Source organism: Alosa pseudoharengus, unplaced genomic scaffold (genome assembly GCF_046254945.1).
Source record: "Alosa pseudoharengus isolate Yale_2024_CS ecotype anadromous, Long Island Sound unplaced genomic scaffold, YU_APseudo_1.1 YU_APseudo_1.1_scf_5, whole genome shotgun sequence".
In the NCBI taxonomy this organism is placed as follows: Eukaryota; Metazoa; Chordata; class Actinopteri; order Clupeiformes; family Clupeidae; genus Alosa; species Alosa pseudoharengus.
Window position 1 is genome coordinate 10,736,836 of NW_027468837.1, and position 140,774 is coordinate 10,877,609.

At 41.5% G+C, this 140,774-nt stretch overlaps 11 protein-coding genes and 1 non-coding gene across 13 annotated transcripts in view; 8 read left to right on the forward strand and 4 right to left on the reverse strand.

Annotated features, from left to right (window-relative positions):
• Nucleotides 1–8,820, reverse strand: part of sdc4 (syndecan 4) — an 11,430-nt gene extending 2,610 nt beyond the window's left edge. The window contains exons 1-2 of one of the 2 annotated variants that reach the window (XM_076269313.1): nt 8,600–8,820; nt 146–317 (exon numbers count right to left, since the gene is read on the reverse strand). In XM_076269313.1, coding sequence (XP_076125428.1) covers nt 146–317; nt 8,600–8,653 — 226 coding nt within the window. In that variant the 5' untranslated portion in view covers nt 8,654–8,820. The remainder of the gene's footprint in view (nt 1–145; nt 318–8,599) is intronic. The other variant, XM_076269314.1, reaches the window with a different exon arrangement.
• An 11,222-nt stretch (nt 8,821–20,042) lies between these two features.
• On the reverse strand, nt 20,043–22,931 carry oser1 (oxidative stress responsive serine-rich 1). The gene is made up of 4 exons (XM_076268369.1): nt 22,563–22,931; nt 21,574–21,684; nt 21,299–21,406; nt 20,043–21,200 (listed from the first exon to the last, which is right to left on the reverse strand). The coding sequence occupies exons 2-4, from the start codon at nt 21,648–21,650 to the stop codon at nt 20,411–20,413; spliced, it is 975 nt and encodes a 324-aa protein (XP_076124484.1). The 5' UTR covers nt 21,651–21,684; nt 22,563–22,931; the 3' UTR covers nt 20,043–20,410.
• Nucleotides 22,932–33,488: 10,557 nt separating this feature from the next.
• rbpjl (recombination signal binding protein for immunoglobulin kappa J region-like) lies at nt 33,489–48,463 on the reverse strand. Its single transcript, XM_076267918.1, has 12 exons — nt 47,878–48,463; nt 46,481–46,592; nt 43,199–43,333; nt 42,634–42,704; nt 42,382–42,497; nt 41,945–42,119; nt 41,168–41,305; nt 40,931–41,043; nt 38,810–38,950; nt 38,107–38,262; nt 36,909–37,012; nt 33,489–34,602 (listed from the first exon to the last, which is right to left on the reverse strand). Exons 1-12 carry the CDS (start codon nt 47,912–47,914, stop codon nt 34,326–34,328), a joined length of 1,575 nt encoding a protein of 524 aa, XP_076124033.1. The 5' UTR covers nt 47,915–48,463; the 3' UTR covers nt 33,489–34,325.
• Nucleotides 46,222–67,396, forward strand: matn4 (matrilin 4). The gene is made up of 21 exons (XM_076267917.1): nt 46,222–46,527; nt 50,076–50,203; nt 50,517–51,083; nt 51,282–51,404; nt 51,569–51,691; nt 52,221–52,343; nt 52,808–52,930; nt 53,331–53,453; nt 53,870–53,992; nt 54,483–54,605; nt 57,417–57,539; nt 58,468–58,590; nt 59,072–59,194; nt 59,668–59,790; nt 60,254–60,376; nt 62,077–62,199; nt 63,187–63,309; nt 63,974–64,384; nt 64,570–64,722; nt 65,218–65,320; nt 66,061–67,396. Exons 2-21 carry the CDS (start codon nt 50,128–50,130, stop codon nt 66,119–66,121), a joined length of 3,093 nt encoding a protein of 1,030 aa, XP_076124032.1. The 5' UTR covers nt 46,222–46,527; nt 50,076–50,127; the 3' UTR covers nt 66,122–67,396.
• A 6,854-nt stretch (nt 67,397–74,250) lies between these two features.
• On the forward strand, nt 74,251–75,168 carry LOC143104545 (odorant receptor 131-2-like). Its single transcript, XM_076268644.1, has one exon. It carries the CDS (start codon nt 74,395–74,397, stop codon nt 75,166–75,168), a length of 774 nt encoding a protein of 257 aa, XP_076124759.1. The 5' UTR covers nt 74,251–74,394.
• A 4,227-nt stretch (nt 75,169–79,395) lies between these two features.
• LOC143104546 (odorant receptor 131-2-like) lies at nt 79,396–80,346 on the forward strand. The gene has a single exon (XM_076268645.1). It carries the CDS (start codon nt 79,396–79,398, stop codon nt 80,344–80,346), a length of 951 nt encoding a protein of 316 aa, XP_076124760.1.
• Nucleotides 80,347–85,362: 5,016 nt separating this feature from the next.
• On the forward strand, nt 85,363–86,274 carry LOC143104547 (odorant receptor 131-2-like). Its single transcript, XM_076268646.1, has one exon. The coding sequence runs from the start codon at nt 85,399–85,401 to the stop codon at nt 86,272–86,274; it is 876 nt and encodes a 291-aa protein (XP_076124761.1). The 5' UTR covers nt 85,363–85,398.
• Nucleotides 86,275–89,662: 3,388 nt separating this feature from the next.
• Nucleotides 89,663–90,613, forward strand: LOC143104548 (odorant receptor 131-2-like). Its single transcript, XM_076268647.1, has one exon. It carries the CDS (start codon nt 89,669–89,671, stop codon nt 90,611–90,613), a length of 945 nt encoding a protein of 314 aa, XP_076124762.1. The 5' UTR covers nt 89,663–89,668.
• A 29,793-nt stretch (nt 90,614–120,406) lies between these two features.
• Nucleotides 120,407–122,960, forward strand: LOC143104549 (odorant receptor 131-2-like). Its single transcript, XM_076268648.1, has 2 exons — nt 120,407–120,413; nt 121,981–122,960. The coding sequence occupies exons 1-2, from the start codon at nt 120,407–120,409 to the stop codon at nt 122,958–122,960; spliced, it is 987 nt and encodes a 328-aa protein (XP_076124763.1).
• A 4,227-nt stretch (nt 122,961–127,187) lies between these two features.
• On the reverse strand, nt 127,188–127,352 carry LOC143105275 (U1 spliceosomal RNA). The gene has a single exon (XR_012983405.1). It is a non-coding gene; the product is annotated as a U1 spliceosomal RNA (small nuclear RNA).
• Nucleotides 127,353–129,503: 2,151 nt separating this feature from the next.
• LOC143104550 (odorant receptor 131-2-like) lies at nt 129,504–133,466 on the forward strand. Its single transcript, XM_076268649.1, has 2 exons — nt 129,504–130,445; nt 133,422–133,466. The coding sequence occupies exons 1-2, from the start codon at nt 129,504–129,506 to the stop codon at nt 133,464–133,466; spliced, it is 987 nt and encodes a 328-aa protein (XP_076124764.1).
• Nucleotides 133,467–136,950: 3,484 nt separating this feature from the next.
• Nucleotides 136,951–139,606, forward strand: LOC143104193 (delayed-rectifier potassium channel regulatory subunit KCNS2). Its single transcript, XM_076268156.1, has 2 exons — nt 136,951–137,916; nt 139,106–139,606. The coding sequence occupies exons 1-2, from the start codon at nt 136,951–136,953 to the stop codon at nt 139,604–139,606; spliced, it is 1,467 nt and encodes a 488-aa protein (XP_076124271.1).
• Nucleotides 139,607–140,774: the final 1,168 nt, after the last annotated feature.

Genomic DNA, 140,774 nt, shown 5'->3' on the forward strand with positions numbered 1-140,774 from the left:
AGGGAGAAAACAACAGTATTAGACACAATGAAAGGTGAACAGTCACATGAGGTATATCCTATTGCAAAAACTTTAGAAGTATAACATACCTAAATGAAATTAAATAAAATTAAATAAAATGTATTATTATCATTCATAAACTGACCTTCATCGCCAGAGCCTGAAAAGTCGTCATCGTCGAAGTATGAATCTTCATCATCCTCATCATCACTGGTGATCTCGAAGTCGGAACCATTCTGGGAGTCACCAGACGACACCAGGTCCTCATGAGACTGCTTAGCCTTCATGGGCATCCACGTCTCAGTCTCTCTCACCTGCTGAGCGGAAACAAACAGACAAGTGAGAAAAACAACACTTTTAGGGCTGGCACGCTAACAAGGCAAGACAATGAGTTCAGGGCAGACATTTCACAATAGCAAGGTTGCTACATAATAGGGAAACTATTTCCCATGTATTTGGTTTCACATAGGTCTTTTTTAATGAAGCGAGAGCAAAGAGGACAACTGATCCAGCACGCCTACTTTACAAGCATCCTGGCTTTAAAAGACAGTGGTGGTGAGAGACTCAACTCCAGACCAAAAAAAAAAAAAAGAGGAAAGTGTCTTCAAAAGGTCAAACCAGACGAGGAAGCTAGTAACCTTTGGGCGATCTTATCGGACGGGAAGGCAAGACAGGAGGTGGCTGATAGCACAGCCACATGAACAAAGACACACGGCAGTCGCAGCTAATTTCAGAGAAATAGACACATTACACCTCCACTGATCTGGTTTTGTTGACCATTTGTATTGACCTTTTACCCTTTACATACCCCTGAAAACAAACATGGAGGAGGTGGTGGTGGTGGAGGGGCATTTAAGTAATGGTTCTCTGCCCATATCCACAGTCATCACAAGGCAGAGCTTAATGTAATCGAAAGACATTACCCTTGCTAATCATATTATCACCATTTAACTTCATTGCCCTTTGCCAAGTAGGCACAGTCAATGAGATTAAACAAAGACAATTTGATGGCCTGATCCAATTATCAACCATCCATTGGCCTGAGGAAGCTGAAACATGCACTCGTATGGACACAGAGTGAGGCCACTAGCCCTGAGGTGTAAAAATGTAACATTCTCGCAGCAAAGTCGGAGCCAGGCATGTTTGGGTTAAAGTCTCTGGCAGACAAAGCCGCGCCCTGGTCAGATATCATCGTTGTGCTGGGGTTTTACTGATTGCAGAGCCGACACCAGACGCAGGCATGTGCTTAGGTAACACCTGGCTTGGCTGTGGCCTCGTCTACGATTAAAGAAACAGTCATGCATTATTCATTGTTGAGCTTTGGCTGGACTGCCAAGGGAGTGTGAAGGGGAGAGTTTTTTTTTTTTTTTATCAGTTCTGGATGGTTGCTCAAGGCTGGTTCAGGAGAAATGCAACTCAATGCCTTCAAATACCCTCAGCCAGGTGGTCTGCTCCCTACATAAAAAGCCCAATCCTTTTCTTACCAAGTTAAAGAGAACATTAGACAGGGGAACCATTTAAAAAGAAGAAAAAAAGTCTGTTAATTGTGGTGAACCACTTCCCTTTCAAATCTAGTATAAAATTCTATCGTCGGTGTGACCTTTAGAGTAGGCCTACCACATTACTCAAGATCTCATTGGAGTGATTATGCATAGGCTTCCTTTATCAGGAGCTGGCAACAAAATTCAATGCTGGAGGCAAAGACTTCCACTGATTTAATTGGGCCAAAATGCTTTGTTTCAAATTGGCTAGATGGAAGTTAATCCTCTCTCTCTCTCTCTGTCTCTTTAGGTTGCATTCGACTTAAGGGAGTGCTCAGAGAATGCCATTGTTCCAGAACAGGAGCTGGAACAGAACAGAACGGAACAGGAGGCCATTTTATTTGCCCTGTTGCCACAGCAGCGAGCTTCCACATACTTTGAACCAAGTGGTGAAAAAACTGCTCCAGAATCAAAACTGCAACCACTCTAGCACCATCAAAATAAATAAATAATAAAAAACACTACAGTTCTGTGGTGCTGTGCTGAAAAATGACTAGGCTATACATCAACATATGCAATGCAACATATCAGACACATTTGATGGAGCTCAAGGCTGGGGACTTTCCAAAGCTTAACTCAGTACTCCATCTTGCTCCAACAAGTCAAAGCCAGCAGCCATCTCTTTCTCTTTCTCAATGCGCACACACACACACACACACACACCTCTGGCAATCCCTCCATTTTATTGTGAGCCACCCACTCCTCCATATAGTGGCTGTGCAGGGGAGAGAGCCTGTCGTGACAGGTTTACTGGCAGCCAGCTGAATGATGAAAGCCCAGGGCTGGGGGAATGATCTTGACATGTACACAGCGGGAGCTCTGAGGTCCGCTCTCATGCCAATTGTTAAACACAAGACCGATCAAATTTGACATCAAAGTCAAACATGAACTTACAAGAAGAAGAAATGGATATAAAAAATCTTTACTCAATTTGCTGGCTTCAACACCTTAAGCTCACATAGTTAAACTTCTGTGATTTTCCATATCGTTTTGTGATTTTGTTTGGAGGGGGGAAAAAAAGCTAAACGCTTCAGAGCTATGAGACAACAGCTAAAGGAAACAAGAACGGTTTGAAACCTTTTTCCACACTGCACACAGAAATTTGTGAAGGCAGATGACAGTCATTACAAGAAAACAGCCCACATTCTCAGGCATTTTTCACAACAATATAAACCGAACTCATGCCTGAGCTGATTGAAAAGACACAGGCACACATCTTCACAATGAAAATTGGGTTAAGAGTGGAATGGTCTCAATCTTGGGTAAGACTGTGATTTTCAAGTTGTTTTTCTTTTTTCCTGTGTTCAAACACCCCCTGCACAAAAAGTCCCTTCTGTGGTCGGTTAAACGCTTTCAATTTCAAAATCTTTTTTTTTTTTCATTTATTTTCATTTCATGTAAAAGAACAGGCCTTCTCTCTAAGCCATGTTAGTTAGTGAAACCCTTTGAGGACAGTTCCAGTGTAACAACACTTTGACACTGCCAGCAAAAATAAAACAAGTTACAACCCTAACTATGGGCATCCCTCCCCCAGCTCATTAAATTGAAGTGAGTAGTGGCACTGGCTGCCTGGAGTCCATGCAAATTAAGAGGCTGGCTAAACCCCGGCCATACCCAGGGCTGGCAGACTAGAAGAGCTAAATCCCCCCCATCTGCTTGCAAATAGCCGAGCATCTGTTCCATTGACTCAATCAGTCCATGCATGAGGGTCTGCCTCTTGCAATGTTTTAATCATGTGAGGGTCTATCAACCCTACTGTTTCTAAGAATGCTGAGAATTGAAGAACTGTTCAAGTAATTGATGAACAAAATTATGGCCATGAAATTATAGCGCAACTTGTAATTGATTTTTAACCACTGTTGGGTCCCCTACAGCCTAACAAAAAAAAAAAAAAAAAATCACATTCCTGATCATAACCCCATGGCAACGGGTAGAAAGTCCTTGCGGTGTGTCGTCCTCTGGCTCAATGAGATTGACCACGTCCTTTCTGATCACATGTAATTAATACCCTGGCTCTTGTTCCGTGTCACTTGAACCAATCGGATTTGCGATGCACAGTCCTGCTTCAGTGTAGGATGCATGTCCTCCTGAGATACATACAGGCTGGCTGGCTGGCTGGAGTGAGGCAGCCACACACACACGGTTGAAACCGCTCCAGATTCCATCCACCTTCACCGGGACTTTAAATAGCCAAGGGTTTTCATCTGGCCTTGCCTGAGCGACTCTCACCCCCACGGGCCTCCCAATGGCACGGCATGGTAGGTTGGACTCTCCAGACACAAAAGACTGACGTTTGAAAACAACAATGTCATACGGTTATTTCAGCCTAGCTGACGTGGATATGTTGAAATATGAAAGAGTGGGAGAACTCCTCGAAGGAATGTGTATCAAACCAATGATATGGTAACCAATCCCCCCCCTTGACCCAGACATACACGTACGCAAGCACACAAATGAGTCATCCAAATGAGACTTCGGACGTCTGTGTGCACAGCCATGCTGTCCCAGAGTGCTTCTACATCAGCCATCCCCACTATAGATGACTCAGAGGAATGTGATTTCCCGACAGAAAGATCAGCAACAGAAGACCAACCCCTGCCCACTTCATGGGAAGTTCTTTCATGTCTTTGAGTACGTCACAGGCTTTCATTAATTAAGCTCCTCACTTCTAAGTGAGGGTATTTCAATACTCAATGGCTCTGATCAACCTGAATGGCCAGGTCATTGTCCCACCATGCCAAACAATTGGTATTGTATAGTACAACTGTGTCACAGAGGTCTCCAACAAAAACAATAATACTGGTTTGAGTATCACATCAGAATGTAGTCTCTATCACCAAAGGCCTTTTTAAAAGTCTTTACACTGCTTTTGTTACCTTAATGACTTAGTCAGAGATGAAGTGAAAAAAAAAATTAAGTAAGAAAATCTTAGGGGAAATTTCTGGGGCATGTTTCTTGCAGAAGCAATGTCGAGCAATAGCACTGGGGAAACCCACCAAGGAAAAAAAAAAAAAAGTCCTTGCTCAGCCATCTTGATTCCTTTCACAAACCACCTCATAATTCACATATGGATTTCACAAAGGGGTTTGAGAGCTCTACATTTGCCTTCAGATCTACCACAACCAGCAGACTGTGAGATTAAGCTTTAAGTGTGTGCGGCATCAGACCTCACACATCAAAAGCCCGTGGTTAACACATATGCAGTTGTTCAAGGCAGTGACAAGTCATTTCTCTACAAGCATGGGGGACGTGGGATTCCCCAACACAAATGTCATTGTATTTCAATGGCAAACATCAACTATGGCCTTCTTGTCTGTAAAGAAGGTTACATGTATTGGAAACTGGTAACAAAAACTCAAAACAAGTTTGCAAAGCCCACTTAGGTACCATCTAATAACTTCAGTAGAACAGCTGAAAACTCCAGTTAAGGTAGAGGCATGTCTTCATTATAAAGAGCACAGAAAATAGAACCATAACCTACACAAAGCACATTCTTAACGGAAATACATATAAATATATATTATCATATAATACACTGTCAAAAACAGCTCATCTTGAAAACCATGTTTGGATTTCATATCTCAGAAGTAGTATTCCTAGGCTGATCAAATTGTGTTTTGTAGGATGGAAGATGTTCTCAGAATTAAAGTTTGTACTGTATGTCCACTGATTTTACATAAAGTTCTAGATTCAGAACAAAGTGCAAAAAAGAGTGACATTGAGGGGAGTATTACAAAAGTCGTTTTTTGTACACATGGTGTCCATACGTATAGCGCAAATATGCCAATATTTTAGGTTGAGAAAGCTTTAGTATGGCATCAGACCACACACATCAAAAGCTTTTGTTTAACACATGTACAGTTGTTCAAGGAAGTGACTTTCATTTCTCTACATGCATTGGGGGCATGGGTTCGCCCCTCCCAAATCACAAAAGTCAAGTTAGCCTACATCTATTGGGAACTAGAAATACAAACTCAAAATAAGTTGGCAATGTACAATGCCTACTCAGACTTTTACCAAAGATCTAACAGCTTCAGCAGAGCAACTGAAAACTAAGTTAAAGCAGGGGCATGTTCACCATGTAATTAAGAGGACCGGAAACTGGGTTGTCATTCCTTGACAATGAACAAAACACCGTCTACAAAAAGCTAATTTTTATTGAAACGTGTGCCATTTCCCTACAGCTCATTTTTGGGAACTTAAAAAAAAAAGTCTTCTGGAAATCTAAGAAACATTATACTAATCACAAAACAAAACAGCCCATTCAGAAAAAGCTCAAAAGGTAGACTAACATGCCGCTAATGAGCTTGAGGACAATTCAGAGGAAGACGGAGTAAATGCATTAAATTCTTAACATCTTTTTACCAAAAGCAGATCAAAACCCTCCCTCACACTGCCAACATTCCATCCTCAAAAAGGGATTTTATAGCCCAGTGGACAGCAATGCAGAAACCATTATTACATCCTGGTGAAAGTATTTATCATGTTCTCCCTGTGGCCCTTTCACTGGGCATTCAATTCAGCTCATCAAGAAACAGCAGAAGAAAAAACAGACACAGGCTCATTCTCGTGCAAATGATCTCAAGCCTAATTCAGAAAAAACACATTCCCACAACACATAGAGAGACGAGAATTACAAGATTTTTCAGAAGGGGACAAATATTTTCATTAGGGAGTGTGGTCGGTTGGGCGGCTGAAAGTCTCTTCTGGAAACTGTTCCGGCCAAATAACAAGCCCATTTGGTGGATACGCATTGCCTTAGGCCTACGTGTTCAAGTAGTTAGCTCCACTGAACTAAACTATTCCATGTAATAGAACGATCCATGTCAGTCAAATAAGGAAGTCTTATCTTTACCATTCCACAAACGTACCTAAAACATTATGGAGTACAACAACACTAAGTCACTTTAACAACATGTAGAAAGCGTGAATGCATCCTTAATTTGAAAGAGGGTGGCTAAACATTCTGTTCAAAGAGACAAACGAGAGTGTGGGTCATGGCGAATGAATGCAATTCTTCTGTCCAGTGGCCTGGGAGGAGGCTAACGAAAGAACCCTGACCATTTAAATCCGCCCATGTGTGCAAAATCCCAATGAGGGCCGGTCAAGGTCAGCAGGGGTCAAATTCCACAGGAAAACGCAAAAGGAGTGAGGGGGGGGGGGGGGGGGGGGGCACGCAGAGAAAAGGAGTTGTTTTTTTTAAATGAAAGAACGAGCAGCAGCTTCTGCATGATTTTGAGGAATGTAGCAGTCTCTCTTGCTCTTGGCACGGGATGTGCTTCAGAGTTCAGCGAGCTGTGTGCAGCTTTTGATGTACGCTGGTCAGCCACGGCCACTGGCCCTTCCAAGTTGCTGGGAAAACAGTCGCGCTACCATCTACAAAACTGGCAGATGAACAGAAACACACACAGACAGACAGGCCGACGGACCGAAACGCGGGCACAGCTCGCAGCCAGTGGAGAAGCCGCTCATGTTTTGGCCATCGAATCGCGTTGACACACCATTAACCATCCAACAGATTGCATCTCAATCCATTTGCTCTTGAGCGTTGAGTAGTGTGAAAAACGACACAGGGGATTTGACCTGTATGAAGGCCTGTAATAAGATCTGCTGCTTGTGTTGAGCAAAAGATTAGGATCTGAGGGCCACTACAGTGAGGTGGAGTGAGAGGTAGACCTAACCTACACCCTTTTCCAAGGCCAAGGAGTGGAGTGCTGTAAACTCTCCATGACGTTCATTTGCATTCTGCTCCTGAGTTTGGCTGCTCGACCACCACTCACACTGGGTGGCTGGCATCTGTCTATTACCATTCAATTCTATTTTGACCCACCCCCATATTCAAAGCAGCGCCGACATCTGCACATGGCGATTCTTTCCCATTAGGAAAACAATGCATCAGCAGTGACGGGACATGACACTCCCAGGTGCTTCTAAATGAGCACACAGGCCTACTGAACTCTAGATGTACAGCCATGTAGGGCTAAAAAAAAAAAGTGGTAAACCTCAAACCTCAGTAGTATCACAATTTATTTACTGATAAACAAGTAGCATTTGTGCTAAAATAATAATAATAATAATAATAATAATAATAAATGGAGATTCTGCAATCTGCAGAGAAACTGATCTTAAAATCATGTTCTCACATTTTGTTTACATAATGACGACAGTGTTGGCTGTACAAATCCTTTACAAGAACGTATTGTGTACTTTCCTCAAAACAAGAGGGGCAGGGCAAAAAAAAAAAAAAAAGCCTGAGATTGCAACTTACACAGGCCTCCATTTCAAACGTAAATGTCGACAACCCTGTACACTACATCATAGCCTATAGCTTTAAATGATAAGCCCAAGATACCCATTTCAATATAAAAAGAAAATTAAAATAAAAACAGGTAAACAAATATTTAACAGACACTTTAACATACACTTGAACTAGACTAAACGTGATGCAGTGCCACCATGGTTAAGACTGGAGTGACTACTCAATGGTATTACAAGTCCATCTGTCTGAATTGGATTAACCTTTGCAATAGCTATCTGGCTAGTTACAATGGGTAGTCTTAATATCCCAATAACACAGTAAACGTAAGCCCTGGATAAAGACAAGTACTTCTACGTTGAGTGAGCAAACAAGTGAAACATATAAAAGGATACAATCTATCAAGTGTCAAAGACATTCGGCGTGAAAGGACATTATCGAATCAACAATATACCAATTTGTTAGTTTACCTTAAGTTAGCTAATTTAACTTAGCGCAGCAGTAGCTAACGTTAATGTTATCTAACTTTCATCGCATCCTTCAACACATCATATTGTGCTCAGAAGAGTTACTAACTAGAGGCGAAGAAATCACGTCAAACTCGCTTGCATGAACCCACATAGGAATTCCGTCACAGAACACCAACTTCAACATAGACAACAAGAGGAGAATTACTGGTTAAACCAACCTTGTGTAACACCTATTTTTTACAGTCTATGTGTAACACACAATACTTTAGTTTTTCAGCTATCGACAGTTAGCCAGAAGCTAACGACTGACTGTTGAATATTAATTTACTCACCGATTCAGAGCAGACTGAAGCGACTAAAACCAACACAAGGAACAGCTTTTGCATCTTTCTTCTCTTAACAACGTCGAAGGCAACTAGTATTGTTCTTGTAATGATATGATGATGTTTTACAACAGTTTCAACAACGTTACTATGCTCTACAGAAATTCGCTGACAACTTCACAGGTCCTCTTGTCGTCCCCGAATCCACGTATAGAGTCACTGACCAGTCAAGTCGAAGTACGCATTGATTTCTAGGACTTTGCACCTCAGACTCCGCCTCCAAATGTGACGTTAGACCAATGACAGTAATTTTCGAATCGTCATGTTCCGGGAAATTCACCACCAGCAACAAGCAGCAACTGTCCATCCAGCAACAGGTTGATCCCGAATGGAATTTATAGTATTCAGACCATCGATTTACTAACTTTTACTAACTACACTTTATCTGAAAGTGGAATTAGGTATAGTGTTGACAACAGTTTAAGTGGTCGAGTTATTACAAATGGTAGGCCTAACTCTAAATAAAATGTGTCTAACGAAAGCAGCTAAATTGTGGACCATTGGCTACAATGTGACATGAAATATGCCTAATACGATATCAATATGTAGGCAACTAGCTAGTAGCTACGTAGGCTAGCTCTTTCTAGACTTTTTTTCATGTTTCCAGGGAATTGTTGTCGCAACCTAAAACATGGATTTTTTTCCGTTGTCGTAATTTTCCGGGAAATGTTATCCCCCGCCTCCAAAAAAGGGAACAAGGGAATCTGCCATGTCTCTGACGTTTGCATGTAATTTCCCCTTTCCTTTACCACTTTCCACTCTCGATTTCTACTGTAACTTTCTACCCTACTCTTCTTATCAGTGCTAGACTCACTACTACCCTTTTTCTACTTCCTTAAAAGTTTCGAACGCTGTCTTTGACGTCTTTTGATGTGCTCAGCGTCTGGTGAAATTGCTTTGATCAGCAACGTCTAGCTATTCTCTTATAATAAGGACTGTCACATAGCCTAATTCATATCCGGCCACAGACAATAAAAAATCTCAGTCTGAAACGCAGGTTAAAGCAAGACTTTGTTTTGATGTTATTTCTTAACGTTGACAATAGGCCTAGGCCTGCAAAACATTGCACGTTCATCCTTGAATGAGCAGAGCAGTTTGTATTGCAATGTTATTGATTAATTACTAATGCTTCAACACATATTTTAAATTAAACTAAATGCAGTCATCAATCATCTTGAATGGAGTTTGATTTATAACCTATTGTGAATCAATTCAAATCGCAATATGAGAATTCACAAAGATATTTCTCCCAAGCCCTAAAGAAGCCTAGACTGTTTAAGAGGTTGGTTCAACCTAGCCATACTTTTCTAGAAACTGGGATACAACAGGCTAGCCAATGATGTAGGCCTTCATTTCTGTCTGCATTTTACAGTAAATGGCATGATAGTTACTTTTGACACAAGATAGACAACAAATAGGCTTATTTCTTCTTCTTTTTTTTTTTAAAAGGTTGTCTAAATTAGCCTACACAGAAGGCAGTGACCTACTGGTGGTGGGCTACTGTATTAGAGCAAGTGAGAAGTAAATAAGAGATAAAGTTATCTGGAATAATGTGTCTAGCCTGCGTTTTGTTTGGAAGATGCCAGTATAATGGATTGCTGCAGCCTGTGAGTGAACTTAGACCTTCAGAAATGTCATGGACTTATTATCAATAGGCTATCAGAAGAGACGTCAAGCTCCTTACATTTAGTGCATGATCAGTCTACCCCTGCTATTTACAGATAAGAAAACGCTTTTAAAGAATAACAGCACATTTTTTTTATCTAGTGGCCGGTATTGTGACTATAACTGACACAGTGGGAATAATAGTGTAGGCCCTACATGTGATATAGCAAAGGTCGTACACTGTTGTTATCAGGGTCACCAGTGTGTCAAGTCTAGACATCAATCTAAATGAGATCCACATGTATGAAATTAGAAAATAGGCTCACTTGTTGTAAACAAGGTGCAACATTGCGTGTTTGGTTTAACAGCAGTCATAGTTGGGCTTTTCACTGAATGCAAATACTAAATTCCACACAACCTCTGACACACATTCAGATACACATTCCTTTGTAGCATACAAAGAAAGTCTTTGTGTGCATAATGCTCTGTGTTTTTTATTTTTTAATTCTTCACATCTTCACATGAAATTTTAGAACAACTATGGACGCTCTCTGGATAGGTTGACTGGCATGTCTAAGCATGAGGCATGTGCTCGTTCTTTACAAATATCCAATGGATGATGGATAACAACAACATACTTGTGTCTCTGTCTGCACTGAATTCAAGCCACCCACCTAAGTGACTGAAACTCTTCCGTTTGGCCATTCCCAGTTTGACCCTGTTTTGGTAAAAATAACTCAGAAGGTGTTGATCAAACAGTCACTAGGCCTATTCACACAGCTACTATCAACAGCAATTGATTGATGTTTACATCTTTAAGTAGCCTTTATGTAAAGGCCAGGTCGGAGTTGTCTGGTAGGTAGTCTTGTTAAAGTCACTAACTTTTAAATTCTAAGTTGGTCTCTTTTTTTTATAACTAAAATTGTTATACCTCACTGCTCAACTCCCCTCCCGCCCACACACACATCTTTACATACATCATACATACAGTACTCTGCTTGCAATATAAGTCCCTTCACCATACTTGCAGTACACTGCCCCCCCCCCTCCCATACATACACAGCACATTATTTCATCAGGAAGCTTCTCCAACACACATCCCCAACATACTTACACCAACACACATCCCCAACATACTTACAGCACACTGCCCCCCCCAATACACAGCACATTGTCTCATAAGGAAGCTTCTCCAACACACATATTGCACACTGCCCTCTCCCCACATACACAGCACACTATCCCATCTCCCTTGTCATCCCCCCAACACACACCAAGACCCCTGGCAGTTGGGTTAGCCCCTTGAGCCGTGGACCTGCCCAAGGTTTCTTCCTTGGTAAGGGAGTTTTTCCTTGCCCCTGTTGCTCTTGGGTGCTCCTTGTTGGTGCCCCCCCAATCCCAATCCTCCCCCACCTTTCTTATGCAGCCCTTGCCACTTAATCTACTAAACCCCTCTTCTACTGCACTTTTTACCCCCCATAAATGCACAAATAGGCTGACACCAGACATAATTTCACTGCATTTCTTACTTCCACTAACTATATGCATGTGACAATAAACTTCCTTGTATCCTTGTATCCTTGTATCTGGCAACTTGATCAAGAAACGTTGATCAAGACATTATCTCTGAGAAAGAAGTAATTGTCTCTAATATCGACTTTAAGCTCCTGAAATATACTTTTATCCTGTGTGACGGAACTGTTTCGTCTTCTTTTTGGGTTTTGGCCAAAGAGTCAGAGGAACAGCAGCGATGCAGTGTAAAATGTTAATTTAATTTTAAGGCTTACCAAATCACAGCAAGCAATTACAGGTGATTAGGGGAATATACTAAGCAAAAATGAAAATAGTTATAAATGGCTAGACAAGAAAAAGTAAATATGAAATAAATAGTTCTGTTTAACTATCTCAAGAGTCACCAGGCCTACACATCAAACACACAGGACAGGACTAGACTAGCACTGACAAAGACTGACAAAAAGGGTGAACATATATACAGGTGACCAGCACCATTCTTAAATACAGGTGAACACACAACAAACAATTAACACATAATTCACAAGACAGACTCTGAGACAAAATGATAACATTCCTCTATAAACTAATAACATACTCAAATAAACATCACATAATAAACACATTCAAAGCAGTACATATAGGGACAAAAATACAGAGCAACTTGATCAGGATTGCCCTGCTCCCCCCCTTGGTGCTTCCCACTTGAATGTGGCCAGTTCCCTCCGGAACCCAATTAAAAGTCATTGTTTCCCGACGGCACCCCTTTGCTGCCGGACCGTCAGAAAACAACAGAGGACGCCACCACAGCTGGTAACATAACACGCAAACATTTACACAGAAGTTGCTCCAACCTGTACGAAATAAATGTTACGCATAATAAATAGTCTTTGTGTTTAGTGTTATTTCCATGTTCTTGACGCGAGTGACGTTGCTTAATGTGTCTGCATTTATTTGTGTGTATGTGCGCGTGTATAAGACGGCATAGTCCATAGTCGGTGCCGTCCGGGCATTAAATATGTGCGGTCCCATTTAGGACCGTCACATCCTGGCTTAAGCTGTTTCTGTTTTATGAGATCAGACCCTGAGATTGTTCCATCTAACTCAGCACTAAGTTCATACCACTTGGAATTTCCCTGCTATGATCATATCTTTGATACATTGTTTTACTTGTTGTTCAATGGCAGCCTGATTAAAGGAACACAATCCAACTAACATATTATCTGTACTTATATAGATACTTCTATATTATCTGACTTTTTCATCATGTCGTGGCTGCGCTTGAGGTGATTGTATTTAGCTACTGATAGTGTATTGCCATAATTAGAGTAATTTGGTTCCACCATGAAACTGCTAACCAGGTTGGTCATTATGTGTGTGTTACCAACAGGTATTATGCATTGTCATTGTAATCTTCCATTTTCCTTTTTTTCGCAAATAAAGAATCAACTTTGGCTTTAAATAGCAGTTGTATGCCTGGAAATTATGGAATATATTCCCATGTGGAGGTGGAGTTTTCATTTTCCAATTGGTAGTTATCTCTCCCCCTCAGTTTCTCTCATTCATTCCTAGTGGTTTCCTCTCCCCTACTCTCACCCATGACTCGATTTTATTGTACATTTCATCTGAATAAGTTCCACCCTCTTAAGGTTGGTCTACTGGACTTTGTACCTGTTAATACATTCAGAGCATCTACTATGTCCCTATGTGCCTGCATTGTTTTAAAGAAGGCAAGGCTTCATTTAGAAATATGTTATCGTCTCTCTGTCCAGGCGAAAACATATTGCTCATCGTATAACTTCAGCACTCACAGGGCTTTGGCTAACTGCCAGATGCAGTGTTTTTTTACAAAACATTAACAAACTTAACAATAAAAAACAAGAATTTTGAGACTGATAATTATGTGTGTGTATGCATGTGTGTGTGTGTCTAATTGGTGAGGGGTGATTTCAGCTTAAGAGCTTGTAGGGGAGGAGACAGGAAGTGAGACAAGTGGCGACTGCAAAAAACAAAACAAAACAAAAACCGTTGAATGATGATGGGAATTACCCTGGAATTGGCGGAACTTCTGAAACATGAAACCACACTTTGCAATTAGTATGGGAATTCTTTTGATAAGTAAGAAATATGTGCATTGTACCCATAAATTGTAACCAGTGTATTATTTGTTAGCCAGAAAAGCAATGTGGCATGGTTCATATATGAAATATTGTGACATTGAAATGATGTCAAAAGGCCTTTCACACCATGGTGTTGTCATGTCAGTTCAATGGATGTGCTTAAACTTCCTCTATTGACGTCATTTTCTTTTCATTAGTCTCATTTTAGTCTCTCTCCTTTTCTCGTCTGGTTTCAGTCATGTCTTATTCTGTTGCAAATGAGGTCTGCACTTGTGCAGTGTTTTGACACTTTTGGGTGGGGAAAATCAATGGACTTACCTGGCTTTATGGCACCTTATCTGGCTTTATGGATGTTTTAAAGATTATTATAGTGGCAAATCATTTGACCACTTCTTAAAGGAATTATCCGGAGTAAAATGCACTTTAGATCAATTTACGGATGATTAGGGACCCTCTACTCACTACCACGTAAGTGTAATGTTGTTTGGAACTGTAGAAGAGGTATAAAAAAAGCGTTTTGTAGCGGCGAAATGACTTGCCCTGGTCACTTCCAGGCTAACGAGTTTTGACTAAAAACGGTAAAATCGAACTTTCTCAAAACACATCCGAATGACATGATTTTGATGTTAACTCAACGTATGTACTCCCAATCATCCGTAAATTGATCTAAAGTGCATTTTACTCTGGATAATTCCTTTAAGTCTCATTTATCTAGAAACAATATAGACACACCTCTCTTAGATGACTTAATGAACCATTGTATGGTGCTCCTTTTCTATACTCTTTTTCTCAAAACTGTCATAGGAATATATAGTAAAATAGTACAGTGGTATCTGCGTGGTGCACTTGGATATTTCTGTATATGTTTGGACATTTTAAACTTCAAAAATTTTTCAGGATTAACTGGCCTTAAGGTGTTTGAATTGAGTTGGAGAGAGAGGGTATAAGTAGGGATCAAGGGAGATGAATTGTAATACTGAAGTCTTTATAGTGGCACGCACTTGGTTGGTTCTTCAAAGAGCCACTGAAAGGCTCTGAAAATATTTTCCCCTCTGGAGAAAATCTCCTAAAGCAAAGGTTTGAGAGGGTTTTTTGTATAAAGGGTACTATTATGGTTTGATTTCAGGAATGTGTCCCCTTCAACAGCTGTTAGCATTTTCCACTTTGATACCCAGAGTGATGTGGTGTTGTAGTCCCCACTTGTAATCTAGTTTCAAGCAGGGTCCTCAACAAGCACACTTATCAAGTGCAGGGAGAACGTCGGTCACTACAAGTTCAAACAATATTTTCCCCCCTAGTAAAGTAGTGTGAGACATAACAATTTACAGTGACCATGTTCAATGATTTCTTGAAACTTGTTTTGTTTAACTAGCTCATTGTTGTTTTAAAACCAGTCCTAGGTCACTTAAACAAGGTAGCTATCTTTTTGCTCAGAGGAGAGCATAGTGTATGCAGTTTAAACCCAACATTACTTATTGCATCTGACATTAAAATCTATTGAATAAAGGGCTCAGCTTTGTGTAATTGTTTTAAACTTATAAACTTTACAATTATTTTAGAAATTATTATTTCCTTAGAAACACTGGCAATATTTCATGTTCATGCTGACAAACATGGTCAGCCCCTTTGGCCTGCTTTTGTCCCTGTGGAGTTTCTTAAAAAAGAGCCCCACATGTGCAACTATTTATTGTTGGGAAAGTGCATTTTGAACAAGAAGATAAAACACTGTGTTCCACAAAATATATTGATAAACAAAAATCGAATTTTATGCTTGCAACGCATGATTGACCCACGTCTGTTGTCAGTGTCTGCATCTCTTTCCCAGAGCAGTTAGGGAGTGTCATATGGAAGTATTTAAGTAGTGTGGCTCTGAGTAGCCCTGTCGCCAGTTAGCCAAGAACCACCCTCAATGGGGCATGATCCTAGCAACAAAAGGTCAGAGGTCACCGAGCCAGAGTGAGCCCAGATAGACCCCAGACCCTTAGAACAACACTAAGATCCGACCTAACACAGATGGGCTTTGGGCATGGGGGAACCCAGAGGAAAGACTGAGTTTTTACATTCCCAACCACCATGTATGCAAACAGGTTAGACAGCTACTGCAATTCTATACTGGTTGCCCTCAGGGTGTCCGCCCACACTGCACATGGGACAATGTAATTCTAACATCTATATACATATAGATATGTACATATACAGTGTATAACTAGGCCTACACTTTGCCGAGGTCTTAAGAAGACTACCACATTAATCATAAAAATGGCTACATACTGTGTCATCAACAGTGAACCACTCCTGTGACACATGTGCTATATGCAGTGTGGAGTCCCAAAGGAACACTGAAACACTCCCAGTGGGAGATGCATCCAATAGGTCAAGGACAATGGCGCTTCTATTCCAGAATCAGCCATTGAATTTACTGTGAATTCAATCTGCGAGCAAACATTCCATCTGACAAAAGGAGGGAGGGAATCAGTGCAGGTGAGAGAGCAAGTCAGAACATGGCTAACAAGATCATATTACACAAACCAGTTTTGATGTTTTCATGACAAGCTTCACTGGCAATCTATAGGCTGCTTTTATTATCCTTAGCTTTATTGTACCTGGAGAAAAGTGCTTCATGTTGATAATATGTAGATTCCAATTAAATAATTCTTTTAAGTCTTAAAAAATGTTTTTTAATATAATAACTAGTTCACTAGTTTGATAGATAGATAGATAGATAGATAGATAGACAGATAGATAGATAGAGATTCAGATAGAGAACATTCACTAACAGCAGAACAAGTAATTAAAAGTATATAATATAAAAAACACAACAAGCAATAAGGACAGTAGAAGATAAAGAATATACTAAAATACAATTTATACTAAATAACACTTAAGTCTAAAACAGTAACCACATAGTGGGTGATTTAGCATGAGACGCTTGCAATGACTGAGGCAGGGACTGAGCCTGTGATTCTCTGTGCATAGTAAGGTAAGGTGCTCTGTGAGAGTGAGTGTCATTGTGATGGTGCAAATGAGTAAGTCCAACAGTGCAAGAATAAGTCTAGATACCAGCATAAAATAAATATGGACATATAAAGGTAATATAGAAAAGATGTACAGGATCAAATCTTTTTTTATTCCCAGACAGAAGGGAATTTGTGGTTCAGAACATAGAGTTTGATAATTAATCTTTCCATGCTCACAAGTAGCTCCATTAGATTTCCTCCACCTCTTGGGCACAAAGATGTGATTATTAGGCAAATTGGTTAGCCAAGCAGTCCCTGTCAACTGGCGACATCTAACAGATCCCTTTGTCTGTTTCCATAGCTCTGAACGGTATGCTTTGATGCAGTTGCCCCTTTGTGTGCCCCATACATCTCGGAGAGAGGCAAAGTTGCCAGTGCACGAGCGGCGAAGCAGACAAAAACTTAAACATGGTCGTACAAATTAGAGGATTTCTGGAGAATGACAAAGCTGCCTGACCAGTTGGCACATTCTGTGAGAAAAGTCAGTGGTAGGGAACACTGCCCCTGTTTTGTTGGAGGACGTGGTTATTTTTGTTTCAGTATTCAATATGTCAAATGGGACACTGAATACAGGCAAGTTTATTTCACAGGATGGTTTGAGTGGGTGTGTGGCTATGCGAATGCATTTCTTGTGGGGTTGAATATATGGTGATTCTGTTTTATGTTTATTCACTGGGGGTATGCAACCATCTTTTTGTAATCAGTGTCTTCAGTCATACTATACTTGACACACTGAAGTTTTCTTTAACATGCATGCTTGAAAACATGTCAGATGACCCCTATAACAAAGGGCCATTACAGCCTGTTTGTCTGCTAAGATCTGGTTCACAGCCCAAGGGCATAGAATGCAAAAAGTCAGCTGACAAGGAGGAGCTGCCTTTCTTATGATGTAGAAACTTTACAAAGCAAACCAGATCTACTTCAGGAGCATACTCAATATGATTTCTCTTCAGGGTCCCTTCATTCAATAATATGTGGACCAAATATATAGCCTGGGAATATCCATACAACCTTTTTGCAAATTTGGGATTTGCTCTGCAGGTTAGTCTCGCCAAGAGACCATTAAAGAAACACCAAAGAACTTTCCGTCTGTCGCTTTGCAAATAACAATGTCCACAGACAAGGTAGAATATGTTGCATGATTTATGAAAGTACGATGTATTGCGACATGAAACGCAAGTCAAATTTGTAGTTTCTTGTGTCTCATTTCATCGAACTACAGATCCGCTACCCGATCTGGCAAACTTACATAGTGCGGTTATAGCCAATAGAGGGCTGTGAAGCGAATGCAGAAGTGCCGTTCACCCTGTTACAAGTTGATGAACCACTGAAACAATTTTGGAAACATTATTTTAAGGTACAAAAAACTCTTTGGTGTTGCTTTAAAGCCCATTTCCAATTCCTTAACACACGGGCTGTCGGGCACGCAAATACAATCGCTAATGTTGAGTACACAACTGCATTTAAAACCTTCATTTATAGATTGCTATACATTTTGAAATGATTTGGTAAGAGTTTCATGTAAGTTTAATTCCACGCCCCTGCTGGAAGTTGTATGAACCTTTTCCAGACCCAGGTCTGGGTGTTCCCAGGTTACCAATGTAATAATGAACAATTGGCATTGATAATATAAGGCAGGATTGGTAAAAAACAAGGTCAAAAGTGTCTATAAAAAACACAACAAGCAATAAGGACAGTAGAAGATAAAGAATATACTAAAATACAATTTATACTAAATAACACTTACGTCTAAAACAGTAAAAAGTCTTTTAACAGGAAAATGGTTGTTGTACTATCCCGTATTTTCCTCAAATGTTGGATGGTATCTCCTTTTGGCACCAACCCTACTACTGCAAGGCCAAACCCTTTTTAAACTCAGTTAACCTTTTACTTGCCTGCAACTCGACTCGACTCCCTTTACAAAACATAGCAGTTGGGACCAAAAACGTCAGTTATACTGCAATTTGTTACTGAAGCACAATGCAGTACCACCATATTTCCATATCTAAAATATTGCATTTCCTATTAGATGCAAATAAGTCTGCATTTTTGATACTTTGGCACTTTTGACACGTAGGCGGCTGGTGCAGTTATTTTTGTAAGGGTCTTGATAGCTTGCCAAAAGTCTTTTTTTACAGCATGTCAGTTTGTAATGGCATTCATAAATCTGACATATTTCTTGTGGGGGTGTTTAGATTTAGACCATTTTGTTGATCAAATAAAACGTGAATTCTTAGGTCTAGTTCTCCAATTTCAGGCCAAGCGTCATACAGGAACGCATCCCATATTGTGTAACTATAGCTGCATGACTTCGGTATCCTCAATGGAAATACTGGCCTGTTGACGACATAAGTAAAGTTGCAGAGTAGACTACTCACATTTTCCAAATACGGGTAAGCCTAACGGCTTTTCTCAAGAAACTGAAGAGTTATTTGGCACGCGAGCAGTGAACCTGTCTCAATAGATTGCGCGAGAAACACCCTCTGCAATAATTCAGCCTGGCTGCCAGTCTGAAAACCAAAAGATTTACAGTACTGGTGCCGTGGAGTAGCCTAAACACATTAACCAACAGCTCTGCACTTGCGCTCTCTTGTGGTAGTCTAAGTGCATGTCACTCGGCAGCAGAATTACATAATAGCCTCATGCTGTTGCCAAGACAAAACGGAATCACATGTACAGCCCTATGCTACATAGATTGAGTTAAGGGGGGCATCACATCTCATTGCGAGCAAAAAGGTTTACGTTTAAAAACACACACACACACACACACAAAGAATGTATGCATATCCAAGACAAAATCTTAAAACACCTTTCAGAGGATTTCAGTGAATAAAATCCCTAGTCTTTCCAGCATTTCTGGAATTATTTTGATGGAAACAGCATGCTAGTCTCAAGTCAACTGGTGCATAAAAAAGAACTGTTTGCTCATGTCATTGCCCTTTATCCTTTAGTTTTTCAGACTATAAGCTTATTTTCATTTCACTTTGTCCACCTGACTTTTATCAAGTGTAATTTTGCTCCTTGTGTTTAGTTATCTTGGTTGACCTACTCTTAATTGTTCTCTTAAGGGCTCATAGGATTCCATCAATAGTTGTCTGAGGGCTTGCTAAATTATGAGGTAAGCAAACAGAACACACATTTCTTAAACAAACTCTTTATTGAGACAAATGAAAACTCAAAAAAGCACAATGAACAGCTTTTTTTTTCTCTGGAAAACATAATCATAGTTGGCATTACAAGTTTGCATATAGCAATAAGTCAAACTTGCAATATTAGCAATAGAGCTTTGGCAACGTGTGTACGTAAATATGAAATTGGAACAATCATAAAAATACCAAGACAAAACAAAAACAAATCTGATGGAAATATATTTGTTAGCTCTAATGCATTTAACTTAGGAGAGGTGGAGAAAACTCATCAAGTGAACAGTTAAGTTCTGACCAGATATAACCTAATCTATGTTATAACCGCTTAACCATTCAACATAGGCAATCAAACCTATAATCTTAAGTGTACATCATTTCAGCCATGTGTGACATTTTCTTGGGGATGTAAAGGTAGTATTCCATATAGCCAGAGAGGTCTTCTATTGTGATGTCGTCAACGTATGCCCGGGCCTGTTCCGAGCAGGAGCGTGGGGAGCCAGAGGTTCCAGTGTTCTGAGTTCTGCGGTGGGCTGCGTTATGACCACTGGCTTCCTCCGGGTTCGGGAGGCCCCTCTCGCACTCGGAGATGACATTCCTTAGGCCGGTGAAGGAGTACACCTCCACACCCTGCCAGCTTGGACACTGGCAGTCACCTTGCCCACAGGGACATGCTCTGGTTTCGTTAAGCCGGGAGAGAGACTGAAAGTCTGAGGTGGACGTAGCAGCGGCAGCTCCAGCGGTGACTGTGCCGGGCTCTGCTGCAGGGTCCACCTGCCGCTGTGCCTCTGGGGAACTTGGGCCCCCGGGCGGACAGACAACTGCCTCAGAGCCGCTGTCCTCGTCGGACTGGTTCCTGTGGCAGAGCTGTGGAGAGCCAAGGCTTTCTTGGGACAATGTGACACGGAGGTCGTAACCCGTGGCTCCAAACACGGGCGAGCCGTGGCTGGAGGACAGGAGCTCCTTCTTGGCGGGGATTCCAATGGAGGCACAGGTGTCTTCGGGCTCTGGGAGGGTTTTATGCTTTAAGTGGCCGGGAGGTGAGGACATTTTTGAGCTGCAATAGGTGAACTTAGGAGGGTGGAGGATGGGAGATTTGGAGCGTCGCCTTCTCTGGCTTCTTACCACTCCTCTTGTAGACTTCCGCATACACCTGTTGAAACAGAAGCATTGTAAGCTTGCATTGAAACTTCTATTCATAATTTACATAAGATATTGAGGCATTTACGAATTTACGAGGCATTTACACACCCATGCCAGTTCTCCTTCGGACAGGTTATTTTGGACTTTGCTCCCTCTGAGTTGGCGCGAGGAGACATCCTTGTAGACACAGTCTCACTCACAGGAACTGCAGACGCACTGGAGAAACATATACACACACCGCAACTACAACAGTCAGTCATTTGATATCTCCAAGCAAACTAAAACTGTAATTTCTAATCTTGTTCAGATCTAATTCAATCTGCTGCAATGACAGTGTGTTGTTTGCAGTAGCCAACACGCACACAGGACAAAAAAATAATCACCTCTCAGCATCCACTCGCAGCTTCTTGAATGCCGTCTGCAGTATCTCTTCTTCACATTCTTTGCCACCGGACTCCATCGTGACTATAGAGGTGCCTCAACAGCCTTTTGAGCTGTAAGGTTAAACATTGTAGTTTAGACTTAGAGACTGAACTATGGCAATTCTCTGTTATTTCTAACATGATTCAAAGCAAATCACAATTTATCACAACACAATATAGTAAAACCCTCCCTACCGATCTTAAAGACGGACTACATGGACAGAAGGTAGCCCATGTTATTCAAAGTGGCAGTTACTGAGAATAGGCCTACATTTGAGATTAAACTGTGGATATAGCGTACATAGACTTTAACATCATCCAGACAACTACTACTACTAATTCTCATAACCGAGTTAGTCACCTAACACAAAGAAATATAAGGCATTCAGCCACTACAGTATGGTTACTTTAATATCAGGTAACTCTTCGTTATACGTTTAATGTTCTGGGTGCCTGGGATTACAGAAGGAGCCATCATTACAAGAGTAGCATAACATGCTAACTAGCAGTCAACAGGCTAAAATGGTAAATAAGGCTTCACTGGAAGCTAATGTTAACATTATACAACCAATAATGACACCAATTCTGATTATCTAACATAGCGCAGGTAATTGCTGCAATAATTAGTGACAAGAAACAATACAGATTTCATAATATTATCACAAATTCTTCTGCTAAATTTAGGCTAGCCAGCTAGTGATGACTAACGCTAACTCTGCTATTTCAGTAGACTTGTAGCATAACAGCCTAGCAAGCTATCTGGCCACAGAACAAACACCTATCGAACAATGCTATAGCTATCTAGCGTTACTTGGAGCTATAAAGGACTCAGAACAAATTATTTTGTTGGTTTCATAATCAATTGCCGTACAATTGAAAGAACTTTAAACCTAGAAGCTAACCGTAATAACAGTGGTTAAAACAAAATAACAGAAGCAGAAAATACTCACGGCTCAGGGCTCTAGCCCGTCGTCCTGGCTAGACTGGGCCTAGGCATGCAGGGGCGTTTCAGCCTCTGCACAGCGCTAGCCGAGGCCTTGAATGCGGACAACAGCAGCAGTTAAGTTAGCTGCCTAGCTAGCTGGCAAACTAACTAGCATTAGCCAACTAGCTCAGCGCGTCGCCTCAACGATTATCTTAACATGAAACCCAGTTTAAAACATAATTTCTTGGCACATGGCTAGTTGCATAAACACACAATATATGTTCTTATATATAAAACAACAATCCTAGTTTAACTAATTAGATATAATGGATTATCCAGTTCCAGAGTTTTCCTTTGCCAGTCTCTTGTTTACACTCGAACCACACAGAGTGACTCTGCAACAACGCAATTTGTGCTGACGTTACACGCACGAAACGTAACGTACATAAAACGTAGGCGGTGGTTCTTGTGTAATCGAAAGTTCTCGACCACTCGCCATTAGGTCACTCGCCGCAGCATATCATATCATGTAAAGACAAATTCAGCAACATAACTAGGTGCTTGGGAACAACCCAAGTTCATTAAACGTATCTTTGCTTGGCATTGTTGGTTAATAAGTTAGACAGCCACCAGTGCAGAGCCTGTTGGTCTTTAGGTAGGCTAGTCTAACCACAAGATTGAAAAAGGAAGAAAAATACATATTTTTGAGGGGAAAAAAGTCCAAGGAGAATACCTATACAATACACAAGCCATTATCAAATATGATAGGATAGGATAATGGAACAGAATGACCTATAAGCTGGCACTGGGAAAGTCACTGAATAAGGCCTACTAGGCCTTGTTCCTGTTGAAGAAACATAAAAAAAAATAGTTAGTATTGAAAGTATGGAAGTCTTTTCAATTTTGTTTGTAAAATACGAAAGGAGACATTTTACATTCCCTCATCGAAACCCCATCAGGCCTAACCCTTGGTTCTTAAATTCAGTGAAATGTGATGATAGATCTTGAAGTTCATCACAAAATGGTCTATCATTTCACACAGTTCATTAAATAGACTATCTGAAGTGCCACATAATAACTTATCTTAGTTTTGGTGACTATTATCTACATTTATATTATGATTAAATTGTAGCCTACAATATTTTGCATTCAAGATATGCCCAGTTCCCTGTAACCACATACAGTTGTTTTGACATGACTTGTTCCATCTGTCAGATAGTGATGGAACATTTGCTATTTCGAGAGTAGACAGAGAGACGTCTCTTGTAGACAGTCTGTGACCTATCAGGTTGTCTGCATTTACACCATTTAAAAGCAAATGTCACACTTATGTGAGAGATGGTGAGCTGACCGAACATTTCTGACTCTTAAGGGACCAAGACAAATTCTTTGGATAGTTGGAGAGAGGTGTTTAATCCATTTGTTCCGTATCACCATTGAAAACTGTTTGATGTTTTCATTCAGTATCTTTAAATCTAATTTCTAGACCATGTTCTTGGCCACTTTGTTTTCACCAGTCTTTTTCTCAAGGGCTGCTCTAACCCAAGGACAAGGAGCCTTCCATAGTATTTTTGTCTTAGTTGTAATGTGTATAGGTGGTCAGCAGATGGTGCTAAAGTGTTGACTATGGGTGTAATTCCAACACACAGCAAATTGTCTTTTGAACAGGTGAGCTGGGTAATGAGTGGGGCCATAAATGAATGTCACTTGGATGTTGAGGATAGATTTCTTTGCCTCAGCAGTAATGGTCCGTGGTATTTAAGCCCATGTTTACATTCCTCCCTTCATGATATTCCTCTGTTGCATATCGTTATCATTATCCAATGCATCTCAGTAGAGTAGGTGGTGTAATAGGCCTAATTTGTCAAATTTCAAATGATTATAAAATAAAACATCAATCTCCTTGCTCTTAAAAAGTGTAAGTGAATAGTGAATACCAAGCACAATACTCCCTGGTATCTTTATCTTGTGGTATGCTGGCAGGTTGTGTAACGTCCTGCATGCTAGCCAGAGACACTTGGTGCATTGTTGGCCCCCAGACTCTGCGGGCTACTGCGTATCTACAGAGTGGAAACTCTTGTGTAAATAAAGACCTGTGCCTCATAGTGAGCCATTACTCAATTTATGGAAACACTGCTGAACTATATACAGTTCTCCATTCATTAACACAATGCCAGCCTTTTCTTCCTATAGCACTCACCTTTCAATTCCTGAAGTAATAGATTGAGAATATACTCATGAATAGACTGGAGACTCTAAAGTAGAAAGGGCATAGTTGTGCTCATGGAAATTCCATTGCAGTACTTGAAGATAATTGTTTGAAGACAATTATCTATTAGTGATAGTTTCAGAATAATATTAGGTTGTTTTCCAGAAAATGTTTAATGATGTTTCATTTTTCCAGGCAGTTGTTTGAGGTTTACTCTTGCGCATGACTTCAATGTTGTCCCTTTGTGACGTGTGTTATATCCTCAGTCAGTTTCTTTTTTGCAATATTTCTTTTTCACACCTGGGGAGGGAGGGGGGGGGGGGAATCATAATTCCAAAGAATACCGATTGTGAAAGGATACAGTTTCTCTATACCGTTTAGCATGGACACTAGACAAAGAGGGTTCATTTAATACAATTTTCCTCTTGCTGTCTCCCATCATTATTCTTAAGGGTTGGGTCTTCATTTCCTCAACAGAAATGTGAGGTCCTTAATAAACAGAGGAAGCTGAAGCCATATCACTGCAAAAGTCAAAGTTCAACTGTTGGTATTTCTGCCATGTGTTTTCTATATGCACACTTCAGTTGGGTTTCCGGATGTATTTGTCATTAGAATCAATGTGATTTCTAGGTTTGGCAAGTAAAAAACCCTGCAATTTATATTACTTTGATTAATAGAACTCTTAGAATTTAAAGCTCTCTAAAAACCTTGCATAATCATGTGGTTTCCTTTAACTGACTCCATTTTCATTCAGTTCCAGTCCTTGGCACAGCACACCTTGCAGACATGCAATCCACTATATGCAGACGTCAGTCAGTTGAGGGACGGGCCTTACTCATGTCAAAACTTCATATTGGTTTTCTTTGGCAACATACTCTCACCTGGGAACTGGATTGAATGGTAAATGGACAGTAACCTAGGTTCTGCATGAGGCAAAGTTGCATGCAAAGGGTATACTGGTTATATGGAATACGTAAAATGTAATACCAGAAAATGTCTACTTGTGAATAGCTTGGAAGTAAGAGATGAATGCAGAGACAGAGAGTCCCTTTGCAGCACTACTTCTGTATAGATGAAGGGCAACCTTAAAATGTCAGATGATCATTTTGTCCTTTGGAAAAGACAGTTCCTCTGATATCAAAAGGCAAAATCTGTAACAGTATAAGGCCAAATACTCACATTAATAATGTTTGAAATTGTTAGTCTTTTTCTGTGTTAAAGGTAAACTATGCAGTATTAGCAATTTCCTTACTGTTTTCTCGGTTTTTGCTTCTTTTTCGCTGGCTCTGTCATGACGAATGTCTGAGAAACTCAATTGCCGAGTGTGGAGTAACACGCTCTGGAAATTCACAATTTCGTCGCCGTTTAAAAAAAAAAAAAAAAAAAAACATAGTCCAGTATTTCGTTCGAAATTGAAATGAAGTTGGACTACTGGACTATGTTTAAAAAAAAAAAAAAAAAAAAAACGACGACGAAATTGTGAATTTCTAGAGCGTGTTACTCCACACTCGGCAATCGACTCTTATGGACTTTCCCCTAAAGATGGCAGCTGCAGCAGCAACATTTCCGGAAAGGTACTGGCTTGATGAAATTCATTCTGGACTCTCTATCCAACCACATAAAGACCTCGGGATACTTCGGTTTGGCTTTAGGGACCCTCTACTCACTACCACGTAAGTGTAATGTTGTTTGGAACTGTAGAAGAGGTATAAAAATAGCGTTTTGTAGCGGCGAAATGACATGCCCGGGTCACTTCCAGGCTAACGAGTTTTGACTAAAAACGGTAAAATCGAACTTTCTCAAAACACATCCGAATGACATGATTTTGATGTCAACTCAACATATGTTCTCCCAATCATCTGTAAATTGATCTAAAGTGTATTTTACTCTGGATAATTCCTTTAATCAGTCAAAAAAGTTAGCACAAGGCCAAAGTGATGGCAAATAATCGTTCCTGCCTCAAAACCCAGATTGCTGCTAAAAAGGTGCGGTCTAAAATCATTGTGGAGACATGGAGAGGCTTGGTAGGTATTATAAGAACCATTTCGAGAGCTTTGATGGTAAATAAAGATGTTTCCATTGATTATTTAAAAAGGGTATGAATAATTTTGGACATGCCATTTTTCATAAAAATTTTAAAAAAGATAAAAATTATTTTAACATCAACATTACATCAATATTTGCAAGGGTTATGAATCATTTTGTTCTTAACTGTATATTTGTATATATATACCGTATATATCTTTTTTGAAATATGTTAGGTCCATATGTATTTGTGTTATGTCGTGAATGTGAAAATGAACTGCTACCTCCTCTGTCAGTTATAGCCACTGAAAAGAAATAAGCGGAGAAATCAGGCCAATTACAAAAGCTGGTCAGTCTGACGTGGAATTGGATGAGCTCATTACTATTCATGAGCTCGCCCCAGACCGTGCCCACAGAATTCATCTAGCTCAGTGACAGTTTTTGTATGCAAGGATGGCTTAAAGGTTGTATTAGCGATAGCGGGGATATGTCACTTCTGTTGATGTTCAACCAAAACTGAGAACTAGCTCGCTACTCCCTCCCGAACAATTAAAGCTCTCCTAAACGCGCATCTCGTCGGTTATTTGAAACACTTTATTTTGCCTTTGAGGGGTTGCCAACCCTTGTTGGTAGCAATTGTTTTTGTGTACAGATCTCGGAGCCTAGGCTACCTACAGAGATGCATTTTTTTGACAGCCTGCTCATGGAGCAGGCAGCTAGTGGATTGTTAGGAAAGATTAGATGAATGTGATCATTTATGTTTGGGCAAAAAATGTTACAGAGTCCATGGTAGAACTTCAGACATTACCACAAAGTAATGAAATACGTGTGGCAGGGCACCTTTAAAGGTTAAAGTGTGTATATCTTCTTCCCCTGCGTGGGCATGGTGCAGTAATCTGTATTTACTCATAAACACACGTTGATGTTTTCATGATGGTGAGATTAAGTTCTCCGTCCGTAATGTTGCAGACCCACAGTGCTGCAACGTGACAACCAGAGGAAACATCTGATTCTGTTTCTAATGAATTCTCAAGAGTGTTCAACCTCAAGGTGTGGTTGTTCTTCAGAAACCATTTAAAGCATCCAGACTGGGAGACTTCAAAGCAGTCTTGTGATTGGGCTCAATTCCAGTGGGAATCTTTTGCCATAACAAGAGACGGAGTGGTACCCGAGGGCCTTTTCACTTCAAGGGAGGGATGTATTCACCATACTGCGCTGCACGTCAGGAATAATGAAACACAAATGCTCCTGGGGTGCAGTATAAAGTGACTGCATGGTGTGCTTGACTGTTGGCATTTCTATTAAGCACTGTCTCGTGAGGCAGAAGTAAATTTCCATGCAAAATTTGATTAAGACTGAGCATCACACCTGAGAGTTAGCCATTATAATGGACCAGATCCTAACTCTATTTTCCACTAGGGCAAAACACAACCGTGAGACATGCACTCAGAGTCCAGAACACGATTAAATGAGGTCAAGCGTGGTCACAGTGGTTTGCACGAGAATCATATCAACACCTCCAACTTTCTTCAAAGCTTTAATTTATCACAGGGAAATAAATTGACCTTGACTTGAACTTTTTTGGCTACTTAAAGGATTATCATAAGAGGTGGTCTGATTTTTCAGAATAGGATAAATATGCCTCAGTGAGTTTAGGATGTCTTAGAGTGTTTTAAAATCTTTATGGGCAATTATGAATACATTTGAAATAGCTGTATTTCATTTTGCCTGTAAAAGTGACTGTAGGTCCTGCTTCAATGCATAATGTCTGGCACTGCTGTCTGTGATTTCTCTTCTTTGTATACAGGGCATCTATTTGCTTCTCTTCCTCATATTGCCAGATTTGTTCTCAATGCAATCAAGAGCAGTTGAGTAATAAAACTGCTTTATTTATCAAATACTCTGTGGCCATTTTCACCTGGAAAGCACTTTTTGGAGGCCAACATTCTGCAGTGCCAGCCAGAGAGGGCCTAAAGACAGATGGAGGACAAGAGTGTCGGCTGGAGTCAGAGAGGGAGTGAGGGAGTGAGAGGAAGGCACACAATAAGCTACACACAGCCCGCCGTGTTATTTTTGGCTTCTGCAGGGGACGGAGGCTGAAGCAGGGATTATTTTTCACTAAAATTTCCTGGGCATAAACCTCGCTTTTATCACCGTCTCCCTCCTCCCCTCAATGAAAACACAGTCATTGTGCTAACTTTGCAGGAGGGGTAGCATTGCTAGCACATACCGAGACCTCGCTCACACCCCCTGGCTCCGCAGTCCGCACTCTTTACCTGATGGCGTTTTCTAACAAGCGAGTTCTATTTTTTCTCGGCAAATAAACAGAAAAAGGATAACAACATGACAACATAACAACAACGCTGGCTCTTTGCTGAGTCCATGAGCATCTAGGGCCCACCCAGCGTCCAAAGCAAAGAAGGGTTCTCGGCTGTCTGTCTCAGTATGAACGCTGGCGGCTGAGCTGAGGCCAAAATGGCCCCGCTCGCTCTCCCACATGCCTCATCCATGCGCTCTCTACGTTCCCCGAATATTGCAACGTGATGATGATGCTGAGTTATGTAATTTTGACTGGTCTGGACTTTTGGCCCTCTTGGACTCACAGTCGATAGATCAAAGATGCCTTAAATAATTAATTCAAGATAACTTGAAGATCATCACTGAAAGAGTGCATTGTCTGACCTTTCGAGTAGTTTTGCAGCAAATCAGATGAAACTGAGAAGGATGTCCCTGTGAAACAACTTTGTCCTGAAGAGCAATATCAGATGCTCTGCCCATTTTTCCAGTAAAAGTATCATCTCAGTTCTCTTCCTTCCCGACATCACACCATGTGGCCACCCACATCTGAAATAAAAAACACAAAGACACCCTTCAATTCTACAGATCAAAGGCATTGGGGAAAGCAGCTTCCATTATTGTTGACGTAGCTCTGTCAAACAAAATAATTTCATGTAGAAACAGATTACCTCATGATTATTTATAGACCCTTTCAACTAGAAAAACAAAAACAATGCTTGAACATTATTTTGTTCCCAATCTATCATTAAGATAATATATTGAATGTTAAAACGGAAGCCTTGTGGAAACAACTATGATGCTGATAATGGTACTCTCTTGAAACGGTCAATATTATGTTGTTATTGAGCCTATCTATTCGTTGTTCTGTTAGTGGCTCCCTTGAGCCAGATTCCATCCTGTGGCTGCCAGGTTGCTGTCTCAATCACTGGCTATTTTGCATACCAGGCTTGCTAGCGTATTAGATAGTCTGAGAACAAACCAGGTCTGTGATATCGTAAAATCTTTCTCCTTTGGTCTCAAGCACAGCAGTTACATTACAGTACACAGTGGACTGTTATAGTCTCTGCCAAAGATCCTTGTCCAACTATGTGTCAGTGGGGATAGATCAAAAAGGCTTCTTTTACACTGTTAGACTCGGCCAAACATATTTTTTTAGCATGGCTCAGCATGGCTCACATATTGTCATATCACAACCACAACAGAGGATTCTCAGAGAGACTGGCTGCTAGAGACATTTTCAACCCAGAGACTTCACTGGAACTCTGTCACAGCGTGGACGACTTAAGATGAAGAAGATAAAGTAAAAACTACTTTGTCACCATCGAAACCATATCATCAAAATCTGTCTGTCTCACTGATGACACATGACAGGAAGTATTGAACGTTTGGCTTTTCAATTAAATCAGAGGGCACAGATCACGACCTGTTCTGCAACCTAGGAGAGCCCCTTAAGCAGAGAATAATGGAGTACGGTATGGAGTATGTCACCAAAATGGTCAACAATGAATGATGTAATTGTACAACACTTGTTTTGTGTGCATGCCAATGAAACCGAATGCGTGATTTATCAACTCAAATGATTGATATGAGGTACCAGTAAGCTCAGATAATAGCCAATTTCAGTGTCCAGGTCTGTATTTGAATTACAACATTACTGTTATTTGAATCTACAAAAACAATCTCTCTCATTGTATATGTGCATTTTTTACAATATGGAGTGCCTTAATTGTAAACATGAGGACCACAGCATTAGGAGTTTGCAAGGCTGGCAACACAACAAAACCACAAAACAAACAAATTAAACACTGACTCTTTTGTAATGGACTGGAAAACGACCCCCACCATTCTAAATGAGACAAAGTGATGATCTGTTATGACTATCCACAATGCTGATGTATATAGGCTAATCTTGTGGGTCTGGGTAAAGGCTCCTTTACCCTTCACACAAGTACCTCCTAACAGACCTTTCATTCATGGGCTCAGATCAGGCTAACGTGTGTGTGTGTGTGTGTGTGTGTGTGTGTATGTGTGTGTTAGCATGTGTGTGGGTGACTGTAAACGTATGCAAGTGTGTCTGGGTGTGTGTCTCTGTGTGTTTGTACATGTGACTTGGCGTAAAGGGAAGGGTTAGAGAGTGGAGAGGCTTATTGACACTGAAAGGGGACCTACTTCCTGTAAGGAAAGAGAATCCCGGCGGACCACTGCCCTGGTGAGGTGAGCTGGGCTGAAAAAGGAGGGGTACGCCAGCAACGACAACCCTCTCTCTCTCCCCCTCTCTCTCTCTCTCCCCACAAACCACACAATTAATAGACCTGAATCACAGGCTCCCTTACCCACAGCTCTGCCTTTATTGTTTTAATGAGGCCCTCTAATAATACCCCAAATGCCAGGAATCCTCACGTGCTGCCATTTTCCCAACTAGAACCATGACTGTTGCAGACGGCACGGCTCGGCCTCCTATCCCATCTTCTCTGCTCTATAGCCGCCCAGAGCTGAGGAGGAGGACGTGAGGGATTCTCCACAGGCTAGCAGAAGGATGTGAAGGTCAGTGCGTCCATAACAGGTCAGGAATCATTATGGGTACCCTGCAGAGACGAGAGGCTTTTTCACAGGGAAAAAGGTCCTTGTACTCACAAGCTCTGCTAACAAAGAGAAAAGCTGACCGTCTGTGATATATGATATTGCAGATCATGGCATGGAGTTCCTGGAAACGAGAGTAAAATACTGTTTTTCTGTGTCTATTTCAGATATCATTCATACAGACACACATTTTGACACATTTGACAGTGTTTTTGTTCATCACAGGAAGAAGATTAATGTGTATCTTGCAAGCTGTCTGGTCTACAGCTTTTTGCCCGGCATTTGACAGAGACGTTCTGTGCTCGCTATCCGTCTTGTCTAAAATTTGTTAAATTCTTCAAGTACAAGTGAACAACTGGATTCAGTGGCTGTATTTACACATGTTGAGTGTTTCAAGTGTCCTGTAATGATGGGGTTCTTGTAAAAAACCACAGATCTGAGATGTCGGCTGAGTGATATATGAACATAATACAGGCTTTACGTTAAGAAGAGTGCCACTTACATATATGCATGCATTCTGTTTAACATCTGACCTGGGTCACAAATGTAAGACATTCTGTAAATTTGTTGGAGAAGGAAAATTGGCTTGAAGAGTGCATTAACAAAAGTGAATGTTATTTAACTAACCATCAGCACTCAGCAGTCTCATAATAGGTTTAGAGTTGGGATAAATGAGAATAATTGTTAGGCTACACCATTGGGCTATGATACTCTCACAGCTTTAGTATTTTTGATTAGCTTTGGCCAAGAGTGACACAGAATCACAAGAGCACTCAGTGCAGACATTTTTCTCTTCTCCCAGCTTCCTGTGCGTGTCTGAGCCCAAGCAACCTACGCTGGACCACGTCTGCAGCCAGACCCTCAGGCTAGTGCCATCCAGTTTGATATGATGGCACTGATGTATTGGAGAAAGGCCACAGTGATCGGGAGGTGCAGGCTGACAGAGCGCTCTTTATGCTTGGGGTGGAGTGAAGCGCTGGGCTCCAGGCTCTCTCCGCTCTGCATAGGGACGTGACTGTTGACACTGCCAGGAGAGGGCATTCTGTTCCCCTACCCCGCTGACTGGCCGGCCTCTTCCTTCCCTCAGTCCTTCAGCACCAAAGGTAGTCGCATAACTACTTGATACGGCATCTGCCATGTGAGGGGACCGGGAAATACAGCTGGCTTCCCTTTGAACGTTTCGTGACCATAACATAAAAGACGAAGTGAACTGGATGTAGAAGAATGGGCTCTTTCATGTCCCCCTCATTCCAAAGCAGCTTCCTCTGTGTTCCGGAGTGTGAATTTTGAGGGCCTGTAACTCCCCGACACGTGACAGAGATTAGCATGGGTACAGAGGTGTTGTCCTATCTTGCCAGTGTCACGCGAGCCGGTAAAAAGTGAGAACCTGAGGAGGAAGCTGAGCGCCCCACCACACTATTCCCAACAGACAATCCAAATTTCACTCACCAACCCTCCCGGTTATGTAATGAGCACTTTCCTGAATGTGGTGTTTATGTTTGAATTTGAGAAAATGACAAGGTAAGCATTTCAACATTTGGACTAACTTATGTAATAATCACTGGCCACAGTGCTTTGTTTTAAATACCTTGAAATTTTCTTGCACATCTTTCACTAAAAGTAATATATTCTCATTATATTAGTTTGGTTAGTTTTTTGGATCTCCCTTGTATTCATGGTTAGCATTTCATCAACTGATCATTAACAAGGTCACCGTCCAAGAGCACTTGGAATGCAGTGAACAATCCAGAATAAAACAACCACCATTCTATGGAATTTATTTCCACATCATTTTATTTAAAATTTACATAATCATATTATTTTTTATTATTTGGCGCATACAACTCAAATGTCTGGACACGCAAGATAGATAGACCTTTTTTACTCTCAGATGATTTATTGATGGCAGCAGTGATACTGTAAGTATCCTATCCTATGATGTCCTATCCAATTATATCCATTTGTTCAGGAATTCAGCTAACTGGTATGTGTATCTGAAGTGCAGAAGATATTGCTTTGGGGACATGCCAGGCAGCCTCAACCAGGTCTGCCCTACAAGGCTGCATTGTTCTGGGGTACTGGCCTGCTGTTCTTCCCAGGTCAAGCGATAGCTATCAGAGGCAGCTGGAAGCCAAGAGCAAAACAGCACAGCAGCCCCCCTGGCTGAGGCTGTCTGAGTGTAATTGCCCCTGCCATCCAATACTTTCAATAGGCACACAGATAACAAGGGCAGGTGAAGAATGCCAAACATGCCAAACATTTGGATTGTACGGAATACACAAAAAATGAAGAATGTGATGGAATGATTTGGTTATTACTCTTTTATGTAATTTTTATCCATACTGATGCCATGATGATGATAAGAATGCATAATCCTTAACTGACAGATTAATGTGTATATGACCATCAATCACATGCAAAGACTTCAAACACATAATAGACACATGGATCCACATAATTTAGGCACCCGTGGTTGTCTTGAAGAATATACAAATCACTGTGTCTAGATGTAATTATTACATTCATACAACTTACGGTGGAAACTGTTACCCTGGCATGTCAGTGTCTCACTCAAAGGGTCTCACACACTCAAAGCATCACACACACTCAAAGCATCAAACACACTCAAAGCGTCACAGACACACTCATAGCCAGATGTCTCTGCATGGCGCTATATTAGCTCTGCATGAACAGGTGGAAGTTGGTGCGGGTGAACTCCTGGTGGATGGTGTCGATGAGCGTGTCGGAGTCGGCGGTGTGCTCGGTGCTGGGCCGGCGCAGCTGTACCGGGGCGCCGTGCTCGGGGGTGTAGGTGAAGGAGAAGGGGCTACGGTAGATGAGACCGTCCAGTCGCAGCAGGGACAGCGGCACGGTGATGGGGCGCCGGAGCCACCGCCACTCCCCGCTGAACACGGACACGTCGGGCACCACGCACAACATGGACTTAGGGCTTCTGGTTGGACAGGAGAGGAAGCAGTAAACAGCGAGGGATTAAAACGTGACATATTTTAATCAACCAGGTTCACCCACACCAATTCCACCTATACAGTACATAGGTGACATACTGTATGAGATAATAAAATGTAGTAGTATTAGGAAAGAGAAGTAGCCTGGCGGGCCATCCTATATCATTGAAATGTATAGTCTGGAATCGAACCATTCACCTCGCTTAATCCAAGGGGCGGGCAGAGAATTGTCTTTCAAACTGCCTAGGCATGCAATAGGCCAGCGCTACGACCATATTCGTATCCGGTCGGCAAAACGGCAAATACATCCTTCTTCGAAAGGAATGACTTAAGTGCATTGTGTTGCTCAACTTTCAAAGAAAAGCACAAGTCCAACTCCTCCAAAGTTGACGCCAACGGCGATTCAAACAACCGCTCTTCGTTTGCCATAGCCACCTTCCTTGTTATTCACCGTCGCAGGACTGTCGTTATCTTGTTAAGCCCGCCTTAAGACTCTCTAACAAAATAGAGCGCTGTGATTGGATGACGTCCACGGCGTCAGCCAATAGAAATCCCTATGGTTTGATACTAGACGTACAGGCTGAGCAAATTAATTTGCCGCCGCTAGGGTGCGTTTAGATTTCTAGGTTAAAAGAGAAGAGCAATGGTCAAAATTGAGACTTTTTTATTTTTACATGGTCACATCACATGATCCAATAGCCATAGCTATCAACCATTCAACAGCAGAGTTCCATTTGTATTCTATTCAGACAACTCTGAATGGTTCTAAATGAGTGGCCAAATAGGTCAACCCCTCTCAGAGGTGTCATGAAAGTGTCATATCCACATCCTTTACAGTCACTCTCAGTGTAAAACCGATACATTTACATTTAGTAATTCAACTGACTCTTTTATCCAAAGCGACTTACAACAATCAAGATACAATAAATGTACAGTGCCACTAAGATATTGTTAATGCAGCATTTAGTACTACTCACATAGAATAGAATACATCAATAGGTGTCAGTCAACAGTTTTATTGTCAGCCTGTTGTGAGGCCTTAAGCACTTGCCTCCCTTGCTTAAGTAATTTTCAACCAGCAAACTTAGGCTAAATCTAGCTAGCTTTTCTACAAAAGTGGTTCTGGCTGTGTTTACGAGCAATCTGGCTGGCATATACCCTCCTGCCTCTGCACCTGATTGCTTCCATGGTGTAGATGCATAGCCCATTTTCCCTGTTAAAGATCTAAACCACAGCAGCCCTGTTAGAATTGCTGTTAGGTTTGCTATCAGGATGGCGCCCTGAGGCTGTGAACTCCCACCCTGCTTACTCGTTGACACTTTGACTCTCCCGTGCGGCTGGCAAAGGTTAAATGACCTGTGAAAAGATTTAAAGAGCTCCCTCCAGACTACTATTCGTCTGGTATTTTTTTTCCCTTTCTACACCTAATATGGCTAGTCTTTGTTCTGCTTCAACTGCATGGCCAAGGGTTTGTGAGTGTGGCCAAAACAGAGTACTGCCATCCTTCTCGCGTTTCATTCTGATATATTTGAAAAGATTTTGCCTGTAATTCCTGGTATGTGGGCCAACTTTGAAAGAGAAGCACTCATATCCCACACAGTAATTTCTCAAGGGTTCCTGCAGTTTACAAGGAGAAGGGGCGGAAGTGATAAAAATGTGCAACAGACCTCTTTAAGTGCACACCGACAAGACTCGAAGTCAGACACCAGAAAAATTCACCTGGGCTGAGTGATAAAAATGTGTTTACTCTGTTCGTTTAACACAATAACTATGCTTATGAGAGTCACAGCAACTTGTTGCAACAAGTTTGCTGTTACTTGTAAATGCATGTAATGTTCTCTGTCTGACTTGAGAGAAATATGCACTTCAGAGAAAATAACCAACTATTTAACAACAAATGTCTGTAGCCATATTTTGTACCAAACCCAAACTTGTACCAAGTTTTCTCATGACATGAGTTCTCATATTGTTATCTATGGCGATTTCTAACTGTACGTACAGTTATAATACATATCTAATCATATTCCAGTTGTAAGTGATAATGTATTGTCCATGAATCAGAAGCACAAAACCCATTGCCATTGACAGCGGTCATTATTTTTTGCAATGGTCATTATAGAGATTTATCGGACCTCAGAGCATTGGAAAGGACCATTCATGTTAATGTAACTTCCTGCAACATTCTGAAGAGCCGTATAGTAAGTACTAAATAATTAATGATGAAGTATAAAGTTTCAAAGGAAACATATAAAGGACACATAAAATGTGTATGGATGTCTAAACGAGATCTTACCTGAACATTGTCTCTGCCTCCACATCTCCAAACCAAACCTTTAGGTGAGGGCCAAAATTTTCACCATTCAACTCCAGCATGGCTACATGGCCTCCCCCATTCAACTAGATTAAAACAGATTAAAACAAAAAATAAACAATAGAGAAAGGTATTTTCCATCTCATACAAAATTACTAAGCACGTTCTGTGATTGTATGGAGGATTGAATTGGAAACAAAACAAAAAATGTCCTGGCGAACATCCATCAGTCATTGCCCTCTGTAATACAGTTTTTTCTCAATTGCTTTGACCTGCTTAAAGAAACTGGGATCCACTTGGTCTTCATTAACACAATGAAGACCAAGTGGATCTAGAAAAACTGTAACGCAATTGAGAGAAACTGTAACATTTGCAGTATAGTACATGAACACGGGCAGCCGTGACCTACTGGTTAGCGCTTCAGACTTGTAACCAGAGGGTTGCCGGTTCGAACCCCGACTGGTAGGCCATGGCTGAAGTGCCCTTGAGCAAGGCACCTAACCCCTCACTGTTCCCCGAGCGCCACTGTTGTTGCAGGCAGCTCACTGCGCCGGGATTAGTGTGTGCTTTACCTCACTGTGTGTTCACTGTGTGTTTCACTAATTCACGGATTAGGATAAATGCAGAGACCAAATTTCCCTCACGGGATCAAAAGAGTATATATACTTATACTTATACATTCCTTCATGTCTCCACTGTATTTGGATCATGGTCTTTGAAGTGTTGTGGTCCGCTCCTAATCTACACATAACGTCCACAATAATATGGTCACAGCCATGACATTTCACAAAATGTGTTAAATTGCATGTTTTTGAGAAAATGGTGAAAATGACAGAGCAGAGTTTGACAAGGCGGCGTTTTTTTTTTTTTGTGGTATGGAAGAGCACATCACAATGGTGACTGTACATGCTTCAAGTACAGCCCATCTACCACCAAAAAAGCTTACAATTAAATGGTGGACAGGTGGCATCTAGTTAGAAAATAGTATTTTCTATCTCATGTAGATTTTAGTTTAACATTTTCAACAAAGATATTTCATACAACGCCATGTAGCACGATGAGAATTCTCCTAGTTAAAGGGCCTTCAAGTGGCCTTGTCATGCTCCATACTAGGCCTTGTCATTACAGGAGCATGCTTTTTGTGTCCCTATAGGCCCCTAATCTCCTCCTCTGTCCTCACCTCCAGCGCCGTGATGACAGGTACAGGGCTGATGGAGCCCTGGCTACAGGTGAGACTCTCACTGAAGGTGTACTCCACCGTCTCCGTCCCGATGATCGTCCAGCAGGAGCCGTCGTTTAATAACTCTATACTCCGCTCTTTCGGACATGGAGAAGCCTGTGCAAGAGACGGGAAGAGAAGTAGACATGGATGGATTGATAGATAGATAGATAGATAGATAGATAGATAGATTGCACGCACACAAAAGAGAGGGAGATGGTGGAAGACAAAGCCATCACTCCAAAACAAACTGCAAGTGAAGCATTTCGTTGTCTTCAGACAGTCTGTGATATTCACCATATTTGTCCCATTGCTCATTCAAAATTTATATTTTGACAGGTCCATAAATTCCATGAATGTTTCACTGACACACGTCTCACTATGCCTAATAATGGGTTTCTCTTCTGACCCTTTTCTGTAGCCAGTAATTTCCGCAGTTTATGGAAGACTATGCTTTTAGCTGAAGTTTTTACCACCCTAACAAAAGGGACTCAACATGAAATAGGTCCTGTAGAACATGCTAAAATGGTTTACAAAGCCACATAATATTTTAACTAGTTTAGAAAGAACTCTTCTACTCACTAAAAGCATGACTGTGGAGGTAAATGCTGCATCTGTCTTTTTCTTGTGGAACACTGAATCATGGATGGCTTGTAATATTTACCTGGAACTGGATGATTTTCTCGTTGGAGAGACACAAGTACATCTGGTTGTTGTCCTTGAACTGGAACGCACACTTGTGCAGCTGAGAGACTGGCTCGTCCACGTCCAGAATGGCATGCTGCTTATTGACCTTCCGAATGACCTTCATAAAACACAAAAGGGTCGTGGGAAACCTCACTTTACGGTTCTTTAGAGATGGGCCATTAAAGAAAATAGAAAAATGGCACGTATTCTTTACGGGTCATACTTAAAACTTTATTCATATCAATTCAAATGAAATGAGAGAAGTCTGTCCAAGATACACTGATGACTTCATAGACAGAGCTATTTTATCACATACGTCGTAATGCCTTTGTTCATGCCAAGAAAATGAAAGATTGTTCGTGTTGTGCACAGACTGATCTTGAAAGCTCTTTTCACAAGGACAACATTTCTACTTTTGTGACACTACAAACTGTTGGAATAAAATTATGCATTACATAGCACAAAATTCTGTTCTGTCTACGCAAAAAGGTCTGTTACACTTGGCACCTCATATGGAACATCTGCATGTGTATATACAGGCATACCACTTGCGAGACTTGAAGCTGTCTATTACATGTTAGATGGCCCTGAGACCACACTAACTTGCTACTTCCACAGTTTTCTCAGTGTACACTGTCTAATTAAGAATGGTTGTGCGTAGACCACCAGACACGAGATTGGCCTTGAGGGGTACCTGACTCACAGATGCATGAACTCACTCACATACACCACAGCCTGGCGGGCCTTCTGCTTCTCTGGTTCACTTCTCATGACTTTGAATTGTAATGCAAATACTGTCCACCTGGCCAAGACCATGGTGAACTTTACATACGAAAATACTCTTCTGCTCTGGAAACCGACCCATCAGCAATTTGCTTCACCCAACAAAACAAAAAAACACACTGAAGGTGCACATTACCTAAATCATCCTGTGTTTTATTAGAACACCACTGTGGGATATATTAAGTGTTATATCAGCAAATATCCAGGTGGGAGAAGGCAGAGGGACCTCCCTAAGAGGTTCCAGCAGGGCAGACGTCTACATAGCTGCAAGCCTTAAGACATCTGTGGTACAGGCCAAAATGAACACTAAAAAAAATACTAAAAATCCTTATTTTTATAATAAAGCTTGAAATATTGTATACTTGAGTCAATATTAAGCTAAGAAGCAATTCAATCTGTGTGTACTGAACAAAATCTGTACAGAATATTTGCAAAAGCTTGGCTGGGTGTTATGCAATATTTCAGACATTGGAAACCTTAACTTCAACAACAACCCTGGCACTGTGAGAAGGCAAATAGGAAGAGGAGAGAAGAGGAGAGAAGAGAGGAGAGGAGAGGAGAGGAGAGAAGAGGAGAGAAGAGGAGAGGAGAGGAGAGAAGAGAGGAGGAGAGAAGAGGAGAGGAGAGAAGAGGAGAGGAGAGGAGAGGAGAGAAGAGAGGAGGAGAGAAGAGGAGAGGAGAGGAGAGAAGAGGAGAGGAGAGGAGAGAAGAGTGGAGGAGAGAAGAGGAGAGGAGAGAAGAGAGGAGAGGAGAGGAGAGGAGAGGAGAGGAGAGGAGAGAAGAGAAGAGAAGAGGAGAGAAGAGAAGAGGAGAGGAGAGGAGAGAAGAGGAGAGGAGAGGAGAGGAGAGGAGAGAAGAGGAGAGAAGAGGAGAGGAGAGGAGAGAAGAGAGGAGGAGAGAAGAGGAGAGGAGAGGAGAGAAGAGGAGAGGAGAGAAGAGGAGAGGAGAGGAGAGAAGAGGAGAGAAGAGAAGAGGAGAGGAGAGGAGAGGAGAGGAGAGAAGAGAAGAGAAGAGGAGAGAAGAGAAGAGAAGAGGAGAGGAGAGGAGAGAAGAGGAGAGAAGAGCAGAGGAGAGAAGACAAGAGAAGAGGAGAGAGGAGAGGAGAGGAGAGAAGAGGAGAGGAGAGAAGAGCAGAGAAGAGAAGAGAAGAGGAGAGGAGAGAAGAGCAGAGAAGAGAAGAGAGGAAAAGAGAAGAGGAGAGAAAAAAAGAAGAGAAGAGAGGAAAAGAGAAAAGTACAGACAGGGCACTACAGTTTTTGTTCACTCAGGGAATGAGAAGGTGGCTGCTGTTGTGTGATGTGTAGCCGAACACTACCATCGGAGGCAGAGACACTCCAGAGTCCGTGCAGACTAGCTGTACCACACAGCCATAGCAGATGTAGCCCTCACACACCGAATACTCCCCATGCTCTGACGACTCGTCTCCCACTGCAAATACAGACAGACAATGTTACTGGCGTCATGAAAGAGTTGTAGTGTCTTTGGCTATTAATTTAATTTGCAGCCATGCATGGGAGATAACTTGTCACTTGAGTTACTTGACTGTTCCCACCTAAAGTGATGGTGAAGGCAGTCCACTGTCTGGCACTGGCCACAAACGCGCCGTCCTCCACAGCCAGGTACCGTGTGCTAACTGTCTGAGAGCGCAGCCGGTTGAACAGGGAAACACGAGATCCTGAGGAAATGCACACTAAAACAGACAGAGGAGGAATGGCATGGGGGGAGAAGGAATGAGAGAGGAAGAGAGAGAGAGAGAGAAGGGATTTATGAATACTGTGTTTAAATGTGCTGTACGACATATAAAGTTATTCACTCACACTCACTCACACACACACACACACACACACACACACAGACTCAAGCGGAAGGCGTAGCATGACAAATACATATGTGCTTCCTGTCCTGTTCCTGAAACTGCACAATGTCCGATCTTCAGCAGTGCTGTGTGAAATTTGACGTCACCTCACTTGTGATCGCAGCTGTCAAACACTTATGGCACCTCTCTCTTTTACCTCTGCACTGCCGAAGTCAACAGAAAGTATGCCTCTCGACTGTGTTCCGGAGTCAGGAGGTCAAATGACTGGACTTGTTGGCAGTGGCAAGCTTGACCTCTGGCTGTGATCCCTTTCCTACCCCCGCCATACAAACAGGCTCTCACACAGACACACACACACATACACACACACAGAGGTGCACACACACACATATGCACACACAGAGGCGCACACATACACACACACACACACAAACACACAAACACACACACACACACACACAAAACACACACACATACACAGAGAGATAGAGACAGACATGGCTCATTTCTCACAGTCAGCATTCTTCATGGACTGTCTCTTCTGCGACGGCTTGGAGATGACTTTGATCAGCCTGCTGTAGAAAGAGCCCACCTCTAGCCCGTTGCTGAAGAAGAGCTTCAGGACCAGGCGGAAGTGTTTCCGCTTGTCCGTGTCCGATATGTACAGGGTCTTAGCACAGGCGAACATCTATCATAGAGGAAGTAGAAAGAGAGAGTGTGTGTGTGCTTGTGTCTGTACAGTATGTGTGTGTACGTGTGACTAAAACCACGTCTCCCTAGGGTCTGTTGACTCTGTCAATACTGCCCCTCAAATAAAAATGCAATTTAATCTAGACTGGGTAAATATATCGCCCCGTCTTGACATTTACTTTCAAACGACGTTGATGTGCTTTTGCCTATAAAAGAGCGTCCCCTTTAACCTTGATCTAGTGCCGTGTCATGTCTCTCACCCTGTTATCAGACTGCTCCTCAAAGTTTAGCTTGAAGGTGTCCGCCTGGGTGCCCTCCGTGCTGTCCAGGCTCATATATCCGCAGAGTCGACAACTGGCCTCCCCGAGTCCGGTAGCTGAGGGGGACACGAGCAGAGCAACCCTGAATAATGTCCGTTCAGTCATTGGGAAGGGAGAGGTGATAAATGCACTGACCGCAAAAGACTGATGACTTGTCTACTTTTTCCGCCTTTGAGTGGCAGAGGTGCTGACCTTTCAGATGCTCCTGTTTGAGTTTCCAGCCTGATCCGCTGAGGTAAACACATGGCGGGGGGCAGAAAAATCTATGGGACACACGCAGAGTTTATTTACCACAAGAAGCGCCTTGTTTTGCTCTCTCTCTCTCTCTCTCTCTCTTTTGCTCCATGACCATCGTAGGAGGCCTTGAGGCATGTGGGTGGACAGTGGTGATGTGTCAGTCCTCATCTCACCTCACCAAAGGGTTGGCCTGATGGTATGGGCCTATAGCGAGATGAGGTGGGCTATGTTTATACAGTGGGGCTTTACCGCCATGGTTTCGGAGTGTGACTAAGGCAAGGTTCACACATTTCTCAAAAAGGATTCCACTGCAGTATTCCCACTTGACTCAGCAACCCAAGGATTATTGACTGGTGTACCATCTAGTCATGGTGAGCCAGAGTGGTGTAAAAATATATAGCCATGGGAAGACCACACACTCACACACACACAGGGGAAGAGAGAGAGCGAGAGAGAGTGAGAGACAGAGGTAAAGAGACAGGCAGAGAGCGAGAGAGAGAGAGAGAGAGAGAGAGAGTACCGTTTCTCATTGCCATATGACTTCTGTGCCACCCGGGCATGGAGTATGCGCACAGTCTGGTCTGGGTGAAACTGCAGGTACTGTCTCACCGAGTCGCGGGTGATCCTGGGCACTGAGGAGAAACTCTGATCCACCCTGAAATGATCACTGCATCATTAAACCACCACAACACAGGACATTTGAACTAATATACAATCATAAACTACTGGATGCCTATAATTCCATCGGGATCACAAAACATGTATCTATCTATCTATCTATCTATCTATCTATCTATCTATCTGTCGATCTATCTATTTATTTATCTATCTAATGAGTTATGAAATTGATTATACTTGCTTATATCTGAAACTCCCCTTCAGTACACATCACAGGTGATGAATACTGAGAACAGCAGTAGAATATTAATTCACTGATTCTGTGCCTCAGGCTGATGAAAATAAATGTAGTAGCTCGGATTTTCATTTCAGATCTTTGCAATATTCATATAGATGTTCTTTTAAAGTAATACATCTGTAAATGCTTTCTGTCTGCCTTTCAGGCACAGAGAGGGGTTTCTATTCACTGGATACCTTCCTTTGAGCCACAGGCACTCTGGGACTCAGGCTGCGCTGATGACATTAAACACTCCGCATGGGGTTAGTCATATACAATCACTCCGCATGGGGTTAGTCATATACAATCACTCCGCATGGGGTTAGTCATATACAATCAGACGCCTGAAATGTTTTCCGTGGTTATGCGATGGGCTCAGCTTCTGAGGGGTAAGTGCAGTGTAGCACAGCACACGCACCCGATACCATGTCTGTCTGGCCTAGCCTGGCCATCTAGGCTGGCTGAGTGAAATAACACCGTCCCGACCAGACGGTGACAGAGAAGCTACCAGGAAGCCTGGCAGCCTCACATGGCTTACATTTGGCTCTGGCCCTTGCAAACACATTCCATAACGCCAAGCGCAGCATTGTAAACACACACATCATTTCTTGCTCTTCTCTGCCGTTCTGAGCTCTTTTTTAAACGTTGCTAAATGAAAAACAGAGACCAGATAACACCACCGTGCCTGTCTTTTTATGAAATTATGATCAAATCTGTTCTTCAGATCAATAATGTGATCAATAATATGAAGTTCAGGTGTCACAATATCATGCAAAATGCATATTACTCATTTAATTAATGACCCAGGGTCTTGTAAATAAACACTGGTAACAAAGACAGTAACTAAGGATCAGAAGACCCTCTTCCAAAAGTCACCATATGGTGAACATTACAAGATGAGTCCTACTGTGATCAGAAAAACAGCACTCTCTGAAAGCTGAATGGAGTGTGGAGCCCCCACCCCACCAGAGAATGCAAAAGATTGTGTGAGGACAAACCTCCCCCCGCCCCAGAGCAAGCAGAAGATTGTGTGAGGACACACACACACAACCTTTGCCCATCAGACAATGCTGCAGGATGAAAGAGCAGTGGCTGAAGGGTCACTTCAGTTGCTTGACCCTCCAGCTGGCGCAAGACGTGTCAGGCATCAATTCAGTTTTATAGCAGCCTCTACATCTAATTACAGTAATGTAGGCCTATCAACATTATGGTGATGCATGCATGCCACTTAATCCTTTTCATTGCTCCTTCATTACAACTGTGCATGATAAAAAAAAGTCAAGTGTACTAAAGTACTGGCTCTGTCCTTGACCAGAAAAAAATGGAACATTTCCTGCCAATGTAAATTTCATAACAAACAGTGACATTTCTAGAAGCAGTTATGGACACCCATGGCAGATGGAGATGGCAGTGAAATTAATTTGTAGAGAGGTTTTCGGAAAAAAAGTAATTACGCAACAAGAATTAATTGAGATATCTGGGAAAACAAATTGTTATCAAAGATCGCACACCCCCTCCTACTCCCACCCCCCTTGGGAATGACAATGGCTTATTGGAGAGTTCCTTTATTCTTTTGTCTCTGCAAAATCACTTAGTTTCCTAAGAAATGGGCTTCAAACTGAGTTAATCTGTTTCTATTTATCGGTAGCATTTTTAGGCTTGGAATATGGTCCGTAATGTTCTACATGTCAAAAACGGGAAAAAGACAAGCAATCACGAACAAAGAGTGGTTAGTGGAAAATGCACTAGTCTGCAGGGTGCCATTTTGCGCATGGAGCAGTCTTAATTGTCTTTGGCACCGCAGTGCTGTGTGTTTCTCTAAGGGCCTGTTGGACTGTGGAGGACTGGTCAATGAAAGGCTGCACCATGCTGCTGCCCAGCTACAGACGATTCCTTCACAATAGAGGTGAACTAAGGTCTTAGATTTGGGAGAGGATGAACAAGCACAGATGATTCATGATTAACTGAGACTGCGAAATTTGGGTTGTATAACCTTCCCCTTCCCACTGTCACGACATACAGATGCCATGTGCATGCCATTTGGAGAGACTAGAAAGACCATAAAACATCCGTTTAAAAGCATTTCCATACTTCCTTCCTAACCATGGTATTCTCGATGATGTGAAAATGGTTGGCAAAATGAGTGAGGGCTCAGCCAAGGCACTATGCTTGAGCCGTCTGTCCAAACACAGCTAAGCAAGAGGTTTCATTTGGGATTTCCCTCCAGGGGTCAGAGGGTCAAGAGAGCAGACCTGATGGCATTTCACACTGGGAGCAAGTCAGGGCAAAGACGCTGAACCACAATGGTATGTTGGGGGTCTAAAACAAGAACTTGTTCTAAAAGAAAGACAGCATCTTAAATATATGTTCCTCTGTTCTTGTTGATGTTTATGGTGTGCCAGTTGTAGTTGTGGATCATGTATTAGGCTATGTAGGACTATGAATTTCTTATGTTGAAATATTTACATATGGTATTTATATTTATTCTCAACATAACATGTAATAATAATAATATAGCCTAATATTATAGGAGCAAAAGCCTGTGCTCTCTGAGACTGCATCTTGTTGGATCTCTGTACTGCCCCCCCCCCCCCCCAAAAAAAAAGTCAAAGTCGTCCTGCGCTCACGTTTCACTGGGGGTGGGGTCTAGATTTTTAAACATGGTCCTAGGATTAAATACCTGTCCAAACTCTTTGCCGTTCACTCCACATCTGAGCAGCAACTAAGTTAAAACCGCTCTCTGAGGAGCAACTTTCCAAGTAGGTTATTCACACAGAGAACCACTGAAGATTTGAGTGTGAGCATCAGCATTCACTTGATACATTTGGAGGAGCTGGATACCACCTCTGACTCTCACTGGACTCTCTCGTTCTAACGGAGTTTTGCGCGTGGACGACGTCTTGTTACCTGTCCCATTCAGCAGAGCGCAGTTCTGTTCTCTGCAGCGTGCCCAGGTGAGTTAGTGAACTCCCAGGTGTATACAGGTGCGGGACATCAATTGTTTCCAAATGCTGAGGTTCTGCGAAAGAGTCACAAGAAAGTTATGTTAAGCTTTGTTTTAAAAAAGTATAGCCCTATTATTATGTATAAGGAAATGTTTTTCTTGTTGTCAATGTAAATTACATTTTTATCGCACACTAGCCGATTGTTATACTTTAGCCAGAGGAGAGTTTTTGAAGCCTTTGATGATACAGTCTCAGTTTAATAAGTTGGTCTGAAATTTTTTTTTACTAAGCGCACTAAGCTAATGTTATCCTTGTCTATCCTGTTGCCAACATTTCAAAAGCTTATTTTACTGCTTTCACAACATATTTCTTGTGCTAATTGGGGGCATAAAACAATAGGTCAGCTATTCGAGTTATGGGTGTTTGTTCAACTCCGGGCCTGCGAACTTTTAGAAAATTAATTCTGTCTAAATTCTGTCTCATTGAACATTATTGATTGAAGCATTAATTTGTCTCGTAACAAAGTATGAGAGTAGCCACACTGGCATAATATTGTTAGGCAGTCAGTTTACGTCCATTTACGTGAAGATGACTCTAGGTTGAGATATAGCCATGATATAGCCCAATAATGCTTTTCAAAGCATTGTGTGAAAACGAGAGTGGCATTTCCCCAGTTGTATACAGTGACATAGGCCTATTTTGGTTTTGCAATTAACTACTACTTGTAGTACAAATGTGTAATTGTAGAGAACACGTTATACAAGCGTTGCAGTATGAAATGGCTACAATGCAGGGCCATATGGGCTTGATTCAGCCTATAATTTAACTCATCAGCAAACATTAATCTCTCCAACATTTAGCGCATGGCGTGAAAACAACGGTTCATTGTGTATTCCACGTTTTCTTCCCGTTCTTGATTCCGTTTCTGTGTTATTGTTTGTCGTTTCTAAGAGAACTCCGTGCTGAGAAGCATTTTTGGGGGGGACATGTGCGGGTGCACAGTGGCAGCCTGGAGTTGTGTTTGTGTGTGTGTGTGTGTGTGTGTGTGTTTGCTAGCGGTAGCAAAGCCCACATCTGCTTTCAATCCATCAGTAAAAAGAAGCTTATGTTTCCTCATGTCAGAGTGGGAAAGCTGTCATTCACATTTTAACCAGAGACATCTCTATCTCTCTCCCTCCTATCTCTTATTTTCTCTCTATTCATGTCATCACTCCCATTTTTAATCAATGCTCCATGTCAAACTGTTTAAATGTTTACACTATGGTTCTCCCCATGGAGATGATTGGGGTTGAGCTTATTTGAAAATGTTTAAACAGCTTACCACAGGGATACTGTATGGTGTAAGAGTGCTCTCTATACCTCTTCTAGCGTCTTGCCACAAGCCAGTGCTGTTCATGGTCCCCCCTGGTATTCACAGGTGCTGTCATTCACCGACCCAATGTACAGACTCTCTTCTCACTCTCAGTGTCCCTCTGTTCAGCCAGTAGTGTATATGCAGAGCCACTCACCCCTTCTACTGTCCTTGGTAGAATCTGGAACCCTGTGATCCTGCATCACACTGGCAGGAAAATCCACCTCAAAACGTGTTTTTTTTTTTGACGTGTCAGAAGAGCACAAGTTAGAAAATCACCAAATGTCTCTCTCATCTGTCTGCAGTTGAACCTATTCCTGACACAGAGTTCGTGGAGAATAAAGTAAGGGGGGAAAAGGCAAACATCCACCACTTCTCTGAACCAAAAATCTCTTTTACGGCTTCTGTGGCGTGTCTGTGTTCTGGTGTCTCTTGCCATGTGACTACGTCGCACCCTCCAACCCCCCCACCTCCTGTGTTTGTTTTCAGAGATTGTCACCTGTTGAGTTCTCACCTATCCACACTCTCTGCAAACACTCTGAAAGATAGGACGCGACTAACCATTACTGGCCACACAGGTCGAGAGCGAAGACAGTCGTTGCCTGCTGGGAGAGTAATTGTGATGGGGCACGTGTTTAAGTGCCTCTTAAGAAGCAAACAAGACCAACACCTGTATTATGTATTAAGTTACCAGCAACAAACTCAGCAAGCTGCACTTCCTGAAAAGTCCCCTTGGCCAGGAATGATAACTGACGGTTTACTGCCTTCTCCTAGCCTCCAGCTTGATGGAGGCATGGAAGTTGCATTACCGTCTATATTCCCAAAGGGGGAGCTCTGCCATTTGGGGCCATCAATTTTAACTTGTCAGCAACATGTGCTCTTTAGTTTCTTAAGGTCTGCAATGGATGAATACAGAAAACATGCTGGTCATGACATACCAGCCACGGGCAAACAACTATTGTCCCACCCACCCACGTACACTGACTATAAATGTGAGCTTTGGTACAAATTATAGGGGCTAGTTACTGGTATGAAATAACAGTGAAATATTCAGAGGAAACCCTTTGTGGTTTTGCCTAGTCTTGCTGACTATGTTCACATATTCCTGAGTTATATTGCAGTTTCTCCCTTACCTTCACCAACTCACCTTCGCCAAACACACAGTTCCTTTGGCTAGCCGTCGAGCTAAGCAGTAGGCCTTTCACTAAAATTGAAACATTAAGTAAACATAGTAAATGGCGCTGCATGGGTTCTTCTCAGTGTTTAATTCTAGAGTGTATATATTGTGGTGACCCGTGGTGAAGAAACCTGGGAGCTGAACTGGTGTGTAGGGGCTGGAGCACACTGGGCTTCTTTGTGGTGGAGGGACACATACGGGCATCGAGCCAGGCTCTGGTTACAGGCTGCTTCAGTTGCTTCCTGAGGCAGGCCCCCGAGTTATGTGCCGGGGTCTCCACAGAAGGTTGTAGGGGCCACGGCATCAAGGGGGCCACTGCTTTGAGAGAGAGAGGCCGATCTGTGCATCTATTTCACCCTGCTGGCTACCGTACTTTCCTTTTTTTCACTCACACATATTCGCTTTTTTAACATGTCAGTGTGGACTGGGCATACTCAGTTCACTGTCATTCTAGCATGTTGTCAGGTTAAAACAAATGTGCTCTGTAAAGTGACAAGTATGGGGTTGTATATGCAATATGCTGATGGTTTAATTATACTGGGAATTTCACCCCAAGTTCTATAAATTATTGAGTTGAGATCAGAATGGAAAGCCTGAGAGCCTACAGTGCTGTCCAGCTCAGACAGAGCCAGTGACAACATCTTTGGGAGTTTTTCAACTCTTACTCACTGAGAGAGAGAGAGAGAGAGAGAGAGAGAGAGAGAGAGAGATAAACTGTCGCAGTCTGACCAGAAGGAGAGAACAGCCTTTTGTTATGGCTGTTAGATCTGACAAGAGGTCTTTATGGAAACACTTCCCAGACATTGTTATTTTCCAGCAATTACCTCACGTAGTGTTTGAACTCTTTTGCCTGCGGTCATATGAGGGCTTCAGGAGCAGTTTATTCCCGCTCCGTGGGCGTCTGACAGGAATGGCTTCTGTGCAGCCTAAGCCATCTGTTTGGCGTCGGACGTTTTTTTATGGAAGGGCTGGCTAAGGAATGTGCCGGTGCTTTAAGTGCACATTGTGACCTGGAGCTCTTTTTTCCAGGGCGGTTTGAATCCAGCACAAGACTTCAGCATCCGAACCCAGAGGTCTGAACATGAGAGCCCCGTTGATCTTGGCGACTGTGCTCTTCACCCTGGCAGTGGTGTCAGAGGCCAGACCAAAAAAAGCAGGTCAGCCAGACACAACCACACCACACCACACCACACACTAATGCTTCCACCAGGACCATAAACAGATTAACGCTATTGGATATCATTAGGTCATATGAAAATAATCCAATATCAATGAAACTGTAGTGTACTATGAAACACATATGATACAATGACAACTGCTCTCAGTATTTTAGCATCTTAAAATACCTTATTGTGATTAATACATTTTATTTGTCTGGGATCCAAGCCACAAATTGTCATCTTATCCTTCTGAGCTTATTCATTTCCCCATTGAGTAATGTCTCATGCATAAAACCTCTCACATCTACAGCCGCTAAGGAGAAGTGCAAGTCTGGGCCAGTGGATCTCGTCTTCATCATTGATAGCTCGCGCAGTGTGCGCCCCCACGAGTTCGAGACCATGCGCAAGTTCATGATCAACATCATCCACGAGATGGACATCGGGGCGGCCGCCACACGTGTGGGAGTGGTGCAGTACTCCAGCCAGGTCCAGAACGTCTTCTCGCTGAAGACCCACACCCGCCTCCCGGGCATGGTGAAGGCCATCAACGAGATCATCCCGCTGGCGCAGGGCACCATGACTGGCCTGGCCATCCGCTACGCCATGAACGTGGCCTTCTCCGCCGAGGAGGGCGCCCGGCCCAACGTGCCCCACGTGGCCGTCATCGTGACCGACGGGCGTCCTCAGGACCGTGTGGCGGAGGTGGCCGCAGCCGCACGCGAGTCGGGTATTGAGATTTATGCCGTGGGCGTGGCAAGGGCTGACATGACCTCCCTGCGAGCTATGGCTTCTCCTCCATTTGAGGACCACGTCTTCCTGGTTGAGAGCTTCGACCTCATCCATCAGTTTGGCCTGCAGTTCCAAGACAAACTTTGTGGTAAGAGTGCATTTTCATCCCCTTCCAGTGTCCAGAGATGAACTGACATTGTCCTGTACTACTAGCAGTTTGTGTTGCATGTGACTGCAATATGACTGTAGATGCAAAACAACTGGACATTGTTCAACCTTCATTGTCTCACACTGTTCACAGAAAAGCATTTCAAATGGGATATAAAATGTGTTTATATATTTCAAGGAATGGATCTGTGCTTGGAGTCTGACCATGGCTGTGAGCAGATCTGTGAGAGTTCACCAGGCTCCTACCATTGTCTGTGCATGCCAGGCTACACACTGAATGAGGATGGCAAGACCTGTACACGTAAGTCGCCTTGCATTATGGGAAATCCATGACAGTCAAATAGGACTTAGCTGTCTATGTCACATGATTGTCAAAAATATTTAAAAAATGGTCAGAACTTTCACCCACAAGTGATATTGTGTCCAATGAACTGCAAGTCAAAACACATCTGCATTGTGTTTCAGCAATTGACCTTTGTGCTGAGGGGAAACACGACTGTGAGCAGATCTGCAACCCCACGCCTGGTGAATTCACATGCTCCTGCAACCCTGGATACACTCTGAACAAGGACGAGAAGACGTGCACAAGTTAGTGATGGCAACTAAAGGGAACGACTCTACCTAGAAGACACACACACACACACACAAACACACACTGTCCACCAGTGTACACATGGGTACCTTAAACCCATGGTCAGGCTTTTAGCTTGCTAACTAGCTAACATAATGGCAATAACAGTAACGGCTGCATTAATGGCATCAGGCATGCCAGATGTCTCATATTATTTTGTTATAAATATGTGCATGTTTGCTCAATAATATTGAAACTTGTCCACAGGCTCCACTGTGTCAGTTTGGTAGGGTCACTTATATAAAACAACAAGGGCTTTAGCTCTATTAGAAATTGACATATCCGTGTAAAAAAGTTAACAGCCCCCCCACCCCCACAATTTCACTTTGTTTTGACCCGAAACTGCTTTATTCTTGGACATCACTGGTCTTTAGAAGTTATAAATCTGCAGACACCTTGCTGGACACCTGTTTTGGCACCTGAAATATACCAGTTATCTATACATTTCATTCACTAAACCCTCTAGACATTTGCATTGTGTTCCAGTGATTGACCTTTGTGCTGAGGGCAAACATGATTGTGAGCAGATCTGCAACCCCACGCCTGGTGAATTCACATGTGCCTGCGACAAAGGGTTCACCCTGAATGAGGACGACAAGACTTGCACAAGTTAGTGATGATGTGGCCAAAAAAGAGAGCCAATTTCCCACTGACTGAACTAGAGGTGGCACAGGATTAGTTTTTTGGGGTTGGCTCTGGGCTGGTGGTGGTTCTTGGTAGATCTGAGGGGTATAGCTGAAGGAGAAAGGGTTTAGGTTGCATCTGTGTTCAAGGCCAACTTCCCAATACTGTTTCAGGTATTTTAGATCTTTCTAGGAATAATTTACATCTATAACTGGATGTGTTTAATGCAAAGAGAATAGTCCAAATTGATAGAGAACCACTCGCATGATAGAGACATATACAAGGGAACCTAATTGCATGACATTTAACAATATTTTCACAATAAACATACATGATCTATATTATTTTAGCTGCCCTGGGAACATATTGACCTCTATTGGCATTTCAAATACAAACTCATTTCTACATTTCACTCACTATACACTTGAGACATTTGCATTATGTTCCAGTGATTGACCTTTGTGCTGAGGGCAAACATGATTGTGAGCAGATCTGCAACCCCACGCCTGGTGAATTCACATGTGCCTGCAACAAAGGGTTCACCCTGAATGAGGACGACAAGACTTGCACAAGTTAGTGATGGATGGGCACTAGGGAATTAGTGATTTTGTTTGATGACTTGTCCTCCAATGAAGCCATTGCTACCTTGGACAAATGTACAGGCTTTTAGCTTGCTAGTTGACTAACTAGCTAAGAAACTAGATGCAACAACTGTAATGGCTGCATAATTGGCAGACAGCTTGCCAGAAATCTAATATTTCATTTGATAGAATGCATGTTTTGTTAATGTTTTTTACATGTCCAAAAAGTTTGTAGGTTCAATCAATTGGGCAACTCAAAATTGGCTAATCAGTCCAAAGACTAGTTTCTGAGCGTGAACACAGACTTAAGTAGGTTGTCACACTTCAAATACATAAATTCCCCAACAAATTCATGCACCTCACACTTTTAGACATTTGCATTATGTTCCAGTGATTGACCTTTGTGCTGAGGGCAAACATGATTGTGAGCAGATCTGCAACCCCACGCCTGGTGAATTCACATGTGCCTGCAACAAAGGGTTCACCCTGAATGAGGACGACAAGACTTGCACAAGTTAGTGATGGCAGGGCACTATAGAATAACTGATCTTTTTCACCAGCCATTTTACCCCTTGCCACACTCAAAACACACACACACACACACACATCACCTTTCATTGAGGACATAGATGCATTGGAAACATGTTTGGCCTTTTAGCTTGCTAACTGTAGTGGCTTCATTAATGACATTAAGCATGCTAGAAATCGCAAATTCAGTTCACTTGAAAAATATGCAAGTTTTATGTTTATTTTAAGCTTTTCTCGCAGCTGCTAACCTTTAGTCAGGCAATGTCATATCACCAAAGAATAGGACTTACTCAATCAGGCTAAAACCTATTGACTGGGTGGAGAGACCCTAAAAGCATACAGGCTGCTAAACCCCCCTAATTTCATTCACTATACACGTCAGACATTTGCATTGTGTTCCAGTGATTGACCTTTGTGCTGAGGGTAAACATGATTGTGAGCAGATCTGCAACCCCACGCCTGGTGAATTCACATGCTCCTGCAACAAAGGGTTCACCCTAAATGAGGACTACAAGACTTGCACAAGTTAGTGGTGATGAGGCAAAAGAAAACAATTCATGTTATTCATCAACTATACCTCAGAACACTCCTGGAACATACCAGTAGTGTAGTGCACTGTAGACCCATATTCTCAATCAGTAAAAACAATGACTACCCAAAACACATAGGCTTTTGGCTTGTTAGCTAACTAGATAATGCATCAAATGGCTGTGCAACTGACATAAAGTAATCTTTGTTCCCTTGTTGACACACATATCAATGATCTACTGATACTTTTTAAATATTTCAAATGGTGCAGATAAATGTAGTCTAATACAGTCTCCACCAAAATTGGCATGTTAATTTAAAACCTAGCTGTAGTTGGTGTTCATCAATTATTTTGGATTTAATCATAATTCTCACTTTCAGACACAGATTTATTCTGAATTTACTGATAAGTGCTGGCCCTTCAGATCTGTGATACATCCAGGCATTTCATTCATTTTACACTTCAGACATTTGCATTGTGTTCCAGTGATTGACCTTTGTGCTGAGGGCAAACATGATTGTGAGCAGATCTGCAACCCCACGCCTGGTGAATTCACATGTGCCTGCGACAAAGGGTTCACCCTGAATGAGGACGACAAGACTTGCACAAGTTAGTGATGCCAGGGCAAGAGAATAACTGATGTTTTTCACCAACAACTATTTTATCTTAACCATTGTCTCTGGGGGGAATTCTCCCATTCGCGTGTAAATCGCACATAAGCTTTTTTTTTAAGCACTTCAGTTACGCACCTCTGTGTTATGGGTACTCTCCTATTCCCGCTTCTGTCACGCCCACAGCGCGCAAATTCAAAATCAAGGCGGCCTTAGAGGCGTGATTTATTTAAAATAGAACCAGACTGATCCACTACCTCGTTAATTTAGGTTGATTTCAAAACGTGGAACGTGGACTTTCTCATTGACCTTTGGAATGCCATTTAAATCCAGAAAGAACACAAACCAGTCTTTGATTTTGAAGACGTAAGCACGGTGAACTGAATAGACCTCTGAAGTTCGCCTACAAAAAAGAACCAAAACGGCCATCTTTGCGCATATAAGGAGATCCGGTTGTTAATTGAAGCTAACTACCTATGGCAATTTGCATTGCAAGTTAGCTCTGGGGTAGCAAAAATCTAAGTGTGCCACCTTTACGTATCGGAGATCACAATATCCACTCGAAGGCAGAGGACAAAAGTGTGTTCAGGAAAACGTCTGCATTTCAGACTTTTTCATCCCCGCGAGAGTTTACCAGGTGCGATAATTCAAAATCCCCATGTTATTTTCCCATAGGAAAAATCGCCAGATACCGGATGTCAAAGATGGCTGGTTTTTTGTAGGCGAACTTCAGAAGTCAATAGACCTCTCCAGAATAAGTCCCGCCTCCGTAACTTCCGTATCCATCCAACTTCCGGGCGTGGATTGTCTATGGGGAATAACATGGCGTTTCGAAATATCATACCGGTAAAACATCTGTAGGTAGCGAAGTTGAAAAAGCTGGTGGGCAGATTGGCCTACACACTTCTGCCATATATTTTCCACTGGATTTTTTGATTGTCGGTGCCGTTTAAGTAGTATACTATAGACTATACTACTCAAACGGCACCGAAAATCTAAAAATCCAGTGGAAACTAGATGGCAGAAGTGTGTAGGCCAATCTGCCCAGCAGCTTTTTCTACTTTGTCACCTACAGAGTTTGACAGGTACGATCTTTCAAAACGCCATGTTATTTCCCATAGACAATCCACGCCCGGAAGTTGGATGGATACGGAAGTTAGGAGGCGGGATATATTCTGGAGAGGTCTATAGCGAAGGCCTACAGTAAAATGGTGTCATCACATAGCCTAACAAAAAATTGACTTCACTTTTGCTTTCAGGTTTGTTTATAAAGAGTCAAGACGTGCTTGAGGTGTGTAGATCCATAATTTAAAAACTCACTGTTGAGAAAGAAAGTTTCAATGGCAGCTGCTTCTCATAATATCAATTAATCTATAACCAAGCTGTAGTAGACTGACACCTGCAGTTTTGAATACAGTAGAGAGACTGGCATAACAATACCAACCTCTATTACAAACTAATCAAGAGACAGGCGAATATAAACGCTGCTCGACAATAATGCAGACGTCTATAGGGCCTACTGTATCGGTCAAATTGGAAATAAATGGACAGATTCGAACAAAGTAGGCTCTGGGATTATGACTTCACGTCAAGTTAAAACTGACTGAAGATGCACAGTCGGTAAGCTCCAATATCCAAAGTGGATGATTAGAACAGGGTTGCCACTGTAGCCTCATGGAGAAGGTAATGTCGGGAAATATGCCACCGTGTGACACTATAATGGGGGAAAACATGAAGCTGTATCAGCATATTAAAGCAACACCAAAGAGCTTTTTGTACCTTAAAATAATGTTTCCAAAATCGTTTCAGTGGTTCATCAACTTGTAACAGGGTGAACGGCACTTCTGCATTCCCTTCACAGCCCTCTATCGGCTATAACCGCACTATGTAAGTTTGCCAGATCGGGTAGCGGATCTGTAGTTCGATGGAATGAGACATAAGAAACTACAAATTTGACTTGCATCTGATGTCGCAATACATCGTACTTTCATAAATCGTGCAACATATTCTACCTTGTCTATGGACATCGTTATTTGCAAAGCCGGTGCTGGATAAACAAATAGCATGCGTGCGACAGAGGGAAAGTTCTTTGGTGTTGCTTTAAGCACCAAATTTGATGCTGTAATGTTAATTTGTAACCTTCTGTGTAACCTACATGTATTTAGAACTAGGCCTACTGCTGACATCGAGCAATATGCTGTTTCACCTTGTAGTGGCGCTCAACCTTAACACAGCCCTCCGAAGTGCGTAGCTGGAAAGGTGCTTAAGCCATGGCAGAATGCGCGCAAGAGTTGTATACATAAGAAACGCTCAAATTTTGGGGTTGCTCCTCTCAAAACACGTAACTCCCTCTATTGCACGTAAATGACAGATTTAAGCGAAGGGCAGAATTTGCGCCGAGTGAAATGCATGTACGTAGTTACGAGCTTTTTTTTACTTACGCACCCTTACACACATAGGAGAATTCCCCCCTCTGTGCATAGGTAGAAACAAATACACACACTGACATTGTCCATCAATGAAGGCATTGCAACCTTGAACAAATGATCAGGCTTTTAGCTTGCTAGCTGACTAACTAGCTAAGATAGTACATACAATAACTGTAATGGCTGCATAACTGGTATCTAGCATGTCAGAAATCTATTTTTTTATTTTATAAAATGCATGTTTTGCCAATGTTTCTAACATGTCCACAAGTTAGTAGGTTCATTAATTTGGACAACTCAAAATTGGCTAATCAGTCTGAAGTAGATGGTCACACTTCAAAATTCATGCAGTGCACACTTTAGACATTTGCATTATGTTCCAGTGATTGACCTTTGTGCTGAGGGCAAACATGATTGTGAGCAGATCTGCAACCCCACGCCTGGTGAATTCACATGTGCCTGCAACAAAGGGTTCACCCTGAACGAGGACGACAAGACATGCACAAGTTAGTGATGTCAGGGGACTAGAGAATTATTGATGTTGTTTGATGACTTGTTAGTGGCAAGTTTAGCATTTAGCATGCCCCCCACACCCACACACTATCCATCAATGAAGACATAGCTATCTTAGAAAAAATATTAAGGCTTTTAGCTTGCTAGCTTTCTAACTAGCTGCTACGAAATCAATGCAATAACTGTATAATATAATTGCATATTTAGCAACAGGCATGGCAGACATTTGACTTTCTTGATAAACATGCATGTTTTGCCTGTATACTGTATACCATCATTTCCCAAATCTTCTAAGGTCCAGCAGGTATTATCTAGCCTGGTTTCAGTAGGGTCTGGTAACGCTCCATTGGGGAATGTTTCCAATCATAGCATCCTAACTTTGAAATCAGTGGTCCAGCCTAACCAATTGCATTGATCAGGGATTCTTAATGTTACCTCCTACTTCGTCACTAACCTTTGCAAACTGATAGTGCCTAATAAACACCATCGGCAACAAGGAAACAATGTACAGTATTTACTTTTGCTGTATAAATGTACACATTCGTTCAGCTCCAATTCTTTGAAGTTTGCTGGCGTCGCTACGCTACTACAGTTGCTTTGCTTCATATAGCTCTACTGCTGCAACTTTCCATTTCTAAATTTATGATGTCATCCCCTCTGGCGAACTGATTGGTTCCCCATCCTGGTGGCTGACGGAAACGTTGATAAGATGAGCGTTTCCAGACTGATATCTCAGTGAGAAAATCAGCTGAGATACCAGCAAGCGAAGCCAGGCTAGGCAATATCACCAATGAATAGCAACTTGTCTTTGCAAAAAAGTCTATCATTCCTGGGTGTACAGGTGTATTGGCACTTCAAACACAAAAATGACCCCAAACAATCCATGCACCTCACACTTGAGACATCTGCATTATGTTCCAGTGATTGACCTTTGTGCTGAGGGCAAACATGATTGTGAGCAGATCTGCAACCCCACGCCTGGTGAATTCACATGTGCCTGCGACTTTGGATTCACCCTAAATGAGGACGAAAAGACTTGCACAAGTTAGTGGTGATGAGGCAAAAGAAAACAATTCATGCTATTCATCAACTATACCTCAGAACACTCCTGGAACATACCAGTAGTCTAGTGCACTGTAGACTCATAGTCTCAACCAGTAAAAACAATGGCCACCCAAGACACATGTTTAGGTTTTTCGCTTGCTAACTAACTAGATAATGCATAAAGTAATCTTTGTGTTCCCTTGACAAACATATCATTGATCTACTGATACCTTTTAAATATTCCTCAATGTGTCAAATGGTGGGGATAAATATGGGCTAATACAGTCACCACAAAAATTAGCATATCAATTTAAAAACTAATTGTAGTTGGTGTTCATCAATTATTGTGGATTTAATCCTAATTCTCACTTTCAGACACAGACTTAATCTGACTTTACTGATAAGTGCTGGCCCTTCAGATCTGTGATACATCCAGGCATTTCATTCACTATACACATCAGATATTTGCAATATGTTCCAGTGATTGACCTTTGTGCTGAGGGCAAACATGATTGTGAGCAGATCTGCAACCCCACGCCTGGTGAATTCACATGTGCCTGCAACAAAGGGTTCACCCTGAATGAGGACGACAAGACTTGCACAAGTTAGTGATGAAAGGGCTCTAAAGAATACATTATGCAACTTACTCATACACACACAAAGTCCACCAGCAAAGACATTGGTACCTTTGAAGACATGATCGACATTTAGCTTGCTAACTAGCTATGCCGCATGGCATGCAAAAATAGTCACGACATGCAAAACAGTGATGGCTGTGTAAGTAACTCTAGGCATGGCCGAAGTCTTACAGTTTAATTACTTCACAAACATGTGCATGTTTTATTGATATTTTTTAACTTGTCCTACAGTTTCACTAATTCAGTCTAGTAATTTCAGTAGCAACAAAGAACAAAGGCTGTCTTTCTATTAGAAGCGGTCACATTGGTCTGATAGTTGCATTGCATTATAATTCAGTTCCACAACAACTTGACAAGACTGGTCTTTCATTGTTTGTTTTTATCCACAACACTGTTGACAATGCACTGCACACTTTTAGACATTTACATTATGTTCCAGTGATTGACCTTTGTGCTGAGGGCAAACATGATTGTGAGCAGATCTGCAACCCCACGCCTGGTGAATTCACATGTGCCTGCAACAAAGGGTTCACCCTAAATGAGGACGAGAAGACTTGCACAAGTTAGTAATGTCAGGGCTCTAGAGAATAAATTATACAACTCACTTATAGAAAACACAAAGTCCACCAGCAAAGACATAGCTACCTTTAGAGACATGATCAACGTTTAGCTTGCTAACTAGCTATGCAGCATGACATGCAAAAACAGTCACAGGAGATGCCAAATCAGTGATGGCTGTGTAAATAGCACTAGGCATGGCAGAAGTCTTACAGTCTAATTACCTGACAAATATGTGCATGTTTTATTGATATTTGTTTAACTTGTCCTACAGCTTCACTAATTCAGTCTAGTAATTTTGTTAGCACCAAAGAACACAGGCTGTATTTCGATGTGGAGTTGCCACATTGGTCTGATAGATGCCTTGGATTATAATTTGATTCCACGATAGCTTCACAGGACTGGTCTTTTATTGTTTGTTTTTATCCACAACACTGCACACTTTAGACATTTGCATTGTGTTCCAGTGATTGACCTTTGTGCTGAGGGCAAACATGATTGTGAGCAGATCTGCAACCCCACGCCTGGTGAATTCACATGTGCCTGCAACAAAGGGTACAACCTGAATAAGGACGAGAAGACCTGCACAAGTTAGTGACAATCACAAGAAACAAGTTCCTGCTTTTACAGTTTTTCTCAGTCACTTTGGTGCTTTTCTCACATCACTATTAACAGTTGCACAGCATTTCTCAAAACAAGCACAGTGCATTTCTCAAAACAATTAGTGCCAACTGCAAAACCTAACCTGCAAAAGCATGTTACTTTCTCAAAATGGAGAGTCCATTCACCAAAAGCAAGTATTCATGTCAATGAAACTGCCAGTGTCATCAAAATGAGAAGTCTTGACACCATCGTTTATGAACAAGATAGTCAAATGGCTTTGTCATGTTTTTCATAGTTTTCCAATGCAAAAAAAGGTCTGAACATGCTCAAGACAGCACTATACAGTACTTGTACACAGGGTTCCCACGGGTCCTGGAAAGTTTGTGAATCTGAAAAAAAAATTCAAGGCCCTTGAAATTTTTTGAAAACAGACATAAATAAATGGAGGTCCTTGAAAGTCCTTGAATTTCTTTTTTAGGAAAAAAATTCCATACAATTCCGTCCGCTTATTAACATGTTTCCATTATTTCGCCACCACTTCTGTCGATATCCTATGCGTATGTCTGATTTACGTTGGTTAGAACTACACGGCCTGCGTGATTTCTGCGTGTTTTCCACGTGTAGTGTTTGTTGCCCAAATATTTTAAATTTAACATATTGATGAATAAACCAACAGGTTCATGGTAACAAGTTGAACTTTTTAGGAAAAGTTTATTTCAGCTCAGTTTTATGCAAAATACAAACATGAAAAATAAAATAGGCCTACCATTTGTCATATGACCAAAAATAAAAGAAAACTGTGACAAGGTATCCTTGGTCTGTTGAGGTAACATGATTTAACCATGCCCGTGCTTTAAATTTATCGACACATTAGGTCCATAATTTGAGGATATTGGGCCTGGAAAGTCCTTGAAAGGTCCTTGAATTTGATCTTAACCATGGTGTGGGAACCCTGTGTACAGCCATAAAGTTACACATTGCTGTAGTTAGAGGAGTAAGTGAGTACAAGACACTGAATATGTACGTTTCACATTTTTACTGTATATGCTCTTTGCAATTTTACAACATTGTAACAGAATTTGATAACTAGTTCAACAATTTTTTATGTAATGACTCAAGCAATGAAATGAAGACTATTAGTTTTATTTGGAACAACTATTCAGCATCCATAAGTATAGTTCATTTTGACTGACATGACATAAGCAAATGATAATGTTATAAAACAGCAGAAAATTGTATGAAAGCAACTGATACATGTCCAAAAGCATTTGCAATTTGTTCAGAGGAAGGAGAAATTGCTACTATGATGTGCACAAATGACTAAATGTTGTGGAGGTTGAACTAATAGTTATGAGAATTTTCATTCTGATCTGAGAAAAGCACCAAATTGACTGAGAAAAACTAACTTCAGAAGCTAAAACACTCCATGTGTCCATTACATATCTAGAACACATGCTTAGCCTCATTAGCATGCTAACTCTCCTAACAGATAATGTACAATAACAGAGCACTGGCTGGCTAATTTGACATATTCAAAGCCACCTGACAAGGTTATGTTAAAAAAAGAACACACAGCGTACACGTATCAGACCTTGGTGACCTTGATGTGTACTCCAGATCGAAGGCTATGTTTCTGATTATGCTGTGTCACTGATCAGTAACTTCTCAGCTGTGTTTCTCTCCCCAGTGATCAACTACTGCTCATTTGGAAATCACAGTTGTCAACATGAGTGTGTCAGTGTGCTCAATGGTTATTTCTGCCGCTGCAATGAAGGATACACTCTGCAGGAGGATGGCAAGACCTGCATCCGTAAGTATAAGCTTCTGGTTAAAACCCAGACAAAGGCTGACAGGCCGAAACGTTGGGATAAAAATAAAAGGAAAAAGAGAGAGTGTGCGGTGACCAAGTTGTTCTTAGAACCCACATATTTGTCATTGGTGTATCATTTGTCATTGGCCTGCAAAAAGTCTATTGTTACTAGCCAGCCAGTTTTTTGTCTTATTTTTGGCTGTTGTAATATGTAATTATTATTTTATAACTTACTGTGTAAACAAATAAGTCTCAAACAGGTGCAACTAGCAAAGATAAATAAGATAATTGTGTATGGAGGTCAATTTTGCTGTGAGACAAGTATCACATATTGTAGAGACCTAATGGACCATTTTCTACTGTAGGTGTGTTTCAAGTAGAGGAGGAAAAAAAGCAGAGGACAATGGAAGTGTTTTGTTTTAAAGCCTATTCTGTGTGTTCCAAACCAGAAGTGTTTCCAAAAAAAAAAATCTTGCTCAGTCCAGAATAACAGTCAACACCGCCCTTGGTGATTGAATATGCTGGGAATGTTAAAAATCAACAAAACTTTGGTGGACTCATCTGAGGTCTTCTGGTGTGATGGTCTTTCCAGACCATCTCACTGGACAACTTTGCTGCCAAGAATAACAAGTGAAGCGTTGTTCATTTATCACTACATCAATGGAGAATTTCTGGTTGCTTTTAAGAACCTGGTGACATTCTGTTCCAACTAGAGTTAGAGTTACACTTTTTTTCTACATGTTTAGGCATTTGCTATGCAACAATCTCTTAACACTTGTCTTAAGAATGGTTTAATTGAGAGGTGTATGGCCACGTTGCTCTATGACATTTTGCTCCTTAGGCAACACAGGTGTAAGTGTAAAGCATTAATTACATTTAAGTGTATCCTGATATGTATCCTGATTTTACAGTGGACTGAGTAGGCTCTTATACAGTATAACCATCTACACCTCTCTCAACATGTGCACCGTCTGTTTTGTCCATCAGCTGATAACCTGTGTAACACAGTGGAGCATGGCTGTGAGTTCCAGTGCGTCAGCACACCAGGGTCCTACTTCTGCATCTGCCCTGAGGGCCAGCTTCTGCAAGACGATGGCAAGACCTGTGGAAGTATGCCTCCTTATACCATACTGTACACCTACAGAAGTCTGTAGGAAACACTTGTAATCAGTGAAATATTTGCAGTGCATTTAGTCCTATTTATGAATAGTCAGAATATGCAGTTTCCTTATAATGTAAGTTTAGATACAGTGAGGAATGTACAGGCATAATGTACATAACACTGGGCTGCAGGAAGTGATGGCAAACATATAGAAAAATTCCAGCTACAAGAAAATATACTGCTCAAAAAAATTAAGGGAACACTTCAATCATACACTGGATCAGTACTCTGACACTGTTTGGTTCTGAGCACAAGTAAAACTTTTGAGGTGAGTGTTTTATTTAGCAAGAACTGTCAGACATTCTCTGAATGTAGTTTGAGAATGGAGATAAGGGTTTAAAAAAATGTGTTTTAACAATTGTGGAAAACTGTAAGTGTTCCCTTAATTATTTGAGCAGTTTAGATTAATATACAAACATGAACCATTAGCAATCCAGGAAGACTTGCATATATTATGTTCTTATATTGATAAATGGTTATTGTAGGTTTTGAAATCAGTTGAAGTCCCTGTAGGATCATGAACACCATTTTTTGTATTATGATAATTTGGTGAAAAACAGGCCCACAAACATTGTGTCAGATTAACCGAGTTCAGTATGATGTTGCATTCAGCCTGCAGGTCGGCCATCATTGACTTGGTGCTCCTGATCGATGGGTCTAAGAGCGTACGGCCGCAGAACTTCGAACTGATGAAGAAGTTTGTCAACCAGGTGGTGGACTCTCTGGATGTGTCGGTGCGTGGCACACGGATCGGCCTGGTGCAGTATTCCAGCCGCGTGCGCACAGAGTTCCCCCTCAACATGTACCAGACGGCCGACGAGATCAAGACTGCAGTCATGAATGTCCAGTACATGGAGAAGGGCACCATGACGGGCCTGGCTCTCAAGCACATGGTGGAGAACAGCTTCTCGGAGGCAGAGGGAGCTCGTGATGCCAGCAGGATCCCTCGCGTCGGACTGGTCTTCACTGACGGACGCTCTCAGGATGACATCACAGAGTGGGCTAAGAAAGCCAAGGACGCAGGTAGGCAGTCAGTAAAGGCCCATCTGTGATTATTTCACTGTCTTTTGTAATTCAATGTATTTAATGAAAGCTGTTAAGACTACAGTTTGGAAAGGGTTTTTTTTCATAGTCTTTTTGTGTATTTCATTAAATCACATTAGTATTTTATTTCTAACATACATATGTATATGCTTGTTGTTCCTTAGGTATTACCATGTATGCTGTGGGGGTTGGGAAAGCTGTGGAGGATGAGCTCCGAGAGATCGCCTCAGACCCAGTAGACAAGCACTTCTTCTACAGTGCTGACTTCACTGCCATCAATCAGATCGCAGAGAATCTTAAACTCAATGTCTGTGCAGGTAAAGCAATCAATTTCTAATCCAAATTTTACTATAGGGTATACAGAAGTACAATATTTACTTAAATACCTAATTATGTTTAAGTAATTCAAGAAAAACATTCAAGCAAGAGTTAGCTCCATATATATATATATATATATATATATACTGTATATAGGTTAGCTGTCATGTAGTTTGTGTAGCACACATTTATTGCCCTTTAGCACCACCTAGTGTAGGCGTTATCAAGGTAGAGAAAATGCATAGACATAATAGAGAAAATGTAAGGAGGAAAACAGAAAGTAAATGTAAAAAAGAATGCAATTTTTGGCATTTATTTGTAATGATTGAAAAAAAGGTATTGAAAGAAACACATATGACACTTATACAATAGATAAACACTATTTGCTACTGAAACAATGCATACACGGTAAACCACTATCACAAATGAATTTGTGTGAGGCAAAATATCAACCTGTTTATATAATTATGTCTGACCTTACCGGCCTTTTGCAGAGGAGAGCCAAGGAGAGATTGAAGTGAAGGACCCATGTGCTTGTGAAAGCCTTGTTGAGTTCCAGCAGGCCACCATGGCAGCCCTGGACCAGCTGAACCAGAAACATATCCTTTACCAAATCCATGAGTTCACAAACGTATTACACATTCGTATCTCACTGCCAGTCACGTACATCCACAGCACTGTCATCTCTCCACCACACATACAGAAACAACTAATTTACTTGCTTGTGTTCAAAGTACTCATGGAACTACACATAACTTTGAACTGACTTATACTGACAAAAAGGGACATCATTAATTTCATTTTGGGGAGCCAAAAAAAAGTGTTTTGGCGGAATGCTCTGTCTAGACGATTATTTTTTGAGGGGAGCTCTTTGGAGCCGACTTTTGTCGAGCTCTCGTGTCTACTAGTCCACTCTGGGGAAATAGGGTGGTTGTGTTGCTCAGTCTCTTCACAGGAAGCCTGAACGAGAGGCTCAATGAGTCTTTGTGAAGTCACGCGTGACACACCTAATCTTTCAGTGCCCTTCATTCATCAAAGCGGAGAAGGCCTCCTTGTCCAAGTATCTAGAGTCCAGAAACAGATGTGTGCGAGGAGGGTCTCTGGGAGGACAATTTTGCACTATTTGGCTCTGCCCTGACTGGGTCTGGCTTTGTTTGTTTTTCTTGTAATTGACAGCGTGAGTGAGCACAATGCCAGCCTTGTCTCAGAAGCTACTTCTCTCTGTCCTAACGGAGTCCTTCTGGGGCAAATAAGTTTTGATGCTTAACAGATCCTGAATTGGCTTTCACAATATACACAATGTATCCTTGAGTGGCATAGTTCCTTAACCAGACCGCACTTTCTACGATGACTGCCCGATTGGAAGACCTGGAGAACCAGCTTCTGACCAGGAAATAAGAAGGCCTTGTCCACCCCCAGACAATCAGGAAAATAGAAAGAAGGAGCTGGAGTTCCGTCACAGACATACCCACTGCACTAAGGAGTCAAACTGTATGACAGACGAAATCAGGTTGATCCCAACGTTAGTTCTGACTCCTGTGTTTAGCAGCAAGCTTTTTTGTTTTTCTGTGATATCACTGTCGCTTTCTTCTTTGTATGTTCCTTGCAGACGTTCAGGAAGTGGGGTTGGGAGTGATTGCCTATGAAGGGCACTTCACAGCGAGGAGTGAAAAAGGTTGTTATGGAGTAGTCTCCCTCAACCATATCCTAAGTACCAGTGCATGTTCCCATGCAGACTTACTAAAACAAAAAGACTGGAAGCTCATTTAAAGCAACAGTATCCATGACCTTTGAACATTATTATCTCTTTTAATCCCCCAGAACATTTACACCCATATTTCATGGCACCCTATTTATACTTGATCAAAGTTACAGTTTATAGTTTTAAAAAAGGTTTTATTTATGTGAAATTGTTCATCGGTGTGAGTCATTTTGTGTGGAGACTAAGACGAGTTTGCATTGTACCGCTCCATGATGTTTCCTCAGCCATTCAAATGTGCTGGAGAACATTCCATAGCCTGATCATCACATCAGTACTGTATCAATCTGTATACCAATATTTTTATTGTTTCTTCAAAAAAAACAATCAATTTAGGGCCTTAAAGAAATTAGAACACTAATGCTTCCAGGGACCAACAGAAGTACACACATACACATACAAAACCTAAAGCGTGTGATGTAAAATCAGACAGAATAATATAGAGTATAGGAAATATATGCTGTTGTTCCCTGTATAGACATAAAAATGTATAAGTCATTTTACTCACATGAGCTCTTGGAAATGGAGGCATTACTAAAAAGAGAGAGAGAGAGAGAGAGAGAGAGAACTAAACCACCTAAATCATGAGGATTGCTAGAACAGAATGTGAAATAGTGTGTGAGTGAGTGTCGAATATTAGGAGAGGAAAATGAAGAGCACCAGAATGAGCAGCATGCCCAGGTGTCTGTGCAGACCACTCTTTTTTATTAAATAAGGAACACTTTGCCAAAGGAGAAAACTGGCCTGCCTATATTTTTTGAGGCATTGCCATCGTTACGAAGAAGCATTATGTTCTTCTTCTTCTCCTTGTATGAAATGGTCATAGTGTGAAGCAAAAAAAATATCCCTGTTTTTGGTTACTTGTACTTTTGTATATTTTAATATCCATTTTTGTAAGTATGAGGATTCTCTATATTCTTACAACGGATGAAATAAAAATGAAACTTTTAATTATAAGGCCTATGTTTTATTGTGCACAGTAAGCCTTCTTGAATTGTACATCACAGTCAGTTTGAAGTATACCTTACATTAATTTCATATTCAAAAACTGACATTGACATTTGCCAAATCAATGTCACAATATTTGCTTATTTTGCCAAATCAATGTCACAATATTTGCTTATTTCATCATCGTTTTTTTTTCTACAACAGTCACCTGTGGCTTACAAGAACGTTTGTCAATTTCATAACACTTGGATGTGTTTGTTCGGTTGCCTTGCCCTGGGGAGATCTCCAAAGAGACAGTGTTTGTGTAGCAACGGGTTCATTTTGGTGTTCCGCTTGTTTTCCACTTAATGAACTTCACTGTGTCTCTCCTCAGAGGTCTTAATAAATCCCTTAGATGCGGAATGCGCTTTTTAAGAAACAACAGTCCTGAGCTGACCTTTGCCAGGATCCCTTAATGAATGCTAAGGGGATGAATTCACACTTTCCTTCAGTGTATTTGTGCTCTCGCCTGGCAGGGCTCAGAGGAGACTAAAATGTCAACGAGTCCCCTTAGCCTGCTTATTGGCCCCACTAATGACCCCAGGTGCCATAATAGATTGCTCTAGTCTCAGATTAACCAGGAAAGTTAAACCAAACTAGAAAATGTAATTTTGAGGAAATTACCAGTGCATGAAAATATAAACATACTGTATATTAACATAAAATGCCAAACAAACGTTTATTTAGAAACAGTTGGCAGGAGTCATAGTTGATAACAACTGACAGTTGAAATGGCTGAACAGTTAAATAGTTGAGTAGTTTAAATAGTTACATTATTTAATAGTGAATTATTGTAGTGAGGACATTTATTTTGAAACAGTTGTGGGCAGAGGAAATAGTAGTCTTAAGAGAGCCAGATTGTATGCTTAAAGCCTGAGACAGAGTATATAGTTTAAAAGTTGAATGTAGATAGTGTAATGGATGTTGATAGACAGAAAGTCGAATGGATGTTGATAGGCAGATTGTTTAATGGATGTTGATGGATAGTTTAATGGGTGGATGAGTGAATGGTTTGAAGAGGATGAATGGATAGAAAGTTGGATGGAATGTGCCTTATATCCTTGTAGAATGGAGAGACACAGCGAGTTGGCCTAGTTAAGCAGAAAGCAGTTGATACAGGTGCAATCAGTTTAACTGGCCCTTTGATGGGTCCTAGTTGAGCAGCTGGAAGTTGATACAGGTACAAATCAAGTTAATTAGTCCATTGTGATGTCATAGTGCTCACTGATTCTTGAGATAAGGGACAAAACATGTCCCCCATCAAAATGTTGCAATTTCCTTTAAAAAACAATAAATTATTTCATTTAAAAAGGCTTTAAAAGTTGGATATGAAAGAATTGTGTATGTTTAGACTTAGTTTTGGCTATATTTATATTATTTCATAGTAATTAAAAAAAAAAGGCACTGTACTATGAAAGCCCATGCAAATGAACTCGTCCTCCGCAGAGGTTACAGTATCAAACTGCAAAAATAAAGTGTTTTAAAATGCCCAAAATGCACAAATATGATTATGAGGTTAATTGGATGGCTTAATAAAATATCACAAAATACTTAACGTGAACATTGCATTATTTTATACATTAACAACAGCCTTTCAAAATCTGTCCTCAATTCATGTCAACTCCGTCAGATATTTTTCAAATTCAAAATAAATCAGGCATATTTTGGTCAGCTTTAACCCTGAGGACCCCCTTTGACTTCTTTCTGTTGATGGATGCAGCAGTCCAACACATGGTCTCATAAGTGTTTTTAAAAAAATAAATATTCAGTGTTGAAAGTTGAAATCCCTGTGGTCACAGCTTTTATGTGTCAACACTGTCTTCAAAGTAGAGCTGAATTCAATCAAGAAGTTTGAAAGAAAAGTTGGTATTTTGGTTTAGTTTAGTGGCAGCTGGCAACTGAGGAAAATCAAAATGGCTACCATCTACTACACATGATTAAGTTAAAAAAACATGTTGTTTTTTATTAACTCCGTCAGATGTCAACTCTGTCAGATTTTTTGTCTGACGGTGTTGACATGTAAGCTGACGGAGTGGAAAAGTGCTCCCAAATACTCATTAAGTAATGTATAACAACTACATAACATGATAATATGATCTAAGTATGCATGTTGATTGACTTAAAACATCTTAATATACCCAAATGCCAAATAACTTATAATAATAGCTCATAAAAAGTATTGTTTTTATCTGTAATCTAGGCAGACAGGAGCAAAAACAAAGAAACAGTACCAGAGAAAAGGGAGAGAAAGAATTAACAGTGACCCAGAAAGCAGAAGGGACAGTTAGACAGTAAACAGCAGTTAGAAAAGGAGAGACAGAGATGGAAGGACAGGGTCCAAAACAAAAAAGTAAAACAAGTAGGAGAATTAGGACCCAGAGCAAAAAGGCACCGCAATAAGTATTGGAGGAAAGCAAAGAAAAGGTCCAGAGCTATGCAGAATAGATGGCTAAATGAAATAGACACCCCACCAGAATGTCCTCTGGACCAGGCTGTTGAGGAGCCTACTTCAACCCAGCGTGCCCTTGCAGCTGAGAGAGAGAGGAGAAAAACCAGGAAAAGACACGCAAGGAGATAAAAGCATTGAAAGAAAAGGTTAAGAAATTAACAAAAGAGCAACACTGACTAAGAAAGCAGGAATGGCAGAAAAAGAAGGCTCAAATAGAAAAGTCAAATGTCAAACTAAAAGATAAAATGATTGTAGATTCTCCATGAACAGAAACAGAGGATGATAACGGGAAGCCAACATCGGAACCCCAACATTAGGAGATATCTTCTTTTCCACAAGAGCTGAGAAGGAATTATACAACTCATGTGGCACAGAAACGAGCCGTTGAAAAATCAGGTCACAGACAACTGGCATTACACTGCAAAAACTGCTTATCTAATAAAATCTAACCAAGATTATTAATCTTATGTCAATATAAAAAACTAGTTTGTATTGTTTCAGTATAAAGAGACTTACCAGCGCTTTCTCATGAAATCATTTGACTTAATTTAAGAAAAGTTTGACTTATTTTAAGACATCTCATCATGAAAACAAGCAGATTTGCCAGTGCATTGAGCAAATGTGTCCTAAAAACAAGCCAATTTGTCTGCCAGTGCGTTAAGTAAATTTGTCTTGATAAGACTCCTTAAAATAAGTCAAAGTCTTCTTAAATTAAGTCAAAATGACCTTTCAAGAGGTAAGTCTTTTCATACTAGAAACAATTCCAAATAGATTTTTTGATGTTATTATAAGATTAGATTTAATTTTTTGCAGTGTATCAGGCAAGGTTCTAAAGAAGTATCGGCTTCTCCATAGGCTTCGCCAGTTTGGTGTTAGCTACAGACAACTATCATGCTCTTGCAGTGCTATTGAATTGCCAATGCTTTCCCCTCAGCTACTCTTTGTATACAGTAAGAGACTGCTCAGAGGAGCAGCAGACTGATGCAAGGGCCAGGAAGAGCCGTCCATGTTGATAGAGGAGATGGAAGACGAGTTGGGAAAAGCAGGGGATTCGGTCGATGAAATGTAAGATTTGGTGGATGAAATGGAAGAGGAGCCATTGAAAGATCCTGGGGGTGCTACTGTTGATATAATTATCAACAGTATTGAGACAGGGGATTGGCTGGCAGTGGTGTATGATGATCACTGGTGGTTAGGAAAGTCCATTGATGTAGATATAGAACACCAAGATGTGAAAGTTGAGTTTTTGCATCGTCGTGGTCCTACTGCCAATTTTCACCCTAAATATGGGAGGAGGGTAGCCTAGACATACCCTAGCAGCAGCAAATGTAATTTGCAGCCAGGGTAGTCTAGCAACTCTCTGTTGGCTTGTGAGCTGGAAAAATCAAACTTTGGCCAATCATATTGTGTGTAGAGTCGGTGGGCGGGCTTAACATAATGATGACAGAGTTGCGACGGTTCCACGTGAATTCCCTGCTACTTGAAAACAAAAAAGATGGATGCTGTTGCTGGAAAACAGCGGTCTTTGAATCACGACTGGAGTTAAGCTTTTTTTTTTAAGTTGGCAAAAGTTTGATCAACTAGCCAACTAGCTCCACTGGTGGGAAAGCGCAAGATGTAGGCAGTGTTGGGAAGGATACTTTCAAAAAGTATTCTGTTACAGAATACAGAATACATGCCCAAAAATGTATTTTGTAACGTATTCAATCTGAGTAACGTATTCTGAATGCTTGGATTACTTCTGCATTAATTTGAAATGCAGCCATCAAATCCTGCTTACTAAACAGGCCTATTCTGGTGTGTTCTTCTGTTCCAAATGGCGAAACCCTGCTGAAAAAAACAGCTAGAAACCAGCTCATGCTGGTAGCTGGTTTTAGCTGGTCTTTGCTGGTTTTGTTCCAGCTCTTGCTGGTCTTTGCTGATGGAGCTGGTTGGGCCACCAGCTGGATATGCTGGTGTGACCATCTGAGGAAGCTGGTCATGCTGGTGTGACCAGCCTGTCTTGTGGGATACAGCAGCTGGTGCAAGATGGTCATGCTGGTGACTAGCCCGTCAAGCTGGTCATGCTGGTTTGCTAGAATGACCAACATAAGCTGGCATGGCCAGTTAAACCAGCACTATAGACCAGCAACACCAGCTAAAATGACCAGCTTGAGGTGGTACGACAAGCAAAACCAGCTGAATTACCATCATAAGCTGGGAAAACCAGCTGAAGGTATGTTTTCGCAAGAGTTTTGCTGGTCTAGTAGGTCAACCATCATAGGGTGGTCAAACAAGCTGGTCAACCAGCAAACCCCCTTTAGCTGGTCAGGCTGTTTTTTTCAGCAGGGAAGTGTTAGGCCCATATAGGAGAATGTAAAGTCAACAAAGCTACCAGATACAACTATAAAATAGCAAGGTGACCAGTAAAACTACAGCAGGCAACTAGGCTAGGAGGAGGGATGTCTGTTTCTGTCCAGTGAAAGATTTTGAAACTGACAGGGACAGCTTGTTCCCTGTTCAACACCTCTTGTCCAATGTATACAGTCATTCCACACAGACTGATATATTTCAAGTGTTTATTTCTTTTAATTTTGATGATTATAACTGACGATGATTATAACTTTACTAATGAAACTAATGAAAATCCCAAATTCAGTATCTCAGAAAATTAGAATATTGTGAAAAGGTTCAATATTGAAGACACCTGGTGCCACACTCTAATCAGCTAATTAACTCAAAAACCTACAAAGGCCTTTAAATGGTCTCTCAGTCTAGTTCTGTAGGCAACACAATCATGGGGAAGACTGATGACTTGACAGTTGTCCAAAAGACGACCATTGACACCTTGCACAAGGAGGGCAAGACAAAAAAAAGGTAATTGTTAAAGATGCTGGCTGTTCACAGAGCTCTGTGTCCAAGCATATTAATAGAGGCCAAGGGAAGGAAAAGATGTGGTATAAAAAAGTGTACAAGCAATATGGATAACCGCACCCTGGAGAGCATTGTGAAACAAAACCCATTCAAAAATGTGAAGGAGATTCACAAAGAGTGGACTGCAGCTGGAGTCAGTGCTTCAAGTACCACCACTCTCAGACGTATGCAAGACATGGGTTTCAGCTGTCGCATTCCTTGTGTCTTGAACAAGAGACAGCGTCAGAAGCGTCTCGTCTGGGATAAAGACAAAATGGACTGGACTGCTGCTGAGTGGTCTCTGATGAAAATTAATTTTGCATTTCCTTTTGGAAATCAAGGTCCCAGAGTCTGGAGGAAGAGAGGAGAGGCACAGAATCCATGTTGCTTGAAGTCCAGTGTAAAGTTTCCACAGTCAGTGATGGTTTGGGGTGCCATGTCATCTGCTGGTGTTGACCCACTTCTTAGGTCCAGGGTCAACGCAGCCGTCTACCAGGAAGTTTTAGAGCACTTCATGCTACCTGCTGCTGACTAACTTGATGGAGATGCAGATTTCATTTTCCAACAGGACTTGGCACCTGCACACAGTGCCAAAGCTACCAGTACCTGGTTTAAGGACCATGGTATCTCTGTTCTTAATTGGCCAGCAAACTCGCCTGACCTTAACCCCATAGAAAATCTATGGGGTATTGTGAAGAGGAAGATGCGATACCAAAAATGCAGAAGAGCTGAAGGCCACTATCAGAGCAACCTGGGCTCTCAACACCTGGGAAGTGCCACAGACTGATCGACTCCATGCCATGCCGCATTGCAGTAATTCAGGCAAAAGGAGCCCTAACTAAGTATTGAGTGCTGTACATGCTCATACTTTTCATATTCATACTTTTCAGTTGACCAACATTTCTGTCACTCAGCAACCGTAGGATGACATCAGAAAAATTTGCACTGGTCTCTTATTTTTTTCCAGAGCTGTATGTTGTATGACAAATATACCCTTTCACATTGCTGTTACAATTCAGAGCACACAGACCGACACACACACACACTCACACAGGCACACAAGTGTCACGTGAGTTTGTCTCTGTGTGGGATAGGCTGGTGTATGCATATGGGAATATTAACTCCGCTCTTTGGATCAAATTATATTATATAAGGCCCTGCAGTTATCCATATCTGACTAGAGAAGTTAAGAAATGATCTGATTTTGTACTTCATAGATTTTCACTGACACCATTTAACACCATGACTGTATATGACTCGGAACACAATGGAGCAATAGTATAGCAATTTGAGAGTATTGTTTACATGCATAGTCACTGAATTATTTTTACATTCACTTGTGTTTATGTGATGATTACATTTGATATTGATGTGTGCTGAACAGGGCCATATATGAAAGAAATGAACTTCTCAAGCAATGTAACCACCATCAGACTCAGGGACACTTTTGCAACAGCAGTGACCAAAAATGTGGTAGTGGTGGCACTGTGCATCACCATCAACTACATCAACGGGACGCTCGTCCACACCTTCCTCAAGAACCGGATTTTCACAGAGAACCCGCGCTACATCCTCTACATCCACATGGTGTTCAACGACATCATCCAGCTGACCATCGCCGTCCTCCTGCACGTAATAAGCTACATCCTTTTCACCATCAACGTCTCCTTCTGCTGCTTCCTGCTGATGATCGCCATCTTTACCACGCTCAACACGCCTCTGAACCTTGCCAGCATGGCCGTCGAGCGCTACATCGCCATCTGCGACCCGCTGCGCCACGCGCAGATCTGCACGACGCAGCGCACCTACGCCCTCATCGGCCTCATCTGGCTCATGGGCGCCATCCCCATCCTGCCGGACCTCTTCATCCTCCTGGCCACGGAACCTCTGGCCTTCTTCCACTCTAGAATCTTCTGCAGCCGGGACTCTGTGTTCCGCCACCCGTACCTGGTGGAGAAGAAGAACATCTCCCACATGGTGTACCTGTCGCTGGTCTGGCTCACGCTGGTCTTCACCTACTTCAAGATCATGTTTGCGGCGAAGTCGGCCAAATCCGACGCCAAAAAGGCTCGGAACACTATTCTCCTCCACGGTGCACAGCTCTTAATGTGCATGTTCACGTATATCGGTCCTCTGCTTGACAGCTTGCTTATGTATATTTTCCCCATGTTTTTGCTTGAGATGCGTTTCACAAGCTATGTCATTGTTCATATTTTACCAAGGTTATTGAGTCCAATAATCTATGGACTGAGAGATCAGGCATTTTGCAAGTACTTAAAAAAATACTACCTGTGCTCTAAGTGTAATATGGTACAACCCTCTGAAAATATGAGCTCTTTAAAGAAAATCTCCAAATAAGGCCCCTATTTTAGAAGTTTATGAAAAATGTGTGATAATTGTGAAGCAGTGTAAAACTGTAATTTTCAAATGTGTATTTGAATGGCCATTGTGAAAGTCAGTGCAAAGACATATGTGTGATATGAGACAATACAATCTTGAAAGAACAACTCTACACGATGCTGAAAGCGATAGATTCACTGAGTTAAATGATAAGTAAGTATAAGTATAAGTATATATACTCTTTTGATCCCATGAGGGAAATTTGGTCTCTGCATTTATCCCAATCCGTGAATTAGTGAAACACACTCAGCACACAGTGAGGTGAAGCACACACTAATCCAACAATAACAGCGGTGCTCGGGGAGCAGTGAGGGTTAGGTGCCTTGCTCAAGGGCACTTCAGCCGTGCCTACTGGTTGGGGTTCGAACCGGCAACTCTCCGGTTACAAGTCCGAAGCGCGAACCAGTAGGCCATGGCTGCCTTACATATGCCTTGAAAAAGGATTATTATATACACACACATACATAGCTCTTTGAGAGGTATTAGCTGTGTATGTTTGCTATAGCATGGCCATAGCCTAGTATGTAAAACTGTTTGCAGATCATATCTGTAATTATTTTCCTTTTTGTTTATGTAAAGTTTGTTTATCATTTATTGTACTTCAATGTTCTCTGTTATTCTGACTGTATGTGCAGTTGATGTTATTCTGCTTGAGACTAGTTCATCAAATGTTAAGGTGATACACTTTGGAGTGAGGGATTTGGTCCATGATATACTCTACAATTCACAATTATTTAATTTGATGTATGGCAAAATCTATACAAAATGTCTCCACTTTTGCAAAACATTTTGCCAATCTTTCAATATTGTCATGTGGAGTTTTTAGTGTTATGCATCCTTCTAAATAATCGGCAACAATGCAAAGGACAGGAATATTTGGATCATTTACATAATAATAATAACAAAAATGAAGTTGAATTGTTGGGTGACTTTTCACTGACTGGGTCACTCATATGTACATTTCATTGCCCAAAATAGGCAAAATAAACATTACTTTAAAAAAGGTTAGAGACACGGCCAGAGTCTTCATACAAGGCCATGTATTCAAAGCCATGGGTTACACGGTAACACTGAGGTTATGCATGCAGCGGAGCTGACCTCTGGAGGTCCTTCAGAATCTTACATCTTATGGAGAAATGTCAACATGGCACAAAATGAGTCTGTCAACACTAAGCATCTCTGCAGAAAAGGCAAACACTTGCAAATTATCTATGTGTGTAGAGGTGGCTGTGGAGTTTCTGCTGCTGTGGTCATAAGAACAGTGAACTCCAGACTAAAAACTAAATCCAAAAACTACTGGTATGCATAATAACTCATAAAACTGACAAATAAAACAAGAAAACATGAAATATTGGATAGAGCTAATAAGCAGCAGTGTGGAGTTTTGGCCTGAAATAAATGTGTTAACAATGTAAAAGGCATGCATGCAAAAAAAAAACTTACTGACACAAAAGCCAAGACTACCTAAAGCGCATGAAACACTTTCACAAGCACCATAAAGAGTGCAGTGGAGCACTGTTAAGCTTGCTAACATGATAACTCTTGTCTCTTTGTATACAGTGTGTATTTGGCAATATCATGCAAAAGCTTCTCATCCTTGCTGAAAATTCAGCCTGACCAGCTTAAGGTGGTTTGCTGGTTGACCAGCATGTTAACCAGCTTGTTTCACCACTCTATGATGGTTGACCAGCTAGACCAGCAAAAGTTGTGGAAACATACTTTCAGCTGGTTTACCCAGCTTGCGATGGCAATTCAGCTGGTTTTGCTTGTTGTACCACCTCAAGCTGTTCATTTTAGCTAGTGTTGCTGGTCTTACTTTGCTGGTTCAACTGGCCATGCCATCCGTCATTCTAGCAAACTAACATGACCATCTTACTACAACAATATCAAGCTTGGCAGACTGGTCACCAGCATGACCATCTTACACCAGCTGTATTCCACATGACAGACTTGTCACACCAGCATGACCAGCTTCCTCAAATGGTCACGCCAGCATGTCCACCTGGTGGCCCAACCAGCTAAACCCGCAAAGACCAGCAAGAGCTGGAAAAAAAACAGCAAAGACCAGCTAAAACCAGCTTAAACCAGCTACCAGTATAAACTGGTTTCTAGCTGTTTTCAGCAGGGATATTTTCCTTGACTGTTCTGACCCAGCAGCACAGAACTAGAATCTATACCTTGCATATCCTTGATGGCTAGTAGGACCAGCACATATTTATCTGGCCTTCATCAGCACACACCATCAAAATGATTTTGAAAATTATACACAAGAATGAGTTGCCTATAAAGACATACATTAGTGTTGCTTTAAGAGCACGACTCTGAGAGGCCCTAAGTAGCTAACCTGTGTAGATAGCCTCACATATGGTTCTCTTGATAGCCACTGACCTGTGCTCGGAATCTTTCCAACCCACTGGATTATTATTATGATATTTAATAATATAAATCTAGGCTATACATAATAAGTAATTTTATTGTGAAGAAGTGGCTGAAGACCTGTAATTCTCATGGACAGTAAAATATTTTTCTTCTTTGAATGAGTGCCTTGGTTTTATGTGCTGATAGGCCTTTTGGTATTATTCTTTTTGTGCAAGTCTGCTACTCTGGATCGATCCCAAGAGCCCCAGACCATCACACTTCCTCCCCTGTGTTTGACAGCTGGTGTCACACACAAAAGAACCATCCTTTCTCATCTCAAAGGTGCACAAAAAAACGAGCATTTCAATTATTGATCCATCCATCGCCATTCACCTTCTTCTAGTCATCCTTTCTCATTAAAAAAGGCGTTCAAAATCGAGCATTTCACATATTGATTGATTGGTGCATCACACCTTCTTCTAGTCTTCAGTAGTCCACTGTTGCTGCCTCAAGGCCAGGCAAGATTTGATCAACACATAACATTAACCTACTGTATATAGTTGAAGTGTTGGATGAAAACCCACACATACAGTACACACACAGAGACAGACACACACGCACACAGAGGACCAAATAGTATTTGGTGTATCAACTTCAGTACAACAGAATACGAACTTTGAAGCTGCCTTCTGTTTCACTCCAGATCACTCATTACATTATTTTACATTTGTAATGTTGTATAGACATACGGTTAAATGCAGTGATCATTGAGACCTGGATATTGTCTGAAGAACCAACAACAAAGCACCATAGTATGTCTTACAGGGCCCAGGTACAACAATGCATTGATTACGTGTGTATTTCTTTACTCTTGGGATACCATGCGATCTAATCCTGTGTAGCTGTTTGCCAACACAATTCAGCAGGTTGGCAAAATATTTATAAAGAGACACCAGCTTCTCCTTCAGTCTGCTGTGGGCCGGCTGACCTGAGGTGAGTCTCTGCTGGGCTTGAATGTAATACAGTAATACACACATACAGTATACATTGGTAACATCTATGTATTTCAACCATACACACTGTATCACTGATGCTTTTTGTTATACATGTCAGTTAATGTTCTATCAGATGACCCCTACTATTCATGTTGATATTATACTATGCCAGTTATTTTAAGACATACAATGCATGAATAAGCAGTGTTAGGGAGAAATTAAATTTAACCTTGTGCTTTTGCTTTGACACTTGTGTTTCTGTGAGATCTTAAACATTTTGAATTGATTCTTCTGTGAGAGCTTAACCTAGTTCATAATATTCTTATTTGATACTTCTGTTTCTGTAACTTGTGTGCCGATGACAAATCATGTGCTGTGTGACAATAGAAAAGTTATTAACCTAGTTATAAATATCCTTAGTTCCTAAACCTAATGTTCCAACTTACTGGACTGAGTGTGTGTGTGTGTGCAAAGAGGTGTAATGATACAATGATACAATGTGTAGTATAAATGTCTATGTGAGAAACAACTGCACAGCATGCTGCTGTGGTTGTTTATCTTTTTTAATTCTGCTGTGGTCATTTATTCATTTTGAATATGCCAATGATGGGATAAAATACAGATTTAAAGTTCCATTTTGGATTGCTTAATAATGTAAAGTACGATACTAGACATTATTTAAAAACGTGGCTATTTGATCAAAGTGTGTACAACCCTAATTCTAGAGTATGTGGCTTTTTGTACAATAAAATGTTTCCACTGTAACTGACAAACTAGGTCTAGTCTGGGACTTATCCAAGTGTTTCCTCTGTTTTCTCTGATAGTGATAATAATGAACTCCTCGATGCCACAGTTTCTTGTGAGAGACACCTTCACCACAGCCTTTGTGAAAAACTTAATTATGGTGCTCCTGCTGGTCACCCTGAACTACGTCAATGGCTGCCTGGTCGCCACCTTCTTACGGAACCAGGTCTTCTACGAGGACCCTCGCTACATCCTGTTCATCCACATGGTCATCAACGACGGCGTGCAGCTCACGGTCACCATCACACTGTTCGTACTGAGTTACATCTTCTACACCATCAACGTCTCCTTCTGCTGCTTCTTCATCCTGGTGGCTGTCTTCACCACCCGCAACACGCCGGTCAACCTAGCCGGCATGGCCATCGAGCGCTACATCGCCATCTGCGACCCGCTGCGCCACGCGCAGATCTGCACCGCCCGCCGCACCTACGCCCTCATCGGCCTCATCTGGCTGGTGTCCGTGGTGCCGGACATCACGGATCTCTTCGTCACGCTGGCCATCGAGCCCATCAGCTTCTTCCACACGGCCGTCTTCTGCATCCGGCCCAACGTGTTCAAGGACCCCGTGCTGCTGTACAAGCGGCAGGCCTTCGACGCGCTCTACTTCTCCCTCGTCTTCTTCACACTCGTCTACACCTACGTGCGCATCCTGTTTGCGGCGCGGGCCATGTCCACGGACAGCCACTCGGCGCAGCGGGCGCGCAACACCATCCTCCTGCACGGCGCCCAGCTGTTGATGTGCATGCTCTCCTACATCTCGCCCAGCGTGGACGTGCTCATGACCCGGGTGTTCCCCACCAGGATCCTGGAGATCCGCTACGCCAACTACCTGATCGTCTACTTCTTCCCACGCTTCCTGAGCCCCATCATATACGGGGTCAGAGACAAGAAGTTCCGGAAGTATCTGAAAAGGTACTTTTTGTGCAAGCAGTGCAGCGCGGAAGTCCATCATGAGGGAGAAGAAGACAAAGTGGCTTAGAAGTTTTTCTCATCTTTTTATATTTTCTATGAGTTTTTGAGGTTGAGGTTGTAAAGTCATACATTTGATGTTGGTGTGTATCTGTGTCTGTGCCATCATCAAAAGATCCTGTTATGTGCTTTGTACATGAAACCCATACTTAATACATGATCAGAAGACATATTTTTGACAAATGTTCAATGTTACGAGAAATGTAAATAAAGTTATAGATGTACTTATGATATAAAACTTTGTATTCCTACAACACTGTAATATATTAGAAATGTCTTCTATTGTCATCATATTGTATAGCTAGATTTTTTTATTATCTAAATATATGCACTTTTTGTAGATGTAATATATAGAAAGATGTCACATTTAATAATGCGTATGTATAAACAATTGGACATACAGGTGCTGCAGCTAGTGTCCATTTGAAATTACTTTACCATTACTTGTATATTCTGTATTACAAGATCTTTGTACTGAACATGAACTCAACATGTTAGTTTTCGCTCCCATTTCCCAGAGTTGAAGTAAAATACTTGTTCTATGCCCATAAAAGGTTTATTGATTTACAAATTGTATTACTGAAAACACCATGCATTCAGTTCATGGGCAACAGTTCTAGTGGATATACCTGCAGTCAACATGCCATTTGCATGCTTCCTCAAGACATTGTGGCATTGTGTACAACTGCACATATTAAAATGTCCTTTTACTGTGACCAGTCCAACAGACATCTGTGCAATAATCATGCTCTTTCATCAGCATCTTTTCATATGTCATATGTCGGGTAATGAACAACCTTCAAATTCCTTCCTAAAGGTAACACAAAAACGCTTTTGCTCAGTAGCATGCCACACTGTAAGTCATAATATGCACAAGGCAATGTGTTGGACATATTGACCAGCCGAAGCCTATTATGCTCACGTCATGCAACAAGCAGATATGAATATGGTGTAATAATACAACTTTTAATCATTAGCATTATTTGTGTCTATGACATCAACACTACTTGGGGATGGTTTATTCTGAACTAAGATAATGCAGATGTTAATGTTTTTTTTTTAATGTTTCAGTCATGTAGATCCTATAAAGTTCAAAAGTCACCTTAATATTACCAAAGTAGGGAATACTTCAGTACTGTTTATGTGGACAGTGTCCCTTTAGCAAAACTTGAGCAAACTCGAAAGTATTGTATTGATCTAAAATATATGTTAAAAAATGCTGCTCTTAAAAAAAAAAAAAAAACCTACCTGTTTTTGGATGATGAGTGTAAACTATCGTTGGGGACCAAAATGATGTTAATTGGAGTAGTTCTGAGTAAGATCTGATTATGCATTTGCAAGGAAATAGCATAATAGGCTCGAGGCAAGCTATCCTCCACCATCTTGCTAGGACTCCACACAAGATGACGGTGACTGGAGGAATGATAAGGTAATACTCTGAAGGCGTTTTTCCAATGACAGCGAACCCATTCTTGAACTGGTTCCATTCAGAATTCTTTGTACCCTGGTGCTATCTAGTGAACCAGCCCACATTTCCACCAGTTTTGAATCGAGAGAACCAAGGGTGCGACATCTACAATGGGTGTTGCATTGTGGTGTCAAAATCGAAATTAAATAATACAAACTCAAACTCAAAAAGAAGTCCGCACAACGTGGATGTATACTGCAGATGATGGCTTTAATGCACTCCAGAGCATTGGTTCGTGAAGCAATCTACAAGCATCCTGTCTTTACACAGCTTATATACCCCTTTTTCAGTAACATCATTTGTTTCTGTTAACTCAGAATAGAACCGCTCCTAAGTCCTTCTTACCATTCTAGGTAATGCATATGGGCCTAGATCAGGGGTCTCAAACTCCCGGCCCGCGGACGTATGTCAAAATAATAATGTAATCCGGCCCTTGAGGGTATTTTTAATTGCGACAAACAACGACACTGATTAAAATAGACGATAGATCCAAGTACGGTGGAACATCTCATTTGTAGGCTACTCTCCTCCACTATTTGCTAGACATCCAGAGCTTGATTCAAACCCAAAAGCGCTGCACAAAGTTTTCAGGAAATACTTACACGCGAGAAACACGAAGACGTGCATTTGTAATGACGCGATGCAGGCCATAGTTTTGCACAAATTGAAGCAGAAATAGGCCTACACCAAATATTGAAAAACGTTCACGTGTGATGAAGTCTTAGGTAGGCTATGTTATTCACCTATTCTGATTCTGAAGGAGAATATCCTTTTGGAGATTATGATCGATCGTCTATTGACAGTGATAGTCACGGTGCGACTGTGAATGGAGGTGTGTCTTTGCATGTAACTTATACGACGGTGTCCACTAAGCATACCATGCTTATTTCGACCCTCTGCCCAACATAGCTCGGAGGTTGCAGTGGTAATCGTGATGATAGTGTCCGTAATGGACATGGTACAGACAGCAGGGCTAGTAGAAATAGGGCTCTGAAGAACTACAAAGTCACCCTCGATAGGAACTGATTTGACCAGGTTTATTGTTGGCTTTGTGGTTATAGGCCAGTAATAGTTTACTATTGTTGGTATAGGCCTACATCTTAGGTGTTTTCCTGTTAATTTGTTATGTGGGTAATATGACAAAAAAGAAAGTAAACCTGCTCAAATATGTTCATCCAGTATTTACTGAAAGGTGCATAATTTGAGGTGCTTGCCATCCAGTGGCAAATTAGATGGGTAAATGTACCCCCTTCATAAACTTGTGTTTATACTCAAAGATTTTTAAATTTACAGTAGGACTTTATCTCTGACCACTTTCAAGCCATGGCCTTTTGAAATTTTGATATAAAAATCCAATGGTGTTGCTTTCTTAACCCTGACGCCTATTGCCAGGTTTAAAAAAGTTATGAGAGGAAAATATTTTTATTTGGTGTGAAACACACACACACCTACCTGTTTTTATGCTTTTTGTTTGTTTTTATAATTTGTATTAATATTTATTTTATCATTATTTTATTTATAAGCTGCAAGGTTGCTAGCACAGGTGTCTAAACATAGATACAAATACTTGCACTTTCTGTTTGTAGTTTTGTGTTTGAAAATACAGTATTTGAAAAAAACATTGCATTTTAGGAAATAGCCGTTCTTTTTTGTATTATTCTTTAACACTGATGTGGCCCTCCAATCAGATGACATTGGCAGTGGCCCCCAGCTCATTTGAGTTTGAGACCCCTGGCCTAGATACTTGTATATTTCTGCAAGTGACCTCTGACCCTGCTTGAGCAAGTGCTTGAGGTTTACCAATTTCCCTAGGTCTCTATGCCTTTTATAGGTAAACGTCTAGCTACATGCCCTTGTATGTGAGCTCCCAGCCTGTATGTATACATTAGCTATATTCACCCCCTGCTGTTTCACCACATGGACCTCAGACAGTTTTCCCAATTTACAGAATATCTTTTCATACAACTACATAATAAGAAGAAGAATATATTTTCATAAAGCTACATAACTAAATAAAATCACCACAGCATGTAAAACAAAAGTTAATGCATAAACGGGAGAATGATATGAAAAATTGCCCAGTAAAAACAGCACAAATTAGCTGTTTAAAATGCTAGTCAACGTTTGCAGGCTCCGAACCAAAGCTCCGAACCAAAGTGCCATGTTCTGAACCGTGTTTTGTTTGGTGGAAATGCTCCGACCGGTTCAAATGTTGGTTCACGAGCGGGAACGGAGCCGGTTTTCTGTCTGTGGAAAAGGCCTATAACTATTCTTCCGGGCACCACCATCTTGAGAGATTCCTATAGCAATATGGTGGTGAATAGGAAGCGTACTGACCACACAAACAGTCCTTTATAAACCTTATTTACACACTTTACACAAAGGTAAAAATACTTCATTCTGTGCTCAGGGATCCTCCCCACAATATCATAGAAGTATAATGATATATTGAGCCTACAGTAGTCAAAGACTTAACATAACAATTCACTTTGACATAGGGAGCTTACCCTCAAGACTACGCTATATGCTATTTCCTTGCCAATGCAATTTTCCAATCTTACTCAAAACTACTCTGATTAATTTTTGTCCCCAAGGAAAGTTTACACTTGGTACATTTACATTTAGTCCATGGGTTGTTTTTAGACCGGAGTCTTACTTTAACATTTTTTTTTAAAGTTGACATATACACCTTCACTGACGCATGCTTCAGTTTGATAAAAAACAAAATTGGTATCCATTCACACAATTCCAAACACACTATAATTAAAATGATTTTAATTGAAATGATATTTTAATAGACTATTGTATATAGAAACCTATTACATACATACGCAAAAAGAGAAAACATACATGTTCATTTTGAATATAGAGCACATAGATATCACAGTTAAGTATTCTTATTTTTCATCACTCCAAATATTCTTGCAATCTCTGTAAAGGAGTACATAAATAAAGAAGCATTGAGTATGTAAAAGAGTATGATCAATTCAACTGAGACCTAACTGTTTTGATTTTAGTCTTCAGGTCTCATGACACCTGGTTGATCCCACTCACCTAACTGGTGAAACACAGCCTATAAAAGAGCAGGTAACAACTTCTGAAGCCCAGTCAGGTAACTCTGACTGAGGTAAGCTGTGTTATGTCAGCCATGTGGTGTATCCATATATACTGCTTTGGTGTGAACTCTGAATGCAAAAAAGTAATAAACTATAGTTGAGCAAAATCATCTAACATGTTGTTATAATTGATGTATTTACAATACATTCCCCCAAGTAAAAGTTGTTGTGAAATAGCAAAAATATGTGACTTCATGGATATAAAATAGACTGCACAATCCTAAACTGACTGATAAATATGACTTTATTTATTTATGTATTTGTATTTGTATATGTCCATCAAGGTTCTTCTTCTTCCACAAATATATTGTTTAATGTCTATATTTCCACTTTACTGCATTTCAGGAAGCTAAACTGGGAGGCTTGTTGTGCAAACATGAATTCCACCTTGGTCTCCCTGTCAGGTAACTTCACTGTTCCAAACAACTCTTTCCCCAAAGACAGCTTCAGTGCGGCACTGACCAAAAACATTGTGTCCATGTTGGTGTGGCTGGCCCTTAGCGTCATCAATGGCAGCATGGTGACGACCTTCCTGCGCCACAACTTCTTCTACGAGGACCCACGCTACATCATGTTTATCTTCATGGTGCTGAACGACGCGGTGCAGCTGAGCCTGGTGACGGCGCTTTACGTGATGAGCTACGCCTTCTCGCGCATCCACGCCTCCGTGTGCAGCGTGCTCATCATCGCCGCCACCACCACCACCCGCGCCACGCCTCTCATCCTGGCCGGCATGGCCATCGAGCGCTACATATCCATTTGCTTCCCGTTGCACTATGGCCACATTTGCACGCTCAGCCGCACGCTGCGGCTCATCCTGGCCATTTTGGCGCTGACCACCGCGGTGCCCTTTACCGACCTCTTCATCACACTGGCCAACAAGCCGCTGGCCCATTTCTACGCCTACATCTTCTGTGACCATGCCATACTGTTTGGGGACTACTCCATCTATGTAAAAAACTGCATAGTGGACACTGTCTATTTCTCGTTTGTCTTCCTCACGCTGTTTTATACCTACTGCAAGATCATGCTGACCGCCAGGGCTGCCTCCACCGACTACATCTCGGTGAAGAGGGCCCGTAACACTGTACTGCTGCACGGCGTTCAGCTGCTGCTGTGCATGCTGGCCTTTGTAGTTCCCTCCATGCAGGCCCCTCTCATCCGCCTCTTCCCCATGCACCACCTGGAGATCCGCTACGTCAACTACCTGCTGGTCTACATCATCCCACGCTTCCTCAGTCCCATGATCTACGGCTTCAGGGATGAGAAGTTCCGCAAGTACTGGCTGCGCTACCTGACATGCAGGACGAAAAAAGTCAGGCCCTCTATTAAAGTCAATGTAAAAGTGGGGTGAACATGTCAGGGGTCAAACGCAACAGCACAGGTATTACTTTACAGTGTTATACACTAATGAACAGGCCCTGAGAGACTATGGAAGTGATTCTATAAAGCAAGTCATCACATCATGAGAAGAGGGGTGAAAGGGCAAAGCATCCAGCTGTTTATATAAATCTACTGTGTAGCAGCGTTTTAACTGTAATGTATGTAAAACAATTTTTTGACAACTGAGCTTATGATTTATTTGAGGTACATGAAACTCTCTGTCTACTGTCTTCATTTGACATTAATATAGCTTTTGTAATATAACTATTGCCATAGAAACTGTCTTGTCAATTGTGCTTGCATTAGAAGTGTATTCTGACATGAAAATACACATGGTTTCAATGACTATCATTTCATTATGATTTTGAAACTAAATTCGACAATGACAATATTGCAACAGTTTTAAGAGATGTATTTCCTCTTTTTAGCCCATAAACCCCAGACTGTTGATCTACAAAATGGATTGATAATTGTTAAATTGACTATAAAAATGTTATCATATTTGAAATGTACATTCCTGAATCCTACTAACAGCAAATTCTGCCAATAGTCTTATGTTCCATTCATCTGAGTGCAATGTGTCTTGTAAGCACACATCACATTATGCCAATGTATCAAGAGCATCCTATGCTGTTTTTAAGCCATCACTGTGGTACATTTATCACAGTGGTAAACAGACTAAGACAATTGAGACAATATTTGTTAGTTTATAGTTAGAGAACAGAACACATTACTGCTTTATATCATTTGATATTGTGATAGGTCACTGTTAACTGCACCACACCAAACAGCTTTGATGTTGCCTAAATATATGTGCATCTTGTTTTTCTCAGATCATTATTATGCTATCAATATATTTCACTTTTCGGCAGACAAGGCCCTATCCTCTAGACTGCCACAAATGAAAAGACATGTGTAGCTGTAACAAGAGTAGATGTCAAGCTGATACACTAGGTAAGAGTTTGCCAACATAAAATTGACAAACTATTGTATAATTCAGTAATCACAAACTTAATCCCTGTGATTGTATTGGAACATATTGAAAACCAAGCCCCTAGTCTTAAATATTGTACAAAACTGTTCCTGGAGTGTGAATTAGAAGCAAAATATGCAAATGAAAAAATAGCCTATGCGTAAAAACTTGATAAATAGCCCAGTCTTTTATTTGCTTCATTCGTCGAACTCAAGCTGCTTATATTTGGGTCAGGCATCTATAACGGCCAGGCTTTACTTCTTTTCAAATAAAACCTTTGCTTAGCAAAGATGGGAAATACTATTTATACTACATATTGATTATGGTATGTTAAGAATGGAGCCATATTTGAGTTTTATGGCCACCAAAGGTAGGGAGTTACCTCTTTTTGCAAACTTTTTGGCTCAAGGGCCACATTGGGTTCTGAAAATTGACCCCCCCACAAAAAAACATACTTTTTTTATCGCCTAACATTTAGTATCAAAAGTAATTTTGTTTTAAAATATTAATTGCTCAAAAATACTGCTAATTTGATGCTGTTTAAGAAATATAATTTTTGACATAAAAGTATAGATTTTGCACTGTCGCTTTAAGAACAATTCACGTTTAGTTCTTAATGATCTTCTGCCAGCTCCACTAAGCTATGGCTAGTGCTGTACCTATGGCTCTGCCCTCTCACAGTTTATAAATGGTCAGTAGTGGGAACTACTGTTGCCTTCATGATTTCCTTTTTAAAGTTTATTAAAAGAAGGAGATATCAATTATCAACAATGACAACATTGATTTTGATTTCATGTTATTTTCTGTTTTAATTATAATGGAGCTATTTAGGCATTTATATTAGGCATTCATATTTACAATCATATGCATGCAAGTATCTTGTCTTGGAAATATGGCCCATTTGCTGCATTGTATTATGGCCTGTATTTATTTGCTGCTCTTTGTCAGGGGCAAGCGCATAATCACTGAAAATATTTGGAGCATTTCAGAGTGGGCTAATTAGTCTGTTAAAACCTTGCTGCGTGTTGTGAACGATATAAACGATATGCAATATAAAATTGGCCTACAATAGAGATTTTAATTCTATTGCATTCTATTGCAATATGCATGTTGATGATGCAACTGTCCAAAAAAGACAGCCACCCTCACTATCACTGTGACAAAGTAATTTTGTTTTCAAATATTAATTGCTTAAAAAATACTGCTAATTTGTTGCTGTTTAACTATTTATAAATGATGAACTGTCACTTGTCAACAATGTCAAGCCAGCTGGAACCTGCCGCTCGCTCTCTCTCTCGTGCACGCTCAGAGCGTTCCCAATTAAATGGAGTAGCATAACGTTCAAGTTAGATCTGCTGCAATTGAGATTACAAAGAGTGTCATCTCTATAACATGATGTTTTGATATTGACATTGTAAATGTTCTCTAAGAGTGAAAAGCAGTTTGCAGTAGGCTAAAGCTACTTCTTTTCTTATTCAACATCTTTCACGTAAGGAATAATGTATAGAACACCGGTCATTGTTGGGAAAATAAGTCCCGACAGAGCGAACCGGACTGTTGTTCCGCCCTGAAGGGACTTAATTTTCCCAATAATGACCGGCGTTCTATACATTATCATGCTTATTACACGGCTACTTGCCAAAACAAAATAATAAACTCCCCACAATATGACTTTAGCCTACATAGCCTAGCCTATTTGTTACCGTTCATCGTGGCATTTGCTGAGAAACAAATACTGTAGTTCGCAACAACACACTCTGAAATTGAATCAAACATTCTTAAGAACACAGCTGATCAACCATATGAAACATGACTGATTAAGAAACACAAGAACCACCTTTTTGCGCCAGGTGTCCAACGTTTGATAACAAAAACACCCCCAATGTGGACTGGACAAACTCCTAAGCCATTTGCCAGTCACCATGCATTTTAGATTGCCGAGATAGGGCCCTAAGTGTGTGTGATGTGATTTGCCCTATACACTGTGCACATGTGTAGATACAATCGTCAATGTCTCATGTTCCATTTTAGTCCATGTGTTATGTGTTATTGGCTGTGCAGTATCCTGACTGTGTGTGTCCTAATCTCCTACTCAATATTTCAACCACACCCCTAAACATGACCCCCTCTCACATCTTATAAGTCCCACTGTCATCGAAGCTCCTCACAATGTGTGTCAAGGTAAGCAGAGCTCCTTGTTATGTTGTGAGATGTTCTTAGCTAACACCACAAAATGTACTTGATATTGCCATGTAAACATGTATGGTATTATGGTATGCAGTATATCATGACAATCACATGTCAGTCATCCTGTTTTCAGCATCATTATGACATTATGAACTGATGATCTTAATCTTAAAAAAATTCAGCATATTGATGCATACTGGCAGAGATGATGAATTACACTGTCAGAGATGACTTTCAGGAGGCTTTGGCGAAAAATCTTGTCATTGTTGTCCTGGGAGTTTTGATCAACAGCATCAATTGGATCATAGTTATGACTTACTTGAATAACTATGTTTTTCACACTGACACAAGATATATCCTTTACATACATTTAGTGATAAATGATATGATCATGGTATCTATATCTGTAACACTGTATGTTTTGACTTATGCCTATCCCATTTTTAACGTATCCATCTGTTGCACTTTGACTGTGATTGCTTCAACAACCCACAAGATTACACCGCTTAATCTGGCTGGTATGGCTTATGAGCGTTACATTGCCATATGCAAACCTCTTCATCATGGTCAGATCTGCACAGTGCACAGGACATATATTCTTATTGGCCTCATCTGGTGGGTCGGCTTCATACCTGGACTAGCTGATATTGTCATTCTCCTCATAACCAAGCCTATGAGCTTTTTTTCCACTACCATCTTCTGTTATCCCCTAATTTTATACAAGTCAGAATATTACCAGGTTAAGACAAAGGTGTTCCAAGCTCTTTACTTGTCATTTGTGTGGTTGATACTGATCTTCACTTACTTTAGGATACTTGCTGTCGCAAAAAAAGCTAAAGGAGATTCTTCAGCCAAAAAAGCCCATAACACGATTATGTTGCACGGTGTACAGCTGTTTCTGTGTATGTTGTCCTATGTTAGTCCTGTTCTTGATATGATATTAGTTCCTTTTTTCCCCAACGATAGGTCAAAGATAACATTCTTTAGCTATTTGATTACGAGTATAGTCCCAAGGCTGTTAAGCTCTCTGATATATGGCATTAGGGATCAAACATTTTCCAAGCGTATGTCAATTTACTGTTCTTGCAAGCTGATCATTGTTAAAGTGAAGCCTCAGAGAAAACTGTATCCTGGATTATCTACTCAATAATAAAGAGCAAGAACAATATACTTTATCTGTCTGCAACTATTTTCTTTAAATAACTGTTCGTTATTTATTGAAGGGGCCACCGGAGGAAAATAGGGGTCAAGTCTTTTTATTCTTTGTTGAGGGGAGGGTCACCCAACTTTTTTTTGTCTAGGAGGGGGGGTCACCCAACTTTTGTATTCATGAAAACAGCAAAAAATCAAAGTGCCTTGTTTGACTGTTGATTTCTGTCGCCATATAACGTTCTCTTTCGTTCCATAGCTGTCAACATTGAACATTGAAAATAGCCTAAGGGAGATTTCCCGGGTTTCTCACCCAAAATACGGGAAAATGTCAACATTCGTCCCCGTTAACGTTGAGTAGAGTTGGTAAGTTATGGTAGGCCAACTTGGAGTGAATATAAAACAGGGGAAATTCTTTGTCTACTCGTAGCTGAGTAGCCTGATGGTAGGCAGGTGCGCAAATAGACATACGGCCGAACACTGCAAGCGCCAATGAATCGTGCTCTCACAACAACCACGCCGTTAACTTAAATAGGTTAAAGCAACACCAAAGAAGTTTTTATGTTGCATGATTTTATTAAAGTACGATGTATTGCGACATCATGCAAGTCAAATTTGTAGTTTCTTATGTCTCATTCCATCGAGCTACAGATCCGCTACCCGATCTGGCAAACTTACATAGTGCGGTTATAGCCGATAGAGGGCCGCAAAGTGAATGCAGAAGTGCCGTTCACCCTGTTACGAGTTGATGAACCACTGAAACAATTTTGGAAACATTATTTTAAGGTACAAAAAACTCTTTGGTGTTGCTTTAACATCACTCTAAGTTCGCATTCAAGCAAGCAAAACGATGATTTGAAGACATCTGTTTCACTGGAAGGGCAAGAGGGTAACAACAGGACAACACAGAGACAGCCTACATGGCAGGACTAATTTTATGAGAGTATTAATATGGGATATTCTACAGGAAAATATTAAAACAGCGGGGGAAAAGTTAAAATACGTGATAAACCCGGAAAGAGTTGGCATGTTAGGTATGTTTCAGTCCCTGTGATTATTTGTGAAATTGTGAAAACGGCCTTTTCAAGTCATTTGAGAAGGAAGGAGTGGCATGCACGCTCCCAAATTAACGCTCGTCTGAGAAATGGAGTTTTGGATAATGTTCAGCTTCGGCAGCTTTACAATGACTGAGGAAGCCTAGAGACGAGTTCATAGCAACCAGTTCATGTGTTGAATTTGTTTTTACCCAGTGTGCTTTGTTGAATGGTCTCAATGTTTTATTGTTTTATTTCATGTGAATACTATTTACTAGAGGAGTAACTTATTTCAAGTAGGCTAATGCAGATATGCAGGAAGTGTGCATTTAGTTTCCATGCATATTGTGTTTCCACAACAATGTTAGTGAGTAAATCTACTGAAATGGCCACCATCTTGGTGGAGTGTGATATGTAAGACCAGAAAGCAGAGGTTGATTTAAGAACGTTAGCTCATGTCAATGTTTTTTCATAGCAGAAAGGATCGCCGGCGGAAGACATCGACAGTTAGCCGGGGAGGGTCATTGAAAAATGTCTTGCATGGTCCGTGGTATATAGGATCCGGCCCGCACGGGAGTACGACATCGTCAAACTATAGGCCTAACCTCCGTAATTTTCCCCATTCATTCTCAATGGCGGGTCTTAACAGTACACATGTAATACTCTTTTTGTGCACTGGTGGTTGTTTTTGCGCTGTTTCGCGTTTGCCATCGAAAACGGAATGAAATGTATAGTAGGCCTACTTGCAAACAATGTAAGAGGCCTCTGCTGACTGCATCAGTGCTCAAAGTATTCTAAAAATGTATCAATTAATTGTTAATAACTAACTAACTTCTATTCAAGTCATAATTCTGGAACTTTCTGGTATAATTATTTATATTTTTTATTCACTCGTTCAAATGTTCATACAGAGTTCACAAAGTTGTCATCAGGTGAGTGAAAGTTAGAATGGTGGTCATTTCAGATGTTTCTGCCACCACTTCATAAAACTCATAGTTTAAGAACTTTAAATTATTTGTAGGATATTGCTTGTTCACAACTTGAGCTGTGTATGCAAAGTTCAGAGTTCAAAATATACTTTTGGGACTCCCTGCTTATAGTTTTGAGAATGCTATTATTAGTATTATTTCATTTGAGCTACATTTTACACTGATATGGCATGATGGCAATATAAACACAGATAACAATGGTATTAAATTGCAATAGCCTATATTAAATGTAATGGAATATTCAACTAAGGTAGACTGCCTTTGTTCACAGCGCTAAGCTATTTATGGTTACTGATATCAGTCCCTCCAGGATTTCGCGAGGATTTTTTGAGATTGTTGCGATCTAAAATGCCTGATTTCGCGACAACTTTTCTAAAAAATTGCGATGGAAGTTGCGGTACTTTAAGCTATTTGTTGCGAAGAAATTGCGGGAGGAAGTGAAAATTGCAAAAATAGTTGCGATTTTTTTTATTATTATTTTTTAATTGAGGGCAATTAAGGTTAGTAGGCTAAGACCAAAACCACACTGATCATCTTGATGCTTATTAAAAAGGATAAGTAAAGGTAAATAGTAAGGGTTACAGAAAATCAAAGTAGGCCTACTTTATTTGGGTAAATACTTTGACTGGGGTAATTCACAAAGCAGTAACCTTTTGTAGAACTGTCCAAAAAAGACAGCCCCCTAAAGAGATGGCATCATGTCATGTTTCAATACATTCATATATGTTGTAATTCATAATAAGTTCATATATTTTTAATAATTCATATTCTGTGACTTGCATAATTACTAATAGCCAACTAAGTATCTAGTCATTTCATATTGATTTAAACTATTAGACTACACTTTTCTTTAATGTTATTAGGCTACATTGGTGGTGTGTAAATCTAATTGACTGCCTGCCACTTTAAGGACGTGAGAGTAGCGTAATTACATTTCTAAGTGGATTGGAAGGCTTGCATCTCACTGTGTTCGGCTACGAGTGGAACTTTTTGCATAGTGCATTACGATAAGTGGATGGAATTCGGGATGTTGTCTATGCCATTAGTTAAAATAAATGTTAAAAAAATAACTGTGAATGAAATCATTCTTGGATCACAGAAGAGGTAAATGTCCTGAAATGTTATTAATTTATATGATTTTGGTAGCACTACACAAACTGAGCCCACAAGCTAGCAAACATGACACGAGCTAAAAGGACAGGTGTAAATGTTTGCCAAATGGGTTGCATACTGTAGCCTACTCAAATGTCGGTAAACCAAGTAGGCCTTAATTAACTTACTTTCATAGTCTAGGTAGGTTAGTAACACCAGGTTGAGAGATGCAAGTAAAGCAGATAATTAACGTTAGCCTTCTATTTATTGTCATCAAAACTGCAGAGGAGTGAACAAACAAGTTATAGGGCAGTCTCTGGTGTCTGCAGAAGTGAGTGGGGCATCTGACTCAATATTCTGCGCGAGGGACTGTTGTGGTAGGTGAAATTTCACGGGGAAACCATGATGATTGGTCAAATTTGCGAAAAAGTTGCGGTGTTTGGACAAAATTGCGAGGTCGCCCAGAATTCACGAGGATTTGCTGAATTTGCGTTAATTGTTGCGATCGCAACATCGCGAATTCCTGGAGGGACTGTGATATACTCCGAGTCTCTGGGCCTCTCTTAGAGCCAGCTGGCCCTCGGAAGAAAAAGTTTGGGGACCACTGGTCTTAATGATGCTTTTTGAAAATTGTTGTTTAACAATGGCACTGTTGTTTACCACCAAAAAGAGGGAAATATAGGCTGATTGTACCAGGCTCTGAAACCTGAAAAACTTCAGAAAGTGTTCTTCAAATGATTCACTGTTTAAAGGCCGTCACACACGGCCGGCGATGCGACAGTTGAACACGATGGTGTAATTCTGTTAAAGGTCCAGTATGTAGGAAATAATGGAAAATAAACTGTAACCATTCCAAAAATGATCACCATATGTTGTCAGAGACTAAGGAAACACAATGAATTGAAGTAATGGCTTATTTGACAACATTACTCTAACCCGTAAAACCCCGTAAAACCCATGAAAAAAAATGAGTTACGGGGCGGAATCTCTTGGAATTTTCGTTTATGTTTTGAACGATTAATTCTAGAATAGCGTATTAATAATGGGCTAGCGCGTCCTCCTATTTGGGTTGCCAAATTAGCAAAGGCCAACTGTCAACAGCTGTCAGTTGTAGTCATGAACGCCTACGAGAGGCAGGAACATTTCCAAAATTAAAACAAGAAACAAATTAAGTGGACATCGGAGGAGCTTCCTGAGATGGTGACGTCTTCGTCAAACAAAGAATATCAAGTCTGACGCAGAGCTGGCCATATTTCTCCACAACAGGTAGCCTAGCTAAACTTCATCTGCATAGCTAACTTCAGCTAAATATGTTACGTTGGTTAGAGAGGTATTTTTTGTTTTCACTGTTTCCGTAATGTGTAGCTGGGTCGTGGTTGGAGAAACGTTAAAGCAGATGCAGGTCAACTAACATTAGCCAAGTCTTCATTACATCTGGCAACCCAGAAGAGGCTCGCGTCTGGTAGTCTTGAGATTGTTCACCAGTGTTTTGATTTTGGCCTACAGAACGTTCGGTAACAATCCTACAAATCGCACCTTTAATCACTTTATTATATGGTGACGTGATCACCCATCGATTCAGTGAGATACACTGCAGACGGCTGTTTTCTATTATGACGTATCAAAATTGCCCTGAAAAATAGAAAGGGGCCGATTAGAGCGATGCGATGGCGACGGCCGCCCTGTCATCCACTTGACGTGTCACTTCAATAGATTCTATTTAATTTTTCTGGTCGCCTGCCATAAACCACCGTCACGTTGCTGGCCGTGCGTGTAGGCCTCAATACTTTGCTCTCAGTGAGTGAGTAGTAACAGGTTTATTCAGATATCTTAAATGATGATTGCTCCATCCGTCTAGGTTATCATTGACAGTCAAGTAGCAATCTTGAGGCCTATACGCAGGCATTCAGGCTAATTGATTTGATGTAAACCTCAAGAATAATAGTGGGGAAAGTAAATTAATGTTGAGTTGTCATATTAATGTACAAGTTAAATTTTTATATTTACAATGATAGTTTTTTAATACAACCCCAAAACAGAAAAAGTTGGGACGTTGTATAAAATGTAAATAAAAACAGAATGTCATAATGTAGAAGTCTTCTAAACCCATATTTAGCAGCATATATCAAATGTTCAAAATGAAAATTTGGACTATTTCATGGAAAGTATATGTTCCTATTGAATTTGATGCCAGCAACATGTTCCAAAAAAAGTTGGGACGGGAGCATGTTTACCAATGTGCTGCTTCACCTTTTCATTTAACACAATTTTGTAAATGTTTAGGAACTGAGGAGACCATTTGCTACAGTTTTGAAAATGAAATGTTGTCCCATTACTCCCCGATATTACTCAACAGTATGGGGTATTCTTAGTCATGCTTTTTATTCCATTATGCACCTAATTTGACAAATCTGGACTGCAGACATGCCATCTTAGCACCTGGACTCTTCCTTTATGGAGAAATACTATTTAAATATGTGCAGAATTCATTTTGGCATTGTTTTCCTGACATATTCAAGGTCGTCCCTGGAAAAGACATTGCCTGGATGGCAGTATATGTTGATCAAAACCTGTATACATCATTCAGAATTGATTGTGCTTTGCCAAATGTGCAAGATGCCCATGCTGTTGGTACCATAGACTGTATATATAGTTGGTACTAATGCTCCTCCACACCGTCATAGATGTTTGGTTTCGAACTGACCACTAAAACAAGTTAGATAGGTTGGATACGTGGATAGGCCCTCCTCTTTAGCCCAGATGAGTCCATGATTTCCAAACTTTGATTGGTCTAACCACAGGACCTTTTTCCACGTTACCTCAGTCCATTTTAAACAAGCTCAGGCCCAGATAAGAGGGTGGTATTTTCTGTATCATGTCTCAATACAATTTTAGCTGTTACAATTGTGGCTGTAGTTTTGGAATTGAGTGTCAAACTGGGCACATAGACAATGGTTATCAGAGGTTGTCCTGAGCTAATACAATGACAGGTCTGGAAACAGGCCTGGTGTTGATGCAGTGCCATCTGAGGTCCAAAAGACCACGGCCATCCAATTTGTTTTTCAGCTATTTCCCTTGTTTGCAAAGATTTCTCTGGATTCTCTGAATCTTTAAATATATTACGTCCTGTAGATGATGAACTTCCTAAATACGTCACAATTTTATGTTAAGAAGCATTAAAATGACATTGTTTCATCATTTGTGCACACAGGTTTGCACAGTGATAAATACCCCTACATCTTTACTTCTAAGAGACCCTGCCTCTCTTGGATGCTCTTTTTCATACCCAATCATGTTGCCAGTTAGTTGTGAAACATTCTTCCTGCCTCTCTTGGATGCTCTTTTTCATACCCAATCATGTTGCCAGTAGTTGTGAAACATTCTTCCTTTTGTTTTACTTTATCATTACACAACTTTTCCAGAATTTTTTTACCCCCGTCCCAACTTTTTTTGAAACATGTTGCTGGTATAAAATTCAAAATTAACATATATTTTCCATGAAATAGTCAAATTTCTCATTTTCAACATTTGATATATTGTCTGTGTCCTTTTTGCAACTAAATATGAGTTAAAGAGATTTGCAGATTATTACATTCTGTTTTTATTCACATTTTACATAACGTCCCAACTTTTTCTGTTTTGGGGTTTTAGACAGTGCGGTAGGGATTCTCAGATAGTCTATAGCACAAGATTGAATTATCATGTGACATTTAGAACTTGAGAAACACCCTCAAATATGTGAACAAATATAAAACTACTGGTTTTAAGTCTAAGCATCCACAATTTTTGTTGCTTTCTGTTTTTCAAGAAGAGTGCTTGAGATTTTCTAAAGATTCAGCAGTTGTGTAAATAAAAACAGAGGGGCAGAGAGTCGATCGGGAGCCAGAATTACAGTGTGGCATGGAATGGCTACCCAGATAGCAATTTCCTTTTGGGCCGGATCCGCATAAAAGCCTTTAGATCCGCCTGTAGCAGACATACGGTATCTGACTGTGGGCCAGGTCTACTCCTGATACAGATTTCAGCTCTGCTAGCAATGCTGTTTTATCACCGGTTTACAGATTTGTCCCAGGTCCAATTTCCGCAACTCAACTGGAAGTCAGGAGATGCGTTTAAAATACAAAACACTGATTTGGCCCAAACCTGTGATACGGATATGAGCAGAAGGACCATTTTTTCACAGCAGACCCAGGTGGTAATGATATTAATTAAGGTGCTGATTCTGCTAAATTGACTGTCCTTTCCCTACTTCATTGTCAACTGGCTGCTAAAGAAAAAAAAAGGTGGAATTTTGGAATGGCACAAATTTAGAAACCATGGGGGTGCACTATGTTCCCATGGCCACTTCATTTCTACAGTAAGGCTGGAAAAGAAGATATAGTTGGCTCAATATTGATCATATGTTTGTTTCATTATTTTTATTATTACCTAGCAGTGGTAAAAGTAGTCAATTGTTGTTTGTGTCAGATCTAACAGTGCTATGAAACAACCCCATATTCTTGCCACGCATGCAGAAGTCCAAGCAGTAATGTTAATCAAGGATCTTTGGTTTGCTCACTATCAATCTTTTGACATGACTTGCCAGCCTGGGGTTGGACTAGGACAGCCCAACTTTTCAAGGTAGTATCTGCTTTTTATCTCTGTTGGTTTATTCAGAGACAACAACAAGCAACCGAGCGATTGATAACTTTACTATTATTTTCCAGCAACAACTAGCTTAACTTAAGCAAACAATCCAGACGGATCCAGACCAATTTTGGACCGATGTGCGTTTGGACGCCGGATCAGGTAGGTGTGGCCCAGTTCCGTCCCAGTGTATGTTTGCTATCTGTATACACAAAGGACTTCAAAATCAGCGGACAAATTGGTGAGGCAAACCAAAAAGATAAATTGAGTTTTACCAGCCTTGAACATCAAATTGAAAATGGTTTAAGAACATTTAACAAACGCGCAGCAAGCCATTGTAAGAGCAATGCTCAGAGAAGAGTATGGCACCTTTGCTAGAACTAAAGATGAGATTGGCTATATTGAAAATCTGAAAATGGACATTAATTGACTGACAATGCAGATGTGCCTAATGTGGCCCCAGTCCGAGCTACTAAACAGGCCAGAGAGAACCCGTTGTTTTCTAAATTGGAGGAGAGCAATTCTGTTATCAGGGAGCTTACCTGTCAAGTAGCTTCATTAGTCCAGACTGTCCAACGTGAGAGAGGAACTGGTGATAGGCCTTCTACCAGACCTGCTACATCAGTGAGTAGAAGACCCAAAAGACAGTGCAACAAGTGTCAGCAGGAGGAAGCACCCGACTGTAACCATTGTTTCAAGTGTGGCAGTGACTCTCACTGGTCCAGGGGATGCAGACTGGAAAACAGCCGTAGGTGGTCGGAAAACAGCCGGAGGTTGTGACTGAGGGACGAGTCATGGCCTCTTCTGCAGAGAAGTCCCACAACCACGCTGGTCAACAAAGCTTGCCATCGGACCCACGTGCACTGGGTGAGTTGAAAATGTGTGGGGACAATCCACACATTGGCACAGTAGGACATAGAAAGCAAATTGTAAGCCACACTGCAAACCATCACACTGTACCCCAACAGTGTAGGACAGCAAGCTATGAAAATTATCATTGGCCTACCAGGCGCAAAAACATTGCACAATTAATTGGCAAAAAGTGTTTAGTGTGGTGTACAATGAACAACGTGAAAACTCAAGCGCTGTGGGATACAGGAGCGCAAGTCTCAATTATGAGTGAAGAATGGAAGTCTAAGCATTTGCCGAACACCCCAATTCATCCCATCAGTGACCTGCTAGAAAATGAAGAACTGTTGAATTTGAAAGCAGCAAATGACACAGAAATTCCATTTCAGGGGTGGGTGGAAGTGAATTTCAGTCTGTTTGAACCAAAGTCTAAAGTAACTTCATGCATGTTGGTGCCAATGTTAGTCAGTAAAGATGTGGGGGAGAAACCGATTGTTGGTTTTAACGTCATTGAACAAGTCATGAAGAACATTGACAGGGGCACTTCAGAGACTAGATGAGATTGGCTATATTGAAAATCTGAAAATGGACATTAAGCTCACAGATAATATCCCAGTGGCTAAAACATACAATGCCATTCCACGTCCTCTGTACGAAGAAATGAAAAATCATTTGCAGGATTTGCTGAAGAAAGAGTTCATTCGAAAATCCAACTCTTCCTATGCATCTCCAGTAGTGTGTGTCAGGAAAAAGGACGGTGGCTTAAGACTATGTGTGGACTTTCGTGAGCTTAACAAAAAAAAACTTCCTGATAGACACCCTATACCCCGCATCCAGGAGATCATTGATGGCCTTGGGGGTAATGCCTGGTTCAGTGTACTAGATCAGGGTAAGGCGTATCATCAGGGCAGCATAAGTGAGAACTCAAAACCATTCACAGCCTTTACAACTCCTTGGGGGCTTTATGAATGGAATAGAATCCCATTTGGGTTGACTAACGGGCCTGCAGCTTTTCAGCGTAGTATGGAGGAGAGTTTAGAGGGGCTACGAGACCAAATTTGCATCCCGTACCTCGATGATGTGCTAGTCTATAGCAAAACATTTGAACAACACATTGAGGATGTCAAGTGTGTTCTGAGGCGACAGAAGGAGTATGGCATCAAATTAAGACCTGATAAGTGTGACCTGTTTAAAAATGAAGTTCGTTAGATTGAAAAAGTGATTTCAGCAGAGGGCTATAGAATGGACGAGAAAGAAGTTGAAGCTGTACAAGCATTGAAAAATAAGCCACCTACTAATGTCAAAGAATTAAGGAAACTTTTGGGCTTCCTGGGGTACTACAGAGGTTATGTGCAAGATTTCTCTCGCCATGCAAAATGTCTCTATGACCTGTTGACTGAGGAGCCTGCCATAAATCCTGGGAACAAGAACACCAGAAAAATAAAGAGAGCTGGACAAGCACCACCGCATCAAAAGGTAAACTGGAAACCTGTACACCAACATGCCTTAGAGTATTTCACTAGTGTACTGACTAACCCACCTGTTATGGCCTATCCAAAGTTTGAGGATCCGTTTATTCTGCATATTGATGCTTCTGAGGAGCAGTGTTGGGAGTAATGCGTTACAAAGTAACGCGTTACTGTAATTCCACTACTTTTAGTGGTAACGAGCATGTAACAAAGTATTTTTGTAAATCCAGTAACGCAATTACAATTACTGAAATTTCAAAGAGTTCGTTACTTGCGTTACTCTGTAGATCTCGAATGAACGACTGCAGACAAGATGCATATTTGCTGCTTGTCTCCCGACCTTAGCTGTGTTTCCAGCGATTGTGTTTCATGTTTAGATTGCAGATGCATTCTTTACAGTTAATAGCCTCCTCACATTCCTCCTTATTTCGGATTTATGCTAAAACACACAAGAGTGCAATAGGCTACAATTTAAATGGGCATCTTAAAAGCCTTTTCCCTTTCGTTTCCATCTGGTAAGCTCCACTGCAGTAAAAGCGCATTTTTTGTTTATCTCCGCTCTTTTCCGCCTATTGCGCAAAAGCCTCGTTATATCAATTTCTCATTCTTACAACATAGCCACGCCACAACACCAATAGGCTACAGTAGCCTATATATAGCCTTGACACAAGCAAGCACACGTTTAACTCGAGAGGAAAATGCAGATTTCACTTACCAGATAAAGAAACCTCCAAATAGCCTACCGTACGTACTAAGCGACTTGAGTTATTTGCACAGTATGTTTACATCGGAATTGACGTCCATGGTGTTATGGATTCATTTGTCTGCGACGGAACATGCAACTTCTCTCTGGAACACCTTATCAGCTGAAGAGTAACCTTCTGCATAGTGCACGACAATCCCAAACTCTCAGATGCATTAGAACTTAATTCGGTAGGTCAGCACGGGCAGCGTAGGCTTTTCCCAAACTGCTGGTGCTTAAAATGCTATATAATACAACTGTGTTCAAAGCAGGATGAGGATAACCTAAGGTTGTATGTGTGTGTGAGCAGACAATAACTGCTTTGAAAATAGGCCATTTAACATTGTTTCACATTACATCCCATTGAACTCATTCCATGTAGCCTACTACTAGTAGTAGTAGTAGAAGGCAAGCAGTAGGCAGTGTACTGTACATATCTATCAAACCACCTAGATGGTGAGGGTGGCGCAAAACAAGGTCAGGGAGGCCTTCATGCATTGTAGAATGTTTTGGGGTCGGAAAAAGTTTGAGAACTCATGCACAAGGCTATTAATTTGAAGGCCTGTTGAAACTACAATAAATAGGTCCAAAAATTAGGTTTATTGTGTGTGTGACTGTTCAGTACTGTTCATATTGACATTTTAAAAGCAGACTTAAAAGTAACTCAAAAGTTACTTTCTCTAGTAACTAATTACTTTTGATATACAGTAATTGGTAACGTAATTGAATTACTTTTGAAAGAAGTAACTAGTAACTGTAACTAATTACTCATTTTCAGTAACTTGCCCAACACTGCTGAGGAGGGACTAGGAGCTGTGTTGTATCAAAGGCAAGAAGGTAAACTTCGAGTGATAGGTTACGGTTCACGTACCTTGACACCTGCAGAGAAAAACTACAGACTACATTCAGGAAAGCTGGAGTTTTTAGCCCTGAAATGGGCAGTCACAGAACGCTTCAGAGATTACCTGTTTTATGCTCCTGCAGTAACTGTTTACAGTGACAACAACCCACTCACCTATGTGATGACGACGGCGAAGTTGAATGCAACGGGGCATCGATGGGTGTCAGAGTTAGCAGACTTTAACATCACTTTGAAGTACAGACCTGGAAAAGTGAACATCGACGCCGACTTCCTGTCCCGCACACACCGGGACATGGAGGACTACATGGGTGAGTGTACAGAGCAGTGTTCACCTGAAGTGATCAGCGCTGTTGTCAATGCCACTGAGAGACAGAATGATGTTGAGTGGATTACAGCTGTTACCGTAAACCCTGCAGTTCAGGATGGTGCTGGGGAAGAGAAACATGGAACAGAGTTGCGTTTGTCACAGCATGAACTGGTACAAGCTCATTTATGTGATCCGGTCTTAAACAGAGTATTGCAACTAAAAAGAGGAGGAAAAAAACCTGATAGGAAAACAATGTTTCAAGAACCAGTGAAAGTGAAACAGCTGTTGCATGAATGGAAAAAGCTGGTTGTGTCCAAAGAAGGCCAAGAAAAACAGCATCTCGGACACAAATAGTGCTTCCAGAACATTACAAGCAACTGGTTTACAAACATTTGCATGCTGAGATGGGTCACTTAGGCGTAGAGCGAGTTTTGAATTTGGCTAGAGACAGGTTTTATTGGCCAGGAATGCAAGGTGATATTGAAAATTTCATAACTAAAGTCTGCAGATGTATAAAACAAAAGAAGCCCACCGTCGTCAGTAGAGCACCCATGTGTCATGTACATGCAACAGCACCGTTTGAATTGGTTTCAATAGATTATGTGCATCTTGAAAAAAGCAGGGTAGGGTATGAATATATTTTAGTGGTCATTGACTGTTTCACTAAGTTTGCCCAGGCAAACAAATCTGACACGCAACAAATCTGGCAGGACCGCTGCAGACAAAATCTTGATTTCACTTTGAAATTTGGGTTTCCTGCAAAGATTCATCATGACCAAGGTAAAGAATTTGAAAATGAGTTGTTCAGAAAGCTGCAAAAGTACACAGGCATGACAAATTCAAAGACGACACCTTACCATCCTCAGGGGAACCCAGTCGACAGATTTAATCGAACACTGTTGGCTATGTTAAGAACCCTGGATGAGGAAAAGAAAGCACATTGGAGTGCATACTTGAATAAAGTCATTCATGCTTACAATTGCACGACTAGTGAAGCTACTGGTTACTCACCCTTTTATTTGCTGTTTGGAAGAAAACCCCGTCTGCCAATTGACCTTCAAGCAGAGGGAGAAAGCAAGTCTTATCAAGACTATGCCCTCAACTGGCAGAAACAGATGAAGGAGGCATATGACATTGCATCAAGGACAATTGTGAAAACTACTGGAAGAGGTAAAGCCTACTATGACCGGAAAAGACAAAGTGCTGTACTTGTGCCAGGAGACAGGGTCCTTGTTAGAAATATGTCAGAACGGGGAGGGCCAGGGAAACTGAGAGCGTATTGGGAAGACCAGATACACATTGTTGTTGCCCAAAAGGGAAAAGATAGTCCAGTGTATGAAGTAAAGCCAGAACGTGGGTCAGGCAGAAGCAGAATACTCCACCGCAATATGTTAATGCCCTGTAATGCGTTACCACTGGAAGAACCGATCCCAGATGTAACCCAGAAACAGAGACAGAAACGAGGTGGCCTGAGAAAATGCCTCAGACAAACTGAAGCAGTACAGCCGTATGAGGATTCTGAGAGTTCTGCTGAGGAGGACTATTGGGCCCACAGTTACAGGCATCAGCAGCTAGAAGAAACAGAGCAAGCACCTGAACGAGTTTTCCATCCTGAAAGTGTGAGACAGCCTGATACTCCGGTCCGAAGGTCGCAAAGAGTGAGGCGACCCAGAGAGACTCTGACGTATGAGAGCCTGGGTCAACCCAGCAGTCGTGTCGTTCAACTGCACAATAACCCAGTGTATGTAAATGGAACGAACATTACAGTGGACCTTGGCTGACCCCGTACTGGTGGGGACCACCTGTGATGTACCCCACTCCTGTCTCAGTTGGATATTATTAATGGACTGTGATGACACTATGGACTGTTTGACCTGTTTGACTATACATGGACTGATTGAAAACCATGGACTGTGACTGAGAACTATAGACTGTGTGACTTGTGACGATATGGACTGTGACAGTTTGAACTATGATTCCTGAACTACTTCATACTTGAGCACTTGGGATCTGGAACTTTGAACTTGTTGACTTTTGTCAATGGGGTTGGACGAAAAAAAACAAAAAAAAACATTTGTGTATGTTAAAAAGGATACTTATTGCGAATGCTCTGGAGTGTGAAAATTATAAAGAAAGAACAGTTTCACTGGTAAAGTTTCATGTGAGCAGTAAGAGCAGCAGAAGAACAGTTACTCAAGGAAATGTGCCTTGGAGATGTCCTGTGGCAGGATGGTAAAGTGCACGCCCTAATGAGATACATGGTCTATGTTATGCAGTAGTTCAAGACTGATAAATTGGGATGATGATAATAGAGTAATGATTAATCTGGTTGTACAGCCAATGTTCAATCAGTTTTCTGTGTAAAATGTATGTTTTCATCTGGAAGAAAATGGTTAACCACCATAGGTAGATGTTGTTCTAGTGAAGCGGAAAAAAACTTTGTTATTGTTACATGTTGAAATGTTAGCTTTGCTGTGTACTGCCTAAATATCCATATGTTGGGGACAACATTCCCCAGTGTGTGTTCAGTTTTAACGTGGGATCTGAAGTGTGCTGAGTAGCAGAATAAACGACGAACTTTTCTAACACCGGTGTCCTTATTTCAAGTCGATGCCAGCGGTGTAATACATGCAGACGGCAAAGACTGATCTGTATTTCGCATATGTCCCTTGCTGGCCTCCGGTATTTTAAAATGGCACAGGTACCTGGGGAGTCGCCCCTGCACTATGTAGATGTAAATGAGGATTTCTAAGCCAATAGGCATGCATCAAATTGGTGGTTGTGGTAATTAAACATGAATTTTGAAAAAGGGTCCTATGTTTCCCGGTCCCATACAAAGCGGGGAACATAGGACCCGGGGAACATAGGTACACTCCCCCATTAAGCTAATTTGATTTTGTGCAGCACTGCGTAGACCTCTCTGTACCATTGACTGTATAATTAGTGGATACAGCCTCCGCACCATTTACTGAAGAGCCGTTATGAAGCTCAAAATAGGAGACTATGGGCTGCATAGTCCACTATGGGCCGATGCTGCAGAGAGCCATCACCTGCAGGCGAGCCAAATGTGTTGCACATTCTCATCAATTTCATTTGTATTATGGACTGCCTTTGAATCTAGATTGATAAGTTGATAGAAAGTGTCAAGACTAGCCTGTTAAGAAATACACACATTCCCCCCCCCAACTCGAACTCAAGCAGTATCTTCTGACAAAAATTTGCATTTCTTTGCTATAGGAGAGGGAGATAGAGAGCGCGCACATATAGTGACAATTATTTCTGGTGGTAGCAGAGTAATGGATACCTACAAGAATTGTTTCGAATAAGACAAAAATGTAGGCAATGTATGAAATGTTAGGTATCCATGTGATGTAGGTATCCACGCGCAGGGGGTTTGGACAGCAGGTTAAGTGAAATAGATCAACCTATTCTGTTCTATACTGTACTGAAACCTATAGAAAGCCCCAGGCGAATAGGCAAGATGTTTTGTGGTGCGTCGGAAAATGAGACATTTTATTTTTTCCTGAAAAGTGGGGTAGCCACTGGCCTCGTGACCTCATGAGCTAAACCATTAATAAAAACAAAACAAACATAAACAAAACAGCCAGATGCCTCTTCATAAAATAACAAACACACCTTCATAAACAATAACAAGTTTTATCGAGAGTTGTAAACATTCAACATTTTTGCTAAGTCCCCTCAATTTGTCAGACTTGCCAATTGCAGCTTTAAAAGCAGAAGATTTTCAGTTTGCTTTGGGATTTAATTCACTTTTGGATTGTTTGATTATAGTGCTAAATTTTGGGACTGTCACAGGAGACATTCTGTAGGCCTATCAGCCATCAAAATGAAAGCTCATCAGGGGGTAATATTGTGGAAACAGCTGAAAAAACGTTGGGTAAATATATGGTCCATACTGTAGCATACTGGCGCGCATAGAATAAAAACGGCAAATGCCGACATACCTAACCCTGCTCACAAGGGCCACCTGGTGGTTGTTTGGGTCATTGGAGCGTCACTGGGGAAATATAAATAAAAGATGCGTGATTCACCGTGAGGTCACGTGAGAATCACACATGAAGCCGGACAATTCGAAGTAGTATCCACCGTAGCTCAACACTGCAAAAAATGAATTCTAACCAAGTGTTATTAATCTTATATTAAGATTAAAAAATCTATTTGGTATTGTTTTTAGTATTAAAAGACTTACCTAGCACCCTCTCAAAAGAAAAATTTGACTTAATTTAAGAAGACTTTGACTTATTTTAAGGACTCTTATCAAGACAAATTTGCTCAATGCACTGGCAGACAAATTTGCTTGTTTTTAGGACAAATTTGCTTAACGCACTGGCAGACAAATTTGCTTGTTTTCAGGATGAGATTTCTTAAAATAAGTCAAACTTTTTTTAAATTAAGTCAAATGTTTTCACAAGAAAGTGCTAGGTAAGTCTCTTTATACTGAAAACAATACCAACTAGATTTTTTTTATCTTGATATAAGATTAATAACACTTGGTTAGATTTTGTTAGATAAGCAGTTTTTGCAGTGAAAACTACTCTGATTAAAGGGAAACTTGGCAATAAACCCGTTTAGAAATCATTTGAATGATTAAATGACCTGTTCCGGTGTAAATGGTGACTTTCCCCGATCCCCCTAGTGTCCCCAGGCGGAAAACCAACCTTACAACATTAGGACTACTGTCACCGATAAGAGAAGTGAGAAACAAGAAACTTGTTTTAAATCGTGTTTCTTACCTTGTAACATCCACATTGTTATGCCGAGCTTATGCTAGCCGTTTCGCTAGCTTGTAAACAAATCCATGTGCTTTATCGTTACCTTTTTCCACAGTTTGAAATAGCATAATGCACAACTTCTTCAGCAGAGGGGGGAATATAGCTAATCCTACCAAGGGGGGCTTTAATATATTTTTGCTCATTGTTATCACTTCTTATCATCCATAACCTGACCGTACGTTGTTTTAACCTTCCGGTTCCGGTGCCGACTAGAGTGGCAGCATTAAGGTAGCTCTGTATCTTTGTGTTTTTTTCTACGTCTTTTGTTTACTTTTTACTTTGCAACTTTTTGGATTACATACTTTGAGGAGTGTTTTTATTCTATCCTATGGATACGGTCATATTGCAATGCTCCAGCGGCAGCAAACTTGTGTACACAAGGAATCAGCTGATCGCACTACGACGGAATGCTGGCTGTGTTCGCGACAACATCCCAGAGGAAATGATAGCTTCAGCGAAAGTTCTACTAGGAAGACTCGTAGTGTAGCTTACTCCTCCCATGCTTACACGGAGCCAATCTTAGCTTTGCCTACTTTCGGGAAAGCCCTGCAATCTGATCATTCACTCATTCAATCAGCGCTAGCCTATAGGAATTCAGTGGGCTCTTTAAATATATACCACCTAACACTGCTTCTGCTTCTCAGTACGCCGACTTTGACGTCCTAGCTCAGGCTTCCGCATGGACCTGGGCTCTCTGCATTTTTACATTCGCCCCTTCTGCCCTCAGTGGCGTTACTTGTTACAATCCTACCGCGCTCGTTCGCTGCGCTGTTTAGACCTGTGCGTCCTTCAGTCAGGGCCACTGCATGTCGCTTCATCGCTAATCTCTGCATATCGGATCCAGTCACGCTCACGCTGTTGCAGCCTTCACTTCACGGTAACCTACTGCCGGGTCGCCGTCCTCGCGTAACTCTGTTGCAGGCCCATGTCGTTTTCGGCAACGATTTCTCAAGCTTCAGCGTCTGGTTGGTAAGGTTATCATGCTCTCTCTTTCCAAGCTCCTCGAGCTGGGCTACACTCTACCCACAGTCGTGCAACCTGCTTGCCAACGATATTCGGCGGGCAGCAAACAAACTGACTTGTCTGACACGGTTTAACTTTCACTTAAGCCTCCTTACAATAATTCCTGCTGATTTTATAATCCCTGCGATTTGTGCTGTTAATTGCTAGCCTGCACCACGCTGCCGTTGAACCCAACCCTGTATTAAGACCTGTTTAATTGATGTTCTACACTCACTGTGGTTATCTCGATGTCTACCTTGGTTGAGCGTCGTCAAACCAGTTGTCTTTTTGTGTAGCCTCTTAATTTGCCTCGCGGCTCGTTGGGCTGCATAGGCTTTAGGCTAGGCTACTCGTCTGCTGGACCTTCGGTTCAGGTATCACTCCTTGTGCATGGCTGCGGGAAGCCAGTTCATCGTTGCATTCGTTTAATCATCTGGGATTGCGTCCCATACCTTCTGGTAGGAAGTCTACACTGCCTTCCTCGGGTGATTCTCTGCATGCACTTGCCGTTGCTCAAACTACTCTCAGCTACCGCTGATCTGTCATGTCCCAGGTATGCCGTGACGTCCCCGACGTTCTCGGCTATCTGGGTTCTCAATTTTGGGGGGTGTTACACCAAAGCTCGAACCAAAATGACGGCACGCCGGCCCATGGTCATCAATTGCCAGTATGTCACACAAGCTATTATCTAGGCAATAATAGGTGTTTTCTTTTCAATGCCCGTATTATGTCAGTGTTCATGAGCTGACACCACAGTGATGGGCTCATGCCCACATGGTGTTGGTTGAGCTTTTAATTAAGAAGCTGTGTCATTTGTGTATGTAACATATCCTTCTAGCGTCTTTTGTATGTTTAAAATGTCTTTTCTGATTCCGTATCGTGTATTGGGTTCCTAGGAATTCTATGGCAGGCCTCACTTTGCTCACTGCCCACCAGTGGGTCGCTTCAGCACTCCATATATTGGTGTTAATGGTTACCGGCTGTTCATGATTATGTCGGCAATTTTACATATCGCTAGTTGTGGTTTAAGTGGTGGCCTATGCTGGAAGTTCGTTGATCACGACTACCAACGTAGCCGTTGGCTGGTTGTTTTACCGATGACGATGCTACATGTCACCTGTCTAACCACTCCTTCCTTCTCGCAGGTCAAACGGAGCAGTCCATCATCACTGGCAGACTCAAGTCTCCTTCAGGCCAACGCCGTGCCCTTCATGCACTCTCTTTAGACACAACGGGTCTCTGTGTGTCCATGTGATTTCAGCCCATCTAGTCACGCCATCAGTCACATTGATTGCTGACTCGAATTGCCGTTTTAGCAGGATCCTCTGCAAATAATGTGTACTCTAATTTCCATTCTCCTATTTTGCCTTGGCTGTTTTGTTTTTGGCAGATATGCTCACCCGAAGTGATCGCGCCAGGGAGGACGTGCAAGTTCCTTTTACATTCTCCTCCCAATCTTTAATTTGCTAACCCCTGCAGGTGCATCATGCCTCCCCTCTTCCGTTGAGGGGATGCAGTTCGTCAATGGAGAAGCAGTTCCACATATCACACTAACATCTACTTTCTTACAGGGATGGCAGTGCCTCTTCACGGAATCACACAATCGTGTGGATCATGTTTCCAGTTCATACTGGAGGGGGGTCATCCCTCCGTCTTCACAAATCTCCCGAAGGCCAGCGCTTTCGAGGATATCTCCTCTTGTAGCACTGCTTAAAACTAGCCTTCCTAATCCCAGCACTTATCACCTGTCTAGAACTGACTCTTGACTGTAAAACCGGCACTCACTGATGCACTTTTCGTTATTGTGCTCTACCTTCTAAATTGTTATTAATTGCACTGGCCTTGTGGGAGAATTGTTTTAGCTTTAACCTGTTTGTCGTCACGTTGGTCTAGGTTGCCCTAGACGCTGGTTGCCCAGCTCACTGTCCAGGTTGCCTTGCACTGTCCAGGTTGCCCGGCTCATGACGCTCGTCTAGGTTGCCCTAGACGCTGGTTGCCCAGTTTGGTCCAGGTGGCCCTGGATGCCGGTTGTCCGGCCGTCATGTCTGTCTAGGTTGCCCTGGACGCTGGTTGCCCAGCTCATGGTTCAGGATAACGCAATACGGTCAATGTTAACTGCCTGATTCCGGACTTCGACGCAATTGGATGACACTACGTCTGTCATCTGTTTAGATCGCCTCTGGCCCGCTATATCAGCTACACAGATATTGGTTTCCCGCGATGCAAGGGGCAAAAGTTACGTGCATCATACTCCTTGCCAGACTCGAGTCTCTCCCTGAGCAAACGCTTCCGTGAGAACTCTGGATTCCCAGGGTACATTGTCAGTCGCTTTGATTAAAAATGTCCCGGCCACATGGAATGTCACGTGAATGCACACCCCTCCACTCACTCAGGGGCCAGTGCTTGGCGCATGACTAATATAATTTCTGCATCCAGTTGGGCGATATGTATTGCTTATTCTCTCCTCATTGCTACCTTTACTCATTGTCTCTCCAGCAGCCAGTTCTAAACTGTACTATCCTGCCACAGTGGTGCAGCTGGTATAGCGAGCTCGCGTTACGTCAATCTCAGAGCTCCTCTGCACTCTGAGATGCATAAGCACCATGGTGGTACCCCAGCACTCATCTGTTCGTTGTCTCGTCATATTTCAGTTACATATGTTTCTTCCTCCTGTCACATACAGGCATGAATTGTCCTGAAGTCCTTTGTCTACGTCGCAAGGTCATGCTTCCCTCACATTACTGATGCTGCTCATCTTATTTTGGGGGGCTTTCCAAGAGCAGGTGCTAAGGTGTAGCTCACACGCATCCATCTTGGCCTTGGGTCTGCAGCTCAATGCATTCATCTCACTCTAGCCGCTGCAGGTGAGCTATCGAACCAGAACACACATCTGGCTTCACAAGCACTAGTCTTCTACAAAACTAGTCATAATGCTCATCTATCCTAAATATTAAACCACATGACTTCGATGCGAATATACTCAAGCACCCATATCAACTAACTCATTGCTCCGGTCCCAAGCATCTGCAACCACAAGCTCTATTCCCCTGCATTGATCCTGAGTACATCATGTTTAACCTTTTAACCCTAACCATGTTTTGCTTCCCTGGTCCCCGTTCACTACCTTAAACTACGGCTCACACTTTACCTGATTTTCAGCAGCCATCTAGCTAACGTGCTGCTTAAAGGTAACCTCTCTCCAAAGAGGTTCACTTCTCACTCATTCCGCATCGGCGCAGCCAAGACTGCCGGCCAAAAAGGGCTATCCACGTCATCCATTTTGACATCCTCTTGACATTTTCGATGCTCAGAAGTTGCTCTCCCATGTTAACTCAGGTGCCTCATTTTACCTTCACAAATCCTGGTGGCGGTGGTTAAATTCTGGCATTCGCCTTGCACTATTCGCTGAAACATATTGGGGCCCAGCATGCCGGTAGCTTGTGGTGATTTAGTCTCAGCCATGGGCATGTTGCCCTTTTCACTGGTTGCCCAGCTCGTTCGACGCTTATGGTTCAGGTCACTTCTCGCCGGTCACCCGGCTCGTGATGCACGTCTAGGTTGCCCTAGACACTGGTTGCCCAGTTTGGTCCAGGTTGCCCTGGATGCCGGTCGCCCGGCCATCACATCGGTCTAGGTTGCCCTAGAACGCTGGTTGACCAGCTCATGGTTCAGGTCGCAGCGTACGCCGGTTGTCCGGCTCGTGACGCTCGTCTAGGTTGCCCTAGACGCTGGTTGCCCAGTTCGGTCCAGGTTGCCCTGGATGCCGGTCGCCCGGCCGTCATGTCTGTCTAGGTTGCCCTAGACGCTGGTTGCCCAGCTCACTGTCCAGGTTGCCTTGGACGCCGGTTGCCCGGCTCATGACGCTCGTCTAGGTTGCCCTAGACGCTGGTTGCCCAGTTTGGTCCAGGTGGCCCTGGATGCCAGTTGCCCGGCCGTCATGTCTGTCTAGGTTGCCCTGGACGCTGGTTGCCCAGCTCGTCAAGCTTCTAAATCCCACTAAAGCGAAAGCATGCTGCGGGCCCCACTACAACCCTAGGTTTATGGTTAAAGGAACACGCCACCCAAAATCAGTAGTGATATATGTTCTTACCGTAACTTTCACGAGTTGAGTCGTACCTCTCCCGCGTCGGTAGGTGCACTCAAACGCTCTGTCGCGCGGCGCGAATGTGTTAGCATGTTGCTATGCTAGCGGGCTCTGCCGTGGCCGTAGAGAGAGGCACATAGCAGTATTCAAACACCTCCACGTTTTACCTACTTAAATACAGTTGCACGAGTAGTTGATGAAAAATGTTAGGGCACACAACATGAAACGTGACGATTTTCCAAGCGAATAAACATGAGAACTACAATGTGTGGCGCAATAGCACTTGGGAGTACTTTGACCTAGTGTGGTAATATTATTAACACCTAATTGTAGATCCTATCCACCACAGAGTTTAGAATCCATGCTGGATCGACCCTCAGCCTCCATACTACATGCCGAGGGAGTTCTCGCACGCAATTGCTGTCTGTTTTTACGCTCCACCTCGAGCTCTCCAGGATACAGCATGTGACGTCATCCACTCCACGATCGCAAGGCTTCAAACCCAACACACTGATGCCTTTTTTGTGATCTCTGGTGACTTCAATCACATAACACTGGATTCCACACTCACAAATTTCTACCAGTTTGTTGACTGCCCTACAAGGAAAAACAGGACAATAGAACTCATGTATGCAAACGTGAGGGATGCATGCAGTGCAAACCCCCTTCCCCCACTGGGAAAGTCAGACCACAACCTCATTCATCTCCAGCCAATGTACAAGCTGATAGTATATTTTTTACTACGATATTTCTCTTAAGACTCAATCAGGACGATGAAGATCAGGATCCAGGCTTTATTCTTTTCAATGAGGGCCAGTGCCCTCAAGGGAGAGAGGTACATGTTTGGGTCACCCCATCATAGGTTTCCACCAGATGTTCTCAGTATTTCTCTTCTTCTCTGAGGCGTATACTAACTTTATGTTACAAACAAAAGAAGGAGTGACCTCTAGGTCCAACCCAGTTTGAATATGCAATAGAAAGGGAGGATGAGGATTAGGCCTTCATCAGGTCTGGTCAGCTTCTATTATCTTTTAATTAAAACTACCCCCTTTCCTGGGAAGTCCTTCAGAGGCCTGGACACATGCTGTTCTACAAACATTCACACCTTGGTGATAGGCAAAATGCATCTAGACAACTTCATTGAATTCAAGGCTAGACAATGGATACATTGCATACAGACCAAAGACACACACACAGGGTACACATGGGTACAAAATCACAAATGACCATAAGAACTACACAGTATTCAAGTCATAAAGACTTGAATCATTAAACTGTTCACATAAAATATGAATACAGAATTATTTCCTTCAAAGCCCAAAGTACAGAGGCTACCAGTTGCCACACGCACCTTCAGAAAGTGGACACCTGAAGCGGATGAGGCTCTGAGAGACTGCTTCGAGTGCACTGACTGGAGTGTGTTACATGGAGAGAATGGAGAGGACTTAGAGGAGGTCACACAGTGCACATCTGACTACCTGAACTTCTGTATGGACATTGTTGTTCACACCAGAACTGTACGCTGCTTTCCCAACAACAAGGAAACACTCACCTCCACAGGCTATCGTACCCCCACCATCACTGGATATTGCACCCCTCCCCCACATGGCGATCACGAACAATAAGGTGACAACGACCTCAGTCAACAGCCATCAGACACACCCCAGATAGCAATTTCCTTTGGGCCGGATCCGCATAAAAGCCTTTAGATCCGCCTGTAGCGGACATACGGTATCTGGCTGTGGGCCAGGTCTGCTCCTGATAGAGGTTTCAGCTCTGCTAGTAATGCTGTTTTATCACCGGCTTACAGATTTGTCCCAGGTCCGATTTCCGCAACTCAACTGGAAGTCAGGAAATGCGTTTAAAATACAAAAAACTGATTTGGCCCAAACCTGTGATACGGATATGAGCCGAAGGACCATTTTTTCACAGCAGACCCAGGTGGTAATGATATTAATTAAGGTGCGGATTCTGCTAAATTGACTGTCCTTTCCCTACTTCATTGTCAACTGGCTGCTAAAGAAAAAAAAGGTATTTTGGAATGGCACACATTTAGAAGCCATGGGGGTGCACTATGTTCCCTTGGCCACTTCATTTCTACAGTAAGGCTGGAAAAGAAGATATAGTTGGCTCAATATTGATCATATGTTCGTTTTATTATTTTTATTATTACCTAGCAGTGGTAAAAGTAGTCAATTGCTGTTTGTGTCAGATCAAACAGTGCTATGAGACAACCCCATATTCTTGCCACGCATGCAGAAGTCCAAGCAGTAACGTTAATCAAGGATCTTTGGTTTGCGCACTATCAATCTTTTGACATGATTTGCCAGCCTGGGGTTGGACTAGGACACAGCTCAACTTTTCAAGGTAGGCTATCTGCTTTTTATCTCTGTTGGTTTATTCAGAGACAACAAAAAGCAGCCGAGCGATTGATAACTTTAGGCCTACTGTAAGTTTATACTATTATTTTCCAGCAATATAGGCTACTAGCTTAGCTTGAGCAAAATAACTCACAATAACTAGCCTATTTTGGAAAAAACAGTGATAACGCTAACAGGATCACTGATGATAAAAAACGAGTGTAATTGTGACTTAGCCTATTTTCAAAAAGGAATAAATGGCTAATGTTTATTTTGTGTTGTTTCAGATTGACCATGGAGATGACTGGAAGACAGCCTGAATATCGATGGGAACAGTGGAATTAACACGACTTAAACTTTGTCTGGGATTGCACTTCTACAGCCAGGTTGTTGAATAAAAAAAATAATAAGACACTTATTTGTAAAGTTTTTTTTTACCCCCCTATTGTGTTTGTAGCCTAGCTTATGTTTATTAGTTGAGCTGTTGGGAAAACGTTACGAACTTTAGCCTGGGTGAACCTATAACGAACCTGTTAGCAAATGTGTAGTGTAGCAAACAGATTTTCAGGATAATTAGCCTAATTACCAATCACATTTCACATGTCAAATAAAGCCAGCTGATATCTGATAAACGGGTCCGTACCACACACAATAAGCGGACCCGTATTGCATATGATAAGCAGATCTGGAACACGTCAGTAACACAGACTATCATACGGAACTGGGCCAGTCTTAGCCCTTATTGGAACCAGATCCGTCAAACAGATCCAGACCAGTTTTGGACCGATGTGCGTTTGGACGCCGGATCAGGTCCATTATGCAGATCCGTGCCGGACGTTGTGGTAGGTGTGGCCCAGTTCCGTCCCAGTGTATGTTTGCTATCTGGGACAGATCCCAGATGCACCCCTCCCCCTCCCCTCAAACCCCCCATCATCACAGCAGATCAAGTAAGAGCTCAACTAAAGAAACTTCACACCAATAAGGCAGCGGGGCCTGACAGACTGTGTCCAAGGCTACTCAAGGCCTGTGCTGCTGAACTGGGGGAGCGGAGCCACTGAAGCACATCTTCAAATCTACGCCTCAGACAAGTTCCAACACTGTGGAAGACATCATGTCTCACCCCTGTCCCTAAGAAGCCACACCCTAGTGAGCTTAATGACTACAGACCTGTCGCTCTAACATCACATGTGATGAAAACAATGGAGCAACTGGTCTTAGGTATGCTCAGACCCCAGGTACGCCATGCACTAGACCCGCTACAGTTTGCATACCAGGAGAAAGTGTGTGTGGACGATGCCATCACTTATCTTCTACACAGGACACAATCTCCCCTAGACAAGGGGAAAAGTGCTGTGAGAATCATGTTCTTTGATTTCTCAAGTGCTTTAAACACCATCCAACCCCTCAGACTGGGAGACAAGCTCTTGCAGATGGGTGTGGACGCTCACCTGGTAACCTGGATTACAGATTACCTGACCGAGCGACCACAGTTCGTCAGACTGAAGAACTGTCTCTCTGACACTGTGATCAGCAGCACCGGAGCGCCACAGGGAACTGTGCTCTCTCCAGTCCTATGCAACAACACATCATCAGTAGGGTAAAACTAACCTGTCTCACGACGGTCTAATCCCAGCTCACGTTCCCTATTAGTGGGTGAACAATCCAACGCTTGGTGAATTCTGCTTCACAATGATAGGAAGAGCCGACATCGAAGGATCAAGTCCAAGTATGCAGACCTGGCAGCAGAGTGTCAGGAGGCTGGCTGGAAAGCCATTACACGCCCTGTTGAGGTGGGGTGTAGGGGCTTTGTGGGCGCCTCAACAGTTCGCCTGCTGCGAGACATTGGCTGCACAGGAGCAGGTAGCCGGAAAGCCATCAAGAAACTGGCGGAGGAGGCAGAGAAGCTTCTGGCTGAGGAGGAGAGATAGAGGGTGGGGGCAGAACACCTAGGGCATCATCAGGGGGTGGCAGGTAGAGATACCAGCCATCGCTCCGCCACCAAGAGATGTACTGGGGTTAAAGGAGCGAAACATCAGTGACTGGTGGTCCCCAGCTGATGACCCGTTCCTGCCCATAGGTGTATAGGGGAACACACTTGCATAGAGTGCACTGGTGGAGGTGCGCCAGGCAGCAATGCCCAGCAGGTATACCAACAGCCTGTATCTTCAAAGCTTCAGTCCTATTCACCCTGTACACATCTGACTTCTGCTACAACACCGAGTCATGCCACATGCAGAAGTTTTCTGACGATACTGCAATTGTGGGGTGTATCAGGAACGGGCAGGAGGAGGAGTACAGGAGCCTGGTGGAGTGCAATGGTGCAAACTCAATCATCTTCAAATCAACACTTCAAAGACCAAGGAGATGGTGGTGGATTTCCGCAGGTCTAAGCCCACTCTGCTACCAGTCTCCATTGATAGGGTCAATGTGGAGGTGCTAAGCACCTACAAGTATCTGGGTCTCCACCTGGACAATAAACTGGACTGGTCAGCCAACACTGACGCACTCTACAAGAAAGGGCAGAGCAGGCTGTACTTCCTGAGGAGGCTGCAGTCCTTCAATGTGTGCAGCAAGCTCCTCAGGATGTTCTACCAGTCTGTTGTTGCCAGCGTCCTCTTCTATGCAGTGGTATGCTGGGGAGGAAGCACAAAGAAGAAGGATGTGGGGCGACTTGACAGGCTGGTAAGAAAAGCTGGGTCTGTAGTGGGAGCTGAACTGGAGTGCATCACTTTAATATCTGACAAAAGGAACCTGAACAAACTGATCAACATCTTGGACAATGTGTCATCCACTCCACAGCACTATTAAAAAGCAAAAGAGCTTGATCAGCTGGAGACTTCGCTCACTGCCTTGCACAACAGACAGACTGAGAGACTGACATTTGTCCCCAGGGCCATTGAACTGTTCAATGCTTCACTTAAGGGAAGAGGAGAGATAGACTTCTCCGCATAGTCTCTCTGCCTCTTCACCCCCTCCATGTTTGGATACTGTCTGTCCACTAGCCACTTTTTACCACTGTCTTTCTGCCTCACTGTTTGCGTGCTATATTAGCACATATGCATAACCCCTCCCCCCATGCCACAGCCGAACTGTGGCCACACTTATACCTTTTCTTAATATAGTTATATATATATAGATATATAGATATATATTGACTTTATTCTTGCACTGTTGCACTGTTGAACTTACTCATTTGCACCATCACCATGACACTCACTCACACAGAGCACCTTACCTTACCTTACTATGCACAGAGAATCACAGGCTCAGTCCCTGCCTCAGTCATTGCAAGCGCCTCTTGATTGATTAATCACCCACTATGTGGATACTGTTTTAGACTTGATTTAGATTAAGTGTTGTTTAGTATAATTTGTATTTTAGTATATTTAGTATATTCTTTATCTTCTACTGTCCTTAGTTGTGTTTTTTATATTACATACTTTTAATTACTTTTTTCTGCTGACGTGTTGCCAGAACACCGACCGTATGGACCACAGAGCAGTAGCACAAAACCAATACGTCTTACAAGGCGAAAACGCAGAAAGGCTAGATTCAGCGCTAGCTATCAAGGTAATCTCTCTGATCTAGAAAATATGATTAGGCAAATCAGGAAAGAAACTGACCAGGAATTGAATCGTAATGTTAAACCAATGACCTTGCAACCTACCCTTGAATTAAGTTCACCTCAAAGCGTGGAAGTGAATGAATGTGTTGAAGCAGATGTTGAACAATGTGCAGGATTACTAAACCAGATCACCCTGACCTCAGAAATAGTTGATGATTATTGAATGTGAATAAAATAATGGAAAATGAACCATAACTGCAAACAATGACCTCATAATAAATAATAAAGTGTGATGAATGAAATGTATCATTACAAGTATTTTAGTAGCCTGACCTTGTAAAGTCTAGGGAATTAGGCATGTAAAGAATTGTATGTCTCAAACTGTGAAATGGGTAAAGTGCCTTAAACTGTTTAAATGAATGTATTCAGATTGCATTGTGTGAAGGTTAATGCCATAAGTGTTTGTAACCTGTAAGAATGTAACCGATCTCTCTTGATGACTGTAAAAGTGTATGTTGCTAAATGTAATGTGTCACATGGTTATAATTGCCATTGAATGTAAACTGTTTGTGTAACCTGTGGAAACTATCTGTAAACCTGAATGTAATGTATCATCTCCGAAATGTAACCCGGAGAAGGATGTGAATGCGTGTCATCTTAAATTGTTGGTTAAGATCAGTGACTTCTAGAATGTATTAGCTATTGTGAGAATATTCCCAGCTATATTCCCAGCTACCCTGAGAATATTCCCAGCTAACGTGAGAATATTCCCAGCCCTCGTGGGAACTTCTAGAAGGTTCTAAACTGTCGTGGGAAAATAGGATTGATTTGTCTCAGGAATGTGTGGGGGAGGTCAAGTCTACCTAGTATAAATAGGGGTCGAACTAAACGAACGGGGCTGCTTCTTCTTTTTTTCCTTCCTTCAACTCGCTGGGTTTTTGCTTTATGATGTCGCGTGCAGTTGTCAGAATTCGTCCTCCGAAATTCGTTGAGAAGCAAAGTGTTGGACGTCGTGCCAGGCTGAGTCGCGGACCGAAACTCCGTGGAACCTGTTGCAGATATCAGACCTGCTACTCCGACAGAGAGTGACAGCAGAAGACAATCAGCTGACTTTTCCCCTTTTTTGAGGACTTACTTTTTTCCGTATATTCTCTTTTTCTCCATTTGTGGATTTACTATTTTTATTGTAATCTCTTCTCCATTTGTGGATTTACTATTTTTATTGTAATCTCTTCTCCATTTGTGGATTTACTATTTTCCTATTTTGTGGATTTACTCTTTTTATATTTTCTACAACATTGTAACCTGCAAGTGGATATTACGCCGCATTTTGTTATCATCACCAAAGTGCTGAAAAGTAAAGAACTTATTTAACCTTGGCATCTAATTCTTCAAGCAGTATTTTTGTCTTTTCTTGGTCTTTCTACGAATTCCAGCAGGAGGGTAAGATAACTTGTCTCTTCTGTGGTTATTCATCTGTCTTTTCTAAGACTTAGGTCAGCGTGACTTTATACTGAAGGACGGTAAGAAGGTCTCCACTCTTTAAAAACCTAAGCAAGAAGTAGCCTATAACCTGTGTCTCTAGATAAATTCTAGGGTCAAACTTCTTCGCACGTTAGCCAACTGTTCGAGACCTAGGCGTAGTCGCTCCTTATTTCATAAACATCTCAATAAATCCACCACGGAAGCCTGATCAACTTCCAAGGGGGATATTCAAAATTAGGAGCAAAAAGGTTATCTGCGCCGCAGAGGGAAGACGTGCGACTTCGCTCGACAGTAGGTCCCTGCTATCTACAATAACCTCAAGGGGGGTATCGTGGGTCTTAACTGCCTAGGCCTGGGGTTACGTCTGAGAAACGGCTGACGTTGACTAGGTTCTGGGGGTTACCTGCAGGGGGCAACACACTGCTGTTAGTGAATGTGTGTGTGTGATGTCTGTATGCTACTGAGACCATTCATTCAGATCATTCCTAAAAGGCCACGTCCACACGAAAACCTTTTTCTTACCGCATTCACGTATATGGATGGTTAGCACCTGCTGTTAATGCCAATCCAATGTGACAGTCCTTGCTTTGACAGGCCTGGGCTCCTAAACACACATGTGTAGAGTACACATCTAGGGCTCTGACTGGACACAGCAACTGAATCCACTGCTCTCCCTGCTGGACAGAAGTTAAAAAAGCAGGTAGCTAATAAAGCTCTCTTTGAAGTCGATGCAAACATCTGAAGTGCATTCAAATTTGGTCAACAGTGCCGAACGTTCCTGGCAAACATGTTTTCTCTGAACAGTTAAGTTTGAACGATTTGGTGTAAACAGCCCAATGTAATAGTAACACTTAGTCCAGCTCATGTCCAGATCCACTGTATGCTTGCAGAGAACTACCTCCTCAGAGTGTTTGCAAAGGTTCGCCAAAAAACTCAAGGCAAACAGATACAGGTTTGCAAGTGTAACGGATGCCAGCTAGCATAGCTGTGCGTGTGGAATGTTAGTAAACCTCGCTCCCCAACACCTCAAGAGCAATGCTGGCATGAAAGCTAGCAGCCTGGGCTTTTAGCTCGATTGTCAGCACGCTCGACTCCCGATCACCAGCCACAGAACAGCATTGTGCATTTAATCAATCATAAGCTTCTTAATGTCACTGATTTCAGTCAAGATAATATTAAGTTTTTCCTTCCCATGCGTTGAGTGCCAAAAACGTAATATTACGTTTTTAGCTTTTTTTTTTTATTACGAAACTAGACACTCTAACACACCTTATATGTGATTTTGGGAACTCTGTGATGAATGGAAATTAAATATATGACGATTGAAAACTCATGAAAACGCACAATCTGGACATTTTATCTGGACATTTTATCATAACTCGGTTGCCGCTTTGGGTCGAATCAGTGACGCATGCACGTCAGGTCAAAACCAGGCCATTTTCGTGGGTCTATCACTAGGTGGCAGTCTCGCCAGGTCTCGTCAGGTCGCTTTCCGGAAACTTTACAGGCAACACTTCATATTTCATGAAAGACGTTATATCTCCATTTCTAGAAAAAAAAACAGCGATTTTGATGAAAACTAGCCACTGTTTAGCTTGGGATTTCTCAGGAACAGAGGCGTGTAGAAATACACGGTTTGCACCCACTGAGAGCTTAAAAGTCTCACCTTTCAAACGAGCCATTGTATGTGTTCATAGCTATAATACAGAATATGCTGTAGCTGTACAAAAATCATCAACAATGGTCTAGATTGCTGGCACTCTAGGACAAAGACAGTAAAAATATGTATGTGTGTATATATATATATAATGTACACGAAAACACATGACTATCCTCAATAGTCTTATTTTCCCATGACACTACTCTGAGAATAATAATGTCATGTGAACCCTCATATTAGCTCTGTTGTCTGCCAGCCACAAGGTGCACATTCACACATTGCTCTTTATGAATCTTGATCAGATTTTTGTTAGGTTTGACAAGGTAAGCTTATTTATCCATTTCAATATTTCTTTCATAATTCATAATCAGTAATTCCATCAGTCATCAGAAATACATTTATGCATCTTTTGTATGTGTTTGTAAAAAATGTTGCTGTTTCTTTTGTAGTACCACTGAATCACCTGGTGATGAATCTCACAAACAGAGACGCCTTTCAGGAAGCTTTGGTGAAAAATCTCCTCATTGTTATCCTGGGTATTGTCATCAACTGCATCAATGGGATCATTGTTATGACTTTCTGGAAGAACTCTGTTTTTCACAGCGAGTCCAGATACATTCTGTACATAAATCTGGTGGTGAACGATATGATCATGATTTATGTTTCTGTGATTATGTATGTTTTAAGTTATGCCTATCCTATTTTTAATACTTCTATGTGTTGTATTTTGGTTGTAATTGGTTCGACCACACACACAAACACACCAATTATCCTGGCTGGTATGGCTATTGAGCGCTATATTGCCATCTGCAAACCCCTTCATCATGCTCAGATGTGCACAGTACGCAGGACCTATTTTCTCATCGTACTGACGTGGGGAGTTGGCTTCATACCTGCGCTAGCCGATATTATTATTGTCCTTGCCATTCGGCCAGTAGGCTTTTTCTCAACGGTAATCTTTTGCTTCTACCTCAGCTTATACAACACCCGATACCATGAAGAGAAAGCGAAGGTGGTCCAAGCCCTTTATATGTCATTTGTGTGGCTGACACTGATCTATACTTACCTTAGAGTTTTCCTTACAGCCAGAGCAGCGAAAGGTGACACTGCCTCAGCCAAAAAGGCACAGAACACCATTTTATTACATGGGGCCCAGCTGCTTCTCTGTATGCTGTCTTATCTCACTCCTTTTCTTGATCTCGTTTTGATCACATATTTCCCCATCTATCGCTCAAAAATAACCTTCCTGGGCTACCTGATCACAAGCATTATCCCAAGGCTGCTCAGTCCTCTGATTTATAGTATTAGAGATCAGAAATTTGCCAAACACATGTCGCAGTACTACTCCTGCAAGGTTATCAGTTATAAAGGCAAACAGAAGAAGAGGAAGCTGAAGCATTCTAGTAAGATGAGAGTTGGTTCCTCATAGATTGAAATGGACTCAATCTATGGTCTTTTGGGCCCACAACATCAACATCAAGGCAGCACTGCCTGGAAGGCACTAGGGATAGGGTTATGGTTAGGGTTAGATGCCTTGAAGTCGACAGTGGCAGTGCTGCCTTGAAGTAAACATAATTACAGTCATCCAGTTCAGTTGCTGCAAGTGCCGGAATTGACCGATCCCAAGCCCTGCCCCCTTTTACTATGTCACAATGAGGACTTCGGAGGACCTCGGTCAACCTCGGTCAATTTGGAATTTTCTAGTGTCCATTCTGTATGACAATACGCCGGTTATGCGAACGCTATAATGCTTCTTTTGCGAGTAGCCTAAGTAACTAAATAACTAAAGAGCTCAAAAAGGTTCAAAGATAAGCCTGGGATACTTGTAGAAGTGACATCCGATATCCTGACCGTGTGAAACGTTAACACACATAGGCCTAACTTTGCATAACTTTGGATAGGCTGCTACTTTCCTGTTTATTGAATCAGAGTCACATCTGCAGCAAATAAGGTAAACTACCTGCTCGGGATAACGTGCTAATTGTTTATCCAGTTAACATACATCCCGTTAAGATCCACGACACCGGATTTGTTTGTCCTCAATTTATGGTGTTCCACCTCGTTGATGACAGCGGACATTGTGAATGTGTCCTTCTGCATACTAAAGGCCTTTCTGACCTCTGTTTTTTGAATATATCAATATTACTTGACACCCAGAAATCCAGCATACACTGTTGCACTCGGCTAAATGGGGGTGCTGCGTCCCCATGTTGAACACACGTTCTCGCACACTTTCCTGCAAACTTGTCCGACTTAGCAACAGTAACTATGGGACTGACAATGGGAGGAGGGGCTTGGGATCGGTCAATTGTCTTCTAAGTAACAGATCTGAGTCCGGAAGCATTAGAGGCAGAGGTTGTTTCCCTAAGTCACTCTTGGCCTGCTAAACGCTAGCTAATCAAGAACGTTTTAATTCCACTGATTTCAATCAGATGTGCGTAGAATGTTGAGAACACAAACTAATATGCTAATAGTCTTGCCCTTGCAAGCACATGTCTATGACTACAAAGCTGTAATGACAGATGTTATGTGGCTATGTGCCATCAAAATGAATTTGAGAATGGTACAAAGCAGTACAAAACGTATAAAAAATTTTTGGGATAATAGTCTTTAAATCAGCCCAGAAACAAAATGCAACTTTTACCTCTTGATGTGTTATCTCTCACATCTGTGGGAAGTACAAAGGTTTCCCTCCTTAATGCATCCCATAGTTAAGAATGGTAGTTAGGCACTTGTGGCCTGTGACATAGATTCCTGTGCTGTTTGAATTATGCCATGAACAAAAATGTGTATAGGGATATCTAAAACAAAACGCATAGGCTACTTATTATGATTAATCTATGATTGTTAATTATCCTAAACTTCAACAAGGCTATATTTTCATTTATGTAGCTGTTTGGGATAATGTTGGGACATGTTATACTGTTTGATTAATGAAAACAACACCAGCGAGGCTAGTGCAAGCATTTATCTGGCATGCATCATAGTTTGATTATTTCCAATATATATGATGGAGACTGGTAAATTGAACAGTTTAATTAAGAGACACCTATATGTTTTCTCAGCCTTGCAACTGTATGAAAATATATGTGAAGTACACACATGCAGTGTAATGTGGAATTGTTTCTTTGTGCTGAAGGCCCTGCTGAAAGGCCTCAGAACTTTTCATGGAATGTTGAATATCATTTATATATTTTATTTATCATTATTTATACACTGTAATTATTAACATGACTATTATTATCATTATTATGCAGAGATTGAACACGAACACACCAATTATCCTGGCTGGTATGGCTGAGCGTTATATTGCCATCTGCAAACCACTTTAACATGCTCAGATGTGCACAGTGCGCAGGACCTATTTTCTCATCATCCTGACGTGGGGCTTCATACCTGCGCTAGCCGATATTCGCCTTATTCACCCGGCTGTCAGAACGAGGCTACAGGGTATACTTGCCAGCACACTTAAGTCCAGCAGATGGTGGTAATGCACTCCGTTTGCAAACTGCCCAAATAAAAATCACTGAAGAAGAAGAAGAAGGTTACTCTAGCAGCAGCATAGATATATACACTAGATGTCGCCTTGACTACTGCTGTTCATTGGAACGAATGCGTCAATCGAGACGCCATCTTGCTTCAGTGATCCACTCCTCTATAATGCATTAGCGTCAATCTGGGCAAAGATCTAGCGAAAATAAAATCACCATAAATCGTCAAAATCTCAAGCAATTATCTAATTTTTTGGGTTGTTCCAACTGACAGGCATGTATTTATGGTTGAGTCTACAGAAAACTAAGCTTAAGACGATAATAAAGATACATTTTACCCGTCTAGCCCCATAGACTCCCATTCATTCTGCACTAGCTAGCGGCGGCCCCTAGAGGAACAATGAGTAAACTGCAACCAGGTTCGATACAATGAAAGTAAACAGGCTCTTCGTAGACAGGCTCTGGTTGAGGCCACATACCCCTCGTCTCGTTTACTCATGTAAGTTGTAATCTCACCAGAAGTTGCTGTAGATCTGTAGAACATTTACCTCTGCTACTACATAGGCTACGCCAGTCGTTACTTTTATAATCATGGGTCAGTGCCATGGGCAAACGAGATAGCTGAATTCATAAATGACAAAGCCATGAGAAAGATGATTTTCTTACGTTTCAACAACAAAGAAGCCGATCTGCCATCATTGTGAGAAGTTCCCAAATTTGTCGCTAATCGCTAAAAAGGTTTTCTATCGCTGGGGATGGCCAAACGTCGCTAAATAGGTAACGCTGACAATACAGGAGAACTAGTTTAGCGATTCAGATCCCTGTACAAAGATGGCGGCGGTGTTGACGCATGCTGAGAAGCAGAAGGCGACATCTAGTGTATATATCTATGTAGCAGCAGTAGGGCAGTGAACCCTTCTTCTTTTTCTGTAAGCTTTTTCTTTTGGCAGTTTGCAAACAGAGTGCATTGCCACCATCTGCTGGACTGAAGTGTGATGGAAAGTGTATCCTGTAGCCTCGTTCTGGCCGCTGGGTGAATAAGGCAAATTATCATTGTCCTTGCCATTCGGCCAGTATACAACACCCGATACCATGCAGAAAAAGCAAAGGTGGTCCAAGCCCTTTATATGTCAGTATACAACACCCGATACCATGCAGAAAAAGCAAAGGTGGTCCAAGCCCTTTATATGTCATTTGTATGGCTAACACTGATCTATACTTACCTTCCTCATCCTACTCATCTTTCTCAACACCATACACTTGCATTACATCCACACACTTACATACATTCTTTTCTCACTAAGCCATCTCTTTCTTGACTGCAGTTCTGAATAATTTCTCATTACTTTTAATTATATATTTTGGTTAACCGTGCTGTTCTGTTCACGCCTCCCTCTTTATGTTGCGGTTCTGAGCTGGCTGTAATAGAAGCAGTGAAACGTTTTATTTCTTGACTAAGGAGGTAAGTGTAATTCAGTAGGCTTTGATTTGTCTTGAGCACAGGCAGGACAACATGGTGCAATAAATCATTTGTGCTCAGAGCAGTCAGACTGTATAGTGATCAAAAATATCTTAGGCACTTTAATCTTACCTCAACACTGCCACTGTAATGGTATGGCAGGTCTTAATTCCTTTTTAACAATCTTAGCTATTTTTAACCTAATATCAATGTCAGATTCTGTATTATCATTTTTCTGTCTTTTCCCTCTATGTTATGTTTATGTGTTGTCCCTGAGCACACACAGCAATGTGTCATTTTAACACATCGCTTCTTATAGTGTAAGTTTTTAACTTTGACCACATGAATTTCCCCTTGTGGGATAATAAAGTTCACCTTGACCTTAATGTGTTTGGGGAGTATAAATGTGTAAGTAAGTATATATACTCTTTTGATCCTGTGAGGGAAATTTGGTCTCTGCATTTTTCCCAATCCGTGAATTAGTGAAACACACTCAGCACACAGTGAACACACAGTGAGGTGAAGCACACACTAATCCCGGCGCATTGAGCTGCCTGCAACAACAGCGGCACTCGGGGAGCAGTGAGGGGTTAGGTGCCTTGCTCAAGGGCACTACAGCCGTGCCTACTGGTCGGGGTTCGAACCGGCAACCCTCCAGTTACAAGTCCGAAGCGCTAACCATTAGGCCACGGCTCCCCACAAATACCAGGGGAGAGCACAAACGCAGTCCCCCACTACCAGAAATTGTGCAGTTGAGATTCCCACATTTGAGGAATTCGCAGGGGTCAGCACGACCGGATGTGCAATGGCCGAGCCTCACCCTGTGCAAAGAACCTTCTTGATCATTGTATCACCCCTGCCAGGTAAGTAAGTATACTGTTTCTTCATAATTACTGAAATAATTGCAAAAAGTGGTGTCTTGTATGTATCCTATTCATGTTGCACAGCACTTGGAATGAATTATGGGCCCTTTTGCATAGCGATCTAAATGCATACTCTGAAGCGTGATGTAATGAACATACAGGAAGTGTCTTCACTATCACTATTTAACAGCTGGAAAAATCTCCGCGCCAGTTCAAAAGGGTTGTTCTTGATGTTTCTTAATTAATTATGGGTGAGTTTTGGGTGTAACATCCATTAAACCAATGAGAGTGACATCTGTCATTCCCAATCACAAAGCAATACAAGATCACATGACGTGACACACATACACATAACCCATGTTTCAGAATCGATTAAAATTTTAGCTGAAAGACTTTCCCAGATTCAAAAATGTCTAACACTCTATGGAGATTCTTGAAGTAGTCCCATACTGTGCGCATCACACATACAGTATGTTTCCTTTCAGGACCAAAATGTCCAACCACAGGGCTCAATAGTCCCCTTTGTGGAGTATAACCCAAATAGTTATCACAGGGGTTCCCAAACTTTTCCATGACAAGGCCCCCCAAATACCACTAGGTTCTGACCAAGGACACCCTTGATGTGTTATTAAACCCATCGACAATACTACGGCAAATGTAAAAATACATTAAGCTATTCCTAATAATTATTTTAGCCACAAGCACTTCGCGATGGAGCATACAGTGTGTAAAAATTGCATTTGGGGCTTTCTGCTATATGAGAGCTATCACTCTACTATTATTCCCAGTCATTATCATGGAAAATGTTCAGATGTTCAGATATGTGACAAATTATTATAATGGCATTATATAACAACCCTCATAGTAATAGGTATATTTTTAATTTTTTAAATGTTGCTTTTATTTTTCCTTCCAACTTGCTGAGGCCCCCCTGGCACCCCCTCACGACCCCCACTTTGAAAACCACTGAGTTATCACTCAGAGGGTCCTATCGTGCACCCAGCGCAAGGTGGCGCAAAGCGCGATGCAAGGCTTATTCTTATACACTCAATTAAGTGAGAGATTTTTTGCCATGCACTCCACTTTTATTACACCTTGCACCCAGGGGTGTGGCAATAAGCAACATAAGGTGTGGCGCATGATCCAAAAATTGCTATCTTACACACTCTAAAAATCATTAAGCCTGGTCTCTTCCTTTTGCATTGCATTCGATAATCAACTTGTACAGACTATCCCACAACATGGAGATGGATTTTTACATAAACTCCCGATACACTTATTAAGTTCTTGATGCTTTGTTTTATGTGTAGGGACTCTATTCATACTACTGCAGAAGTATGGTGCTATACTGAGAGTTATTAAAAAATGGCGGTTTGGATACGTTTAGCGATTGGCCCTATATGTTTAGCGATTGGCCCTTAGTACTTGCACTGTTTGCCACTTGGGCTGTAAGCGCTAAAGCCGTTCAAACACGGTACTCCTTCGATCAATGTAATCTAGCTCTCGAGGGGGTGTTCGTGAAAAAGACCTGGGTTCAAATTACTCCGGAATTACACTTTATGAAATGATATATTGCTTTAAATTGTACTTATATAAATCTATTAAACCAAATTCCGACCACAAAGGTATAACAAATCTGACGAGTTAGTGCAATTGCACAATTTCATGTTGCTCTGGACAAGACTACTTTCCAGAAGACCTTTTGTTATGTTATTTCAGCTAAAATCATATCTTCAACGTTGTTGACGATCTTTTAGGACAACCTTGATAATTAAGCAAGGATGTTATTTTTACAACTTTATTTGCATTACCTGAAAGACTATACAAAAGATGCTCTAAGAATTAAACACACTTATTATGTCATATTCTCAATATCTAGATTTTCCCAGGACACTGTGCAGATAATAGTCATGCCCAGTCCACATTAACTGTCTGCAGCCAATCACAAGGCACTCACTGAAACACGGGATCTATATTAATCTATCCGACAGAAGCTTTGCTCTGATGTACGATAGGCACTACCAGGTAAACCTATTTCATAAGTCTTCAGATAATATGTACTGTATTTACACATTTTGTTCATATGATATCCTGTTTTTTTAAATCTTATTTATGAAATTATGTTGTTCATTTGCAGGACCACTGGAGAGACACAGGTGATGAATCTCACCAACAGAGATGCTTTTCAGGAGGCTTTGGTGAAAAATGTTATAATTGTTGTGCTGGGTATTGCCATCAACTGCACCAATGGAATCATAGTTCTGACTTTCTTCAAGAACTCTGTGTTTCACAGTGACTCAAGATACATTCTGTACATGAATCTTGTGGTGAATGATATGATTCTGATTTTTCTTTCTGTGACGCTGTATGTTTTAAGTTATGCCTACCCATTTTTTAAAGCTTCCACGTGTTGTAGTGTGCTTATAATTGGTTCAACCACACACATGAACACACCAATTATCCTGGCTGGTATGGCTATTGAGCGCTATATTGCCATCTGCAAACCCCTTCATCATGCTCAGATGTGCACAGTACGCAGGACCTATTTTATCATCGTACTGACGTGGGGAGTTGGCTTCATACCTGCGCTAGCTGATGTTATCATTGTCCTTGCCACACAGCCTATAAGCTTTTTTTCAACAGTAATCTTTTGTTTTCCTCTCAGTCTATACAACACCCAATACCATGAAGAGAAAGTGAAGGTGGTCCAAGGCCTGTATATGTCCTTTGTGTGGCTGACACTGATCTATACGTACGTTAGGATATTTCTAACGGCCAAAGCAGCTAAAGGAGATGCTGCCTCAGCCAAAAAGGCACTTAATACCATTTCATTACACGGCATCCAGTTGCTTCTGTGTATGTTGTCCTACGTCACTCCTTTTCTTGATCTTGTTTTGATCACATATTTCCCCATCTATCGCTCAAAAATAACCTTCCTGGGCTACCTGATCACAAACATTATCCCAAGGCTGCTCAGTCCTCTGATTTATAGTATTAGAGATCAGAAATTTGCCAAACACATGTCGCAGTACTTCTCCTGCAAAATTATAATATGCAAGGGCAAACAGAAGAGGAGGAACCTCAAACATTTTAGCAAGAAGGTATGTTCATTTAATAATTAAATTTAGATTGAATTGAACAATGAAACAATGTATATTTTGTTCAGTCTGTTCCTAGAGGGTTTCCAGTTGAAACTTTAAAAAACAGTGCAGATAGCAGATACTAAGTATCAAATATGAGGCCTAAACTTGAAAATGTTATTTTTGTGCTTATATATTGCATTTGGGATGTTGCTGGGATATATTTCAAAGTCTAAAGTGTGACTAAAGAGGCTTTATTATGAATGTGTGTGGGGAAACAGCATGTCTCTGATATGGATTCATTATAACATTATACATTTCCCATATTGATGGGATTGGAACATAAAGAAGCTGTATGTATTTTTGTCATATATTTTTTCTTTGTGGTCTTTCTCATGTTGTTGGTACAGTGACCCTATCGTTTAGTAGTTTTACTAGTTACATATGTTCGCTATTGATATAATAGTGATGCAAGTTGATTATGATCATACAATATTAATATGATTATTATACTTAAATGTTGTCATTATAATAATTATTATTATTATTATTATTATTATTATTATTACAGTCACTGATCATAGAAGAGTACAGAATGTTACCAAGCAGAATTATGAATCAGCTTAACGGTTGATGCCACTGTTTTTGCTGCACAAATAATACTTCAGTATACATAAAGTACAGCGGCCGAGCACCAGAATCGTGCAGTTTTTGCAGAAAGCATGAAACTTGACACAGTTATACTACTACCCCAGTGATCAAAAATGAAAATGGACCCCAACACATTGTGCCCCCTAGTGGCCGCCATCTTGAGTTCAAATATGTCCGCGATTCTTAATAGAATTGTTGATTGAACTTAAAAAATAAACAAGATGAAAAAAAGTATTTTAAGTTCTAACACTTTATTTTCAGGGTCAAGGAAGCTATTGACATGATTTCCAAATATACCTGATGTTGGCCATTTTGAAATCTAATATGGCGGATACCAAATGTGAAAATATTGACCATCTCTATTGTTATTCATGATAGAAATATAATTCAAAAACAATTTCAAAGTTTGACAAGTAAGGGATAATGTATAGAACGCCGGTCATTATTGGGAAAATAAGTCCCGACAGGGCGAACCGGACCCCGACGCGGAGGGGTCTTGTTCCGCCCTAAAGGGACTTATTTTCCCATAATGACCGGCGTTCTATACATTATCCCGCTTATTACACGGCTACTTGCCAAAACGAAAAAATAAACTCCACGATATGTCTCTTTACACTTATTTGTTATCGTTTCGTCATGGCTTTTGCTGAGAAACAAATAGTTCGCAACACACGCTGAACTTGAATCAAACATTCTTTAGAACACAGCTGATCAACCGTCTGCTTTCACTTTTGAATGAAGTTCCAATGAGAAGTGACCGGAATACTTGCGGAGTGATATGATCAGCAGCACAAAACCCGTTGCCATTGACAGCGGTAATTATATGTTTGCAGCGGTAATTACATGAATTTATTTTACTGTAGAACGTTGGGAAATCCCATTCAAGTCAATGGAGCGTTCTACTAGCATTGTGAAGAGCCATATAATAAGTAATTTTATCACATGACGACCTCAAAAAGATCAAAGGCATCAAGTATAATCTTTAAGAATCCAATATGACCACAATGTGTAAGAGAATATTCTATATTTTTGTTAATGGAAGTAACTACCTAATCATCAAAAAATTATTTTTCTACCTTCTTCTCTTTCTGAGCAAACCTTAACTCTTACTTTACACTGCTCAAAAAAATTAAAGGAACACTTTGAAAACACATCAGATTGCAATAGGAAAAAACATCATACTGGATATCTTTTCTGATATGGACTGGGTAATGTGTTAGGAACAAAAAGATGCCACTTAGTTTTTCGGGAATGAAAATGATCAATCTACATAGGACTGAATTCAAAGACACCCGAAAATCTAAGTAAAAAAAAAAAAAATGATGCAGCAAGTTGGTCCATTTAGCCTAAATTTCATTGCAGCAACTCATAATGGTACTCAGTAGTTCGTATGGCCCCGACATGCTTAATGATGTCGGGGCATGCTCCTAATGAGACGGTGGATGGTGTCCTGGGGGATCTGCTCCCAGATGTGGACATGGCCATCACTGAGCTCCTTGACAGTTGGTGGTGCAACCTGGTGGTCTTGGATGGACCAAAACATAATGTCCCAGAGGTGTTCAATTGGATTTAAGTCAGGGAAGTGTGGGAGGACAGTCAATGGTATCAATGCATTCATCCTCCAGGAACTGCCTGCACACTCTCGTTACATGTGTCCAGCCGTTGTTGTGCACCAGGAGGAACCCAGGGCACTGCATGAATTTTTCGTCAGTATGTGGCACTGTAGATTGTCGTGGAAGTTCAGGTTAATGGCTGCTCACGGCAGTTTGCAGGAAACGCCGATTGTCAGAAATTGACGTGGGCCTTGCTTGGCAGTCGTCCCCCCATGACCCCTCCTAATTCTAGGGGAGGCTTTAACATGTAAATTAAAATGCTGTGAGCTATACAAATGCAAATCAGGGTAGCATGGGAGTGTATGCATGCTGGCATGACTGTGGCTGGGCCCACTACACCAATATAGGGTCAGACAATGGGTCTGAAGTTTTTTATCCTGATACCTAAGAGCAGTGAGGGTGCCGTTATCTTGCCTGTAGAGGTCTGTGCGTCCTTCCAAGTATATGCCTCCCCAGATCGTCACTGAGCCACCACCAAACCAGTCATGCTGAATGATGTTGCAGGCAGCATCACGTTTTCCACGACATCTTTAGACCCTTACACATCTGTCACATGTGCTCAGGGTGAACTTGCTCTCATGTGTGACAAGCACAGGGCGCCAGTGGCGAACCTGCCAATTTTGTTTTAATAATTTCAGTCACAGGACACAATCTTCTATAATCTATATATTATTATGGGATATAATCTTTTATATCTCCTCTGCTGAGTCTCTGTCTCTTTGTCTCTGGTCAGACAAAATGCACGCATGAAGCGTGTGATGACATCAGCTATCACTAGTTCACACACCTCAAGCACTAGAGGCTTGAGTTCTTTCACTCATCAACACTGCCCTCTTGTGGTCCATCACGAGACAAATTAGAGAAAGAAGGTCAAATTCATATTCGTATTTATTTCCCTCAGAGGAGGAAAAAACAATGTATTGACACTACCTGTGTGTATAAGACAGGGTTATCTCACTAGCTGCTCTGAAGAGTGGTGCTAATTAGGCTATATTAAGCTAATTTAGTGAATGGTTTGAACAAATGCTTACTTACTTTTTCAGGCCAGAGTTCTTCCACCTCTGATTTCCTAGCCATACCACTAAACTATTTATAAAGCTATTGTGGTATGCATCTTTTTCCCAGTTCTCAAAAGAATAGTCTGTGATAGCCTGCTAATGAAGGTTGTTAAAATGGTTGACTTCTTGATTCAATGCAAATATGTTGGCAATGCAGCCAACATCTTGCATTATTGTAGGATTTGGAAAATTATTTAATCTGCAGTTCAGTGTCAGTCCAAATGGGTATTTTATGTCATTATTATTAATGATGGATGTAGACCTAGTGCAACATACCTGTTGAATCCTGTTGATGCCCTATATTAGGCCCTAGATTTGGGATTTAAAAAAAAATATTTTTCTTTTGTGTGCCTTGTTCGAAGTATACTGTATAACAACACATGTATATGATTGGATGGCTAGAGACATGTCTCTCTCAAATACAAGGTTATACTTGACAAGGTAACTATAGTAACTGAGATTTGTTTTCTAAGTGGGTGGTTGCTCAATGCCATATCAACTGAATACTCTTAAAACAAATGTGTTGTCCCTATCTGGACACAAAGATGTGTTAGAAAACAAGTTGTGTTGTTTTCAATGCAAGTTGTGTTATTTTCAACATATATGTGTAACAAATAAAAAAAGGAAACAACACAAATTGTGTTGTCCCTATCTGGACACAGAGATGTGTTAAAAACAACTTTCAACACATTCGTTTTAAGAGTGTAATGTGATCAAAAAGCCTTTTTTAATGTGGACATACATTTTGGAACAACATTTTGAGCAATGTCGCTGAGCAACAACATAACCAATTCTGTGTGTTCTTATTGGATGATTTGTTCTTATTTGCCTTCTGATGATTAAAGTACAGTAAAAACTGCCTAATATCAATGAGAATGTATCCAAAAACCAATAGGCCTACAGGAACATTGCTCAGCAACATTGCTCAAAAAGTTTCCATGTGGATCATCAGCTTATAAAGTGTTAGCAAATCTCATTGAACAACATCGCCACTGGTCAGCATTACTGAGATGTTCCTCTCTGGCACTGTTCTGGCAGCCTCATCTTTCCACTTGTCAGAGGTATGCTCGTGTATAGATTTCAATACAAAGGTGAGGGGGACTTGTTTGTCATGTTCCCAGAGAGACCACAGTAGAGAGGCATACTAAATGGAAGTGTTTGCTTTCTTTGGACACCAGGAGGCATTATTTACAAAAGGAAAAAGGGAAAGGACCTGGACATAGTTTTAAGTATCCTCTTATGTCCTCAGGACTGCCCAAACACCATTACAAAGGGCATTAAAATGCCATTAATAGAAACAGAATATCTTGCAGCCTATTTGTCATTTATAGTTTTATAACAGAATTATTTATATGGTTCTTCAGACTAATAAATTCACATTAAAGACAAATAAAGGCGTATAAGCTATATCACATCTGTAGGATTTATCATTTAGGCAAATTTGCCTTTCATACACAACCATTTATTTGCATGTAGCCTATATCACTTTACATGGAAGTATCAAAAAAATGTGAAGCTTTCATGTTTTGAAGCTTTCATGTTTATTGGAACCAATCAAACTATCTTCCTGATGAAATAGTCACCCGATATTAACTAACAAACTAAAATAAATGGCTAGCCAATGATTCGTTGTTTAGGCTGCAGCAGTGTATGTTGAATTTTTTTTCTTTGCAACTGTGTTTAATATTGTTTTGATGCAGAAGTATCATTTTTCGTATGGACACGGCTTGCACATGATCCCTCGCAGACACGCACGTAAAATTCCGATGAACCCTTATTATTCTCGAGCCACTGATGTACGCACCAGTGACCAAAGCGCGCACCCGACGATGTGCCAGCCGCAAGCACATGAGTTGCCGTGCGTCGGTTTGTTCCGGCGATTTTAAATGCAGAGATGCAATGGCTCATACAGATGCACAAAGTCCTAAATACACAACCGATGGGTTTTTTTTTTAACCAGCAATAATGCACGAAATGCCAGACTTTCAATTTATTCGGGTCCTCCTACTTCTTCCATAATTAAGGCATTGTTGGAATAAGTGGACTTTGAGAAAACGAGGACGAGGATAATTCGGTTCCAAGTTTTTACGGTGAGTCCTTATTGCTTTTGTCAGTTTAATTAATACATCAGTAATAGTGTAGTCTAACTGTTGCATATAAAAGATGTAAGGCCTAGACCATAATGTTCTAAAGTTTTGTGCAGTGATTTTGGGGGTTATAAGGACCTTAGATGTTAAATGAAGTAGAATATTGTTTGGCTTAGATCGTATAAAGCTGACTGTCAAATGCATTTACAGTAGGCTAGCCTACATCAACCATAGGCTACCAGAGACGCTGTAGATCGAACATTGTGTTTTTGATTTGTCAAACACATGCAGTGGACTTGAAAGATTTCATTCTCTTCAATTATAGATAACATATAGCAAGCTCTCTGGAGAGAAGAGCGTTTTGCAACATTTATGTAGGCTACCTCAAGGTTATCAGAAGATAAAGTGATTTAAACCTTTACCTCGGTTTTCAGTTATTCGAAACGAAAAAAGTGAAAACCTGAAAATAATGAGTGAGAATAGAATATATCGTAAAAAGAGACCATTCGCTCATTTCTTCAGAGTTCGGCCACAAAGGAGATTGTAGGCTATATGGTCGTTACAGTACCAGCAGCATTTTATAACAAATTAATGGCTGTCTATTCTAGGTAGCATCTATTAACAACCTAATGTACATTAGTGCATGTTGTTTGTCAACAGCTGTGGCAAGAGAACGTAAGCTAAATTAAATCATTACTCAATAAGTGCACTGGCACCCTCTGCATTTGAACCTTTAGCCTCCAGTCTATAGCTTCACTTTCCACATTTATCTTTACCCAGATGTGGTACCATGAAGACAGTATTCCTCTTACTGTCTTCATATTGTATCCCATACATAGTTGCACAGGGTTGGTCAGTCTGTCCACAACAATCTATATCGAGGTGTTTTCAAATTAGAATTGAACAAAATATTATTATTATTGTTGTTGTTGTCTGACCTTACTATTTGTTGGGAGATTTAGTCACCTGAAACCCATCACCAACATTTGTATAGATTTCTAATCTGAGGATCAGAGGGACATTTCACTGCATTTATTTTTGGTGCCTTTCCTCATACTATCCCATTTCATCACATGAGATGTCTCTGTCTGTGTGTTGCATTGAAGGGCAGGGCGCCATGGTGAAGGAGAGCCTGCGGGGCTGGGTCCCAGACCCTGGAGACCCGCTGGTCCACATCAACGTGGGAGGGCTCAAGAGCAGCCTGTTCTCCAGCATGCTGCGCAAGTTCCCCGACACACGGCTGGGCCGCCTGCTAGCCTGTGAGTCCGAGGAGGCTATCCTGCAGGTCTGCGACGACTACGACGAGCAGCTGAGGGAGTTCTACTTTGACCGCAACCCGAGCCTCTTTGCGTACGTCCTGCATTTTTACCAGACGGGCAAGCTCCACATCATGGAGGAGCTGTGTGTTTTCTCCTTCTGCCAAGAGATTGAGTACTGGGGCATCAACGAGTTCTTCCTGGACAGCTGCTGCAGCTACCGATACCATGACCGAAAGCTTGAGACCCGACACAAGAACTGGGATGAAGACAGCGACGAGAGCAGTGTGGACACAGACGTGGACGAAATCTCCGACCTCAACAAGGACATCTTGCTCTTCCAGGACATGAAGTGTGGCAATGTCCGTCGGTGCTTGTGGCTGACCCTGGAGAACCCTGGCTACTCCATCCCCAGCAAGCTCTTCAGTCTACTGTCCATCACTGTGGTTCTGACCTCCATTGCGACCATGTGCATTCACAGCATCCCGGAGTACCAGGTCTTTGACCAGAATGGCAAGCAGATCGAGGACCCCACTCTGCAGGCCCTCGAGATCTTCTGTGTCTGCTGGTTCAACTTTGAGGTGGTGACTCGCATGCTTCTAGCTCCAAACCGGCGGAAGTTTTTCATGATGCCTCTCAACATGATCGACATCATCTCTGTGGTGCCCATCTATGTCACCCTACTCTTTGACTTGGTAGTTGGCAGTGAATCCGAGCTAGAAAACTTGGGAAAAGTGGTGCAGGTGTTCCGACTCATGAGGATATTCCGAGTCCTGAAGCTGGCCAGACACTCCACGGGCCTACGGTCACTAGGGGCCACGCTAAGGGTGAGACTAGGCAGAATGTGTAGATGCCTAGCCTGCTACACTACAATGGCTACAACTTTGTATCACACTGCATAATTAATGGAATCTAAGCCTGGATTATCATAGTATAAGTATATACTCTTTTGATCCTGTGAGGGAAACTTGGTCTCTGCATTTATCCCAATGCTTGAATTAGTGAAACACACTCAGCACACAGTGAACACACAGTGAAGCACACACTAATGCCAACACAGTGAGCTGCCTGCTACAGTGGGGTTAGGTGCCTTGCTCAAGGGCACTTCAACCATTCCTACTGGTCGGGGTTCAAACCGGCAACCCTCCGGTTACAAGTCCGAAGCCCTAACCAGTAGGCCATGGCTGCTCCATCATGCTGGATGTTTAGTTATTTGATCCTGTAAAATGGAGAACTACATTTCTCCCATCCCTATTCTCAATGCTCTTCTGCTCATCCCAGCAAGAGATCATAGCTGCAGTGGTGGTTGCTGTAGTTGCTTTGTCATGAAACATCTTATTGTGAAAAGTCAAAATATGAAATGCAAATTCAAAAAAGAAACCTACAGTATTACAATGTTGGTATCAAATTTAACTGCACGGATAGCCTGTACAAAACAATACAAAACAATGTTTAGCATTCCAAATTCTGGAAAATTAGTTTTCAGATTTTTTCCAAAAGAAAATCAATAGGCCTGAGGATATTTTTCAGAAATAAATTAATTAATTATGATATTGGCTGTTGCAGTTGGGATGCAATTATGTGTACTTTTTGTTATTATGGTTGGTCCTGTTTGAAATGGAAACCACTGACTAAAGGCCAAATGCCTGATATCTTACAGATATCGCCTTGACGGCACTTATTTGAACCCTAAATGCCCATCATGGTCCAGAGCCTACTGAATGATATCTACATTTACATTTACTAATTTAGCAGACACTTTTATCCAAAGCGACTTACAGCAAGAGAATAACATTCAAGCTACAGGGCAGAGGAGATCTTACTACTCCTCTGTCAATATTATTATTAGAGGATAGGACTGCCGACATTATAATAACTAGTTAAAGTGTGGTAGGAAGAGAAAGTGGTAAAAGAAAGAGAGAGAGGAGTGAAGAGAGGGAAGTGCATGGTAAGGGTGCGTCAGGTTGTCAGAAGCGCATGAACTTTATACTGACCTCCCCTTGTCTCTGTATGCAGCACAGCTACAGGGAGGTGGGCATCCTGCTGCTTTACCTGGGTGTGGGCGTGTCTGTGTTCTCAGGCATCGTGTACACAGCGGAGTACGAGGAGGACGTCGGACTGGACACCATCCCCGCGTGCTGGTGGTGGGGGACCGTTAGTATGACCACGGTAGGCTTCGGGGACGTGGTGCCCGTCACGGTGGCGGGCAAGCTTGCGGCGTCCGGTTGCATCCTCGGCGGGACTCTGGTGGTGGCCCTGCCCATCACCATCATCTTCAATAAGTTCTCCCACTTCTACCGCAAACAGAAGGCCCTGGAGGCGTCCGTGCGTAACAGCAACAAGAAGCGGCTGAAGATGGACGTGGATGCTGGCTCTGATGGGGACAGTCACTATCTGGGGGATGAGGATGTGGACGATGAGGACGATGACACTGACAGCGAGGGTGGTGTGGTGAACTATAGTTACGTTGAACACCTACCTCCTGTAGACAGAAGGAGAGAAGTTTACCAGCTATGAGTTCTCATTATCACACAGCAGATCACTCCTCAAACATTCAACACTAACACAAAGACACAAAACGTTGGAAAGTATGGTATTCAAATTAGTTAATTTTCAGTATTGCTCTCCTGACACATGATATATCATAGAGCTTTAGAAGAGTAGGCTTGCTATCCCTGACTAAATAGGCTACAGTAGCTGAACTACATATCTTGAAAGAAAAATTTTGATCTTGCAAATGAAGGCTATGTGAAATGTGGCAGTACCCTTACAGCATGCTTAAAAATAACAGCATAGGACCTCTGCTGGCTTCCATGCCTGCCATGTCTGATCAATGAGGAGAGGCTGCACACTTTACTTTCTGGTTTAGATGTCTTTAGAAAGGGATTACTTCTCCTGGGAGCGATTTACTCCATTTACTCTCTTCTCACACTCTGCAAAAACATCCCACCTTTAACACAGAGTATTCCGAGTCTAGCAGTCCACAGTGCAGTGGTGTAACGTAGATACCACCACTAATATCTTCAGACTGCACTCCAAGCTCACTTCCCGGAAGAGTTCTCTTGTTTGGGTGCACATTATATGTAATACAAGCTTCCCTTGTTTAACAATAAGTCCGTTAGGCCTGCATCTAAATGTCTTCCATCAACCATGAGTCGGAAGAAAGATCCTGTGCTATGTGAATGCCAAAGCTGTAGCCAAGCTGCACTAAGTGTTATAACTGAACCAAGGCTGAATTCTTCTGAAGTATTTAAATGCCATTTAAAATAGGCCTACAAAGCAAAATATCTAATGTAATACCTTATTGTTACGTTTTCACAAGTAAAACGTCAGATATTTTGAACATATTTGCATGGTGTGCTGCAAAGACTTGCTGTCTGCATTTCTGATCAGGTTTTTCATGTAGGCTACATAGATTTGGCACTTTTGGCTACCTGCTAGTAGTTGACATTTTAACTTCATATCAGTGTTGCTTGTTTTTATTTATTTTTATTGTGGCTTTAAACACCACCATATGTAGGACCTATAGGTAATACCATCATTGTCAAGCTTCCCCATCCCCTGATATCCATCTCCCAAAAAACAGAATGCATCTCTCTCTATGTTTGTGCTTAGTCTGAAATTTTACTGTTTGCCACCAGAAGGTCAAAAATTGATAACACCCTCCTATTTATACTGAACTTGA

Excerpts from the sequence above, each read along its gene's own strand:
- rbpjl (XM_076267918.1), bottom strand. The coding sequence starts at position 47,914 with ATGAACAGCACTGGCTTGTGGCAAGACGCTAGAAGAG. Across the intron at positions 42,498-42,633 it reads CAAACAGGAGCATCTGAAAG|CTACCGGACTCGGGGAGGCC; the intron begins GTCAGCACCTCT and ends TGTCCCCCTCAG. Across the intron at positions 38,951-40,930 it reads GAGTGTCTCTGCCTCCGATG|GTCATTCGGAAGGTCAATAA; the intron begins GTAGTGTTCGGC and ends TGTTTTATGAAG.
- LOC143104548 (XM_076268647.1), top strand. The coding sequence starts at position 89,669 with ATGATGAATTACACTGTCAGAGATGACTTTCAGGAGGCTTTGGCGAAA.
- matn4 (XM_076267917.1), top strand. The coding sequence starts at position 50,128 with ATGAGAGCCCCGTTGATCTTGGCGACTGTGCTCTTCACCCTGGCAGTG. Across the intron at positions 51,405-51,568 it reads GGATGGCAAGACCTGTACAC|CAATTGACCTTTGTGCTGAG; the intron begins GTAAGTCGCCTT and ends ATTGTGTTTCAG. Across the intron at positions 59,195-59,667 it reads GGACGACAAGACTTGCACAA|TGATTGACCTTTGTGCTGAG; the intron begins GTTAGTGATGAA and ends ATTATGTTCCAG.
- oser1 (XM_076268369.1), bottom strand. The coding sequence starts at position 21,650 with ATGGAGTCCGGTGGCAAAGAATGTGAAGAAGAGATACTGCAGACGGCA. Across the intron at positions 21,407-21,573 it reads CTGCGAGTGGATGCTGAGAG|TGCGTCTGCAGTTCCTGTGA; the intron begins GTGATTATTTTT and ends ATGTTTCTCCAG. Across the intron at positions 21,201-21,298 it reads CCGAAGGAGAACTGGCATGG|GTGTATGCGGAAGTCTACAA; the intron begins GTGTGTAAATGC and ends CTGTTTCAACAG.
- LOC143104193 (XM_076268156.1), top strand. The coding sequence starts at position 136,951 with ATGGTGAAGGAGAGCCTGCGGGGCTGGGTCCCAGACCCTGGAGACCCG. Across the intron at positions 137,917-139,105 it reads CACTAGGGGCCACGCTAAGG|CACAGCTACAGGGAGGTGGG; the intron begins GTGAGACTAGGC and ends CTCTGTATGCAG.
- LOC143104545 (XM_076268644.1), top strand. The coding sequence starts at position 74,395 with ATGGTGTTCAACGACATCATCCAGCTGACCATCGCCGTCCTCCTGCAC.
- LOC143104546 (XM_076268645.1), top strand. The coding sequence starts at position 79,396 with ATGAACTCCTCGATGCCACAGTTTCTTGTGAGAGACACCTTCACCACA.
- LOC143104547 (XM_076268646.1), top strand. The coding sequence starts at position 85,399 with ATGTTGGTGTGGCTGGCCCTTAGCGTCATCAATGGCAGCATGGTGACG.
- LOC143104550 (XM_076268649.1), top strand. The coding sequence starts at position 129,504 with ATGAATCTCACCAACAGAGATGCTTTTCAGGAGGCTTTGGTGAAAAAT. Across the intron at positions 130,446-133,421 it reads TCAAACATTTTAGCAAGAAG|ACAAAATGCACGCATGAAGC; the intron begins GTATGTTCATTT and ends GTCTCTGGTCAG.